Source organism: Cygnus atratus, chromosome 4 (assembly GCF_013377495.2).
Source record: "Cygnus atratus isolate AKBS03 ecotype Queensland, Australia chromosome 4, CAtr_DNAZoo_HiC_assembly, whole genome shotgun sequence".
Lineage (NCBI taxonomy): Eukaryota > Metazoa > Chordata > Aves > Anseriformes > Anatidae > Cygnus > Cygnus atratus.
In genome coordinates, this window is record NC_066365.1 from 31,418,857 (window position 1) to 31,563,035 (window position 144,179).

The window sequence follows — 144,179 nt, forward strand, 5'->3', positions numbered from 1 at the left end:
ATGTGTTTTTGTAGATTACAGTTTTTTTAGATATTTTGAAAGTTTCTTCTCTTTGCATTCTAAATCAAAAAGGCTTTTTAAATTAATTTCAGTGATGACTTTTAATCATCTCTATTAAAAATTGTCTTGAACTTGACAAGAAAATAGAAAAGATTATAAGGGCTGAAATTTTCCACCACCTTTTGCCAGCATTTAACAGTCTGCGTCACTAGTAGCCTACAGATTATATATAGCACTTTTTATCTTCAGGGAAAGAACTCAAAATTGTTAATTTGCAGATATTTCTTTTCTTTTCTTTTCGGGTTTTGCATACTTTTCTGACACCTGATTGTTCTGTGGTATATTAAAATGTAAGTCCCTCCTTTTTGGCTTTTCTATAATTTAAATAATTACCTTAATAAAGCATGTGAATTATGGCTTTCACATTTCCCAGTTCAATCATGCTAATTTATCTTCTGGCAGAGAGTTTCAAACAAAATTACTGTCTCGTTCTGAGATGTGATGTTAATAAAAGATATTAATTACTTCTTAGAAGGCATATTTCTTTAACCAGGTTGCAAATTTATAAAGGGATTTGCCAGAAAAGAACATGCTCTGCTTTAGTTCTCCCTCCTCTGACATACACACAATTTCTCTCACACAGACTCATCCAAAAATGCCTTTTAATCTCACTCTCAATGAAAACTTTTCCATCTATTTCTTCTTTATCCAGTGGTTCCTTCACTTTCTTTAACGTCATTTAGCATACATTTTCTTTGAAAATCCATCCTCCTAGCTTTGAAATTGCATATGAAGATCTCTGGAGTCTAATCAAACCAAACAGACTATATTCTGCAGTCTATATTCTACACTTTCTGAACATCAAGGATATCCTTTCCTGTTAAGTTTCATATACTTTGCGTGTAAACCTTGCAATTTTAACTAAAATTTTAATAGAAAAGGGCATGTAATTAAAAAGTACTGAGTAAAAGTGCCGAATGCCTATCAAAGGTTTTATAAAGCATGAATTTTCACCATTTGGCAAGCAGATCTCTTCAGATTTAGGTATCTGTTTGCAGGTATGTGTCTGTGAAAGCATGTCTAGACCGGTTTTTCAGTGCCAAATATAAACACAAAGTACTTGTTTAAGAACTTCGCAAACTTGTTTCTGCTTTTCTAATGGGTGGTTGGGAGGAGAAAATTTGTGATTTTTTTAGGTCTATTCATTTTCATATTACAATATTTTCTGCATGTAACTTGGAATCTTAACCTAAAAGTATCCTTTCACATCTAAAGAGCGTTTGTTTCTGATATGGAACAGAACTTTTGAAACTTGTGGATAAGAAATGTATTTTCATTACAGCTTTAAAAGGTTCTATTTTCATCAGTAATAGTCAAGTGAGAGAAAAGGCACATTAAGGTTCCTGGGTTTGGGTGGACTTTTTTCGCTCTCACAAGGGATTTGGGGGGTGTAGGTCTATTTATACATACGACGGGTAGGAGCATTCTTTGCAATAGCCAGAACTATTAAGCCCTTCATCTTCATCTAAGGGATAAAGATAAATATTCTGTTCACTTCTACCACTTGGAAAAAAATAAAAAGCATACTCTTTCAATGCAATATCAATGTACTATTCTAAATAAATATTTCATAATGGAGACAAAGAATCTGCTTTAAATTGATAGTGAGATAATTTGCTGTGGAAGAGATGAGGCTAACAATTTTTTAACCTCTTCATTCAGTGGAACAGAGACAGTAGAATGTTCTGGCTGCAGATTCTGCAGCAATGAAAGAGAATTTATCACAGACTGGTTCTCTCACTGTAAACAACAATGATAGAAGGAAACTAATTGACCTTCTCAAATAGCATCTCTGACCCAGAGATGCAAAGCAAGCAGCAAAGAGACAAACACATTGTGTTTTCAAATGATGCTGGAGCAAGTTGGAAAAAAAAATGAAATAAATAAAGGACCAGATATAAAAACATAAAGATCTTTCACTCCATTGTTACCCAACATAAAAACATGATCTCTTGTCCTTTTGTTTGTTTGCACACCATTTGCTGATCTCTTCTCTCTGGTGACCAGCAACAGGACCCGAGAGAACAGCATGGAGCTGGGACAGGGGAGGGTCAGGCTGGGTGTTAGGAAAAGGTTCTGCACCAAGAAGGTGGTCGGGCACTGGGACAGGGTCCGAGCCTGCTGGTTCAAGAAGTATTTGGACAACGCTCTCAGACACAAGATGTGATCTGGGGGGAGGGAGGGGCGTGGTCTTTTCAGGGCCCAGGAACTGGACTTGATAATCCTTGTGGGTCCCTTCCAACTTGGATATTCTATGGTTCTATGATTTATTCTCTGCATTTGGCTTATTCATTCTCATTCCAAGCAAAGCAAGAACTGGACTATACAGAAACTCCCACTAACACATCGTTCGTATCTGTGTTAGTTTTAAACTTTCTTTGAATTCTAGTACTGTTCTTCAAGCCACCTGGTGCTGTCTGAAAGCAGCAAATGATGATATGTTTCCTTCACTACCTTTGTTCTTTCAGAATGTTTTCATTGCATTCTATACTTGGTTTAAGTATGAATTCAAAGTGCAAGTAGTAATGGTGGTATTCTATCAGCTTTGTGTATTAATTTTAGACATTACTTGAACTTCCCATGGAGTGAGAACTGCCTTCTCCTGGGTGTGCCATTTGCACAGTTATAAATGGGCACATTCTTGCAACGGAGCTCGACGCAGCTGCCAGCAGCGTTACTTCTGCAACAGGGAACACTGTGGCAGTGTGTGTGTTAGCATGTCCAGTCTGTCAAGCTCCTCTGCATTTATTAGCTTCAACTCAGAACTACAATCACATGCTCTCATGTGGTCGTGCAGGTTTCCTAATTATTATTTATTTATTTATGGGATGCAGGCAGAACAAAATGTGTCTGATTAGGGTGTGGGGAATGTTCACTTCTGCCTGGTAGCAATAAACCGTTTAGACAAACTTTGTCTACTACATTCTAATCTCTCTCCCTTCTTGGCCCTTATTCTACAAAATTCTTTAATATAATGAACTTCTTGTCTGAAAGACAAAAATTGGTACTGATTGGTGCTTGCTACCCCACAAAATCACTTTTCTCTTGTATTTTTGTACTACAGCATAAACTGGTCACTATTCAGTGATCTTCTTAAAACAAGCCTTGTATCTTTGCATTTTAAACAGAGCCAGTCTCCATTTTGCTTTATTTTTAGTTTCTTAAAACAGTGATTATTCTCTTGACTTTTGCTCTGGAGAATAGTTTTCATTTATTTGTTGTCCTCAACTTTGTGTTTTCCTCAGAACTAGGAAGGTGAAGATCTGAAATTCATACTGGGCCTGATCCTGCACTGAATAGTGGTAAAACCAGAGTTAAGAAGAATGGGAAAAAGTCATGTTATCATACTTAATCCTGAGAGCAATACCACCAAGGCAAATGGAAGGGCACAGTTCTTCTCCAGTGTAAGTGTAGCTTGTTAACTTTCATTTTAATTTACATTCTTCAAGTTAATTGTAATTTTAATTCCTTTATACTTTATGAATTCTTGTTAAAGATTCACTTATAAAAGAGTGCCGTGCATGTTTAATTAATAAATTGGGGAAAAATTTTATGCATGTATCTATGTACAAGAAAACAGACTCAGTCACTGTGAGGAAGTCAGAAGCAGACTTCACTGTTAACATCTTGGCAGAAACTTAAGATTTTATGAAGCTCAGTTCAAATATTTATTTCAGAGGACATACTGCAAATGCTCAATTTATATAATACGTGAGAAATAATTTTCAAAAGGCTGAAATTTTGCTCAATTTTTTTTTTTAAAAAAAAAGAAACCTCAGAAATGTGTAAAAGAACTTTCAACATGTGAAATATATGAGAACTGTCTAGTGAAAGAACATCAGCCTTTAATTGATCCAAGCACCACATAACAGGGCAATGTACAAAGCATGCATTTAGCAGCCTTAGGTAGGTTCTGGGAAGAAATGGAGCCAACACCATACACACTTATAAAAGCAGTATTTTAAAGTAAGCAATGACTTCTAGGGATGAGTGCATTGTGTGTCAGATGTGTCAGTGGTGAAAATACAAGTCTTCAAGATGAACACAAGATTGCATAGCCTATAAAATGAAATGATAAACAAAAAAGACAGCTCCAAGCTGAAAGTAACCAACATATTTCAGTGTTAGATCTATTTTTAATTTTCCTTCTGCCCACAGTTTGTAAATACAGTAAAAGATAGTGCAGAGGAATGGAAAAAAAATTCCAACATCTTTAGACCAGCAGTAGTGATCTAATTAAAAAAGATTCTGAATGGTCTTCCAGCCCAAGAACAGGCTGGGAAAACTGCTAACTGTCTCTCAATCTCTAACTCACAAGGGTCTCCAGCAGGGCTGAGATAAAAATTTAGAGGATTATTTAGTCCTTTTGGAACTCTGTTTTTTTTTGTTTGTTTGTTTTGATTTTTTTTTTTATTTTTATTTTTAGCTTTTTCCTCATGGAAGTTTTCCTCTTTTTATTCATCCAGAAACATGTGGTATTGGGTTTTTGAGATTTCTTTTTGCTTTTCTTTCCCATTTCTGAGTCTGGAACCTCCACGTACTGTTAAAAATGATTTTCATTCCTAACTTGCATTCAGAATATTGTTCTAGATTTCCCATGAAGGCAGCTTTCTATCCTGCAGTGAAAATTCTAAATGATAAGCAATGTGAATAACTCATGAATGCACCATCCTGCTTTCTGGCTGACAGAACTTTTAGCTTTACCATGCAAGTTAAACACCCCAAAATTCAGCCATTTATTCCATGTGCTTAGGAACACCTTAGGTAGGTGCTAAGGACCAAATCAGGAAAAGCCTCTCCCTGATCCTAGGTACATTATATAAATACAGATTAGCTTCATTATAACTAGTATAAGAGAGACACAAGAACAGTTTTTTCATATACTCATTTGCATTTCCATTGTCGGTCCCCAAGATGAAATGTTATAACTCTGAAATGAGCCTGTCACTTATATAATTTGAAACCTACTTACTATAGAGCTTGCAAGCATACTACTCCTACACACATGCACTCCTAGTCAAATTAACCTTCAAGTCAATGAATATTTAATTTTGAAATTATTTTCAGCATCTTCTCTCTCCACAGTAAGCGTGCACTGGATAATAATATAGCTGATGTGGTGCTAAATTCTCTGAGGCACAAGAGAGGAAGTAAAAAGGGCTATAGACCTACTAACTGCGTACCTGATGGTCTGTCCTGCATGCAGAAAACCCAAGTCCAGAGATAAAAAGTGGTAAAAACCAGACAGAAGGACAGAGAAACACAAGAAGACATAAAACACATTCTTTCCCACTTTGACAGGAGCACTACAAACAGGCTAGTAAGGAAATTAAAGCACTGGAGGCCACTATGGTACAACACCATTATAAACAAATCAATAGCATAAAATGTCACATATATCTTTTTTCCAGCATTTTCAATAACAAAACACTGACCTTTATAAAGAGGTACAGAGCTGTGAGAAATAATCTGATTCATTTTGTCTAATGCTATAAGCCTAAAAGCATCAAAGAGAAAAGTCTAGCTAAGAGACATTACTTACATTTTAAATAAGCTAAAGGCTTTCCTTAGCAAAAAATGCTCACAGTTTGGAAGAGTATCACAGACTTTTACAATTTACATCAGGCAGTTCAAATTTTCTATAGTATGGCTAGTCTGGAAAATGCACACACACACAGAAAATGTGTAAAAATTACTGTTTCAGCAGCATCAAAGCATTTTATGATAATTATTGGTCTGATTAAAATTTCACTTGGACACTCTCACATCCAGGTTCAAATTTTGACCAGAGTATGTGTCCATCCTTTGACTAACCAAGAATGTTCCTACAAACTTTAAATTGTTTCTTTGTGTCAGGCAAAAGAGTGGCTTGAGACTGTCTTATTTCTCAGCTGACTGGCCTACCCATCTCTTGGTTACACTGAGTTGGGTGTCTCCCCTCTTACTCCATGACCTCCATAATGGAGAACCCTCCACAATTTCATAACTTCAGAATTTTTCCATGACATAATTGTTATTTTCTAAGCAAACCCATTGCTACTATAAGTCATGGGCTTGAATACCACAAGTAAACAGCTAGCATAAAAGTTTCACCAATGTTTTTGCTACTTTGATGTAAAAATATTTAACAGACACTGAAAACACAGGTACTATAGCAGGCAACAATAGAATGTCCCTGCATTGTTGGGATTAGTGGTGTCCAATATTAATTTCCCTACTGACAGGCTTTGTATTTTTCTAAAACACTATGAACCACAGCAGGCAAGTGAAGAAGAAAAAAAGTAGTAGCTCTTATTTTCCATCTGATTTCAATGGTTGAGTTACATACTCATGTATCTCTTTAAATAAAAGCATGTCCAGCAAATATCTGGTGTATTTAAAAGACTTCTAAAAGGATTTAGAGAGCTAATTTTAATCAGGAATATTGCAGCTCAATTTTGGGTTTGTTTTTATGTCTGCTTGGGGAGGAGATTTACTTACGCTATCCTTTGGAATCTATTATTCATGCATTAGCTGTTCGTGTCATGAACAGAATATCAGAGAAGAGCTGATCCTGGTTTCAAAGATGATATACAAAGCTAGATATCCATCTGTGCAGAAATCTGATTGTTGGGATTTATAGTCATGGTACCTTTCTTTGCTAAATATTCTCTGTGAGGCTATAATTCCATATGTTGTTGCACAGGACAGCAAGAGAAAACCTTTAAAGTACAGAGTGACTTGAAACAACTGTGAAAAATAACATCAATTTTAGCAAAAGCAGCAGTTGAAAAAAAAAGATAGACTATTCTTTTGTGGAGTATTTCTAGGTTTGCAGAAAAAAAACAGAGGAAATGTGACAAAAAAAAAGACTACAGTTTGCTTTCTGTTGTAATGTTCTGATTTTTTTATTATTTTTTTTTAGAGATGTACACTTCCTACCCACAAGGCAACAGTATATGCTGAAGAGGATATTATCTGTTGCTATAATTTACATAAAACACAAATGTTCTCAGTTTCAGTTCATCTTTTAGCTAGCCTGCAGAGCCATGTACTTTATGGGTATTGACCAGGAAGACTGAAGCCTGTCAAAGGCAGTGGCTTCTGAATTTCAGTAGAACTGTCTCTTGTTCCAGTCAGGAAAACCAATTCCCAGTGACACTCTGAAAGAGATACAGTAAGAAAGTCAGGCCTAATATTATCATATGTGTTCCATTTAGTGGGAAAATGAAAAGTCATCATTTTACATGAAATTCCCTAATCAGCCATACTGATTATATTTTTATGTATTTTTTAAGCAGAATTTCAGTTCTACTTGCCAAAGGAGATGGGTTGCTGATTAAATTTGTTTGATCACGCACCAACAGACTGATGACCTCCCACTGCCTGCGGTAACTGCTCCCTCACTTTTTCAAATGTGTGTCTTTACTATTTTGACTTCATCTGTAGCCTTGTTTAATAAAAATGAAGTAATTTGTCTGGTATGTATTTATATCACTGTGATACCAGCCCTCTGTTTTCATAAATTGATTTTCAGTGTGTCATTTCCATGTTACCATATTGTACATTCTAAAGTTACCCCAAAAGAATTGTGATGAGATGCTCATCCTAATATAGAGCTGAAGCTGCATTCCTAACTCAAAACTGCTTTTCAGTATATATCCAGTGGAACAACTTTCTTTGAAAACAGCAAAACAGCAATGTATTTGGCTGGTACTTTCCTAATGCTACACACAACATCTGTCCGAAAGAAAAACGGCAGAAAGAATGCGTGTCAGAATAATTAACAATACATGTTGCAATTCATTAGGATCAACACATGAATGTTGCTGCTGGCAACACAAGTGACATGTACAAGTCAGCTAGTGGCAAAGACGTGTCACTGCCCCTATCCACAGGAGAGGGTACATGAGATCTCCACTGATCACAAAATACTATCTCGGTACAAATTTAGTACTCATCTTGATTAAAAGGTTTTCCACCTTACTCTTACGTAATCAGACAAAAAGACTTGGTGCCATGTGTATTGTGCAGTATCTGTGACTCATGGTAAACTGTTGCTTAATGGAAAGAATGCAGACTACGGTTCTTCTCACACAAAAAGGAGGAAATTATGTTTATAACTACATTGATTCTTGAAAAACAGCAAGGTTCACAATAAACTGCACAAATATTGTACATTTTTATCAAATGTAATAGAAGTAGTATGAACATATGACAACTTTTTAATAAATGACCAGAGTGTTACTGAAGTCAAACAAAAACTATCCCTTTCTTGAGGAGGCAAATGAGGAGGAATAAAAAGGTCGAGGTAACTTCCTCCAAAATATCAAAATATTATGTGCAAGAAGCCATGATTATAGCTTGTATAGCTTAATTATAGCTGACTTGTATGCACTGTTCTCAGGATTGTATGAAAAGTCAAGTCAACATCTAACTGACTATTCAGCCTCACAGCAATCATGGCTGCATGGTTACAAGAGAGACATTACATTTTGGCACACAAGTATTAGCCTGGGTTTCTTTCTGTAGAGGGCTGAGGTCATGCTTACATCAGAAAGTTCTGCTGGCAGTACTTTGGTGTGATTGCAGCTTGTGCGCACTACTTTGGAAGGACAGATAACGTACTTGCTGAACTGCCTTTGCTAGTGCCAAGTGTCCTCCCCTTGAAAATCTGTTTTGGCAAAATATATGGTATGCACACTTTCTATTGACCCCTACAACTTTTCTCAGCACAGTTTCTTGGGAACACCTTGAAGTGCATTGTGAGATATCATCAAGGAGCTCAGGTTTGAAATCTCTTAATTAATTTTCTTCCAGCCCACAATGTTTCTCCCATGCTTTGACATTCACATTACTGTTTTAGATTCTTCATAATGCCTTTTCATCTCCCTGTTCAATCACTCAATCAGAAATGGGGCCCCAGAGAGATAAGTAGCATAATAGAGTCTGCTTACAGACAAAAACTCCCCACAGAGTCTCTACTGCCAGAGGTAGCCCATGGAGCTGCCATTGACACCAGGTGAACTGGCTGATGATAGCAGTGCATGAAAGTCTGGGTGTCCTAGACATTTGCTGACCAACCGTGCACAACAAAAAGGAAGGAAGGAAGCACTGAAAAGTATGCCACATTATACCATGGTACGAATCCAAATCCAGGAAAATCACCAGTGGCACCCAAATTCATGAAGCTTGAAAAGTCCTCTGGCACTGAGACACTGTAGAGATTGTTCCCTTGCTAGGCCATGGCCCAGATGCTGATTCACTGGGGACAAGAAGGGCCAGAGAGTTTACAGGGGATATAATCCCTCCTTTAGCCCTGGTACATGGGCTCAGAGTGCTCCAGCATAACAAAATATGCTCTCAGACATATGGATGCACAGCCTTCCTCTTTTTTCATATCCAAAATTTTTTCTCTACCTGGCCAAGATTATTACCCAAAGGTTAATGAGTTTGGGGCTGGATAGCCCAGCATAGAAAGAGATGGCCAGTCAGGTATGCTGGGACTGTGGCAACAAACAGGAACAGGCAGATTTGAAATAATGGGACATTTTGGAAGGCACAAGAAGTGTGGTGCATAATCCAGTCTGATTCACAACATCATGCCTTTGAGTACATAGGAACATAGCAACAGCTACACTGCCTCAGACAAGAGGTCTAACTAGCCTCATACTTTTTCTCTGACAGTGACCAGCAACAGAATCAGAGAAAAGAGCAGACTGGACATCTGGTAGCCTCTCTCCAGAATATCCTCCCACCCTCAGGACTTCCCAGGTCTTAAGTTTTCATATTGTATTTCATATGTTTTGATTCATCCTTTTTCCAGTAATTTCTCCAGTTGCTTTTTGAAACCCTCTAAAATTTTAGTATCCACAACAACCTGTGGTAAGAAGTTCAACAACTTTTTTGAGAAGTTGCCTATGGAACTACATTACTGAGTCTGCTTTGAACAGGTAATTAATTTCATTTGATGTTCATTATATTTTATACTGAAGGAGACAGCAAAAAATTGCTCACTATTACTCAGTTTCTTGTCTGCTTGGGACTTCATAGTCTTCTACCATAGCAGCCGCATTTGTGCAATGCAAATGCTTCATGAACAGTGTTCAGTAGGTGGAGAAGGTGTATGATGCTGTAGCCTTAAAAATCTTTTCCAACAAAACCAATAGGAATACAACTCCAGGATATGCATTTTTGCATGATTTTTGCATTTAAAGAGACAGTGCTTATCTTAGATGGCCATCTGTTTCCTTGGTTAATTAAACTATACCATGAGTAGCAGTAGAGAACAATTTGCCTTTTTACTGAACAGGGACAACAAAGCTGTTGAATGTGTACCAAACAGACTGAAAAAATCCTGATAGCAACTCATGGCTAGCTTAAGATGTAATGAGTAAGTATGCTTGTTATTGCTACTGTGTGCTATATTTTCTTTATTTGTGCATCAAGAATTAGCTGGATGGAGGAGCGAAGTTTAAGGGCTGCTGATTTTGAATAAACTGGCACAATCAGAAGAGCTAAACAAGGCTGTAAAGTTCCCTTTAACAGTCAGTCAGAACTACACAGCATGCTGCCTTTGTGTAGTTGTTTGCATAGTTGGCTTTAATTTGATTTTTCATGACATGTAAATGCCTTTTATGAAAATGGTAGAGGGACTGTTAGAACCTGGAAATATGTATAAATATGATTTTCATACTCATTATCTAGATCATGATTTGAAAACAAAGTTATATCAAATCATGATAAGCAATGTGAAAACAGACATACACTTTACAGTTTATGAACTTGGACTGTAATACTTTATTTGCTTAAACTTAGCTACACTAAGATGGGTGTGAAGTGTCTTCTGGCACATCCTATTTTGTTTCCCCACAGGCCTTCCAGCAATTTTTCTCATCCATGGAAGTCCTGTTATACACTTCCTAGACCTCCTGCAATTTTCATCATTCTTCTAATATATTTTTTTTTGTATTTTCAGCTTTTCTTCAGTCATATGGTGCATTAACCCATCATGTTTCTCTTTGGAGTCAAGCACGCTTGGCTGTTTTATCATGCACTCTCATGGATCCCTACTATTACACTTGACAAGCACTAGGGATGTAAGCCACCCTGCTTTTTCTGCTTTTCTTCTCCTGATCAAGGTCAGTTAGTAGGGGACTCTGACTTGAAAAAAAAAAAAAAAAAAAAGCACTAATGCACATTGAATAAAATGTCAAGTGTGGGAGAAAAAAATGCAAAACAGGTGAAAATTTGGAATGGGTCAAATTTCTAGAATTTTTTAGAGCTCTTTCCACAGGTCAAGCCACAATAAACCTGAAGGAACTCCTGAGAGCCTTTTTGAGAGGTGTTTTGTGGCAGGAAAGAGGACTCCTGGGGTCACTGTAAAAATACTGGCACCAGGCTATTAAAACAGATTTAGATGGATATGACCACTGACTGGTGCTTATGGTTACACTTTTCATGACCTGAGTGTAACATGAAAGTGTTCTTGTCATGGATCCTGGGCAGCATTGCCCAGCCCAGATACATGTTTCGAAGTCATCCTGGTTTTCTGAAGGGTTCATGTCCCCTTCCCTCTCTCAGATGATCTAATCATTTCCAGTCAGAAAGACTGTCTTCTCTCCCTAGTGCCATACAAACGTGTCTGAAAGTGTTTTGGTAGCCAGAATGGTTAGTTTTGGAGAGAAGCATAAGATTATTTTTTGTCCTTCATCCAACAGTGCAACTGAAAATGTTGTTTCTTGTCTTTGCTGGCTGAAGAATTATCTTGCTTGTGAAGGTCATTTTATTTTGAAGACAGGAAGCTGGTTTAACCAGCAAAAACCTTAGCCAAAAAACTTTTCTGTGCAATCAAAGCCTGAGACATTGTTACAAAAAAAAATCATTGCAAAAAGTCGCAATCCTAAAGTACAAACACAAAATGTGTTTATTTGCCACGCTGCAGATCATGACTGATCCTCTGATGCTGCGCTTTGTATTAGGAAGACATTTTGTGACATAAAAACGTGAATATTTCAAGTATTTCTTTATTTTATTTTTGCAAAAGCTAGATATAGTAGAAAAACAATCACGTCAACACTGGTCTCCCATGGTTTAGAAACAGTGCAATAAATACTGGAAATAGTTAGCAAATCAACATTTTTATTTGTTTTACATGATAGTGCCCACAATAAAATGTGTCAGTTTGGGAATGTTGTTCAGAAAAACACTTGAGGGAGGAATCCTGCCAATGATAGCTGTATCAACAAACAGCAACAATAACACATAAGTTTTTACATAATTAGGATAATTGGCTTTGTTTCTTAAAACAGTTTGGACTATTCTGATTGATTAATTGACAAGGTAAACATTCATGTTCCCTTAAATTACACAGTCCTTGTTATTCTGAATGTACCAGTCTTTACCAAATATGTGTCTGCCACAACCTCACTGAAGTATATGCTGAACCGAGCCTTTGATAATCTCACAGTACTATTCTATTCTGCTTATGCTCTCCTATAGCTTCTCCATTCCATTTCCTGGTGTAACAACACAATACTTGTGCCTCCTTCTAATGCAGTCATCCACTGCTTGGCCTTCTGCTCCTATTTTCTTCTTGATTGCTGGTGCAGTGATTCACCACCTGGTCTAATCTTGATTTACAAGTGTGTTAGATAGCCCACAGTCAGGGAGATGAGGCAGTGGAAAGCACTGTCCAGGGAAATTAAATAAACTTGGAGTTTGTCCATCTTTACAAAACAGTGCAAACTTTCTTCATCTCTATCACTCCAAAGAGCATTTATGGCAATGGCTCCTCCTTCTATTTGCCCTCCTAGCTCTCTTTGGAAAACCTGTAAAAGTAAACATAAGCAAAATAATAAAGTTAATAAACTTACCAGAAAAAGAAGGATACCACCTGACTTTAAGCAGAAATGGATACTCCAGGAAAGAAGAAAAACACATTAAGCCCATTGGGAACTTTGCATTTAAGAAGGGATTTTACAAAAGAGGTGCCCCCACACCGTGGAATTACAAAATCCTAAGGGATAGGCAGAGAGAGAGGTACGTACATGAGATTTTAAAGCAGAACCAAAATACCTGGCAGACAGAAGAAAACATTTCAAAGCTTTCTGTGAATATTTTGGGCCAGATCCTCTATGAGTGCAAATCGGTCTTATTCCCCTGAATTTAGTGGAACTATATTATTTACAACAGCTTAGTGTGAGCCCATCTGGCCCTTTTGCTGTAATTGAATAGCTAAGAAAAGAATGAGGGGGCTGTTTGCTGGTAAAATTAAATACGAGCCATATTCTCTAGGAAAAGTCATATGAGACAATACACATGTCATTTCCCTGTGTGGCAATGCATCCAACCTTTCTCTGGCTAGCAAGTGGCACACCAGTCTTTGCAAAGGTGCTTCTACCAGTGTATGATGTTGTACTGAGATTTTACCACCGGACAAAGAAAGGCTAATTAGTATCCTTTCAAACCTTCTGGCATACACACACACACAAAACAATTTTGACAAATCATTGTACAATCTACTTTTGAATCAAATCAGCTCTAGGCTTTTCTAACAGAGCTCTGACTTCAAAAGTAGCTGCACTCTATTTTCATTCTTACCACTTATGCTTTATCTTTTCATTCGTGTTAAGTATCATGCTATGACAACAAGGTACCAGCAGAGCTTGTTTTTATTTCCTTTCAAAATTTATATTTGGAACTTTGTTAAGAAGAGGGACTTGGTTTTACTTGCTAGCTTTGTAATTTGGACTGGCAATGGGGAACTTTATGATCCTTAGTATTCACATGGGTATCTTCTGTTATGCATCAGTACATTAAAAGATAGAAGTGCACCATTAAAACGTAGTCATTTGGAGTTCTTCCCTCTTCTCCTTATACAAAATACTACCTGTACGTATGCTCCCCCCCCTCCCACAGCGAGATAAAGAAGCTTAATCTTCTTCTGGGCTCTGCATGAATTTCTTTTATCTCCTTAGCTCTGTTCCATGTAATGAAAGCGACATCACAGGGTAGCTTTTTGCCTGTTTCCACATTACTTTCAAATTTATTAATGTAGTTTAGAATGTTTAGAAGGATTTTAATTTTTATTTGGTAATTTTAGTTTGCATACATCATTTTTATCTTTTTCTTGGTTTATATATTTTTAGATCAGTGATCTTTTGGATGTATGATTCATGCTGATTTAATTTTTTCCAACTGGTACATTTTTACTTAAGCTGATACAAATACAGTGAAACTGATACTTTTGCAATGAAACCAGCCATTACACACCTGTGATCTCATTATTTTTTTTTACTGGAAATAAACAAATTTTCTTCCCTATTTTTCCCAACATGTCTCCAATAGCCTTTTGGGATTAAAAAACATAAAACAAAAAACAATACAAATAAAAGGCTCAAGCACCTATATGCTGCCTGTCACAAACCAGGAGCTATTCCAAATCAGATAACGCTATTTAATTTATTGTGGAACTATTAAAAGTGAAGCACACTTTTTATTTATTGAAGCAAGTAACTAAGTAGACTTAATGTTTTTTACATTCAATGGGCTGCAGAAATATCTACATACATGCATCAGCTCTGCAAAAATAGTCTGTGATTCCATGGGCTGTAATCTATACACATGTGGGTTTTAGACCCACTCTCAAGGTTATTAACAAACACGTCCATCAGCAGATGAGAATCCAAAACTGAAATGTAGCATGCTGTTTGTCCACTGAGGAACAGAACTGAGCTTTTAATGAGTTTCATTCACAAAGGCTATATGTGTAGCATGGGAGCAAACACCACTTCCATGCTTGCACATGCCCTTGCTGCATTATTTTGCCAGGAGAGAAAAAAGTCACCATCTTCAACCCTGGTCCCCTCCCCAAAATTCTTCTTTTCCCCTGCAAAACCCACACAGATACATAGTCTCACTCAGAGTTTGAGAGTTTGATTCACTCTTAGCTTTGGTGGAAGGGACAGGCTTAACTTCCACATTACTTCTATATTCAGAAAGACTCCTGTCTACTTTTTTGTAACTGGTATTTATATACCTAACTCCTCTCTTACATTTTCTGCGTAAGAGAGAATTGTAAACAGTAGCCTGAAAAACAGAGAAAGAGCGAAAGATGAGAAAGACAGGGAGGGAGGGAGGGAGGGAGGGAGGAAGGAAGGAAGGAAGGAAGGAAGGAAGGGACAACATCATAGAATGGCTTGGGCTGGAAGGGACCTCAAAGATCATCTAGTTCCAAGCCCCATACCACGGACAGGGACACCACCCACTAGATCAGGTTGCCTTGAACCTGGCCTTGAACACCTCCAGGGATGGGGCATCCACAGCTTCTCTGGGCAACCTTTTCCAGTGCCTCACCACTCTCTGAGTGAAGAATTTCCTCCTAACCTCTAATCTAAATCTTTTACAAATCCCCTTCAAGTACTGAAAGGTTGCATCGATCTTCACAATCATGTTATGTGTGAAATGGTGAAATGTTAGGAGTGAAAAACAGACAAGAGAGGTTTTAAACTTTGTCCCTCATTGCCTTCGTAGTGTAATCTACAGCAAGTAGCAAAAACCATAAGAAAGCCATGGTACCAGTCAAAAAAAAAAAAAAAAAGCAACCACAGATACTGTTGATATAAACAGATCTTGGAAACTGGCAGCTGAATGGGCTTTAAACATTTCTGTTTGCAATTATATTAACAGTATTCTATCTACTGGCTTTTTTTTAATGTTCTCCCAAGAGATTACAATGTCCTTAATTGTTTTGAGTTTCTCATAAACTTGTTGTCTGAAGAAGCTGACGTACTTAGATTTGTCCACTACTTATTCTGTGATCCATAAACGCAGTAAGAAGATTACAGTAACGACACCCATTGCAGTTATGACATAAATTGTGTCTTTTTGGAGGACAACAGTATTAAATAGTTTTATTATAAAGAGTTCCAGATGTTGAGTTTATGGGGCAGTGTCTAAATGCACAAGGAAATGTTGATCTTATTTTCTGTGAAATGGCATTGGAAATGCTTAAAAGAGCTGGTTATATAAATCGAAAAGTAATCAAGACACACTCTGTTAATATAATCAAAGAGATTAATTGGCCATTATTTTAGAAGATGCCGTTATTTGTTGGTGAGATATTTCTAAAAATGTTACATACTCAGATTTTATATATATATTATCAGGGTAATGTTAATTCTGGAAGTATGGAGTTACCTGTAGTTACCTAACTTCCACCATCAGCAATAGTACCAGAGCAAATATAAATGCATTCTTCTGTGGAGCAGAATCTGTCCCTTCTTATATGAGTGACCACTCATATGCTATAAATAGCAAGCAACTGATATGACTAGTTTGCTAGCCATCTACAGTCTGAATTTTTCTGAAAAAGCTATTCAACAAATACTTATGAATGTTGAATACACATGTAGAAAATAGGAATCATTTGCATATATTTATATATGAAAAAGAACCACAGTTTTAAAAAGCTGTTGGGCCAGATTCCACAGTCATTCTTGCTTATGCCAGTGTTCATTTCTTCCACAATTTTTCTGCTCACATCAATGGGATCACCTTCAAAGTGAACGGATAGCAGAAACGGCCTTACTTCTTAGTGGCATTAGTGGAGAGTTAGTGGAGAAAAAGGAGACGTCTTTTATTGTAGAAATAATAATTGTTTCTGGCTCCAACTTTGATCTCACACTCTGCTGCATTGCAAAAAGCCTCAAGGTGATCAATGTCATCATATTCATGCAAAATCGAAACAGGTAGCATAATCCAATAATTTAGAGTAGAAGGGACCTCAGTAGGTCATAGTCCAAACTCCTGCCAGCACTCTTTTCCTCCCAGCTGTCCCTCTGAGGTTGGATGATAACTCACAGGACAGGTACAGTCCAGCAGGTAAGCCTTCCTGCCTGGAGAGGCTGGAAGACAGGAAGGGATTTCTCAGGCTCTCCTGAGGACAGCAGAGCAACACATTACTGCTTAATAGTGTTGGACTTAATGATCCTTGTGGGTCCCTTCGAACTCGGGATATTCTATGATTAATTGCAAGTTGATCAATAGCAGTCCGGATTACTGTGTTGATAAGGAATAGCATTTAGCTCTTAGAAAAGAATTTGGGACCAGATGACAAGTTGTTCATATGAAGTTACAAAGGTTGTTTCAGCAGTATGAATGAAAACAAAGCTTAGTAGTATGTCTTTAAATATTTTGTGTTCAGGGTACACAAAATAGCTGTTTACCACATGCCAAAAATATATATATGCTAAGGGTGGAAGTGTTTCCAAAGCATAAAAATAAAATATCAGCATTTTTCACTGCTGTGATTTAGTGATTTGCTTCCAATCAGGGATTAGAAATGCTCAGTAAGTATCTCACAGCCATTAGAGCTTCACCTCCTTGCATTCCATGTAAAATGGTTTAGATGCTATTATTCTTGGATTAAAGCAAAATAAGCTAGGATAGATCACAACTGAGGAAGAGAAATATGCAATTTCCTGTATCTGCAGTACGTAGAAGAATTTATATCTTGAAAGAGAAATAAAATCTGTTTCCCATATTCATGTGTAATTTTACACTGCAGCTCTGTTCATGGTCACATTAATATAACATTTCTTCATAAGAAAAGTTTCAAAGAGGTTCAGAAAAAGGTTTTGTTTGTTTGTTTGTTTTTCTCCTGAGTTTTCAGCCCTGTCAGGCGTTTCTGTCTTCTGTTTGCAACCAGTTTGCTGGAGAGATGTTGAAATCCAGCTATGCATTGTTAAAATTGCAATAGTTAAATTACTTTCTGAGGTAGCAGAAAATTAATGGGAGATGTGCCTGAATCACCTTGCTTTCAACAACAATTTTAAGGACTAAGCTTCCCTTTGCTTTCTGTGGGTGGTCAGCAAGAAGTGTGACTGCTTTCCTAAACCTTGCATTGTGGGTTTTTCCACTCCTCGTACCCAGCATATATTTCTGAGAATGGCATTCTGGAGAGAAATACAACTTATAAATATAATGCATGGTGATTACCTTGTGTGGCAAGAAAGTTGATTACCAAAAATATTTACCTTTAAAATTTGAGGAGGGCTTTTTGTGCATGTTTGATTAATGAAAGAGCTCTAAAGAGCGTCAAGGGATTTGATTTGAAAAAAAAAATGTTACAAACTTATCACGAATTTGGAAAGGCAACAGCATCTAGTCAAATGTCTCTGATTAATTCTACTATGGCATGACCTCTTCAAGCTCTCTCTGAAGTTCAGTTCCCAGATGAAAAGCAAAGCCTCATGACAAACTCTTCATAAGAAAAAAATCTTGGGAAGGATATAGCTGGCTGAAAGACCTAAAACCCTGCATGGAACAACAAAGCAACAGTGGAAAAAGTTGTTTGCAAAGGCAAATTCTCCATCCTTAGGGTCACGTGAGCTCAGTGTGAGTGTATACTCTGACATCCTGCGTTGTAGGAGCAGATGCCCAAACTTGCTAAAAGCCACTAAAACAGCATGTTTCCGGACTTTACTGATTAGTACAAAGGTCCTATTATTTAATGCAGATGCAGTTCCTGTGCATCAGCTGCACCTTGTCTTCCAGAAGGAATGCAGTTCTGATCCACAGTCCCTATTTAAAACAGAAAACATCGAAGCAATTAGGAACTGAATAAACATGGTTTCTCTGTGGACCACAGCCAATTAGTACCGTGATAGTCAGCAGAGAGGATGTACCTGTCAGTACCTTCCTTTATTATAAGTTATTTGGAAAACTGATGAAAAGATCCTTCAGTTTTGTTTTTAGTTCCAAAACCTTTGCTAAATCTCAGAAAAAAATCAGAACACTGTTCAGTGCTTAGAGGTTATTCCAGTAACTGGGATCTCTGTTTTCTAGGGACAAGTTTGGAAATACACTGTTAGCATAGTTAATGAAAATAGGAATGTTTGCTTGGACCCTGCATATGTTTTTATAGCAGTTGTATAACACTTAGTGGTCCCTTTCATGTGCAGAACCGAGGTTCTACAATTTGATTCCTTTCTTAATCTGGATTATCATCCAGATTCATACCTAGAGACCTAGAGGGAAAAAAAAAAAAAAAAAGAAAGAAAAAAAAAAGGTATTATACTTTATTCAAACACTTCATCCCAGATCCTGGAAGAATGTTTACATAGGCAGTTGCCATAAAAATTACGGATAGAAGACTACACATAATTTAAACTTGATTCTCCTCAGCATATGACAGTGTTTATGTCTGCCAAAATGTTGACCCTTAGAAGTGTGTGTATTCCATCTGCCCTCCTTAATATACTGTGTGTATTCATCATGGCCTCAATATGACTTTAGACACTGCAGACATCACAAGAGCCTTTCGCACATCGTTATATCTTTTCTCACTCCATTAAAAGAAATAAGAAAGAATCCAGATATCTGAAACCTAGATTCTAAGTACAAGTTTCTACCCTTCAAAAATATATTCTAACATTGCAAATCTTTTTAAGTAAGTGAGAGTTACAAAGTAATAAAGAGCATGGAAGAAAAAATGAAATTTAAAGGGATTTATGTACTACATCCAAGTTCGACACACTTGGATGATTCCCTGTGGACCATGTTATGTTTTTTGTCCCATGTGAAAGCAAGCCAAAGCTAATTATAGAACATAGCACTAAGCAAGGAAATAAATCAAACTTTGCACTTCTAAATTTTCACATCTGCAAATTAACATCTATAGGTCTGTTAGCATAGCCTCTTGTTTCATAAAGAAACTGTACCAAATGGAAGTACAGTTGCTTAACTTAGGATAATGAGATGTAATCCAGAAGGAATATACACTTCACAAGAATTCATAGCCGTGGGCTAAATCTCCACACGTAGAAGTCAGTGGTAAAACTCTTAACAAACTTCAAGGAGAGCATTTGTTCAGTACATAATGCTATGTGAAATCCCACTCACTGCATCTGTGTAAAACCTGTATATATGGCATATAATTTCAGCACTGGATATATGAACTCAAATACAGAGACTAATACATATTATTATATCATGTATATTATATGCGTAGTATAATGTTCATTCAGTAATCTGTACACATTAACGTCACAGATAGAAATAATATATAGATATATGCATGATTACGTGTGTGTGTGTGTGTAAGAGAGAAAAACAAAGACAGAGAAAAAGGCATGCAAACAGACTTCCAAACAGAACTTTCCCAGAAGATAACACTAAAGTTTCCATGTGATTGAAACTATGAAAAAAGCCTGTATTCCCACTGTACACCCAAGAACTGAGAAATGGTGCAGTCACCTACTTATGCCCAAGCCACGTTGATGAGCAGACTATTTAAACATTCAAATTGATGGATTAATTTAAGCAGTCACATTGGCCACCATCTTGCATGTTTGATCCACTTGGAAAAAATAGTGTAAATTTTTTTTTCCTGTTTGCCAGCAGCAAGCATTTTCAGGCAGAGATGGAAATCCACCCTAACATCCAAAACCATCCAGATCTCTGTGGAGACTAAATACTTTATTGTGAGATATAAATTTCAATTTTTTCAATTTTTTTAATGCAGGATTTCATGCTCACTTTGCTTTATGCAGGACTATAATGCTCACTTTCCCTATTTTAAAAGGAAGGTAGAATTTACCTGCTGTTGTTGTAACAACAAACAATAAACTGGTTGTTTGTAAATATCATTCACCAATGACTTTGAACTCATTAAATTCTACATAATGTTCTACATTACACCACTGTTATTACAGGGAAGGAAAGACACCACATGAAAATGAAATTGGGGTCGGTTACTTTTCTTCTTGTCAGTTTGAAGAACTGGATCTCACCTACAATCCTAATTCTTCCTACTTTGTTCTTTAGCTTTATTTCTGCCTTCTTGGATATTATCTCTGAGGAGTAAGTAGGGTGGTATAGTACTGTTGAGGAATAATTCTCATAACAAGACATTGCAGAATTACTCCAGCTTTTTTCAAACTAATGCAGTTAGCTCCAAGCCAAAAAAAATACAAAACAATCACCCCACCCCACTGGCCCTACTCTCAATCATACTCAGGAGCTTTACTCCACCGATTTAAATGTGAATCTAAATAATTTTCTGGAGCTGGATTTTTTTCTACATGTTGCATTTGACTGCAACACAGGATAAATTTCTCCAGCCAGCTTAGCTTCCAACATAGGAGAGGTCAGCTGCTAAATACATATGCAGTTATCAACAGGATTTATACAATGCATAGAGAAGTCTCTGCAGTCCTGATTTCATCAGTCTTTTTACCCATATTAGGTAAGATTAAAGCTAGCTAAGATGGCAGAGGAGGCACTGAATTGTGTAACTGTGCCATTTGACTGTGGAGCACCTGTCTGAGCTCACTTAGCAACTTTGCTGTGCTACATCCAAACCTGGCTAAAGCCCCTCATTACACCCTACTAAACCACAGATAAAAGACTGGAACTTGATACCTGATGATTATGTCCTCACTGAGATTAATACAGTGGTAAAGAATTAAAAAAATCCTCAGTATCCAAGCTCTACCCCTTTACAGATCATTATAATCTTGCTGCTAAAACCAGTAGTGCAGAATTAGGCCACCACTGAATGCTTTATACATCTCAAATGCATGGATTAACATATATTAAAGCCACTGCCTTTTATTGCATTGAATTCAGTTTGTTTAGGCACGTATAATGGACATCATATTGCTGGAGATTTTTCCTGTTTTAAATGAGCTGGGTGTTGACTGGATTATGAGGAAAAAGAGGACAAAAACATGACTTTCCTAAGGGCCTTCTTCCAGTGGCTGGCCACACAAATTAGAAAAAGAAGTCAGAAGTAAAAAGCTTGTTTTCGGTAGGTCCCCGCTGATTTCCAAGGGTCCCTTGGTGATTTTGGAGAGAAAATGAGACATGAAAAGTAAGCAGATAGTATTAGAGGAAATCCCATTAGACCTGTAATAGGTACTCTGGTGCAGTAAGCCAACAGCATCTGTCAGTGCTGCCGCTGCTCAAAAGACAGTGTGAAGTGAGTTGTGCTTTTTACTGGCAGTGCCTGAGTTGCACAGCATTTCCCCAGATGATCTGGTGGTACAGCTAGCATGTTTCATTTGAATTATGGGGTAAATAACTGTATTTGAACAAAATCAGCAGTAGAAAACCCAAAGAGAAAGAGGGAACAATCTTGTCTAGGAAAAGCACTGCACAATCCATTTAGCAACTCAATGCAGTGCAAATGGGTCTCTCACATCATTAGCAAAAAGACTTTTTTTATGAAACATTGCATAAAAAGATCAGCATGTGATTACTACTTCGTCTTGATCTGCTTACCATTATTCTTCTTCTACAGGAAAAATAATGTTTTGATACAAGCCAAAATGCAGTTCCCAGCTGTATTTTGTCATTAAATGGCTTTCACAGTTCACAGCTCTACTATCAGGGATAGATTCTCAGCGGCTGGGTAAATAATTTCTGTTTCGTTGATGCTGCCTGTTAATATTGCGTCTGAAGCTTGTCAAGGTTATAGAGCTATAAAGCTTCAGAAAATATTATTGGTGTGAAGTGCAGTTGCCATCCTATGGATAATTCATAGGCAAAAGATGAAAAGGATCATGCTGGTTCCTTTCTTGAAATATCCCAGGGTCTATTGTCAACACAGAGAGCCCAACGATTAAGTAAATAGGTGGGCAGTCAGTCAGTTAGACAGATGCTGTAGCATGAACGTGTGTGTGTATGTATGGGCTTACTGACAGGTAGCAAGTAGTTTTTAAACCACTTGTTTTAAAGAGTAAATTTTAACCTCAGGAAAATGTAGCTTCAGCATCAGCCACTGTCACTTTAAAAGCACAAGCATGGAAGCCAAAATATTAAAAATGGTGAATAAACTCACATTACAAATGGTCTTCCAGATACAGCGTTTAGTTTTAGAATATCATTTTAAAGTAATAATCTTTATCTGTAATGCTTCAGTGTGCTGGATTTGTACCCAGAAACATTTCCACGTACCTCAGACATATAGAACAGATCTTCTTGGCATACCTATTCCTGACTCCTGTTCAGCTTTCTCCTCTGACTTAGCAGGCTGCAGAGCCCTGGCATGGAGATCCAACCAGTCTTACAGCAGCTTTTGATAATCCCCCCAAGTGATGGCTAACCAATTTGGAAAATAAATAGGAAATGGAAAGAAAGCTCACTTGAAGGACAGGTTAGTACTGAGGACGTCTGCTGTTAAACTGAAGCTGACTAATCTCAGCAGCTGCAAAATTTCAAATCAGTTACAGGGACTATAAAATAAGTCACCAGACGGAAGGAAGGAAATGTGGAGAACAAGAAAAGATGAACTGTTAAGCTTCTTTTGCAAATACAGGGTTTAATTTAATGTTCCAGATTACTGACTTGGATTGTTTGTTTCCAAGTGCTAGGGATAATCAACGCTTTCCTTTAACAAGTCTGAATGAAATGTTCTTTCCATAACCCTTGTAGAAATGACATAAAAGTACACAACAATATTAATGATAGGGGAAGTCGATATAATTCTTAATCTGCAAGAGAAATATCATAAAGTATCATGGTCTTCATAGGAACTACACAAAATCTGAAGCTTGTATTTTGCAGGTCTCTCTGGTGTCACCATTGCAAAGCTCAGCCTGCAGTCCCTGAGGCTAACATTGTGCATGTGTTGGCTGGCCTAGAAAAGGGAAAGGGTATGTGAGAGCCTTCAAATGGCTCTCCTCTAAAGGTGGAACTGAGGACAGTGCATCTGCAGCTAAGGAAGCCAGGGGTCCAATCTGCAAGATGTTCCGTGATCTACCCATTTATGTGCTAAATAGAAAATAGGAAATGTCCAACAAGACACTACAGTTGTCTGTAGTATTTCTTCAGGAGAGGGGCTGATGTAGCTTTCTCTACTACTTTCATAAATACATATGTTGTCTGTAGTATATGCAGAAAAAATGCCATCCAACAGCTCCTTTACTAAACAAACAAACAAAAAAAAACAAACAAACAAAACCACACACACACAAAAGGAGGCTGTTTGCAAGTGCTTAAATCTTCTGTCAAGCAGTGAAACACACCACTGAAGCTCTGCAGATCCTTCTGCTTCTTGTACAGCACTGCCTCTGGTAGGTACAAGCCATCACCTACAATGTCTGAATTTTCTTCACTGATTAGGGGCCTAACTGAGTGAAAAAACAAGATGATAGAAACCTGTCAAAATTGCAACGCCATAAAATTTTTGCATTCCTTTGGGTCGCTAGTGTAGCTCCTGAATCTTATCTCTACATACATAAAATGGGAATAATAATCGCTTCTCTCAGCAATCTAGCAGGGAGAATCAGTAACTCCCTTTAAAACTAAGAAGTCCTCAGACATTGTACCAACGAGGTTCATGTAAGTATACTGAAAGACAAACCAAGGTATTCCAAAGATAAAAAGTTATTCCCCTATATCAGTTACAAATTTAAAAAGCATAAGCAAGGTAATACAGTCATTGTGCTCCTAATGGGCCTTAGCTTTCCTACACTTCCTCAAGTATATTAATCACACAACTTTACTTGCCCAAACTACTTGCACTGTGAAGCTCTGTCGTCATTTGGGAATGGTAGCAAAGTCAGACCTGGCAGCATTATTTTCCTTTAAATCTTCCTGCCCTAGTGAACCATAATAGCACTGCAAACTAAAAGGCATCAAGGGAGGACTATAGACATAAAGAGCAGGAGCAGACATTATTATTGTCAGTGAGAATTAGTCGGTCGATCCTTCTGACCACAAAGCAATTAAATTTGGCCTTTTACTGCATCTATTTTCTCTGATTAATTTTAATGATGTCAGACTTCTCGTCCCTTGGGGCTGCAAGGCTGCGGGACATTGTCCAAGTCTTTAACCCAAGGTCCTGTGTACCCATCTCTGGTGACCCTGTGGGTGGAAACAGCTGGAGTCCTGACACTTCTCAAATGTGCAGGTGATAATCTGACAAACCTTCTTCCTCTCACTGTGAAATGTGCCATAACATTAAAGGCCTGAGTTGCTGCTCAGCACTTAACAGCTGTTGGGTTTTCTTGTCAGCATTAATACAGCATTAGACATCGAGATGCTTCAGGAGTGAGAGATGTTTAGTGAAACTACAAGCCAGTGAAGTTTCTATCAAAGGTGTTTATTTAACCAGAGCTCACATCTGCAAGGCTTTAAAAGGAGAATTTATCTAGATACAAAAGATACCAGTAGCTTGAGTCATTTGCACACAAAATGACTCCACTTGACGTGAAAAAGTTTGCATGTTCTGACTCCCCTTACAGGAAGTCTAATCTCCTGTCAGTAACACATACGAGCTTTGTCTGTTTGAAAAGTTCACTGTCTGTTAGCATGACCACGCCCAACAAGAAGACAGCAAGACAGCTGTGTCTCATTTCTCTGTGCTCCGTTTGTGTTTCCTTAAAATCACATCAAGTACTATTAAAAAAAAAAAAAAAAAAAAAAAGCTTAAAATAACTTTAAAAGAGAAAGGACACTTTTTGTTTTATTTTGTTTGTGTTTTTTTTTTTTTTCTTGATATCTGCCTCCATCTGCTGCTTCTAAGTCTAATGCTCAGGACTAAATTAACCACTTAAAAAAACTTGTGCCTCTACATACTGCTATATAAATGAATTTGTCCTGAATTTATTTGCTTTAACCACCTTTCTTTTGCCCCAGTTTTAAAGACATCTATGCTTACTCCTATATATATCAAATTTATCAAATTCAGGTTTGAAGGTAATATGCCTGAGATCAATAATCTACCAAGTGAAGCTGGCATACCTCCTTATCCTGACAGAATTTTCTTAAACTACTTGCAAATCAGGATCAAGATGTAAAAGTGAGAGTATGAATTTGATGACAAAGTGGATTTCCTACCTGATTTCCATAGCAGCGCATTTTACAGATATTACTACATTCAATGTATTAAGAATGCATTATGAACTTTAGCTGTTCTCTTCTGGAAACATAGTAGGAAACCATTGAATACAGTTCCAGTAAAATAATAAATGATGAAGAAAAGGTCAAGCTAAATTTTAAGCTGATGTTTCAATCTGATAGCTCTTCTTTCTTGTGGTCCCAGATGTGATGAAAACCATAGTATTTTGTGATCTATTGGAATACAACCCTTTTCATTTATGTTGTGGAGGACCAAGTTACTGTGCTAATAAGTTAAGAATGACAGCATCTTTTAAGAAAAATAATAATAATAAAAAAGAATAAATGTATATTTTTACCATGAAATAAGTTTTTACCATAAAAATTTACCATAAAAAGTCAATATTTATTTTCCAGTACATAATTAAAGACTATATCATTGTACAAATTCAAAAGGAAGGTTGGGGAAAGATACGTTAAGATTGTTACTGTTGGTATTTCCTGACTTGTATCAGCTTAGCTCTTCAAACTGAGCATTAGTTTAAGCAGTAGAAAGAAAGAAAGAAAGAAAGGAAGAAAGAAAGAAAGAAAAAGAAAGAAAAGAAATCAGACAGCTATGCAATATACCTGAGTCTGTCTTCCCAGAAGTGACTGAGAGGTACAAAAAAGTGTTTTTATAAGAACAGCCCAAGTCCTTCCACTCTGGCATAAGTAGCTGTGGAATAATCCAGGGATACTTGTAAAAGACTGCCAGTATGAGTTAAGTTAATTAAGGTGAGTTGTCAAATACTTTCCAGTTAGATTGGTAATGTCATGTTTTGAATAGACTGTTCCCTGAGAAAGAATGACATTTACTCAAAATAATACTGATGAAGAGAACAAAAGGCTGAAGTGCTGTTGCACATTCCTCTGCTCTGCTGGCTGCTTTTGCAGTTACTCCAGAGCTGTTTTAAGCTGTTTTGGGCAACTTTGGGCCTCAGAGTGGCTGAGATAGCATGTGCTGCAAACTTGCCTATGAAATTATGCAGCTTTTTCTGAGCTCAAACTATGCAGAATGTTTTCCCAACCCAGTGACTCTGCTCTCATCTTCTGAGGTAGCAAAGGTCAAACCCAGCTCTGCTATATCAATGCTTGGTGACTTGCAGATCTTCTCCAGCAGACCTAGCCTAAAGGCATAAGATAAGGTTGGTTATACTTCTGTTTTTACTTTCAGACAACCTGAAAAAGGATGGTATATTTTGGCCAGACAGACATAGTTCTTCAAAATATGGCATACTGTAATAGATGTGCATATGAGCTAACCATCTGAAAAATTCATCATACCCAAATGCTTTCTGTACATAAAGTTCTTTTTTTTTTTTTCAGACTAGAATTACATTGTATTGTGATGCTTGCCACTGTAACATTTTTTGATTGTTTGTCTTAAAATGGTTATTTTTCAACCTTCTGGACAGCACAGAGACTAACATACATTTGGGCAACAGAATTAAATGCTACTTCTACATTTATTTTAGCGAAATTAATATAATTGCTGGGATTATTTAGAGTGTTTTTCTCAGTGCTCCATGTACATGTGTGAGAGAAAGAGCAACTTCACCTTCAAGTGTGCATTTCTTTGTCAAATTTATATTTGTGATTTATTCAGCAATTATTAATTAAAAAAAAAAAAGACATTAGTGATAATTTTCAGCCCATAAAATCTTATGATTTTTGTTTTCAATAAGCCCTCTCTGGGTGTCAACGGGCTTTTTGCCCGAGTTAAGACTGTAAGATGTAAGATACAGACCTGATGTTCGTGTGTTCTGACAAAAACATCTTCATGCATTTTGAGTTCTTTATTGCTGACAGCATTGATCTTTGTTTTCACATCCTACCAACTCCATGCATTTAATATTTAATAATACTGTTGATATTAGGCTCCATTGTCTCACTTATATAAATAACATAATTAAACCAAATCTTCCTTCTATATAGAGTGTGCAAGGCTGGAAAAATGATCTAAATGAATGCAATGCCTTTCTAAAAATCCCATACACATCAACAGTAAGGTAAAAGAAACTAGAATAAAGTGGGCATGTCAAAAATAAACCTTTTTTTTAACCTTAAAACATTTTGCTGCCACCTTCTGGAGTCTAATAAAATCACCATCTCAGATGTTTGTAATATTACATAATTTAGCCTTCAACAGCAACTGCTAACATTATTACAGAGAAAGAATATATACATTTCTTCTTTATTACTTTTACATTCTAAACATGTCCAATTTCAACTTCCATGGAGAGATAGCACAGAACAGACTCGAATTTAAGAAGAAAAAAATATTGCGCATCAAGCATAACTCTCAACAAAATACATGAATAGTCAGCAGACCAAGCATTAGCTGGTCATAAAGAAATAAAAATAAACTGCTGCTCACAGATGGTACACAAATGTCAAATAATGATTCACAATTATTTGCTAGTTTAAAGCTAAGGTTGCTCTTTAGAATATGGGGCCTCTTTCCCCTCAATGTGTTGTGGCCTTTGCATATCTGCACTGCTTTTAAAATGTAATTCTCAAAAATAAACAGGAGGTAAAAGAAGTCCTAAAGCTTTAGTCTGTGCCCTACATATTCTCTCATGGTTTCTGTCAGAGATATTTTCTTCTGTACAACATTGGAAAGTGCAGTGCATTTTGGGGAAGATTAATATATGCAAATATAATACAAGTGCACAGAGCATGTCAAAAGTCCTTTATTATTGCTAAGACAACTGAAACACTGGAAAGACAAAAACTCCGCTTATTTTAGAAAGGCAGATAACACAACCCATTTAAACTGAAGGAAGAATATTCCATATCCGTATGTGGTCCTGAAGCTGGCAATTTTCTTTTGATGCATGAGATCAATATTCCCAGAGCATCCTGGCATTTGATTGCATGCATCCCTGAATTGCTCATACAGATTACAGGCGACGGTCGGCTCGGCAGGACGTGTGCTGCTTGGCAAAGCACCTGGTCAGCTGCAGGTTGGTATTTGTTGGTGTGTTGCACAAGCACCTTTTGGGAAATAAGAATCAGAGTATTGGGAGACATGAGCACCAGGTAATTTACTTTGATGTCACTATTGTTCCTTCATCTCTAGGGTTTCATTCAAACTAATGCATGGGTTCTATGATTTTATTTTTTTCAGAAAGCGCTACAGTGAGTTTGTTCCTTACAGAAAGAGCTGTCCACTTGAATCCATACTGGAAAATTTTGGACAGCCACCTGCCTCTGAGAATGGGGTGGATGAAAATGTGTCCCTCCAGTCTTACTGCGGTGGCATGGACCTAGTGGAGTACGTGTATCCACCTCATAGTAACAAGTATGTGGGTTACACGTAGGATATAGGCACGGGTTCTCAAACCTTAATATATTCTGCAAAGCACAGATGAAGTCGGTTTTCAGCCCAAATTTTGATGCATAGATGTATCCACTGCTGTGCCCTATCTCCAGCCTAAGTAGTTATGGAAAACTGATGTTTAAACACCTGGGTACTGAAGTGTCTGACCTTGTACACAGATACATACACGCTGAGGGAAAGGCAGCACAGAACTGGGAAACGTTTCTCTTTTTTTAACTGCAGGGACACCATGCAGGGGTGGCCAGCACTAGAGAAACTCCTTCAGGAAAAGCATTAAGGGTCTTTTTACAGTATTTTATTCTTGTGGTACAGAAGTGAGAGTACGATGACGGGGAAAATAAAAATCCCAAGCAGAAGGGCACCAGCAAATGAAGGCAGGGCCTCGGGCAAGAAGGAGGGCGCTCGGCGGTGTAAACAACCTCCGGGGCCTGCCGCCCTCCTCAGCCGGAGCCCGCGGCCTGCAGCGGGGCGGCGGCCCCGCGGTCCCACCCGGGACTCCCGCCCGCCCTTTGTCCGCTCGTGGTTGCGCGGCGGCGTCGCCAAGCGACGGGCAATGCGGGCGGCGGGGCCGGCCGTGCGGGAGCAGCCGGCCGTGCGGGGCGGCCGAAGGCAGCCCGCGGCCCGGGGCCGTCGTAGCCAAGCGGGACGCCGCAAGGCGCAGGGGCTGCAGGCGGCCGCCATGCCGGGGAAAGGCGGCGGCCGGCGGGCGGGGGCGCGGAGAGGCGCGGCGCAGGTGAGCGGCAGGCCCCGGGAGCAGGTCGGGTCTGCAGAAGAAGGCGGCTATTTGGGCATCGGGGGGTATCGCAAAGCTTGGGGTCGGCTCCTTCTTCGGCTGCCGTCTCCTCTGATTTCCAACCCCCCCCAAGCCACAGTTAGGGTTTTAGGCAGGTCGGGGAGTATCTCCGCGCCTCCGTTCCCTTGCTGCGGAGGGGTGGCCATAGCACTGCCCCGTCTTGCCGAGGGGTTTTGCAGGTGAAATTCGCGAGTGAAAATAGAACATGTAGTTCATGTACAAAGGCTGCCCTCAGCTGGTCACATTGTTAAAAATACCTCCACGTATCGAGCACTTAAAAATGGGGAGAATGAGGATGGAGTGAAAACACTGTGTTTTACTTACCATTCTTAGGAATTTAAAGTTAAATGGGGTAATCTCTGTTGCACAGTTTTACTTATGCATGTGTTGGAGGAGGAGGAGATTAGTGCTGAATTTGAAGAATTGAAACTTCTGTATGAAAGTTATTTGCAATACCATTTCAGGGTGAGCTACAAGAAGCGATTTCTGCTGATGCAGCAAGGGAACAAACAGCTGTTTACTCAGATGACTTTGAGAGTGAAGAAGTTGCCATGTTAAACGGTAAGACAGAATTAAAAATTTTTGCCTGCTTTTTTCTGTTCTTAACTGATTAGTAGATCACAAGGAATCTTTGTGAGTCAATATGCATGAATGTTCCAAGATTCATATTCTATCAGCTTCTAAATCACTTAGTCCTCCCCTGCAAAATTAGGGGTGTTGCCGACATGCTAGACTAGACACAGTATGTGCTGTTTCTTATAGCTATGAAACATCTAAGCCAAGTTTTCAGATCCGCACCTGGATGAGACAGTGCACAGTACCGTGAATAGAAGTTGACATGGTCAGAGAGAAAGCCATAATGCTGCTTTATTGTTTTACCAGACAGGACAATCAGATGCAAGATGCGCTGCAGAGCATGCTTGCCTAGCAGTGTAGGCAAGCCAGCAACAGGTTTGGTCTGGCAATTTTTCCAGGGCCGGGATGCATTTGATACTTGGTAATGTTTATGTTTAGATTAATTAGGTTGACCTAGTGACTGATATGGTGAACTCCTGATATGGTGCTGCATATTAAGAGAAATATGAACCTTAAATATTGTAATGTGTTTCTAAAAGGACTACCTATGTGTAATACCTGTGTTTTCATTCACATCTGAAGCATCTTTTAAAAGTTGGTGGGATGCTTTGATTTCCCTGTGGAGACAAGCTTTATAAAGAAGCTCCTCGTGGATTAAATATTGTACTCAACTATCATGGCATTTTTTGTCATCTCTCTTGAGTATTTGAATCTGAAATAAAGTAAATTAGTAATAACAGTCTACAGAAAGATAAACATATTTTTAAAAAACATGTGAACCTTAACTTTGGAGCGGAAAGTATATTCATTTGAGTATCTTCTAGTTGATTTCAGATGGGACTGAAGTACAGAGAAAAGAAGTGGATGATGGGGTCTAGTAACTGCACATGTATAGCTTTATTGTGTTGACTTGCTTCTGCTTCTTACGACATTGGAGATGCTGTTTTTTGGAAGGGATTTAAATTGCGTGACAGATAAGAATTAACCATTAAAGATTTGAAGTATTTTCTTCAGATTGGGCCCGTGAAAACAGATGGCAGGAAAGGATATAGAAAAAGGATCCAGTGTGGTGGTTTGGGGAGATCAGAGGTGCAGAAAGAGAACTGCTTAGAGATTTAAGTCGGAAGAGAGTTATATGAAAAACACATTTAAATCATAGAAGATATAGTTTCTGTGTCTTGTATTTTTCCATATGTCTCAAAAGCTGCTAATATACTGAAATATATGATTTTCAGGTATTGTGGAGGAATGTCGTAAAAGCAATTCAGATGCTGACAGCACTAAGAAATCTGTTGCTTTTGAGAGTCCTCTCTCAGATGACGGTGCATCACAAAAAGCAGCTGACTTAGAAAATGAAGGTGCTGATGACTTGACTTTATCCTTTCGTGAAAAGAAGCTTCAGCAAAAAACACTTTCAGAAAGTGAAAACATACAAGATGACAGAATAAATGAAGTGTGCTGTTTGGAAAGTAAAAATGAAGACAATGCCAGAAAAAATAATGAAGAGTATTCAGCGGCTGAATTACAATGTCATATGAGTGAGATTGACCACTGCAATGATTTGCCTATGCCTGAACTAAAGAAGGAAAGAAAGGCCGTTATGCTGGATCAAAAGGAAAAGAAACCAATACCAAAGCCAAGGGTGCACAAAACAAGAAATACGTCAGCATCAGGTGAAAAGAAAGCACTTGAATGTTATTGCTGTTGCTTCCTTAGCCATATTATATTATTTTAAATGTGTTGTTATTAGGGTTATTTTCTGTGTTAAGTATATTTTCAGTTGTTTTGACTTCTGATGTATTTATTTAATGTTCGTCTAATAATACATGTTTTGATAACGTGCTTGGATGGGAATCTGAACCATTGTGGGTCAAGTATCAAGAGGTTCCTATCTGTCTTTCCCTTTCAGGAGATGGAAACAAATTGTTTGGGTGCTTAAAGTTTATTTTTCCATCAGTACATCTGCATGGAAGGTGTGGGAGGGCTAAAGCTTTGTCTCCTCTGTGTGTGCATAACACAGAGAGCCATGCTCACACAATGTCCATGGCATCCACCCACCCATTAATGGAAAGGTCATTAAACAGGCCTTCCCTCTCCACGGTCAATGAAGTTAGAACACAGTGTTCGCAAATACAGTGTTGAAGTCATGATGCTGAGACTTCATGCTGCTGTTGTGTAATAGAGTGTCAGAATATGAGCCATAACCAAAATGTTATGGATGGTAGACTTCTTATCACCACAAAGCTAGGACTTAAAATGTTCTTTTACTTTGTAGATACTGAGCTACTTTGGATGCATATTCAAAAAAAAAAGTTTAGTGACATAAAGAGGACTTCAGTGTTTCATTATAAGAGCTAATTTATTTTATAACATGCAAAGCGAAACTGAGAATTCTGCTAGTTGGCTGTATGTACTTTTAAAAATTTTAAAAGTTGAAAGACTTCATGTTTTTTACCTACTTGCCAGTATGGGAAGAATTTTTCCTGTGCTCTGTTTGCATTATTAGTTTTTTGGTTTTATTTCAAGAGGAATTTATGGCTGGTCATTACCTGTGATGGAAGATGACAACTTTGAAATTGGTAAAGCATAATTAGTGGTATCTGCTACTTTTTTTCTTTCCACATGATGGCACCAAAGTGCCAGATACTTGAATGTGCGGCTAGGCATTCTAGATGTCTTTATTTCATGGCCAGAATGCCTGTGTAGTTTTTACATGGGCAGAAAAAACGTTGGAGAAAAAACATTTTCCTCATGTAAATGCTAGTATATTGTCTTCAATAGTCAACTGTTGTGAACTTACTCATATTAGATGAATATATCCCTAGCCAACAGAGGAGTCCACCAACCAAAGACTTACCAGCTCTGTCTGCTCGTTTGATGTTAGTGTGCACTGACGGTTTTTCCATGCCATAAGTCACTTGTAAGAATATTGTTGTGACCTCTCAGCTCTCCGAACTTCACAGTAACTGTATAATTAGGCTTTACACTGCTGAATGTGCTGAATGGCCACGGTGATTCTCTCATTTCCTGCGATAGATGTATATGAACAAGGACTTAATAGGTAATACTTCCGTGTCAGTCTGCAGAATTAGATATGTGTTTCCACGTGTCTCAACATACATCAAGCAAAAGGCAGGTAGAAAGCTATTGATCTTGTCAGTGCAAGTGTAGGGGGGAGAAAATGCGAGGAAGATTGGAGGAAGTTTAGGAGCCAAAGGATAGAAATCTCTGAGAAACCATTGCAAAGTAGATCTGCTGCTCAGTGACTGACTTAGGGAAGGAACGGAGACATCACTGAAGAAGGTGGATGTATACTGTGGGCCCTCCTCTGACCACATTTCTCATGATGTCTTCTTCTACCCAGGGTTTTTCTGCTCTGCACCATATGGAGAGAAGCAGCCTTCCCTTCATATCTTCTCTAGTAGATAAAGAGAGTTAAGCAGAATAACAAAAAGGTTTTCTTACAACAGTGCTGTTAGATACATGCTCTCTTTTATGTTTATGAAAACTTTTCAATTGTCTCTGACTGCAGATAAGTTCTTGCATGTAGTTTCAATATATACATAGAGAGAATGGTAAATGGAAAAAATAAGTTTCTAGATTGTCTGTCTACGAAATTATGTTAGAAGCTTTATAACTTCCATTAAACTTTCTGAAATGTCAGTAATTCCTTATATAGCTGCTTGTATTTAGCCCCATGTTAAGACAGATGTACTATTTAAATAGCTTGTTTAACTGAAAATAGTCGAGTCTAACTTGACAAAATAGTGTTCCAGACTAAAATGTCTTTAATTAGACATAACCTAAACTATAATACTCGTTTTCATCTGAGAATATCAGCATTCCTTCATTAGGTGGCTGTTACAAAGCATCACCTCAACCAAGAAGTGTCTGGAGGAAAAGTGGCCCCGTGAAAGACAATGAGTTTAGTAGGTCAGAAGAAAAAATAACTTGTAGAAGTGGATTGTCTTCATTTTCGGCACCGTCATCCTTTACTTCTCTGAATACCAGAGCCTCATCTGAGAAAGCAGTGCTTGCCGAAAACCCTGGTCCTGAAGTAAGACTGAGAATGAAGTGTATATGTGTTTATTTTTTACCATTTACATTGGAAACTTTAAAAAGTAACTTATTAGCTGTCAAAATTTTCTGTAGGAAATATAGGAGTGGGGAAAAATACCATTTCCAATAGCATTCTGGAAATGCTATTGAGGGGCATATAAGAGAACATCATTTTCTTTCTAACTAGAAACAGGATTTTGTTATGTTTTGCAGCTGTTCAGAAATGGGTTGATGGGTTTTATTTCTCTGAATGTGAGACAGTAATTATACTTGAAGAGTTCTGAAGAAACATTTTATCAGTGTATTATAAACTCAAGTTAAATAGTTCTGATTTGTTATGAATTGCTCACTTGTTTATTTGCCACTTTCTGATCTAAGGGTCCATGGCTAGAAAGTACTTCACCACCATTTTCCATTAATTTTACTTCCCACAATGAGAGATCTGGAGATTCCAATTTACTGATGTGTGAAGAAACACCACTTTCACAAGGTAGAACTTAGATATGTACAGCCAGATAAATGTCATAATTTACACCTTGGTAACATCTAAGGTTCCAGTTCAAGTCTTCTTAAAATCAATGGTTTTCTTAATTTCCTCCATTACATTCTCTTAGTATCTTTCTCTTGCCCTCATGTCTCCTTGTATTCTGCTTCTAAGAAAGGCCCAGCCTCATTCTTGCCATTATGTCTAAGAGCAGTATCAACCCAAGTAGTTAGAAATTGGGTCCTGGAAATGTCCTAGGATTGGAGAGGAACAGATTGAAGTCTGAGAAGTGAATTTACACTTCTGACGTGAGTCAAGTGTCGGCATCATTGCCTAAGCATCCTTGAGACTAAAAACAAGTCATTTTAATTTCATTTTCTCTTTGCCATCAACGTGACCAGGATAAGCCTTTCTCTTCTTCAGGCTGGTATTGTTTTTCAATTTTGGGGGTATTTCTTAGTCTCCTTTGTTAGACAAAAAATCTGTGTTACAAAAAATGAATGGACCCAAGTTGAAAAGCACTGGAATGGGCTGTTAAACACCTTTCATATTGGTTAAGGTTATCATGCTTGGGAGTACTTTGTGTGTAAGACTCCAACGGGTAATTAACATAGCCTGTTGGATGCAGTGAGGAAAATGCTGTTGGCATGGCCTGTGTAATGTCTGTGCACTGGGCTGCAGCCTAATGAGATCAAAGTTAGGACTTGGCTTGAAGAACTGAGTATAGGAAGGTGAACAGAAGTTGAAAAATCAGGCACAGCATACTGGGTAGTGAATAGCAAATATACTTAGATCTGTGTTTAATTTTAGTTCTTTTTTGTTTTGCTGGTACATTGAGCATTGTTAATAGAACAATATTTAAGGAGAAATTTGTATGGGGAAAAGGAGATGAGCATCAGTGTACTAGAATGTGTGGATTCTCCATGAGGAGGGACAGCATAAATGGAGAAGAATGATAAGGTGCTGGTGTCAAGTGGTGGAAAAGGGACTGGAAAATAAGTGTTTCAATTTGATGCTAAAGTGTGCAAGTGTAAAGATTCCAAGCAGACCAATAAAATTTGTATAGCTAGAACTATTAAGGAGGAAACTACAACAATGCTTATGGGTTCTATGTGGCATTTTTTCATTATGGTTAATATTCTGTATCTGTTTTGCAAATAGTGCTAAACTGACTTATACATGAAATTCAGTGAAGCTCATGCTACAAAATAGTCAGAAGTCTAAAGTAAATCAGCTGTCTACAGTGTCGTGCACACCAACTGCTGCAACTTAACTACACTTGTATAGTTTCTGATGCCTGCAGCTTGTATACGGTTGTTATACTAGCTTAGTGATAAGCTTAAAGTGAAAAATGAAAGGTTACGTATCAACAGAAGATAGAAAATGGTTCATACGAATTCAGAATTTTCTTTGTCACCTGGAACCTACCTTCATCACTGTGATTAAATTTCTTACATTGTCAGCATCAGTAGTCCTTTCTTCAGTTAACTTGGAGTTACTGTCATCCAAAACTTCCTTCTTTTCATCAGAACTGTAACTGGGAGTTTATCATAGATATTCCTGGTTTGTATCTTAATTATTTGAAAAATTTAGATCGCTGTTAATGTCTGTTCAGATCTGATAAAAACGTTTTTAAGTATTATTGAAAAAGTGCTTCCTAACTGGCAATTTCACCACTTAGGCATGCATTTAAATTAACGTGACATTTTGCTTAAATCCTCACCGAGGTGAGAAATAATTTTTCCATTATTTCCTTGTGCAACCCACACTCCCATAAAACAACACACAGATATTTTTTTTTCTTTACGCAGATTGTCATACAGACTTTAGTAGTAGTGTAGACTTCTCTAGATGTGAAGAGTTCCTGCTGTGATCGGAATGGCTCTTGCTTTTGGTTTCTGCTCTATAGCCAAGTTCACGTCGAGAGGCAGCTGGGAAGTTTTGCTGTTATCATGCTCTTATACGTGTTAAAACTTTGGTTGTATATAGTAAACACATTATCCTATGTGAAATTCAGTAATATGTTTCATAAACAAATGTTTTTAGTACAGAAATAACAATAATGAGAAACCATGAAACTCTTGTTAACATATTGTCCAAGTGAATGTGTCCTCTTAATCTTTTTACTCCTGTTAGATGAGAGGAAGGATACCAGCCCCAGTGGCTTGAAACTGGAAGATAATATTAACAAAACCCTTTCTGTGATAGAAGCAATGACCACGACAGCGTATGAGAAAACAAAGAAATCAGAGAAGTCAACAGATGACAGTTCAGATAAAAAGGAGAACATTGTGCAAGGGCAAATAGTAACTGGTACAGTACAGGAAGCGTCAGTAGATGGTCAGTCTGAACATGTGGAGTCGAAGAATACTTCAGAGGACTTTGTCAAGGTATTTTTCATATGTGTTTTTACTGTTGTTCAGAACAATGAGAAGTGCAATGAAAAGTTTTGTAAAGAAATTCGCAGTTCGTACCTTAAATGTGTAAAACTCTGCTTGTAAAAGTTTTAGACCCAAGGCTCTTACAAATTATGGATAGTTTTAAGGAAGACGTAGGGAATACCTTTTACAGAAATAGTTTAAAACAGACAAAGGTAGTAACGTGTGTTTTAAAATCTTAATTAATTATCCTTATGGAAGTTAAAATGCCAAATCTCTATTTTGAGGATTGAAAAGTTGAAATGAGCAGTGTATGTTGGCAGAGGATGGAATCCATGGTGTGACTTGATTAACAAATAAGACACAAAGTACTTTATGCCTTTTCATGAGAAAGAAAATATGTAGGTATATGTAACTATTAAAGCTAAATATTAAAAACAGTTTAAAGAATGTTGATATAACAGGGGAGCCCACTGTCCCTTTAGGTTCTTTTTATTCCTTTTTATCTCTAAACTATAGACTATATTTCAACATAATACAAAGAAACATTTCTAGATGCCATTCCAAACATTCCAAAAGGTGGTGTGTTTTTTTTAACTTTCTTACAGTATTGTACTGTACCCTTTCTGTATTTGAGTGGCTTTCATGTGTATATATGTTTAACATCCTTGTTAAATTTTAAAATCTATGTCATCCTGATCTAGTTCTGTTATCTGAGAGACTGCAATTTTTGTTTTCTCTTGCATTTCTTAGAAACAAAGTGAAACAAAGGCGACAGTTCTACAAAAATCAAAACCTTCATCTTGCAGGTGAGAGAACAATGCTGTCTATCATAGTCTACAGAGCATAAGATGTACGTAGGTGCCCTGACAATGCCACTTTGCTCTCATTTTCTGTCAGCATTTTCTTCACTGCTGACAACTTCTGACCATCTGTGGAGGATACCTTAGGAGATGAGACGTTATTATAATCCTTGCTCAGTATCTCCTCTGTCAGATTAGACTCCAAGTCTTTTGTCAATTTCTATAATGTGTGCTCATGTGTCCACCAGTGAATCCAATTTGTGTTATCTTAACAGGTTTTAAGCTTTTTTATAGATGAAAGTATAAGGAGCTTGTAAATGTTCTTGGGCTGAATATGTTGAATAATGGCTTGTTTTCTCAGTAATAAACCTGCCCAAAGAAAACGTGCTTTTTCCTCCTTTCCTATCCCCACACAAGTACATGTACAAACCGAATCACATTAAGTTCTGGTATCAAGAGAAATGAAAGGAACACTGCTTGCTAGCAGCTACAGTAAATGAAAGGATGATTAATATGTTTGTGTCTTTACAGGTCTCTGTCTTCTGCACACTTAAAGAAAAAAGCAAAAGCTGTTCCATCAGCTACAGCTGTTTCACCTCAATACTTGGGAACATTGAAGGTGTTGGAGAATAAACACTTGCAGAAGAACAGTAGAGAATTTGGCAAAGCAGATAGTTTACGAGCAGCTGTTTTCCAGGTAGATCTTAAACAAACAACAAAATAAAACAAAATCTCCTATGCGTATAAAGGTCTTATAGGAGCCAACAACACTTATTTTCATGAAATCAATATTGTTATGTATATTATTTTCATATGCTTACAGATTTGATAATCCTTTTATTCCAGTGGCCATGCCTTTGCATCAAATTACAGACTTAAAAGCTAGATGAGAGGGACATAGTTTGTTTTGTAATTTATTTTTGTGTCAGACTATTCTCAGACATAAAAGGTATTTTCCTTTATTTTTAATTTTTCCTTAAAAAAAGTAAGTGTTTAGTTTAAAATTTCTTTTTCTGGTATCTTCTATTCAGTTGGCATTTAGGAAAAGTAAAAAGTCTAGTATTCTTTCTGGAAGATAACCAGTGTTGATTCCGTATAGAATTTCATCACAATTCGTATGTGGGTTCCAACAGATTTTTGTTACTAATCTGGGTGATGAAAAATACGCATTCCTTTTGTTAACAGATGTTGTTCATATTGGTATATGTTTGTAATACTATTTATGGTTCTAACCCAGAATTTAGAGCCTGAAATCCACACCTATAGTCTGCATAGTTTTAAAGGTAGAATAGGTTACATTTAGGACACTCGTATTTTTAAGCAGCATACCAAATATATAATTAAACCTTGAAAATTTAAGCCTGATTCTGCAAATGACTCATAACACATAACAGTGCCTGGAGTCTCACTCTTCCCAGTTGGACTTTGTTCTCTTTAGTTACAAGTATTTGCAAGAGAGACAGTAAATCTAAACAATATTCCTGGATCCCAAGTAATAAGAATATTCCATATTTCTTTTTCTTCCTTTTTTTTTTTTTTTAACGCTTATGTCTTGTTGATGTTTTTAAGAGATTTTATTAAAGATCTTTAAGGCTTTTCACGTTTGTAGCTGTCATTGTAGAACCTTAGACTTTTCTTAACATAAAAAAAATCACACAAAAAAAAATCTGTCGTGAAGGTCCTTAAAATAGTTTAATTTGAACCATGTCTTACTTTTCCACATGGGATAATTATTAAAGTAGCACATGGAAGAACTGAGAGTGATTCTGGTTGTCATTATATTGGTGCTGCTCTAATAATATTCGTCTGTTTTAACTGAACATCTTTAGTTACAGCTTAAAAACACTTTAAAAGTGTAAAAGTCTTCTAATATTCTTACAGAATTGGCTGGAAAAGAAAAGAGCTTTACTACTGGAATTAAAGAGAAATGAAAAGAAAAAAGCTGAAAATCTGAGGATCAATACTGAAAAGGTTTGTTTACACTCTTGTTTAAGGAGAATTTGACAAACTATCATTCTCTGAAGTATATTTACCTGTGTTTTGTGTCTAATTACATCACTCTGCTACTGTAAGGCCTCTGGTTTTCTCTAATTGGAAGCAGTAAGTGACATGTCCTGATTGTTATGGTTGTGCTAAAGGGTGTGTGGCTAATGCTTCCCTACGCATTTGCACCAGGGATGTTAAAAGTGTTCTTCTTAAATTAATTAGATTAATTTTCAGGTTTGTTTACAATGATCTTGGGATACTCAACCTTTCACACGTTAAGTTTTATCATATCTTCTGGTGGAAAACGAGTTTGCTCCCTATCTCAAGAGATTCTTATCTACATTTTACATATACAGTTGTTAGATTGGGTTCTTAAGTATTTAATATGTTTCCCTTTTAAGTATTTAATATGTATTTCATGTTCTTCTACACATTTTGCAATAGTCATTTGTATAATTTGAGTGAGTTAAGTTAAAACTGAGCATAGAAAAGTCTATAAAGTTCAAATTTGAGTATTACTTGGAATGTTTTCTACATATCCATTTCCATTTCTTTATTGCTGAATCTAATCCTACATTTGAGAACGAGTTTAAAGCATACTTTTTCAATTATAGATATATATTTTATATTTAAGCGTATTTAAATGTAGAATGTTATTTTCAATCTAGAAAGAAGCTGTTAAAAGAAAGGAAGCAATTGCATCTTTCGAAGCCTGGAAAGCAATGAAAGCAAAAGAAGCAAAGAAGTTAAGTGAAAAAAAGAAGCTCGAGGAACTTAAGAAAAAGAAAGCAGAAGAACAGAATGCAGAGAAAATAGAAGCAGCACAGAAGGTAATGTGAAATATGTATATAAAGGTGGTTCAGATATAGTTCAGGAAATTGCTGAGAATAATTTTGGTAGTTCCAGCAAGAGATGGAGTGAACTGGATTCTAAAATCTGAACGCAGTTAATCTTTGAAGAAAACATGGTGAGATTACATTCTGTTGGAAATACTTAATGTTTACATTTGTACACAGATAAGCATTTCTCTGTATTTGGATTCTATTAGCTGAATACAAAATAAACTCCATGTAAATGCATTGGCAAAGAACTATTGTGTACTGGGGAAAATAACATGCTTTTTAGATATAATGATATCGCCTTCTGAGCAATGCAACAAACAAATATTCCAAAATTTGAACATAAAGAAATACCAAAAATATTAATCCAGTGTAAGTGAGGAGAGCACTGACAAAAAGATGAGGGGGAAGATTTCTAATGAACCTGTGATTTTCTTTAGGCGTTTGAAAAATGGAAAGAAAGAAAAACAGAATATTTAAGAGAGCAAAGCAGAAAGGAAAAACAGTCTGAAAGAATCAGGAAGAAGAAAGAAGAGGAATTGGTTGAAGAAAAGAAGAAAGACAACGTATCAGCAGTTGAAAAATGGTACTGCATTTGAGTTTTGGCATATCAGTTTCCAGAACCTTTGCTTATAAATGCAGTAGGTCTTCTGTGAGTGCTTCATGTGCTTGTGATTGGGAAACAATGGCTTGCTTGGGATCAGGCTTTTCAGTCTCAGTGAGCAAGCATAATCCCAGTGAGAACACATTCTACAGTTTCTTTTGTTTTAGTAACTTAAATAATTTCTTCCCCAAAAGACTAGGCCGAGGCAGAGGTACTACAACTGAGAAGTAAGATTCACCGAGTAGTATAATGTCTTGCGTGACTAGTCTCATGCTTCATTAGTAAGCAATAGGAAGGAAGGTATATCCTTCTTAAAGTTTTTGGAATACATTGTATGAATGTAGGTGTATTCAAAAGCAAATGAGATGTGTCTGCTGAAGGAATTTTTTGTTAATTTTGCAAGCCAAGAGTTTTCAGAAACTGAGTGCAATTTACTATATTACTTGCAGAACTTTTAAATCTAATTTTTATATGATACCAGGTAAGGGGGAAAGTAGTACAGAGAAAACGATGCCATAGTAGGTAGAATAATAGTTTCATTTATACCTTGATGTTAAATTACATGAAGACGGACATCAAAGATTTATAAATATATATGTATATTCTTGATCTGTTATTAAATGCATAAAATATCTCTTTGGACTCAGTTTAGTTAATCAGTCACAGATACAGCATTTAGACTGTTACACAGTGATCTCCTGTTCTTCTTTCTCACTATACAGGAATGAAAAAAAGGAAGAATATATAAAACAAAAGAAGGCAGAAAAAATCCTAGAGAGAAGAAAGCAAGAAATACAACAGACAAAGAAGGACGAGAAAGATAAAAAGGCTATTGAAGAATATGAAAGATGGCTGGTAATTTTTTATTTATTTTTTCGCTATGTAAAAAAAAACAAATTAATGTAGTAATGAGGGTGAATACTTTCATATGGTAATGTAATATTCTTGCTGTTTCATGCTGTTACAAGAGAGGCCAGATGATGGCAGTATTACATAGCTAGTCCTCAGACACTCTTGAACAAAATGATAAAGTATGGTGTGCTTGATCTTTAGTTTACATGGAAAATATATTCTTCCTACCTACATGACTTAGAGTTTTGAATTTCATAGTCTTTTCTTCTATTCCATGTCAGGAGAAGCCGTCTCTGAATTGCCAGCTCACCACAGCACAAAACCAGCAACGCCTAGCAGCACTGCCAGCTGCAGCAGTGTAGGCATTTGCCTTCAAGGCAACATTTAGAGTGAGGAATTCTTAAATTGATAAAAGCAGTTACACAGAGGTTTGAGATTATTTTGATTTACTAGGAAGGGCAAAATTCTAATGCTGCCAATTATATTTTCCCTGCAACAGCATGTTTTATTCCTAGGTGTTAAGCAGTAAACTAATCTGGTAGTCTAGTCCCAACAATAAGGCGATATTTTTTTTCCTTGCAATAGAAAGGCAAACTAGAGGAGAGATTGCTAATATTTTTAGCATATATTTTCTTAAATATGTGTGACTTGCTAGTTAAAGAAAAATCTGCATTTTCCATCCTCAGCCTATGACACAGTCATTCATCATGTTGACTTCCAAAGTTTTCTTAGTTTGAGAGCATTTCTTCTGTTGTCTCTCTTCCATGTGATTTCTGGCATACACCCGGTACATAAGGGCTCTGTTGCCATTGATAAGAAGAGGATCCTGCAACTCAGCTGGCTTGAGATCCTTACGCATGCTCATTTAAACCATCGGTAGACTATAAAAAAAATTCTTTTCCAGAGTTTCAAGTAGATTTTCTTCTTTTCTCTCTGGTGATAGATGAGATTGTGCTGTTTGCTTTGCAGCTAACACACCTTTATTTCAAATAGCATATCAGCAGTGACTCTGTTCCTCATGTTCTTTGGCTGGAATAATATTTCACTTTGTATAGTAACAGAGAAAATATACACCTTCAATGAACTGCAGAGAGAAACACTTGTAAAGTTGTCAATTTATTATCAAGAGAATGCAGATGATATTTGCGTATAGATAGATAAACTGTTGTCAAATCTAGGAGGGCAGGATTCTGAAAGTCTTCAATGTATTCTTTAAAATAAGGGGATTTTTGTTTGAAGGGAAATAAGAGTAATATAGTGGGAAGTATTCTATTATCTTTTTTCATTAGCAGTTCAGCAGAAATAAATGTGTGAATTCATCCTCAGATTTCCTGAACCAAGCATTGATCATAATGCATGGGTAAAGCAGAAATTTTAAAACCTCCTTGTAAGTTCTATAAGAAACATTCTGCTGGTATGTTAATGGAAATTCTGTTATATATACTTTTAGAGGACATTGTGTCGATCTTTGATAACACAGTTTAATAGAGAAGATTACTTTTTAAGGCATGAAAATGAACGCCCTGAAAAAGGCTATTAACGTGTAAAATACTAACAAAACGGATAATCTTGAGCTGAGATACTTTAGTATTGCTGAGAAAGGTTAAGCTTCTGATTTAAAAATTTTATTTCTTTCATAATATTTGCCTCTTGCTACTCATTAAGTACTCTTCAAGCCAATCTAGATGTAATTCTTGATTAAATGATTGCTTTTACTTAGTACTTTTTACTTTTACTACCAGTGTCTGACATTTGTCATTGACATGCACCTAGTCTGAGAAGTGGAACATAGAGGAGAATCACGTAGAAAGTTTATTATGATGGATTAGTTTGGTTTACATTATTTTTTAGATGTTAATCTTTAACTGTTTTTCTGTAAGAACCTAGAAAAAAAGTGAGTATCCAAAATGTGTTATGTTCTCCATTGTACTTGGTTAACCTAGTTGAATTGTTGAGAAGTGGTGCTGCTCTGTGCATTCTTTCAGATTTACAGTTCTTGAAAATCAATACAGTAAGGTTATGATTCCTAGAAGAAGTTTGAAATTTTACCTTGAGGTTGAGTATGCTCAACACCTATTTTTGGCATTCTAACGCTGTTAAAAAACATCAGAAAGTGATATTGTACTGGATTAGTCTCATGGAATTGTTGGTTTTCTTGGTTACAAACAGCTGATATGAGTTTTTCATTTCATGTGGTTTAATAAGATCTATCTGAAAATACTTTCTATATTGGGATCTTAATCTCCTGGTATTGCAATATGTTTGAAATACGGCTGTTAATATTATTCCTCTAAAATGTTGTAAGTCTTCTGTACTATCTAAAATTCAGTTATTATGTGACAGTCACACTGCTAACAAATCTGATCTTCCCAGAATTTTGTAAGTGAAAAATGTATTCTTCTTACCAGGCTATCGAGTAGGAAATTTTAAACAGAGAAATCAAGCCAATCAAGTTGATCTGCTGTATGACAAACTGTAGTTCTAGTTTTCATTTCGCAATATTTCTTTTACTCTTCTCTCATTAGTGCAAGTAACATTTATTGTATTAGGGAAGATTTATATCACTTACTATATCTTGTGAAGATGTGAACTGTGGCCAGGATGAGAACATAAAAAGCATGGTGTGTGTTGAAGGCAGGGAAGAAGTCAGCAAGGCTTCCTGTCAAATTTATCTTTAAAAAAAACAGCTAACTTAACCCAAGACTCTTTGATTAGCATCAGGATTCATTCATGAACATGGGATCTTCAAATCCAAGTATATAAAATAGAGACGTGATTTAAAAAATCCAAAGCAACTTTAAGTCCCTTCCTGGGTGAGTGTATGCTTTACCTTTGGTTTGGCATTTTCTCATGTGAATCGGTTGTGCAACATGTATTCAGTAAATAGTGCTTTATAAACATGAAATATGCACACTTTTAAGACATGATTTCTCATGTAATTGCCACTACTGCTACAATAAGTCTTATTTTTAATGAATTTCCAATTACTTGTTGTAATGTCTCTTTGAATGTCAAATACAGATCCAGATTCTAAGATTGGTAGAATAAGATTAAATGTTTGTAAAAGTACATACTCAGGATATGTACAAATACACCAACAGGAGCATGAATCATACATGTTCCGTTATAGAGAATATTCTTCCAAAGCTCACGTGTACTGCTAGCACATATCTTTTTATCTTCTTTTTTGAGAAATATCACCGATAATGCAGATTCCTTTCTGTTTAGGGCACTAACCAGTTTCCTTTAAGAACATCTGAAACATATCTTGAACTTGTTCTAGACAGAAGAGTCAGAATCTTACGGTGCTACTTAAGCCCAGTTTGTCTCAATTATCCCTTATAATCCAGGAAGATAGAGTTTGTACAGAGAGGTAATATTATTTAGTAGACTGACAGTTCTGTACCGCTTGTTTTAGTAAAGGGCATTAGTTCTCCATGCAAACCTTGCCTCGCTTATAATCAGCTTTACTAGTAACAACGTGAAATCGTTGTGTGTTGATTTAGCCAGACCAGATAGATATTCCTAACTGAATTGTGTCTTTATGTTAACAAAGATATTCAGGTCTTTGTTTAAAAACATACTGATAGGGCTGATGTTTTAGAGTATGTTGTACTCTTACATTTTTGTACATATCACAGTTGTAACTAGCATTAGTAAGTTTGAATAGTGTATATGTATAAAACAAGGAAAAATTCCTCTCAAGCTCCCTCTTCTACAATAACTCATCTACCACCATTTGCTAGTCTCTTCCTTTAGCTGCAGTAACCTCACTATTTCTCTTCTCAGTTATGAATAACAGAAAGACTCTGCCAGGATCATGGGATCTTGCAGTGTCCCTCAGAGGGATCGGATCATGGGTTATCTAAGAGTGGCACTTATAGCTATCTCCAAGGAGCAGTACTTCCACAGCAATGTAGTTCACATGTGAAAATATTAAACTTCTGTGGTGCTTCAAAATACTGGCTGATAGGTTGCAACAGAGGAAAGAAACAAGGTTGGATGGATTTGGCAAATTGATTATGATTTCAAGCCCGCATATCCACAGTGTATCTTTATTACCAATGGCGTGTATGCCATCTGCTGTTCCTAGGCGTTCACTGTTCATGTGCTAGAAAGCCAGCAGCTCAAGGACCTTTTTATCCACCTGTCTAATGGGACACACTAAGTGATGCTCTGATCCGTAATGTCAACCTTCGTTCCACCAAGAGGGAAATATTCCTTAAGCCAGTAAGTGGTGTGCTCATGCATGCACCACAAACCCACAAGTGTGATAAAAGGAAAATTTGCACCTGTAAAGAACTCTCCAGTATACTAAATTGCTAAGGTAGATGCACGCTTAGATTTTTGGTCTCCACAACAATGAAATGGCAGGCATCTTTACAAAGAACACTTATTTTATGTACGAACAGAATGAATGTTCTGTATGAACAGAACAATATAAGACATTAACTAATGATATTCAAGAGACCTATTATTCAGAAACTAATTAGCAATTATTTACTATTATTTTTAATCAGGCACAAAAATACCATTGCAAGTATTGCTTATCCTTCATCATCCTAACTCACCACTGCTGTTTGAAAGAATAGAAAATATCATCAGAACCTTACAGTGTTTATAAAATAGATGGAGGTTTGTTTATAATTGTTTACTTCCCAGATTAACTCATAGCAAGTGTAATTTAATAAGTACAGAAAGTTACACAGATGCATCAAAATTAATGTAACGCGAGACATATTTAGCACTGTGTAAGTATCCTTTTAAAAGAAATATTAGGATGAGACTAATTACATGCAAGACAAATACAATACGTAATCCAATAGGCCTTTTGTTGCATTTTTTGTTTAGCTAGTGCACAAAGCCAGCTCATCCTTGAGACTGTCACCTTAATTGTAAGCAACAGCAAGTGTGCAGCCTCTGTGTTGCATTGTGCAATGTGCATGACCGAATCCCTAAACGGGATGTGCTAAGCTCTGAAAGGCAAATCCCTATTGTGTGTTAACTTCTCGTTTTATCCAAGAAAGGTGTAGCAATAATTCTGACTTTTCCATTGGTAGAGTTCTTTTTTTGACACAACATTTTTTTTTCTTAGAAAAAGACAGAGAGGAGAGAGCAGCTTGAGAGGAAGCAAAAGAAACTCCAGGCTGCCTGTGGGGATGAAGTGCGTTCTCCCTGGAGTCCACCTGGTAAAGTCATGTATTCAAGGAATTACTGAGCGGTCTATTGCGTTCTATGAGAAAAGATCGTTTGCAAACTTCTGACAGTGAATAGTCATTTATTTCAATAACAGCTGCTTTTCACTGAATCTGTAATAGAAGTTGTATCCTTTCTTTTTAGTTAGTATGATCTCTGAAGATTGCTTGTCCTTTTCCAGTGCTTTAGCAAATGCACTAATTTTTGTAATTCTGCATTTAACTTAGTCTTGCTAAATACTATGTTACTTCATTCCTTTTTTGTGAAAGTCTCTATTCAGGCTATGTGAGACTGGACCCTGGTCTTTTTTTTCACACAGTAAGTAGCAGTTTATTTAGCAGAATGGTTATATTTAAGTTATTAGGCCGTATTACTATTCAGCATGAGTAATGACAGTAGTTACTCAAAATGAGTGGTCAGTTGCAACTATGCACGTTCAGAATCAGGGGAAAAAAAAAGAAGGAAAGACTTAAGTGTTTGCCTTCAGAAATGTTTTAGAGACAATCTATTTATAAACCATTAAAAGATGATGAACAGGTGATAAACAATTCAATAAAAGGGAAAGTACAAGCAAGGGAGCTAAACTGTATGTGCAGGATGAAAGGACAGTAATGCTAGATGATGTGTTTGAAATGTTTCTCTCCCTTTATCTGCAAGACCGGTTTCGAATGGGTAATGGAGAGGCAAAAGCAGCTCTTATGTGGTAGGTAAGAGTGTATTTGTGAAGAAAGTACATGATCAAGAATGCTCCTGCCATGAGGAAGATGGGACTGGGGAGTTAAGTGTGGAAGAACTGTGGGGTGAAGGCAGGAGGAGGATAGGGAAGGAGATGTTAGCTGTCTTGTGGTAGAGCAAAGACATAAAGCTAAGCAGTATGGTGGGGAGATGTTGTTTTCATGCATTAAGAGATGAGCTGCAGAGAACCCTTTTATTATGTTACACTGTGAAATACAAAAATAACTTTTAAATTAAAAGTACATCATGCAGAAACAGCCTTTCATGGGGCCAAACCCAGTTAGCTATGGGATGGTAGAAAAGAATTAAACTGGAACTGGTGAAATGTAAAATGATCTAGGGCTGAGACTGTAGCTGTTAATTCTGTTTCAGGTGTTCATATGCATTCCATCTATTTCCTGTTTCCTACAGGAAACAGCTATTTTAGAAGCATGTTTTGTAGTTCACACAAAATCTTACATAAAAACTGCAAGGGCAGAACAGTGGTACTCTTCTGAGGCAATCTTAGACACTGAAAATGACTTTTCTGGAGCTTAATTAAAAGACTTCTGTTGTTGTTTTTCCGTGATCAAATAAATCCCTCCCAAACACATTTTCATCATTGCTAATGAGCCAGTTGCTGTAGTAAGTTATTAAAACTACTTCTGTGTTTTTTTTTTTGTTTTGTTTTGTTTTTGTTCCCATGGCTATTTGCCTCACTATTTTGGAATCAATGGGAAGACTACAGATCTTTAGAGATCTTCACATCTCTTATTTGCCTACTGTCTAAACTCAGGCTGTTATTTACGTGTTTTCTTACTTAATTTTAATAATCATGCCAGATTTGTTCCTCAAGTGAGTATTCAAAAAAAGAAAACCAACGAAAAACCCTAGTTCATAAATTATAGATGTATTTTCTCAAATGAAAATCTTGCACTTGTTTAGACTGACAACCTCCTTGGGAAGTAAAAGGAGCATTTGAGAAGTAAACTTGCACTTTTACACTCTTATTCTGTTTATAAGTTACTGAGATACTCATTAATTCTGTATTTCATTTAATGCTGGGGCATCTTCTCAGAAGAGAAAAAACACAAGACTGTCAAACAGAGGAACTTCTTCAGTTCCTGACATTGCTTGCTTGTTTGTTATGTTTTAGTGAGAGCCACTGATGATTTAAACACATTTGTTTTGGCCATAACTATTCTATTGCCATAATGCTTTGTAGGTGAAATTTATTGTTGGTGTATATGTAAAAGGGAAATTCAGAAGGATATCTCCTTATGGTTGAATATGGTTCTGTTCATTATTGTTAGTATGCACTCTTGTTTTGTGAATGCATAATTCAGAGCTTTGTCAAGTTTGACAGAAGTAGAAAGGTAAATATGTTAGAACAGTCGGTGGTGGAGTAGTTATCATCATTAACCTAATTTCTGTCAGTAAATAAGGGTAAAGGAAGGCTTATAAGATGCACAGTTTTCTGTAGCAAATCATCTATTCACTATGTAAAGAAGTATTTGCTAATCCTGAGAACAGTTATGAGGTTTCGCTAATAGTTGTACTGGATTTGTGTACAGCCAAATCGTCTGATAGATCCTATTTGATCCATTGTGAGGAGTGGTTGCAGGTTTGATATGGCTTCTCCTAGATTGGGGTGTATCTTTACCCCAGAATCAGGTTTGAGTACATTGACTCATATTTCACACTACATATCTTGACTTCCAGTTTCCTTGCCGGCACCTAATTCATGGTAGCCCTGCTGTGGTTCGCAATTTTTTAGCGGGTCTCTGCTGGTCCTACCTCTTGCTTCCAGGTCTGTTTTCTTCCCCAAAAGGTAATTGTACTTGACCTGGCTTTTATAATTTTGTTTGTTTCTAACCTTTGCTGCTGGCATGCTCACCCAGAAATGTTGTGGCTGGAACAGTTTTGTTCTACTAAAGAGTTTGTAGTGGAGCAAGGGACCTTTATGATACCCGTCCTTTGATTATATGCAGTCTGCAGGTAATCCAGCAAATCCAGACTTTTACCTGGCTTCAACTGCACTTTATTAGAGATAATACAGACAAATGAATAGAGAGGACTTTAATCAACTCTGGGCCTGGCTTTGTCTGCACTTCCTGCTACCTCGTGGCAGGTCAGGCATTTTTTCCAGCAGTAGTGGTATGACAATGACTGTGTTAGTATCCAGAGAGAAGGCAAAAGTTCACTGCCCACAGAAACATTGAAGAAGTTGTGGACATGCACAGCCAGAGCAGCTTCAGTGGACAATCTAAGAGGCAGGGTAAAATTATATATACCAGCAGGAGACGTAACAGAATTACAGCACAGCCAGAATACAACAGAACTGCCAGCTCAAATTAGCCCACCCAAATTTTTAGGGGTGGGGTGGGGTGGGGAGAGGAACGAATTCAGGCATTTAGGCTGGAGCAGTGATGTGCATTGTCTGCTAGGCTTTTAACACTAGGAGCCTTGAGTTCAGGTTTAGTCAAGAAACAGTAGCACTGTAATTTCATGGGAAAATGAAATGTATATGAGACAGGAGATTTTTCTGTGCAGCTATCATCAGGAGAGACTGAGACAAAGCATGGAGCCTGTGTGAAATTTGGCATGCTGAATCATCTAGATCTTTATTTTTGCAGTGTCCAGCTAGAGCAAGCAAGGCAAGTCCCTGTGCTGACAGGCTTGCAGTTGAGGAATGCAAATGAAAAGATTGTTAGAGGTAGTGGCAGAGCTGGAAAAAGGTATATCACATGCCTATTGCTAAGCTGAATACTGCACCATTACTCACTTTAAGCTTTTAGATGATTGGATAGAAAATTTTTGACAGAAGATACAAGTGGGAAGATGTTGGTGACATCCTGCAAAGGAGTGATATTCCAAAAACTCACATAAATTCACAGCTTTTCAGTGAGAAAAAAATGCTGAAGATCTGTAGACACACACAGAAAAAAAAAAAAAAAGTTGGTACAACTCTGTGTTTGACTTTTATAATAAAATTTTGCGAGCTTTGTCTAATCTTGCATTATAAAACTTTGGACATGTTAATGCATGATGTAGAAAAATGGAGCTGAGGTGTACAGGTGTGTACAGTAACTTATAAAAATGTATGTGTATTTATTTATAAATCCTGTTATGTTTACAGAGGGGAAATATTTATTAATAAAGTATATTTTAGTATAATGGAATCAATGTTTTTATGTGATCTGTGGATATAAAATCTTATTTAAAGCTTTTATGCATGTAAATGAACTAGACACTATCCCTAAGCATAACATATTCTTTCGCGATTGTTAATATGACAGCCTGGGAATTATATCCCACTCAAGTTATAGCTTCTGACACTACAGCCCTCTCCTTTGGTTCACGGATGCTCACTTCTGCTTGCTGCCACACCAATATAAATAGACACTGAAGGAATGCAAGGGGTTCCAAGTACTGACATGGAAGACAGTCTCTCATTTTTTCCAGAGTATTTTATTCAGGCATTAAGTTGTTGCATTGGTACACTAAAAGGGACAGGTTGATGGTCTAATTAAGCAAATTCAAAAATTTTATGCGCTACATCAAGACCTCCAAAAACAGAAGCACTTACCACCGGGAGCTGTCCAGGCAAAATGTCGACAGGTAACAAAATGCCTTACCCCTCTTTCTCAGAAACTGTTTCTGCAGGGGGAAATTTAGATACAGCAACTAAACAAGGAGATAGGATAAACAAATTTCTGTTCAATTTCCTTGTTCTGGGTAAGAAAGACTGTGCATGGGTCTCTGATACTTTTTTTGTTTCATATTCACAGAATATAAGGCCTTTAGATCGTCTTACCTGGTCTGTGTACCTAGGACTGCTACATCTTACTCGGTTGTTTGTGTGTTGAACTGAGTCACCTGAGTATGACTAAGACACTGTCTACCTTTTTCACTGCTATATCAAAAAGTAGCTCCACGTACCCTAATATGCCTGGTTTTCAAAGGACAGCTCTTGCTTTGTGTGGTGGTACAAACTTCATAATGCTGCGCAGGGCAGTCTCCTGTGAGATCCTGCCAAACAGCTCCCTGAACAAGCCATCATCTGCTCTCCTGAAGACCAAGGATATGGTTCTGCTGTTTGTCTTGTTCCCTTCTTGCAGGACTGAGAGCTTCCCAGTCTCAGTCATTGCAGCCAAGGCTGCCAGCAGCGTTCACAACCCAAACTACTTCATTCCTGTCAACATGCAAAAGCTAAGCTCTAGTCACAAGCATCTCTCAGGTCACCAGCACTATCAAATGCTACTTATAGTTGTTCCACCTTCAGGTTTCTACTGAACTGTTGGTTTTAAAGAACAATTTCTCGAATACCAGTAAGATATCTTGGTTAGACTTTAATGGCTAATCAGTAATAGCAAAACTGACCTCATTGTTTCAGTCTGGGGCGTGGAGATGTTTGTTCATATTATCAGACTGTATCCAGACAGTTAAGCTGTGTTTTCAACATAACCCATAATTTTAGCACCTTCGCTCATAAAAGATGAAAAGCCCTTAGTATTGCAAAGCATTTTCCTTTTCTACTACTTCTTTTATGAATAGACTTTAATGCTTTTATTTCTGGCTAAGTTCTGGCTAAAACACTGGAAAGTTTTTTCATCAATTCTTCATTTAAAGAACAAGTGAGAACTTCCATTATAGGTTAATCATTTTTCATGCAGAGAAATGTAAAATGAGTTTATATTCATTTTTATGAATATAAACTGAGATGCCCAGCCCTTGATGATAAAAAATGATACAAGGCTAACATTATTTTCAAGCATCATTACCTCCCAACAAGTGAAATAGGATGTTCTGCTGTTCAACTGTATCAGTGCCCAGGGGTAGCATATAACAATAATACCCTGGTTGGTTTTATATTTCCCTTGGCACATTTTAGCTGTGTGGATGACACTGGTGACCCTTCCCCATATACCGCTTTACAACAAAAGAATTATGGAAAAACGACAGGGAAAAAAATCTGGAGGAAAAATATTCAAACTATCCTCAGTCTATTTCACTTTCTTGAATAAACATCTGGAAGAACTTTGGAGAATAAATCATATTTTGGATTTAAAAATAAAATTATACCTGCAAGCTTCTTAGTGCTTCTAATACTGAGTTGCACAGAGAATGTGCAGAGGTGATGTAGCACTCAGTCTACCAGACTATGGCCATGAAACCTGCGGGTGGGCAGGATGATTGCTCCCATCCCGAAGAGCTGCTGGGAGGCCTGGGCATTGCAGGTTCTGCTCCCTGGTACATGCAGGATGGCATCCACTCTTCCCTCCCTGTGCCACAAATGTCTTTTCACTGACAGCTGTAGGCAAAATGTAAGCAGCAGTTATCTCAGCCCATGACTAACCCCTGCAGATAGCTTTCTAAACTTCCCAGGTTTGCCTTGTGTCTAAGTAAAGCCTTGTTGATACGATTTTTATTGCTTGAATCATCTACCACTGAAGGAGAATGTCATCCTTGATTGAGATGGGAGCAGGAGAGACTTCAATTGCAAAAGGTCAGGGAGCTAAATGAAAACATTCAGGCTTTTATTTAAACATATTTTTGGCTGTCATGGTCAAAGAGACGATACTGGTGAGAAAGTGAAAGCAATCAGTACTGTCATTATTAAATTTACCATTTGCAGGAACATTAGTGGTTATGAACATGGTGCTGGGTACTGCACAAGCAGAAGGGAAAGAGGACTTGCCACAGAATTGTAGGGGCAGGAAGGGACCTCTGGACTTGCCACACAACACTCCTTCTTCCAGGAAGCAGGTAGGAGAGATTTAGACAAAAGCTCCAGCAGAAAGAGGATGGTCTTGGGCAGGCAGCAGCAGTTTCAGACCAGCAGCCATGGTACAGTGGCATCCACAGCTCTTGGCAGTCTGATTTTACACTTCACCAGTTACTGCCCTTGCTTGCTATCTCACCTTCAGCAGCCAGAGGCAAGCTGCTCAGTTTTTTCCTTGACTTTTCTGCTGACTATGTTGTCAGGCATCCTTTGTCTTCTTTTTTTTTTTTTTTTTCCCCAATGTAACATATTTCCTGTCTTTCCTGCTAAAGACACTGAATGATTCGGTCCATTCTTGCTGCCCTACAGCACCTCCAAAAGAGATCGATCTACTCAAAAATGACTCTGCCTTCAGAACTGGCACACAATGTAAAGTATCATTATAGTATTAAACCCTAACATCAGCTTGATACTTATTTTTCCCTTAAACAGATGGTAGTGCATCAAGCTGTTAACTTTCACTGCAGCAAAGATGGCATTCTGCTTAAGGTTTCTATTCCTCATGTGAATCAATAAAATGTGGGAAGAATGCATTAGAGAAATGCTCTTTGCAAATGGCTATATATTTGTAACCTATCCAGAGCAGGGACACACGATAATGACACCTGATTTTCAAGGGCAAGCTATCTTTTTTGGCTTACTAAGTATTACTTGAAAGAGAGGTTATGTGCAAATGGTGCCAGAGCAATTATGGGTGATAGCATCAGAGTAACCGCTCAAGGCGATGTACCAACTGCACACTCGGTGTTTCACAAAGCCTACCTAGTGATTTGCAAGTTAAATGTCCTTTAAACTATGCTCTTTATGATTCACTTTCACCTTTCTTATGCAGATACTTGTGGTAAATAATCACACTGAATAAGGCATTCATAAGAGAATGAGCAGGGGTAATTTAACCATGTGTGTGCAATGTAGGGCCATGCCACCACGCTGCGATGGCATCCCAAGCTTGGGCACTGTCTCTCCACTGATGGGGTAAAAAAAGAGCAAGGACAAGACAGGCCAGAGGGGTTTTGTATGGGTTTCATGCTTCATTGTAGGCTGACTGCATCTTTCCCAAGCTTCCAAGGTTTAGGAAAATCCCTCTGAACAAGCTTCTGCCCACACATGCTGGAACAGGATTTATGGGCAGGACCTATTATAGTCATGGCTGGCAAGGCTCTGTTTGCATCACTTTAAATATTTGTTTTTTAAAAAGGGGATTTTTTTTTTGCCACAATAAAACACTTTACTTCAATATCTGAGTCTTACTCATCTTTAGCAGAGCATGCAGCCAAGAATTAGCACACGTATCTTCATTGCTCTTGTATGAGGCCAAGATTGCCCCTGAATGGTTTTAAGAATACTTAAGGGAAAAAACAAGGATTGTTGTTATGGCCGTACTTGAAATCTCAGCACCTCAAGGACAGATCCATCCTGCCTTATAAATACTGAACTCCAGCTCTATAAAGCAAAGATTTTCAGGTGTTAATTACCTGAACTTCCCAGAGATTTCACTTATATTCATGTCCAGCCACACCAGAATAAATCTTGGTATTCATGTACACTTGGTATTCATGTACAGCACGACACATGCACAAGGTAATAATTAAAGAGATCCTCCCAGGTAAGAATTATTATCCCTCATGTTAGACAAATGTGGTTTCTCAACCGAATCAGAGCTCAGAAAACACATCTTCTTAATTCCTGGACCTGCATTGGCTCCTGCCAGCATTGCTGGTTTTCTTACAGAGTTTTCATTGTGCAAAGATCATCACCAAGGCTTCAGCTCCTGCCAGCTTCACTTACTGCACCCCCACCACGCAGTCTGTGGTTAGTAAGGAGAACAGGAACTTGTTTTTCAGATATTTATACTATCATGTGGTGAAGAGCTATGGAGATGCTGAACAGAGCTCAGCAGCCACCCCAGCATGACCTGAAAGATGCTCCAAGCCCCAGATTCTAGAAATGTCATCAGTGCCCAACATGACACATCTCTAGGAGAAAATCCAGTGCCTGAACACTGGCACTTAGTGCAGCATAGATTCGTGAGGACCGACGAGGGACACCAGCAGCATCACACTGTTGTGCCTCACGAGATCAGACGATGTGAGTTCCGATGGAAAATGAGTGCTGGAGCCAAACCTTAAGCCAGGCAAGTAGAGAAAACCCAAAGCTGTTCATTTCAGTGGGCTGTTACGGCTGTGGCTGGCTAGGAAGATAAATACTGAGATTTGAGGGGAAGGTTAAGCAGAAAGTAGGTGAATATAACCAGAGGAGACTGCCAAACCAGCCAGCTATGTGCTTAAGTGAAATACGTATTTCAGCGTGCTGGGGAACCAGGTAGCACATGCAGTAGAAACTGTGGGCCACCTGCTCTCCCAGTTCGTGCTGCTGGATTTCCTGCTTTGCTCCACCTGCCTCCAGCCACTGCATCTCCCTGCTCCCACCCCATGGCACGGCCCCCGTTGCTCTCCCCTGAGTGAGGCTGCTGCACTTTGTGCAATGACTGCACCAGCTCCCAAACCGCACACACCCTGCCTGCTGGAAAGCCGTAAAAGCATCTTATATATTTTTATATCTACCCCCTGCTGCTCTGAAAAGCCAGCCACACGCAGCCACCGATGCGGCAGCACTGCAGGGATGGAGCAAACGAGACAGGAGTAGGGAGAGGAGGAGACCTCCTGGCGGGCAGCCCCAGCAGCTCCAGCTCTATGGGGTCTGCTGCAAGCACAGCAGCTTTCTGGTAGAAACCGTTGCTTTTGTTCAATTACCACTTATCCTCCCTTTCATCAGAAAGCTTCAAGTGATTCTTGTGGCCACTGACCCCAACAAAACAGTGTTTTTGTCTGGCTTCAAACTTCTGCGTGCAATCGAAAAAAAAAAAAAAAAAAAAAAAAACAGGAACAACAACAACAACAAAACACTGTGCTTTATTTCATTCCTGATGTGGTCTTCAGGCTTTCACTCTCTCCTGAGAGCCAGACCCCTTGTAAATACAATCACGGTAAATATTTTGCTTGTATTGAGCGTGGTACGTTACACAAAATCTTGTGTGACCAGGGGCCAGGCTGGCTGGGCAGCTGGGGTCATGGGCTCTCCCAGGTGCCTGCTCCGACAAGGCTAAGTGCTACTGCCCAGCACCACTGCACCGACAAGCAATGGAGCTAGCACTTTGGGCAGTCCAGCAAACCTAAATCCCCCTTTCAATTATGGATGGGGAATGTCTGTTTTGACCGAAACTGTCAAAATAGCTTAGTTTACTTCTTCCAAGAGGGAAAGCTTTGGAAATGCTATTTCTGAGTTTTTTATTTCCACACAACCTGAAATGAATACTGCCAGATTCCCTTCACGGGAAGCTCAGTCTTAGTGGAGGATCACTTTTCCAGCTGACAAGGGAGGCTGCATGAAACGGTGGGAACGCTGGGCCATGGGGATCCATTTGCCACTGTCCCCGGGGAGGGAATTCCAGGAACCTGATGAAATATTCATGGGTGATGTTCAGGGAACACGGATGAAGCCAGTGCTGCATACTGGGAATGAGAAATGGAGAGCAGTAGGAGGGGCTACGGAGGAGTGGGGTGGGTAACACCAATGGAGAGGACTGAGTAGAGGCTGCAAGTCCTTTCTGTTCATTCCCATATAATTTCTTTTCTGCTGGGCACTTCAGCCAGCATTAGGGCTGTCAATTTGGCTGTGTAGCTAGCAGCAGCCTTGCATTTCTGCATGGGTTTCCCTAATGGGAAATGCATGTTTATATATGATTTCAGAAAGACAATGAGTCTAAGGGCTCCTGTGATGTTCCCCCTGCATGCACATTACTCAGCCAGTGCAGTTCCCATGTGATTTCAAAAAGAAACCAGATAAACAGGATGGGGGACAGCTCGGAAGTGCTGGAAGAAAATAAGGTGAAGTAAATCTTACAGTGAGCCTTGCTGAGGGGGGCGTTTGCCATGAAAACACAGAAGCTAAAAAGAAAACAAATCAACAAAGGATGCTTTAATTAAATGAAAGTATAGAAATAGAAAGAGAGAAGCTGAATTCTGGTACCTAAACAAAAACGTGAAGAAAGCATTAAGATAAAAATGTTGTTATAGTTGAAAAGCTGGATGAAAGAAAATAGATTAAACACAGCTAAGCAAAGACTGGTTGGAGTTGTCCACACAACAACAGAAAGCCTCAGGGAAGACTCGGTATGCCAACACTTGCTGGAGAAGCTACATATATTGGCCCTGAATGGTTATGCCTTGTCTCCAAAATTGGTATTATTGTAAGGTTACTTCTGCTAATCATAAAATCTTACATAATCTGTTTTTTGGTTTGTTTTTGTTTTTGTTTTGGTGATGGTTTATTTGTTTGGATTTTTTTTTTTTTGCTAGACTTGGTACAGCTACTGTGAGTATATCAGGCAATCGTGATTTGATTGTGATCTTTAAATGTTCTCAAGAGTGTGATTCTTTGAATGTGTAACAGCAAGCACAGAGTATCTGTAGTGAAATAGTCTCATAGAAAATGCTGTTATAACTGCTAAAAGCAAGCTTTAAAATTCCAGCTAGTACTTGGAACTATTAAATTACAGCACAGCACCCTGGAAACTGCACTGCCACTTGAAAGTAGATTCTCACTTGCTGAAGTGTTGTTTAATAGAAAGTTTTAAAACCAGAAGGCTTAGGAAACCTTCAGAGCCTGGGGAACTTGCGTGCATTGATGTCAAGTATTTGGTGAAACATGACCCAAGAGACAGTGTTCTCTTTTGAAGTTGTTTTTTACTTCAAGGGGTAACTTACAAGGCAGGGGCATCCTGATATGAGGAAATGAACAGCGTCAGGTCTCCGCTAGAGATGTGTTCTGGGTCTCAGCTCCACAATGCACCTGGCTACTGAGGAGTGTGTTAAGAGATGTTAAGAAAAGGATGTTGTTTTTCCTCCTTGCAGTCTACCAATGAAGTTGAGTAGAATGACAGTATTTATTTATTTATTTATTTACTGGGGGATCATCTCTCCCTTCAGGGGCCAAAATATCCAAATGAACCTGTTAATGTTGGCTACCATTTAATCCTATACAATAGTGGTTTGTATTTGGATGAATACATTTGAATCAATGTATCTGAATCAATAATAATGAGCCAGTCTCTAAGTCTGTGTCAGTGTCCCAGCTGCTATGCCAGTCCTCCTGGAAACATTACCTTCTTCAGCCCCTTGTCCAGCAGCCTGTTAGTAGTATCTGAATGGTGTAGGATGGCCTGCAACTCTTCATTCCCTGCAAGTGATGCACATCTAACGCAAACACTTCTGCCTTCATTTGAACAAGTGCTAAGAAGATTAAGAATGGGTCCAGTTATGTAACCAGCCACACACTGATCTTTAAATGTTCGGTCATGTCAGTCATAATTGTATGGGCAATTTTCTCTGTGCAGTTTCTATGTCTGGTGTTTCCACATGAAAATCTATTGGTACAGGAGCAACAGCAGACATGATGCCTTGTTACAGGTGGAAAACAGCAAGACTTAATATGCCTTCGAGTGTCTGTCTCTGACATTAAGGATTTCAATGTAGGTGATATTTTTCAGTTAGGTTGATGAAACAAATCATTTGCCAGTTTCTGCCAGTCTTCAAGTCACCTAAATTCAAGTGTTTCTTCTCAGCTTTGTCATCATCATCATCACTGCCTGTCACCCTACAGCCTTCAGCTCAACACAATTACAAGCTGGTCACTGGTCCTATTTTTTGGCATAAAATAACAAATATGGATGTGAATATGGCCATGCAACAACTTTTTAATACTTGCATTATGTATGTTAAAGCAGCAGAAAACCAAATGAATACAAATAACAACTGTCAACACGGCAAAGATGGCTAAGTCACTGCCACTGTCAAAAGGCACAAGGATACATTTCCAACACTTTCCTACTTGCTTTGCTTATTGTCCTGTTAAAATTAAAGGGACCAGTAACATGTAAGTGAATTACTAAAGAAATTTTGAATCTGGAGGAATTGGAGGCAATGAATATACAAAGTCGTAGCAGAGCCACATAGCAGGGCACCTGACTCAGCTGTTTCAAATAGCGAGACTATGTTCCTCTGTTCTAATTAATTTCTAGAAAGATGCTTACCAATAGTACCAAAGCTATAAAAATAGCCATTTTTTTAAGAGCTGTTTCAGGAAAATATGGGCATCAGGAGCAAACTTCAAACAGCTAGGTTCCAAAAGGTGTTCCGCTTTTTTTTTTTTTTCCCTAATAAAATATTAAACAGTTACAACATCCTTCTGAATGTTTTGTTATCATTTCCTAGGAGAGAAAAGCAAACATAAATGGTACTGTTAAAACAAACACCAAATACTGGAACACATGCAGCCACAAAAGCACAACTCCTGCACATGTGAAAGTGCAACCACATGGATGCTTTGGTAAGCTTGACCAGTGACTGTATATGTGAGGTCTGATACTGTTTGGATGCTTTATCCTGGTTCTCAGTTGTAGTTCATGAAGTAACAATGCTACTTTATCCCACTTAGTGTCACATAAACTTCAAGACATACATGTCTGTAAATATTTCCAGATAAGGTAATCAGTAGTTTTCACCTGGATCACCTAACAGGAAAAAAAAAAGAAAAAAAACACTCAAGAATCTAGCAGTCTGGACTGCCCAGGTGCATCCAGGTGTCTTATTCATTTGTGTGATCATCCCTTTATGAAGCTCCTGCCAGCACATTCACGTTACAGCAACTGTAGCAAAAATAGAAAAGGGATAGTTGATGAATTTTTTGACAGTGAAGACAGTGAAGATCCGCCCAAATATTTCTATGCAGTGTAACCAAATAATTGAATTCTTCATTCAATTTAATGGTTAAATGATCCAGAACAAGATTTTTGTCCAAACACATCTCTTCCCCTCAATTCACTTTTAGGGAGGCTTGGATGTGACTGACTGTCTGGAAGATATTTGTAAACCAGCAGGTCCATGCTTGGTTTGCCTGTTGTCAGCAGATGAAGAGCAAAAGTTCTTCCTTTGTAGCTCATGCTCTATTTGGTTCTAATCAGTAAAATAAACAAGATAAAAGGGGGGGGAGTACAATCGTAAGTTTTATGGAAATATGTTTTGACTAACGTTGTTTCAAACTGCAGTAGTAGAAATACTAATGAGCTTGAATCGAGGGGAGGGAATAAAAATATGATGGAAATGGGGATACTCTTTTTACAGGGCAACCATACTTTGAATTTTCTACCCTTGAAAATAGCATCTACATTATTAGGGCTGTTTGAAGAGGGGAAGAAAAAGGCAGAATCTCAGATGCTGGAGCCTAGCTGGTTAAGCATCTTTCACTCAACAGCAAATGCCTATCTTTACCACAAAGCTGTCTTTCTAATTACTATAGGGAGTATAAAGCTGCTCAGGATCCTCAGACTGATTGATGGTAATGGTGAGCCTGTGCTTACTGCAGGGAAAATTTCCTAATTTTTTTGCCTTGCTATTCCTTACTAGGCAATGTCTGGAGCTGGAGAGACTCTTCAATCCTGTTTTAAATCAGCAGGGAATTGGGCTCTTTAAATTTACCTGAGGATTAGAGCTCATTGCTCTTAGGGTCAGGTCATTTGAAATCCTGGCACCTGCAGATATGTACTCAGAAGTGCTGATCAGCACTGACAAGCCAGCCATGGAGCGGCTGCATCTGAAAACTTCCACAGACTTTACATTAGGGCCCTATGGCAGAGCATTATGGAAGCTATGCAGATATTCAGACCATACTCACAGCAGCTAATGCTGTAGTTTCTTATCAATTTCCTGCTTAAATTTTTGGAGGGCTTGCTATCTCAGACCTGAGTTGTGCAAAGTTATTTTAGCAGAGACTGTGCATTGCAAATAATTTATACTCTGACTTACAGCCAAGAAACTTTGCCCGTATATGCTGCTGTCTGTTCAAAGACAGATTTTTACTGAGAGCAGTGCGATGTCTGCAGGTGAGACCAGGGCAGAGACTTGCCTTGTGTCACTGCTAATTCTTCACAACTTTGTCACCATTTACATTGTGCAGTGTGACAGTGACTTCAGTGACAAACCTCAGTTGCTTCTGCCCTGGTTCTGCTACGCCTGTTTCATTTTTTCATCCTTGTCTTTGTTTCTCTTCAGGAGTATTCTTGTCAGCAGTTCATATCTTCTGGTTTTGTTGTTTTTTTGTTGTTTTTTTTTTGTTTTGTTTTGTTTTGTTTTTGTTTGTTTGTTTGTTTGTTTGTTTTTTGTGTGTTTTGTTTTTTTTCATTTTCTTTTCCTTTCTCCAGTATCTGCCTCTGAAATGGTGGATATCTGAACAGTTAATGCTTACACTAATGCTTTCCTTAGGCTTCAGAATATATATATATATATATATTTTTTTTTTTTATGAGCAAGGAAGATTTCAACCCCCAGTCATTTTTCAAGCTACATGTAGGAAATTAGAGGAATAATAAGGTAAAACTGAGCTAATTCTGGAATTTTGTCTTTACAAAGACTTGCATTTGCACTAGTCTGTGTTCAGCTGGCCATATTTCCTGGGGAGGTGGGAAGATTTGAAACATCTGCTCCAAGCCAAGGAGTCTTTGTCTGTAGCTGCTTTTCAGGACACAACATCTCTGAAGTTGGCTGCTGAGCAGACTGCAGTCATTTTTAATGCATCTTTCATTACAGAGACAGCCACAATAAATGAATCATGACGTTAAAATCAATGCCACCAGTTACACGAAGGAAGCCGTTGGGCAAAACTTGCCCAGTGTTAAACTGTAGTAAAATCTAATTTTCTGCTGCAAATAGTGCCAGAATGGGGGAAAGCCATAGTGCTTATCATTCCTTCCTTTCCTCTTTTGCCAGGTGGCCCCCAGCCCCTCTGCAGATGGGTGGGAATTACACATGCTGCCCCTCATTTGCCTTTCTTGGAGGGACTTGATGTCATGTGTCATTGCACCCCATGCCACATGACTGTTATAGTCTGGGGCTTCCATGATGCTCCCTGACGTGCCCTGTAAGAACATGCCTTGCCATCATGTATGATGCACATGGAGGAGGCAAGGGAAAGTGGTTTAACTCATCTTTGTCATTCTTCAGGAAATATCTGTAGACTTCTAAATAGAATAAGTCTGAATTTCCTATAGTAAAATGATGAAAATTAAATTCCCTTCATGCTCAGGGTAATACTATGATACCTCATGGATGTTCAAAACCTAATGGAGCTTAGCCTTCTTTCTCATTTTGGGAAGGGGAGGGAGAATTTTTGTACATTGCAATAAAATGTAGCAGTACAAAAGCAATCAAATTCTGAATGCGAGGACAAATAAACAATTATTCTTATTCACAGTCCTAGGATGATTGTGTAAAATTATGTTCAATAGCAGATTCAATATGAAAGAATATAATAGTTAAGAAATCATTTAAAGGAAAACTGCATCTTTCTGTGGAAAAAAAGCTCTTCAGAAAAATAATGAAATCTGATGCGAGTTTTTGAAAATCACTCTGTGTCCTTTTACTGTACGTAAAACTGAGAGAGAAACATTTCTAAGCCTCTGATGAATGATCCCTTCCAACCTTCCAAAATGCTTCTCTTCTGAATAAACACTTGAAACTACAGGTCATTTGTGAGAGTTAGGATATACTGGCCTAGGTGCACTCATCGGTAATTAAATGATCTCTGCAAACTGATTTGCCATGCATCTGACTTATGTGTGGGAGTAAGTAAGTGGCTCAGTGCACTGATAATGAGACTAAATTTTTATTATGAATTCCAACAAAGTTTTGAAACACACTGCATTCAACCAGATACTCGAGGACTTTAAATGAATTCCAGACAGAAACCAGGTCTTACCCTGGTACGTGTCCTAACTACTAAGCTTCAGTATTGTTCTGTTATTCTGTCAAACTTTCTTTCTAGTTAATGTATTTCAGCTCTTTTGGGTAGTTAAATGCTGTGCTAATGGCAGGCAGCTTCAGAAAAATCTCACAGATCTGACTGGGAGGAAAAAAAGGAAAACAAGGCAGAAAGTTTTCAATGCAGATTACTCAGTTAAAGCAAAGTAATGTCTCTAAAGAGAAAAATAAATAAATCTGTGAATATGAACTCAAAACTGGCAGTTGCAACTCCAGAAGGTGATGCTGAAGTTGGACAGTTCTCTGAAGTCATAGGCAGGATATGCCCTCTCCCAGCAGTAATACAACAGTGGTGAGTGTTGGGAAGTGTGAAGGTAGTAGGCTGAATACTGGCCAGGATTATATGCTTTCCCTAATAGCACCTCATACTGATAGTCCAGAGAGAGATTCTTGGTATTCTAGCAAGGCTGCAAGATCTGTATTTCCTATAATCTGTTTGAATCCTAAACAGAGCTTAAATCTCTTACATAAAAATAAGTGAGTGGCAGCACCATCATCAATGCAATTTTTTTTTAAACACATACCTTCAAGAGAAGATTCTGGCCTAAATACCTTTCTTGGGTCCTAAATACCATGTAACTACTTTAGTGCCTCATATTTAAGTGTTGCAGTGGTCATAATATTGGAAACCCTTGCTGTTTGCTTGCCTCCTGGAAATGACCCTGAAGTTAGCTGATGAAGGTAAAAATAAGACTACTTCAGCAATCCTAGTAGAGCAACATGGTTCCTAGGTTTACAGGAAGATAAACACGTATCTTTGTGTACAAATCTGTGAATACCTCATATCATTTCCAAGAAATGTCTACTCCCATTTATCCAGATATGTACAGAGATCATGATATAGATTAGGTATTTAGCCAAAACTCCCATCCTGGGTAGAGTTTTACCTAAGGAAGATCTCGTCAGCTATCTGGACTCCTAAAATCTTCTTCTCCCTTGCCTCTTTTTGCCCTCTGCTTGGCCCGGATTTTCATGACGTGACCACTTTTGACTTTAACTCTCCTTCCTGAAACTCTGCCTAAATAAAATGGTTCTAGGAAATGCTGTGATTTTGGCATAAGTAGACACAGCCATGTTCTTTCAAGATGGCAAACTGAGCTTGCTCAAGTCTTGATACTTAACTGCTTGTAAACAAGTAATTACCTGAATGCAAGGAAAACATTCTCCTTCGGTTGGTATTTTGGCACTGAACCATCATGCCTTTATTTGTTTACACCAATTCTTTATACTTGTCTAACACTTTTATTTCATTTAAACACAAAATTAACACCATCCTTCCAAAATGCAGAAGAATAACATGTGGGAGGCTTTACTAGCTGTTGATAACAGTCTGTGAAAGTAAGCATATGTTCTGTGATAAGAGTGCAGTTGGACTGCCTGGTTGCTTAAGTAAGTTTTGAGGGATTACCATACAATATTTAAACAAGACCTAGGAACTATCATGGTAGAGTGAATCCAATGTCCTGTATCCTGTTTGCAATAGCAGCTAGTACATGATGTGTCAGAGAAAAGTATAATCTAATAAGAATCTATTATGCCAGCTAAATTGGAACATAATGTTCCCTCCGAATTATTTGCTTGATTTATAATAGCAGTAAGACTTACTGAAGAATGGAGAGAGATCTCAAAAGGTTTGTAGATACCGAGGAGAAGATTTAGGATTAACTAAAACACAAGTCTTCAGCTGACAGATGCAGCTTGTTCTCTTTTTTTAAAAAGCTAATCAGAAACTGTTTAGAAAACTAGAAATTGCACTTTCATCACACGTCCTGCTTTTCTAGCAATATTCAGAGCTGTGTTGCTGTAATATCCAACATCTGTAGCAAATTGAATCCTTAAGATTTATTACTGCTTTCTGAGTTTTAACGTGTGGAGTGTTTCCATTCCTTGAAAAGTTATTTTGGTTGTATCATATCACACAGCTGTGTGATCATAGGGGGTATGAAATTAAATAGAATGCATTTGTTAACTTCTCCAACAGAGATTTTAAAGCTTTGGATGGAGCAGATAACATAATGTTCTCTTTTCACATATGGAAATAACATTTAAAATTCCAATTTTACATTCATTGCTAGAGATATACAGTGACTGCTGCTCCATCAAATGGAGCTTCAGACAAATTGTCAGATGTTTGGAACAGTCCAGATTCTTTGTTCAACACCCAAGTAGAATTAAGCAAATAAGGCAGATTTGTTATACACTTATGTCGCATTTCCATGTTACACAAGGTACGAGTAAAAATGCAAAATAGTATGACAGGATCTGTGAAATCTGTAAATAAGGTTGAACTTCGTGTAAAGTCAGACATTTCATTGTTTTTGAGACCAGTTTCTTCATGGTGTAGGGTGACAACAAGATGTTTGTAGTAAGTATTAAAGGGAAGTTGATTTCTTGATTTCTTTTCCGTGGAATTAGACTGCAGTGTTCTGTAGTTTGGACTTGGTACTTCAAAAGACTAGCTATTGAAATAGGAAGGTCAGAATGGTCAGTGAAAACTAATTTTTGTTACCTGTAAAACTGCTCTGGTGTGTATGTGATAGAATCTGCTGCTGCAGCATCTCTCCTAGCTAAATTCTTATATCTATCTTCTGCAAGCATTTTCATACATTAAAAAAGAAAATGCAGGTAAATCATTTGTTGACAACATTAATAAATACAAAAATGGTGAAACTGATCACTAGGAAGACAACAGTAAAATCAATCTAAAATGACATTTGGAGCATAGTTTACTTGCATACTTACTACTTTCTTACTGCAGAAATTCGTCTGCCTCAGAGGAAGGTGAAATACATAATTATTTTTTTTTTAATTCAGATCTGCTCTTTCATCTGCTTATTCACCACTTACATTGGCACAATACTGAATTGTTTGAGAAGCTATTTGTCAGCTGTCATGGGGAAGAATGCAATGTGACAGGTAGGTATCACCCATAAGATCTACTGTTTTGTAGTTCAGCCTTGCCTGAGACTCACTGTGCCTCGTGGTGTGCAGTCCCTTGTTGCTTTCCTACAATGAGTCACTGTTTCCTTAATCACAAATCTACCCTGAAATGTTCAGCTGGACCTGGCTGTCTTGGCCTGGAGCCATGCACTCTGCTCCTGACTGAGGGAGTCCAGTGCAGTGGTGGCTGGTGCTGGTGTGGCAGGGACTCCTTGTGCTTGGTGTTGTGTCTCACCTGCTGGTCAGGGAGTAAGCATGGCTGCAACAGATGAAATTGCTGTCATGTCCTCCCCCTCCACATTGTGAGACAGCTATTGGAGGGAAGGTAATGAAGGCCAAAAAATGGGAGATGTTCCTACCGGCTTTCAAGAGTTAGGGCATACATGTCACTTGTGCCTAGTAGGAAATCTGCCCTGAAACTGTTAATTGCAATCAGGTCTGAAAGTCTGCACAGTTCATGCATTACTGCACAGCCTACCAAATAACTGGGCCAGGGTACTCAAACTGCCTTTGTAGAAACATTATCAACAGAATGATGCCAGTAAGAGCATTTGCCCATGATTTTGTCTTGCTAGCTTAGAGGTTTCATTTCTGCTCAGAATTTTTCCTCTTGTGATGTCTCATGCTTCTGATGATCCTATCCTAGCATATAATGAGACCAGCAGCCTTCTGAGAATAAATACTGACAAACTAACAGCAGCAATAGTTATAGCTTTAACTAACCATACACTCTAATTATTAAGTTCCCAAACTTTGCAATTTATCAAAAGACTGATTAAGGCATTACGCAGGGCTATATGCAGAAAGTTTAGAAGATATTTGTCAGGGGTGCCATATTGAAATGTAGCCCTCCGTTCTCAGCTTGAATAAAAATGCTGAGATATTCATGAATGTGCATGTACATGTATTCCTATGTGTGATTACTCTAAATCTAGCTTGTTCATGCTTCACAGCTTGAAAGGAATGTGTGCAGTGAAACAAACATATAACTTTAGTTTCAGATAATTCTAACTGATGACAGGGATTCTTTAAAAATAATAATAATAATTATCAAATCTTGTAAGCATTGAAGACATTGAGGGCACTATATCTATTGTCCCAAGCCAGACCAGAACACTTTACTGTACAGAGTTTATCTGTTTATTCCACATCAATAAGTATCAAGTTTAACAGAGACAGGAACATTAATGAGACTAGAACAAGGAGCAACACTTATCAGAAAGAAGTTATTCAAAATATCTTCTAGATTAGTTCTTAGATTATTCATAATATGTGTCTAATGTAATGTATGCACCACAAGAGGTTGCAAATCTCTTTAACCAAAGATAGCAAAACATTGCATTAAAAGGCACAAAAGGGTAAAGTTGAGATTTTTTATATCAAAAGGGTAGGTTAAAGGTGTTTTACACCATATATTCTTGGTTTGGTTGGACCTGACAAAATTTAAGCTTGAAGCAACAGACAAATTACTTTAGCAATCATAACTGCTAGTGGTGATCCTGGAGTGTAGTAAGCTGTTTTTTAAACTCTCCCAAACACTGAGCTTATCTTGGAGAAGACAACAAAAAAAGAACAGTCAAAGAATTATGCAGCTGTCATTTTCACAGATCCTGGAAAAATACCAGAATATACTCAAATGATCAATTTGTAGGCACCTAGAAAATGATCGAGAGGTGAGTAACAACTAGCATGAATGTACTAGTAACAAGGCATGTCAAGTTGATCTACTTTTCTTCCCTGACAGTGTGAATAGGGGAGAAGCAGTAGGAGTGAAATAATTTGACTTTTACAGATTTTTATGCTCCCTCACTATGTCTAACAACTATAAAATATGCAGTAGGTGAGGCTATTAGGAAATGCAGAACTGGTAAGAAAAATTCACTCTAGAACAGAAAATCAGTGCTTCAAAGTCAAACCAGAAGACTATATCAAACAGTATTCTTCAAGGATCTTGCTAGAATCTACATTCATTCAAAATAATATGATCAAATGCATTCAGTATTTTCATCAGTGATTTGGATGGAATAATGTTTTACCTATGCAGATTGTATTAATCCAAAAGGCTGTAAGCACACTGGAGGACAACATCATGTTCTCAAACGGTTGAGGAAAGATCTAAAAATTCACTTGAGATGAATGCCAGGATCAGAGGGATGGAGGGACAAGACTGCCTGGACTGCTGGCAAGGATTTAAGCATTGCAGAGGACTGCAACCTAAATGACTTAGTGCCATGCAGCTGGAGAGGGACACATCAGAGTGGATCTGAAACAGAGTCCTGAAAGAGGAGTCTCTTTCTTCCTCAGCGCTGCATTCTGCAGGTCAGGAAGGATATAAGTCAAATGTCAGAGTATGAAGTGGTGAGCCCAGTCAGGGATCAGAACAAATCCTACAAGGACAGGTTGGAACAAAACGGTAACTTTAAATTTAATGATGAGAAAACTGAGGAGACCTAAGTCTTCAATTACACTGAAGGGTGCAATGAAGAGAATTAAATTCTTCTCCCTGTGCTGCAGGTAGGGCAAGTAGTAATGGACTTAAATGATAGCAAGCAGACTTAGGCAAGTCATTAGCAAAAATTAAGGAAAGGTGGCTTAGCACTGATATTGGTTGGGCACTAAAGAGATTATGGCATCCTGGGAGGGCTGGTTTAAAAGCAGGTTCTAGAAATATTAGGAATGACTGTTCTCCCTCTGGGCCAGGAGATAGGCTAGCTGATATCGTGATGTCCATTTCTGCTCTTACAATTTCTGTTCCTATGAGGCTTTTTCTGCGGTAAAATGGTGTAAGAATGTTATCTAGTGATGTGGGTAACTTGTGTACTTGTCCTACTAATTTGTTCCCTAGGATGCTGATAAAAGCAAAATAAACCAGAAGCAAATTGAAAAAGCTGGACCTAAATGCAGGTGAAAAGTTGCTGGAGCCAATGACCAAAAGGAAGGCAATGCTGGGAGTACACATCAGTTCAGCACCTTGTTGCGGGCAAAAGCTGCTTGAAGGCTTAAACAGCTATGCATGAATCACTTTGAATATTTAAGCAACATTTATTTTTTCCAAAATATGCACGTATTGTATCAAGATCAAATACTTTGCTTAAGGTGATCTGTGTTGCTCAGTCCTCACTAATACTAAATCTGTATGCTCTAGTTCTGTAGAAAAAGTAGGTCATTCTGCAAAACTGAAGAAATCCCTTTAGATTACTAAATACCTTCTAATCCACAGGTGCCAGATTTCCTGCACCCTTCCCCTTTAGCTGATGTTGATTGCAGTGAAATAATGAATTCCTTTTTTAGTAATAAATAGGCAGTTGTTCAAAAACATTGCAAAGTGCTATTTTGTAGAGAGATGGTCAAGTAGATGGTGACTTGCTAACATTGCCGTTGCAGTTACAATTGCCTTTAATTTGGGGAGTGCTGTATGATCGCCTTTAATGTGAACTGAAAAACTTTCTAAGATATGCAATGAAGACGTGCTTCAGACAGCCCAAATCTGCAGGAAGATTTCTGATGAGTGAAAGGTGACTCCAGTGATATAGATAAGCAGTCATACATTCCAGTGGCATGACAAATATTCATTTGGTAACTGACCTATATAGAATATTGTTAATAAAGTGAATAAGTAGAATATTAGGAATATTATTTCTAAATCTAAACTAAATTAATAAATTTCACAAACTGCTAAAATTTCCCTTTTCCTTAACATAAGATGAAGAAGATAAAGAAATGTATCTTTGCTCACATTTATGTGAATACACATTACTTTGAACTCTTTTGGATGTATAAAGTTGTTCAGTGTACTCTTGATTTTTTTACCCATCCACACAAACCATCATTTAATGTGAATTTGGATTAAGTAAAAACCATAAGTAAAAACCGTAACCGTGAAGACCAAGGCAAAGTGACATGTAAGAAAGCAAAACAATCATCTTAGCATGAGATTTTCATACATAAATTGCCAGCTGTCCCTTTTCCAGTAATCTGAAGTTCATTTGATCTCATGTAATCTCAGAGTGACAACTAGTTTAAAGGGCATACACAGTAAAGTATGTGCAGCTACTTTAACCTTTAGATTTGTTGCTGACTCTCTGTGTATTAACATGTTTATGTGGGCACTAACAAAGGTCTGCCTGATCCTGCTCCTTGAATGTGATCTCTTCCTGGTGCATGGATTGGGCTTTGATAATTAACAGAAGAATTTTTTTACTTCCCAATACAGGTATATCTACATAGGCTAATGAGTTGTCCTATGCTCCCTCTCTATAGTGCCAATACTAGTAAAATACATAGTTGCAACCACTACTGCTACTGCTGAAACTTTTGGAAGGGGAAGCATCCTGGTTGTGCTATCTTTCTCCTGTCCTCTTCTGCCATGTTTTACAAGAGCAAGGAGCAGTTTCAAAAGCAAAACTTTTTTTTTTTTTTTTCTCTTTGGGGAATGTGACAATTAATGTTACAAGTGTGAACATAAGTAGATGGAAAAAGTGCATGAATGTAAAAGTGAGGCAGAGTGGAAGATACCTGAAATTTATGTAAGACAGTGATTGAACCCTTTTGAATGTTAGAGAACATTTCGATCAAAATATAGTTATATTAGAGAAATCACATATACCTATCTTTGTGTTTTCTTGAAAAACAGGCTAAAGGCTGAGAAGTCCATGTACCTTATTCTCCATGGTGATACATTCTAGAAATACTTCTAGCATTCATTAGATTTTAATTAAAAGCTCAATAAATGTTTTCTGCTTGTCTCTCAGTATTAAAGATAATGATTCCAAATCTGTATTTTTTTTCCTTTATATGGTTCTAAACCTTAATATATTTATTAAGATGGAAAGAGTCCAAACACTTTATTTCAGATAAATCTACTCACATATATTGATAATTGTCCTGTCAATGTTGACAGTTAATGAGATTTCTACTAGATGAGCAAGTGTGGGCTGCACTGTTACAGTGAAAAAGCTTGTGTCTGCAAACAACAGTTATTTGGCCTTTTTTACTCCCACAGGTACTGGACATCTTTCCTAGTATATTGCCAAGCAACAAAGTGGCATAATGCATATTTCAGGGGAAATTAATATGGAATGGGTCCAAATTTTCACCTGAATTATCTGTGAATTAAATTTAGGTTGGATGGGCGGGCTACAGCACTTCATTACCAGAAAGCTACTTTTTAAATCTGGAGGCAAAAATAGAGCAAAACAAAATGGTTTAGAAACGTAGCAGACATGAACAGAGTATAGAACTTCAGGTCTGGAGTCAGAGCACCCTGCTTTGTGGCAACTGCGTGCAGACGAGACGAGTTGGAAATGAAGCAGAGTGAAATGGTCTAGAAGCATTTTGGGTCACCCACAGGGCAGTGGGGCAGCCTGAGAGAAGCGACTGGTGACTGGTCACAGTGTAGTGAGGTAAAGTTATTTATTTATTTATTTGTTTGTGTTCAAGTTCAGTTTTCTTTTTATTGGCAGCTGGTTGGTTGCACACATTTGTCCCAGAGCAATTACAAGCAAGTTTTTGGCTTGAGGACCCCTCTTCAGCCTTGGTTTTGGGGAGTAAGGCTGCCCAAAGGAGAGCTGGTAGAGAACAGTCATTGAGCTTTAACTTCACATATGCAGTAATTTGCAGGAGTTCCTGTAGTTCAGCACCCAAGACTAGGGTGAGATCCAATTACTGTGAGTACAGGTTACTTGCTATCATGATTTTATAAGTGGCTGGGTGGTCAGAAAGAGAGCAGGATTTATATACAGAGCCTAAGCTGTACTAACTGAAGCTTTATCATAATGATTGCATATCTGTACAACCTCATCATTTTCTGCATGAGGAATCTGACTGTACAGAAACTGGTGTCAAGTGCACTAGGTAAACAAGCTGGAAAAAGAAACACTTTCTCTAATCAGTTATCCTTTCAGTCATCTTGGATTTCATTTGTAACAATAACAGATAAAACACTTACAGACGGTCTTATATCATGCCTTAAATAACGCAAAACCTGTGTCAAGCACAGGCTAGGTCAAATTTGTTTATCACCATATTTATAATACTTGAACTGGTACATATTTCATACCCATTATGAGGTCAAATAGTGAACAATCACAATATTTCAGAAGTGTCTAATCTGTACGTAGCTTCAATTGTTCTCTTCCTAATAGGTGAGATAGCAGGAAACTGTTTTTGTAGAAATGATGGGAGATAGCAAAGAATGGTTCTTGATCCTCAGTCAGATGCTATTTGCTTTTAATCCTTCCCCAAAATGTCTTTTACTGAGACTAAATTTGTACACTGCAGCAATACTGAGACTTTTTTCTGTTTGGTACCCTACATGTGCATAGCCAAGTTGCTTTGTGCTCTACTTCTGTCTGGATAGACACACGCACTGCACAAAAATAGGTCCAATGCTGCTGCTGGAGCTCTGTCAGTGCAATCTGCTTTGTGCTTTCAGGTAGAGACCGTGCCATGGTGGCCTCAGGAATTACTTTATCACTAGAACATGAAGATATTTATTATAAGCTAACCAATTATAGTCTGTTTGAGAATGTGCTTGCTAAGGTTTAATAAGTATATGCAATATATACATATATATAATGTATTGTAATACATTAATTGAAGCAGTGTATAGTTGATAACTACTGATAATCACCCATGTAAGGGTAGGCCATGAAAGGCCACTGTGTAAGCTAGTTCTTCCTAGGCTTCCTGTTGCTGCCCCTGTCTAATTTGACAAGTATATGAATTGAAACTGGACAAACTATGCTTTGCCTTCTATTTGATGGCACAGCTCCACAAAGAGGACCTGGGCCCTCATCTAGAATGATATCCTTGGGTACACACAAAATACAAAATTATGAACGCTGAATTGCCTGCAGTCCTCCCTGTGTGTGTCTTGATAACAGTGGAAAAAAAAGGCTGTGTAGGGGAAGTAGGTAATTCTGTATAAAGAAGGACAGAGGCTTAAAGAATTGTTAGGATAAAAAGAGTATAACTCTGGGGACCTCTGAGAGGCTGAAGAGTTCAAGCAGTCAAACAGCAATGCTCAACGGGCAGTAGCACTCATTAGTGTTTGATCGACGTATCTTGATGAACGACTGCACAGCGGAGTCATACTTCACTGGTATATCCAAGGACTGATAGTGACTTTGTCATGACTGCATGGAGAAAATACAGTGAGTTTATCTATTGGTGAGGGTTCTAGTCACCAGACTATAGAGAAATGTTTATAATGTTCAGTTTATCAGCGTGAAAGGTTTTGTGATGGTAAATAGTCCAGCTTCTCCAGCTGGAAAGAGAACACAGGCTTGTCAGTACACCCAGCCATGTTCTATGCTCAAGAGGAGGGCACCTGAAATCCCATCCACCTGTTCACAATTTTATCAGTTGTTCTGATAAAATACTATCTCTTCCTACAAATTTTTTCTTGCTCTGTTGATACCAGATTACTTTTCTGCACTGTCAATGATCTTTGATAGATAGCTTTAGGAATCATTTGGAAATGTTAAAATATGATTCCTCACCTGTCTAACATTGCCTTCTCTAGAGTTATATACATCACCTCCATCACAAAATTGCTCCACATTTAGAGAAACATAATGTGTAGTTGGCAGTATGTTAACTACAGTGAAATAAATATTCTGTTGAAAATCATACATGGAAATGCAATATTAGTAACAGTTACTGAATCAGCTAAACGAAATCAATATATCAGCTAACAGGAGAATTTTATTAATAGTTTCTGTCAAAAATATGAGACTTCAAGTACTTCCATTATCCTCACAATCTCCATCTTGAGACTTCAGCTTACTGTTCGTAAAAAATTGTTCCCAAAATAAATTTAATACCTCATTTGTGGTCTAAGGAAAAAAATTTGGTCAGCATGGTGAGTTGTTCTGCTTTGTCAGCAGTTCAAAAGATGTAAGTTTTTGACTTGGCATGAATTTATTTTTTTTTAATAATTCTTTTTTTGCACAGGTCACCAAATGAAAAAATAAAATTAATCAGTGTGCTCAGACCTAGTTAGTACTATGAACCAGACAGAAAAGCTGTTTCCAGGAAGTGACTGCAAGAAGAATCAATCAGCCTAATTTTTATGTAGCTGTAAAAAGAAAAAAAAAAAAAAAAAAAAAAAAGCTGCAGCAGGTGGTCAATAGAAATTTCTATTCCAAAAAGGTTGGGTGAAGCTTTCAATTTAAAAGGTTAAGAGATTTCTTTAGATAGCCAACTTTAATTTACCGTGTGTAAAACAGTGGCTTATCAATTATACCATGAAAATAATGGAGACAAAGCATGTATCACCTGTCCCATGTGAAGAAATGTGTAGTTTTTATTTAGTCATTTATGTTATTGCCTACGTTGCTTTGGTTTGTCTCTAGATAAAAATAAAGTTATTGGTGTATTGGGATTTTTGGACCTGTAAAGTCCTGTGTGATTTGAATTAATCTGTATTGCTCAGAAATTTCAGTTTTAGATAATGCGTGCTTAATATTTTGATTAGGCATCCATAGGTAGGAATGCAAACGATTCTGTTTTCCTTAAATGTCTTTTTCCACCTTAGGAAACGTGGAGATGTAGCAGGTGTTATGAAAACTAGTGCATGTACACCCATACACATCTTTTGATTAATATGAACTTCTACTAAGTGTTAACAGCTGTCTCTGATATCTTGTTCTGCCCAAGGGGGCCGGCTGGTTGAAACATAAATTAGATGCTCTAGATCATAATGGCTTTTACTTTAGCCTTTAGCTCGGTGAGTCAAAGAAATAAATCTGAAAACATTACAGTCAAAGAAAGGGAGATCACTGAAGTGATTCTGTAAAGTAGAAAGGAAATACAGTTTCAGTTACGCAGAGATTCTTAATGGCATCAACAGGCTCACTGGAGTGCTTACAGATCTCAGATATGCACTGTGGCAGAACATGTGCTATAAATACCTTTCAAGAAAACATGAAGACAAAAGTCATGCTATGTAGCAAACACTTAAAATACCAAGCATTGCAGCTCAATTGCAGTCAGAGCCACAGTTTTCACACTGTTTGCTCTCACATATGTTTCCGTTCTTAAAATGTGGAGGAAACTAACATTTCACCGTCTTGTTAACGATTTGCAGTAGAAGAAAAACCCATTCCTCCATTCCACCACTTTGAAATACACAAGTGGTGTGATGGCACATCAGTGCCCAGGGATGTGCATCGAACACAGGTAGGACAGTGGGAGATCCTTGCTCCAGTGGGTATGAAGTCATTCCTCCTACTGACACCAGTGAGGAGGGGGTGAGGGTCAGGGATGCATCCTGTGCATCACTGGCACCTTGCGGCTGGTGACTGCAAGGCCTCCAGTAACAACAGGGACCAGGGAGGGGGGAATGTGCCTTTGTGTGCATTTGTTCCCTGAGCACTCTGCTTGGATCCCCCTCTGGCATTTACGTGATATTTCTTCACATTTGAAGATACACTGTTTTTAAAAGTGGTTTGGTTGAAAATGCATATTTACACAAGGAGACTTTTTTTAGTGATGCAAGAGCATTTGTGTCTCATCTGGGGCTTGGCACAGTATCTAGTGAAAAGAAGCTGTTCCAGTTTGTTGCTTCCAACTGATATTTGGTTGTATTGAAGTGCTTCTCTTATTCTGGAAAGGTTTTCATGTATTTCTGAGCATGGCTTAAAAAAAAAAAAAGAAAAAAAAAAAAGACTAGTGCGTTCTGTTCTCTGATTTTCTAGGAGAAATATTTCTGAGAAAATTACAGATTTTTGGACGATGAGGGGATATGTAGGACACTGAAAGTGAGATGAAAATTAAATGCTTCTGATTTCTGAAATAGAACATGAAACTGAAAATTTGCATCCCTCTATAGCACTTCAGATGTAGCTGTAACTTTTACTGAATAGCACTTACTGAATCTATGAAACCTGCAGGTTTTTCAGGCATGGAAACACTGTAGCTCTCAGCATGTCAGCTAACCTAATGGTAGAAATAACAACCTCACACCAATAACAAACCTCTTCTAAACTAGTCTTATTGCTGAGTTGTTCCTGATAATGAGCTTCATCTCAGTTCCTTTGAATGAAGGAGCTGGAAGTTGCAGTAACTGCTTAACTTCTGCAAATCATATGATGTATGATGTTCCGAAATCCTGTATGTGGAAATTTAAATGTTCCTTTTCAGAGTTTCTAAATCAATATAAAAATCTAACAGCATAAACTTGTTTTTAGTAACCTGCTCCTTGCTCACAACCTTCCAAGTTAAAGATGCAAACAGCCTGTGGAATTACAAATACCTTCACATGCAATTAAAGACTGTGTTTCTATTCATGTGCTTTATTCCCTGCTGTTACCTGATCACTCTGTTATGAACTATTTTCCGACTGGGAAGTGAACGTCAATTCACCTTTCGTTTGGTGTAGCAGAAAGCTAACGAATGTTATCAATCTCTGTTGTACACAGCCATGGAGTCTGGGAAGCGTAGCTCCCTATCTTCTGGCTACTCCTCAGGAAATGAAAGAATCTTCCCTGACTGCTTAAAGTGAGTTGCTGCAAGGTATGCTGCTAGCATTTAAAATGTGCAACTTAAAAATCTGTTCCCTATTTATGCTAAAACTGTACCTCTGAGGAATATTATTCATATCATGCTGTCATCCTTCATTTTTCTGAACTACGTATGTTTAATTCAACTCCAAGTTAACCAAATTTTTCCTCTTTCAAAATGTTCTTAAAACTGTTCAAGAGCAAAAAGGGAATGAAAGAAGAATGAACAATTGTCTTGTAATGATTTATATTACACTAAAATCCCTTAATACATAGTACGTATAAGGGTTTTTTTAAACCCCTCATGCAATTTCTTCATATAAATTAAAGTTCATTCTTGAAAGTACTTGATGCTGTTTGTGAGTCATGGACCCAGAGTACAAGAAGTACTCAATTTCAAGCAAATAGAATTCTAGACTTAGGGCTTATGGGCAAATTAGCCATTTTCTTAAGAAAAGTACCTACTATGATACTTAAAAACAGGAAGAACACACACACACACAAAAAAATTGCAGGTAAGGGCAATTACTTGGAAGAGAAAATTCAGTGAGGCTGAAACTGTGTCTCAAAAGAAGTCATGTAACCAATGCATCTGACTGGAATTGAGCCTGTTTAGTAGTCTGGTCATTTGTATAGTGGGTAAGATCAGAAACGGATTCACACAGAACTACCTATCTCAGCTGTGGTAGCACAAACCATCTTAGATGGAGAGTGACTTCCAGATGTTTTGCAAGCAAGTGAATACATTTTTGTCCTGCTTTGCTAATTTTCTGTAAAAGCTATCAATATGCCAACTGAAATGCACTAACAAAAAGATGTCTTGTGCTAACCATTAATTCCCACTAAGTACCCTTCGTTGACTATTACTGCTTAATAAAGGAGTCTTTTTCATCAAGAGGAAATGCTCAGTCACTGTTGTCTTAGAGATAAGGTATCTGTTCTCAATAGCCAAGCTATTTGCAAACTGTAGTTCTGGCCTGGTACATTGCTTATAGCTGAAGTAGGAGGAAAAATATACTTGGTGTCTTGAGAAATACTTTTTTCCTTTTTTTTTTTTCTTTCTCTCCCAGCCCCCCCCCCTTCTTCCCCCCCCCCCCCCCCCCCCCCCCCCCCCCCCCCCCATTTCCCCATTTCTCAAGTAGCACATGGTTTGGAATGACAGATGACTCAAACTTCTTATTATTTCTATGGGACCAAAGCCCAAACTAGTCTGCTTTCTTATATCATACTGTGCACTTAGTGACAGAAAATAAGCGGACAGATTTGATACATCAGCTTCCTTTTCAGTACTTTCTAGTTATCCACACTAAGTATAGTGGAGGAAATGCTGAATGCAGACTGTTGTGGATGTGACAAATTATTCACTTGTCCACACAAGTGGACACAAATAAGGTTCTGCACAGCACAAGCAATATCCCTCTTCAACAAAAAGAAAGATACAGCTTGATTCTTTATCACCAACTTACTGCACAGCTGATGGTAGGAGGTTTTTTTGCCTTCCTGGCTTCTTATACAGCTGTGTATTTATAGAAATTCTGGGATGAGTTTCTGTGGTCTGTTTTCTGTTAAACCTGATAACTGAATTGATTTTTTATGCACTTAATATTTGAGTCAGACTTAAAACCTGGAGCATTCCTAGTAAGGACTCAAAACTTGATGTTCGTTTGCACACTTTCCAGTTGAGTCAATTTCCATCTTCTCTGATTATGATAGTTATCAGATTGTGATCAACTGCATGAAGGAATCACAGGTATTGACCATGAAACCAGATAGTAATGTGAGCAATTTTTCTACCAAAGCATTTTCCTCCTCTGCTGTGTGCTGTTGCATGCCTTCTCTTTGTCCGCTCTGGATCAGTATAACTAATCATGTCTAGACTAACGAGCAGGTACTGAAACTGCAATTTCAGTAGTCTCCCAGAAGAAACTGGAGAAAGACGTTGCTCTAGATACTGTACAAAAAATAGGCTCGTGTGCCCTGGCAAAACTTAACAGAAGGTATTTTTTGACCACTATTATGAGTACCACAAAAGGTTTTCTGTTCATGGTGTACGAGTGATCAACAAAGCTACAATGGTAACTTCACTTAATCCTTCATCATATTCACAGGGGTTGCTTCAAAATCTGGCAAATTTTTGACTGATTTTACCTCATTATCAGTAATAAATGTCAGTAAAGCATAGTCTGCACTTATTTACCATAGTTGTCTCGGTTCAAAATTGAGAGCATAACAATGCTGCACTACTTAACTGATATTGGAACATCAGTAGGAATCACTATGAATTTAGATTTGGACAAAAAGCAATACCGAAATAAGTAAATGGTTTACACTTCACTAGCAAAGAAATTGGCTCATAAAAGTTTTCATCATGTTAACATCTGCATGCATATGAGACATAGCTATTCCTACAATCTGTTTACAAATCAAAAACCAAATGCTGTCACCCTGGAAGACATAATCACATTTGTTGCTGTTTGAAAAAAGAGTAAAGATGATTTTCTTTTGGAAAAAAGAACTGTAAATTCTATGGTTTCCGTGTTGAAATCTCACCAAATGTACAGACCTCCAACAAACAAAACTTCTTACAGTAGCAGGTGTTATGCTGACGGGCATTTTGTAAAGTAACAAAATTTAGATAGAATGCCATATAGAATGTAGAACTTGCACCACTTACTGACACAATTCTTATTTGAACTAAACATTGAAGAAATGTCTTGCAAATACTAGACATATTTTGTACACATCTCTGACGCTTCAGGCAATCTTCATCATTGGCAGCTGAATTATCTAGAATTTCTGAAAAGGCGTATAATGTACATTATGGGGAGGGAGGTGAGAAACAGTCTATAAAGCCTTTTGCTCACTATTTAAGGTCTGCTTTGCAGTTCTCTTGACAGATGGATGTTAAGATAATGCTAATAACCTACTCTGGCATCTGATGATAAGAAGAGGGAGTTCGATTTAGTATACTGTATCAATAACTGCTGCTAAAATAACCTTTCCTAAGGTGTGTGCCACTCAGCTGAAGTCTGCTCTTCCCACACCACTGCGCGTTACTGAATCTTGATATATGTGATCAGGATGACATGAAAGCAAATAGCAGCATTGCAATATGATCCTTTTTGTGCCTCTGTTACCACACATGGCTAAGATTGTAGTGTTGTCTAGATTCCAGTGAGTAATCTGCATTTTTACAGATTTACACAAAGAAATAAGAAGGCTAGCTTTTTAAAGCACAAGAGGGTCAATGACACCTGGTTCTTTCCTTAGTGGTCTTTTATGGAAAAACATCCTGGAAAGTTGGCAAAGCTGCTGAAGATTTGAATTACTGGCTGAGGTCATTCAAGGTCTCTTAATAGAAACAGATGCGATGTACCCTTAATTTGGATGTCAAGACTGAGGTCTGAAATATATAGCAGTTAATAAACTGTTGTCAGGAGGATCCATGAATGAATGGGACTTGCCAGTAGCAACCTTCGGGGAGCTATTTTACACCTGCTGCTAATCATTCATAGATGCGGAACAGACTTTAGAACAAGCCTGAGCAGGCGGATAAAGGACTTGATTTATTGACCTGTTTTTCCAGTCTTACTGAAGTGAATTATAAAGTCTTCAGTTATTAATCCCTGTAAATTAACTAGTATGGAAGCTGTTTGCATTTGGACTTTGAGATAGAGATGAAAGCATAAGAGCAGGTCTTTTACCTTTGAAGGGACTCTTATATTTTGTTGCCTGCATTAACTTAATGATTAATCTCTTGTTCAATTTCCTCCTTCAGTGGAGTCCAGGAAGGCGACTGGCAATTTAGCAGTACTGATACATGTAGGTGATTTAGAGCATGAGGCTGCAATGCTAATAACTGTTTCTATAGAACAAATACTATAAATAAACTGATACAAAACAAATTCAGTCTTAGATCCTTCAGGAATTGTCAGATGTGTTATGGGCACTGTAATTCAGGGACTGTTGATTGTTCAGTGTGAAAATAATCAGAAGACAAAAAATCCTCAGGAGAATAACTTCAGAAAACATAAAAATCACATATGAAATATAAAGCCAGTAGACTTCAGAGTTGCTTCTGTTCATCAAAGGCAAATTTCTTTAACTGTATGAAGGCAGTATGAATTCAAGCAGTGCATTTCCCTCAGTAGCTGGAGTCCTGCTAATTTAGGATAAGGCTTTAATGGTATGTTGCAAAGCAGTTATAAGGTATCAGTATCATATCTATTAATTTTCAGGCAGTTCAAGTGAAATAGTTTGAGTGGAAAATAAAATATATAGGGACAAACAAATTCTGCTTTGATTACTAATTGACTGACATTGATTGACATTGATCCATGTCTTGAACACAAGTCTTTGTCAGCTATTTATAGGTTGCTCTCCTGAGCTTATGTTGTCAAATGCATGAAGCAAACAATAATAAATAATAAATAACAAATAGCAAATAACAAATAATAATAATAATGAACATCATTTTCCCATTTCCTGCTGCAGTCATCTTAATGGTATCTTTTGCAGGTACATTTTGATGAGGTCCCTATATACTGTCAAAAAGCAGAGTCTGGACAGTACGCTTTCACTCTGCTTGTCCTGTGTTGTCATCTCCTGTCTTAAATCTGAAAGAGAAAGCAACATAGATGGTCACATTACTTAACAGCTCCATCTTGTTCAAGTCATCACAGCCAGAGTTATCCAAGTCATCCGTTCTCATGCTGCTTGTTGCAAACACCTGACTGAACAGCACCGTCAGCTGTTGGTGCCATCTTGTCCCAACAGCTTACCAGTAGATCTCCAGAAAATGGCTCATACCCTAGTGAACAGCTGGGGAGAAAACATTCTTGGCCTGAAAGAAGAAATCAGTATTTATCCCTACAGCTTCTGTAATCTCAGACGCTGTCCTTTTATGTAACAGGGCACTAATCCAAGCTTTCCTTTTTTTCCTGGCTGCTGAGGCATTCCGCAAGATGAACTTGGATGGACTGGATGCCATTTAGCGCTGCCTCCTGCCCACCCTGAGGACCAGTGCTGTTCTCGTGCAGGGAGTCCTGGTCTGCTGCCCTTGGCCAGTGGTACCATTGCTGCTGACAGACCCACTGAAGCTACTGCCATGATGCTGCATCCTGGGATGAAAGATTTCCTATCCATCTGGAGCCTGCACTCCCAATGAGCATGCTGATGATGCTTGTTACTGTTTATCACCATCTTAACATTTCAAATGGGACTCTCTTCTTTCAGTGACATTTATGCTTCCTTCTAAGGTGTTTTTGTGGCTTAGAGATACTCAGGTGGGTTACATTGGTGCCCCAAGTAACCTGTGCCAAAACAAAACAAAAGCATAACGAGTGTAGTTGGTCTCATGCCTAAAACAGCAGCTCCCAAGGCCAATTTTCCCTCCATGGGCTGGCAAGGGGCTGCTTCTCAGAACCAACTCTTCTTCATGTATTACACACACAGTTACTGCCTTGCTTTGCTCACACCTGTCACTTGCTCTGTCTTTTCTTACATTTTCTGTTTTCATTAATTGCGACTAAGTTGTCTTCATTCACACACTTTCCTCATTTCTTATGGACTACAGGTTTTTCTGTCTTATGCTCTCCAGTCTCCTCTAACATCATTCACTGAGCATTCCTGTGTGTAGATCCAGGGGCTTGCTCATGACCAGTTTGTCATGAAAATACTGAACACCACTCTTTTAGTGGTAACATTATGTGTCAATAGAGGAAATTTGTGAAGCTTATTTTTCATCAAAGATAGGACGTTACTCTTACCTTTCACCCCAATTATTGCATACTTCACTGCACAGTGATTTTTTCCAATGGCAATTAGATATTGAAATGGAAAAATCTTCTTAGCCTTTCTGGGGAAGTGATCTAGTAACTCGTGCCTCTTCCTGGACAGTAAGACACTGAAGCAAGTTTTGCAAAAATGTAGTAGACTTACTGTACCATCAGAGCATCTTTTACTGCAAGTGATAAGATTTGAGATGTACTGCAGCCTCACTTTGAGATAGAATACTTCCTTCTTCCAAGGGGGAAAAAAGTATTCCTAGGGCCTAACTCCACCCAGATGGGTTTTCTGAGCCATGTGGAACTGCCAAGTGTACTGAGTGCCTACTTCCATCAGAAGCTGAGTTCCTGCCAAAGCTGCTTTGAAAATGCTGTCTGTTTTGCCTGCCTACACTGAAGAAATGAATCTAAAAGACCTCCCTTTTCCCTGGAGGTGAGAACAGTCCAAAAAGAGTTTGTAAAAAAAATTGATCAAATTCCACTAATTACTACAGTAGTAAGAAGGTAAAGATGGCAATAAGGTAGTTCTGAGAGAGCTGCTCTTTATTTTTTAACGTTTTTTGAGGTAGTCAATTGTATCCCAATTGCTTGTAGTGCTTTATGATATGTTTGACTTTAGATGCATGATTTATTTCCAGTAAGCACTGAAAGGCATGGTATTCAAAAGAATGCATTTTCTGACAGTTTTTTCATGATTTGTTATGTATGGAAATTAAATCTCCCCTCTGCTTGTGGGAAATCACTGATTTTTCAGTGAGGAAAATAAAAGCGGCTGTAGTTCTTCTACGGTCTTTGTGAAAAAATACTAGTAACAATGGGGAAGAAAAATCTTGCAAAGGAATTTTGGTTAATGGTTTCACTTATGTGCTTCAATGAATACTTGCTTCTCTACCTGTTGGCATGAGACTTCCCACCCTGAAGTGTGAAAAGCAACTCTTCTGTATTACGATCACTTCATGGAAAATCCTTCAAAGGCCTATTCTGTAGTCTTTGACTTGTAACCTGCTGTGTTATTGAAATAGGGTTTAAGAAAGAGATAGAAATACATAAATATGTAAATAACCTGCCAGACCAAAGCTTTGGGCACATTCACTGAGTGCAAATGTAGCTGGGACCACCACAACTCTCCTGTGGATACATTATTTATTTGGTTTTTAATGTGCACTCTGTTTGATTTTCCTGCCTCCAAGAGTCTTCAGGGTGACTTGACAAGTGTGCAGAGCTGTGAACACAGCCGGCTGAATTCCGATTTGACTTTCATTCCTCATTTAAGTAAGGAAATGACATGATATTTTGTTTCACCGAGCAACAGAAGGATTTCCCTGCCTTGAAGTAGATTTGCTATAGTCACTGTTACTCGCGTGTAGAGATTAGATAAACAGCTGCATCAGCCTGCTTTGATCATTGATTGGTTCCAGGACAGATTGCTTCTCTCTTTGGGTAGAAGGTACCAGCAGACTGATGTTCATGTACTGAGCCACATTTTTCTCTTAATTAAAGTGTGCAGTTACTCCCATGCGTACCAGAGAATAAATATGCTCACAGCATGTAGCGATAGGATTTGGGGACTCGCTCTTTCCTTTTGGGACAGTGTATATATTTTCTGCAGCACCAAGCACTATGACAGTAAGGCAAAATTAAAATTTAAGGATGACCTTTGAAAGTAACAGAACTCTGTGATGTACTCTGTATAATTTAAGTTGATTCTTCAAAGCTTTTGAGAAATAATATGAAAAAAATAGTTAAAAATATGGCTGGGTGAACAGTGCCTAGGCTTCCATCACACTTTTCTTTTCAAGAAAATTAAACATTTGCATCAGAACAAGATTTCATTACGTTTCTGAAGCACCTGCTGTTGCAAAGGAAAAAGAAAAAAGGTGGAGGGGAAAGGCAGGTATCTTTGCTGATTCAAGGCTGTACCCTTTGCTGTTCTTGCCTCCTACTGGAAAGAAAAATCTACAGAAATTATTTTCATCAATTTACTGAAAAGATAAGAGATATATTCTTATGCTATTCATATCACCCCCTGAACAGTATCTGGCATGGAAAACCAGTCTCCTGGCTGTTACAGTTACATCTGTTGATTCTTCTGAGACCACTTTTGGGCTCCTTCTGTTCAGGAAGCTGCATCACAGCTAAACACAACTCCTCTCCATCTGCCTCCAACCCCTGCTGTACTAAAAACAAACTAAAGCAGGAAGACTAATAGCAGTTCATATTAAGGACTGAAGTTGTTTGACCAAGTCTTCTGAGTCACTTTATTTTAATCCTGGAGTATGTGCTTATTTCAAAATGAATTGCATTTCAGTTGAAAAAATTAAAAATAATAAAAAAAAAATTACTTGCAACTGTTTTTCAAGTATAAAGAAAGAGAACTGTGGAAGCTCAAGATTTGATCTTCTGAGTTACAGTACTTAAAGAGCTACAGGGGCCATTTTTTTTCTTTCTACTCTGTGCTTAGAAACCAAAGTAAATTGACCTCATTTTCTTTCCTTTACTGAATTTTCTTTTCAGAGAGCATTAGCAACTGCACGCTATGCTTTCATTTTTGTACAGTTATAAATGTTTTCATGCACTAGTAAAGTCTGTAATACTTAAAACCTTTCTTTTCACCCATTATCCTTCCCCTGTACTGTAACATGTCTACACACACATGCTGTTCTGAATTCTGAAAGAGTTCAAACTGAATCATGACTTCAGATTCTTTTAATAAAGCAGACATTGTCATAACTTTGACATTGATCTGGCTTTAAGCCAAACGCCAACATTTTTTTGTTATTATTTTATTATCAAGATGTAAGAATAAATGGCCTTTCAGAATATTTAAGCAGTAAAATCCATAAAATAGATAAATAGGCTTGGAGGAATTTTCATATTCTGTGCAGAAAAAGTTAAGCCTTCATTGTGTTCTTATAGCCCTGCATTTTAAAGGTTTAGATTTAAAAGTAATTAATCTCAGCAATTTACAATAACCATTTGGGATCTTAGAATTATTCTCTGTAATGTGTTTTTTTTCTTCTTCTTTTTCCACAAATAGCATCTGTTTAATAATTGCTGAGAGACAGCTTAAGGAATGAATGGAGCATAGACATTTCCTTTGATACATCATGCAATTTGTGATGAGTTTTACTTATTGATCAGTTTTGCTTTAAACTGGTTGGTAATGTTCTTAATGTATGGTATAAGGTATATGTGAAAAATAGGTTTATTTCTTCAGTGGGTGACCCCAGAAGAAGTCTACCTCCAGCACCAAATATTTGACTTACTGTGTCAATGTAATGGTCCTGTGGTGATAGCTTCCCTCCCACTGGCATCTGGCTCTCAAATGCTCTACCTGCCCCATTCCACATGGATCAGGGCTGGGAGCTACGAGAGCAGGCAGACCACTTTTTTCTCAGACACAGAAGGGCTTGGTTTTCATTTCACTGTTGACCAATGCCTTTTTCAACACATTTAGAGTTCACACTTTTGTCTGGTAAAACATAGTCCTCAGTGTTTCCCAACATTGTAAAAATCAAAGGATGTCAGCATTTCTGATACAATTGATAGAACATCTATAAAACACTGTAGTGGCAGGGTTTTTTTCACCATCTTCTGCAAATTTTGACTAAACTTTGAGTTTTCATTTCATATTGTTGTTCTTGTCTTGCATGCTCGACTACAAATATGTATATGTATATGGTTTGGGGGGCATTTTTTTCGCATAAGTTTTCTAAACTACTTTCAAGGTCACAGAATGTGAAAAAGCTTGAAAACAAATATTTGGAAGCCACCAGGAACACAAAACCTATGCTTTTTCTAAATCTTTTATGCCTCACTCTCTTAATATTTTTGAAAAATTGCATTGTGTCTGCACTTCAGGATCCAGCTGCTCCTGGACTCTCTGTTAAGGTCACTAAATAAGAAGCTATTACTTAGTACTGCCAAGAGCACTTCAAAGAGTGATATGTTTTGCTCCTTCAGCACTGCTCCGCTTCTCAGCAAATTTTAATGTGAGTTAATCTATTTATCTAGACCACGTTTACTACTATAAGGAAAATTAACAGTGAGGTTTTAATTTGACTGAATCTCCATATTACTAAGTTGAAATGGGAATTAATAGATACTAAAGGCGACTGCAGAAAAAAAAAAAAAAAAAGAAGAAAAAAAAAGAAAGAAAAAAGAAAAGAAAAAAAAAGGTACTCTAGCATCAGTAGCCCACACCCTAAACACATGAAAACATACATGATTTTGAACACTTACTTAAGCCTTCTCTAACTTGAATACACCCATCACTTTGTTCACTTGCATGCTTTCTGAGGAGCAGAGAAAGAGAAGGTTTAATACTCCCCACTATTGGCATGCAATTAAACAAAACTACTCTTCAGCTTTAGATGTACGTTTTGAGTGTGCAGTTACTGCATGTATCCCTAAAATGCATTTGCAATATTTCCTCATCCAGTTTTTGTACACCCCTCATCAGTTTCGGATGTGAAGAATGCTGAGATAACACCTAAGTCTCCAAGGAATTTAAGCATTTAAGCATATGGTTTAATAAGACACATTTATAGCAAGCACAAAGCTAGTTAAGTTTAATCTTTTACATCAGAAATAATTCAAAATGCATGGGTCAAGCAAGTTTTCTATTTTTCTAATTTCTAATTTTCTAATTTTCTAATTTCTATTTTTCTAATTCTAATTTCATGAAACAGCTTTTGGTAAGATTCACAAAGGATCACTTCAGATGAGCATATTTCTTGAGATAAAAGCAAGACAATAAAGTGACTGGACTAAAGACATGATTGTCTCAGTCAATAAGTAAAATGAAAGGAGACAGAACATCTGTGACCACAGAAGAATTCAGATAATATAAAATTGAGCACATTTTACTTTGGAAGACTTGTACTGAATCAAAAGAGTTGGATATTACTCTGCCAGTTGTCCTTTCTGTGCTCATTCTGAACTCATTCATAATGAAATATATATTGGACATTATTTTCTGAAGGCAAAATGTTTTTGTTCTGCTGGCTGTTAGAAAAAATTAACTTTTACGCAGCCAGAATATGCGTCTTGCCACAAAGACTATATTTTGAAAGACTGGCAATAGAAAAGTACTTCAGTTATAAAATATTTCACAACTGAAAATTTGAAGTTTAATTTTAGCTCCAAAAAGCCTATTTAGCAAAACAAGAGATAGGTAAATACTGCTATTAATGTTTAGTTTAGCACAGCATGCTTGCATAGTAACCTAATCAGTCAAAAGAGAAGATGATGGCATGTATGTAAGTATATTCTGGACATCATTATTAGGGTATTTCATATCATTATAAGGGGATTTTAAAAATCTGCTTTTAATTTGAAGACATGATGTAATGCTTATCAAACAACCACTTTCATTACAAATACTTGAATCAGTTACTGGTACATGGTGTCATATACTTAGTAGAAGATTCCAAGCCACCAGTTGCAAATACAAAATGAAACGTTGGATTTCATAGCCTTTAAGTGCCCTGGTATGTTATGTATTCCTTTATTCTTAGACTAATGCTGTGATCATTCAGCTGGGAATCTGATTCTTGGGTGTTTCGGTGGCACTCTCCTCTGCAATGTCTTCAGCCTTGGTTTTGATGGCAGAAACTACAGGCAGATTAAAGTCCCATCTCCTTTTGTATTGTGTGTGTGTGCGTCCTTCCTCACCAGCCTGCCCTGCGGCTTTTTGGTGTTCATGGCAGTGGCACCACACATTCCAGAGTTGTACAAAATCCCAAGCCTGACTCAAAGGTCAAGAGACTTTTTAAAGAAGTTCCATTTATGTTTTGCTACTGGGGCTGTGGTTTTAAGCTCTACAGGAGAAAGATGAAATGACCTTTTATTTTTAAAGGAAAGCAGAGTTTCTAGCATGTTATTTAATACAAAGATCAGGGGGAGGGCAGGGATGGGGGGATGTTAGGAAAAAAGCATGCCTAACTCTTGTGATAAAATCCCACGAGCAGCAACCCTGATTTTGAGCTCTCTGATCAGACCCCATGACTCAGTCTCTGCTGGAACTACTCCTGTTCAGCCTGTGTTGGAAACATGTTCTCATATTTAAAGTGTTCAGCCTAATTCTGACTTAAATATACAAGCCTAGTTCCCATCAGTTCCCCTTGAACAGCTGTTACTGAAGAGAAAACCTCAACCTTTTTAACTTAGCTCAATGCTATTTATACTCAGTCACAAACCCTAGAAATGACTCAGGAGAAAAGACGGTTATTCATATCTTACAATACTACCCTTATCCACTGTTTTTGTTTTGTTTGTTTGTTTTTGTTTTGCTTGTTTGCTTTGTTTGCTTGGTTTTTTTTTGGTTTGTTTGTTTGCTCGTTTTCGTTTTATGGCCAGGAGAGGGAGAACCTTGAGCATGTTAGCTCTTCTGTTTGACCGACACTCAGGAAAAAAAAAAAAAGTTCCTTTTAGGTGTTTAACTGCTTAGTTAGACAATCTGTATTTGTACAAAAAGAAAAAGAAAATTTGTTAATGGTTACTTCCTACTCACTTAAACTGTATCTACTCTGGAGAATTTTTTGCTGCATTTTAACACAAACTTAGTTTCACTGTTCCATTTCCATCAATGATAAACAAAGCAAAGTTGAACCTAAAAACAATCATAGACTTCAAAGCAACATGAAAATTAGTAAAAAATATGAAGTTTTATCAATTGAATTAAATCAATTAAAGTAATGAAGTGAATGTAGGGAATTATTTTATATTAAGTTAATATGATAACCTATTGAAACTAGACTGCTTTATCTTACACCTATATTTAACTGGTAGCATAAAATAATTATGGACTAAATATGGAAGAAAATTGTGATCCACCTAATGATTTTTAAATGAAATTTACCTTTAAAAAAAAATGGATTTCTCACACACAGCTTCCCAGTTCTACCTACACTGCTTTTACTAGATCAACAAATGGGATACTCCTTAGAGGAGAGGAAGTTTGAATTACACGACAGGTTTTCTTTTATTACAGAGAGACAGAGATTTTTATATGTGTATATGCTCTGAAAGAGTGATGGTATATAATGTACCATCTGCTCATTTCTACCATTTCCATTCTTATCATCAGTAGAGGCTGAAGGTTTTACTTAAAGGTCTTTCCCTTGGATTGACTGTGCTGTCAGCAGAGCTCTCCTTGAGGTGCCATACCAAATCTGTAGGAGCTCCTGCAGACTTCGGTGATTAAGGACAGACACAGTTCTTCTTCAACAATAAAAAGCCTTCTCTTAGTCTTTGTTCATTACCAAGCTGCATGAATATGGTAACTTTCACAACAGTCAGGTTCCTAATCCCCTGTTTTACCGGCAGTGAGTCATCTCTGGGGATGAGCTGTTGCCAGTATTTCTAGTTTGTCCTTTTCAAAATGTTCAGCTTGATTTTTATTTTTGATTTTTGGAAAAAAAAATAACATTTGGTGTGATCAAGAAAAAAAAATATTTCAGCTAGAGTTTTACAAAAAATTGACCTCATTTTCTCATTTTCAGTCAGAGATGAAATCCTAGTAACTTTGAGTGATTGTATGGCCAAGGGATTTAGATAATTTAAGAGTTAGAAAAGTTTCTGCTTGAAATATAGGTAGCTGAAAAAAGGTAGAGAGTAGCAACCTGTGATCTCTTTCCCTTTAGCTCTCATTCGCAAAGATAATGGGTAGGCATAGACAATTCCCATTAGGGAAAAATTGTAGTAGCAATGAAGAGACGAGTCTCCAATGAAAAGAGGGAGTAAAGTGCTGATAATTTGTATTGGTGCTAAATGCACCTCTATACTCCCAGATGCATAAAGCAGTGAATATTTCAAGGCTTATGAATCACTATTGTCATGAATTATGAATCACCAACTGATAAAAAACAAACACACAGAGGTGCCAAAAGCAACCTATCAAAGCATACTAATAAAGGGGAAGGAAACCCACAAGACAAACATTTTGAGCCAATGTATGATTAATCTGAATGTTTATGGCTAATAAACCACCCCCTCAACTAACGTACTTCTAATTTGTATCATTTTTATCTGATTTACTATATGGTATTTGAGATAATTGTAGTCTAGCTTGCTAATTAAAGAAGAGTAGCAATTGGAGACCATGACATAGGTAGCAATAATGTTTGAATTAGCTATAAAATATATTGTTAAATGATCTGAGTCTTTTTCACCATTAAAAAATATCACATACAAACTAACAGTTGGTATTTCTCTTTCCGCAGTGCTGATCTGGACTGCAAAACTACATCGCTCTAAACAAAGTTCTCTGCAGTAGGGACAGAAAATGCAGGAGCTAAACAAATAATCTACCGTGAAGAACTTATTCCACAAATGAATAATTTTCTCACTATGGAACATGATAATCATGAATCTTACTAATTTAATCATTCTCTAGACTGGATTTTTGGGAAGGGAGGCATTGCAATTTTAACTGTACATGTCCACTGATGGCAAATTCTTTCCTGCAATTTCTCATCATTTAAAATACTTGGATTAGTTATTGCTGCACAGATCAGTTCTGTAAATGCAAACTCTATGAGTACAAACATTCACCCTGAGAGAAAACCAAAATGAGCTTTGAAACTACTGGTACATAAACTATGCAATTACATTTTTCATGAACATGCCACAATTAAAATTTAATTATTTGTGTGTTAGTTGAAAGTTAGCAGGAAAAAAAAAAAGTTGCTAGTTTGAATTTTAATGTAAATGCATAATCACAGGACTTTGTGTTCATCCTTCTCTATAAAATAGTTTTAGTCAACATTATATCTTTACCTTGCTATAACTCAGACCAGTGCCACAGTAACAGAGGCTGTTGAATATTTTAGAAGTTTTCCTGTTTCTAGAAGTCACTGGTGAAGAGCTAGGGCATGTGCCGAAAATGCTGTGATCTTCCTGGACAGCAAGAATATTGCACATGATTCCATGTAGCCCCAGGGACCAGGGATGGGGATCAGCACCTTGGGAAAGGGGCAAAGGCTGGAGCTCTTGAGATGGGGGCTAGAGCCCTTGCGATTCTGTGTCATGGGCTGGAGAAGCAACATGTGAAGAAGCAAAAATGTACTTTTTCTTAGGAGTGTCACACCTGACGGTAAGCATCCTGTCATTAGTTACAGAATGAGAAATGAAAACATGACCAACTAGTAATGATCTCCAGCAAATTACCTGGGTTGTGGGTTAACTGTTGCATGTTATTTCCTCCCAGAAACTGGTACTTTGGCATGATATTTCACCAGGTTTTATTAGTGTGCCAGCTCATATCAGCCCCTGTTGGGGAGTAACTGTAGATTACAGAGTCAATGACCTGTCTTTTCTTGCCTTGGCGTTACTTAGAGGTACTGTAGAGGTGTCTTTTTGCTTTGCTTTCTGCTATACTGTGCTCTTATTCTCTTCTCTCTGTGTACTCTGGAAAATGTAGACTTAACTCTGTGCCAATATGCAAAATAACATTAATGCGACACCATTCTTAAAAATCACACCGTGGACTTAAAAGACAGGCAATCAGCTACAAACACCAAATTGCCCCGAATTGCAGTTTAAATTTAGTTTAAATGTCAGAAAAAAATGAATTCTTTAAAGACTGTGGATAAGCTACAGCTTGGCCATTTGTCTCAGTGTGAGCATTATCCTGGAACAAGCCAGAAAACAGTCTGTAATTGGAGCCACTGTTCCTTCATTGATTTCTTTCTTTGACTTCTAAGCATGTCCGGCAGAAAGGAGGGGAAGGAGAATAAATTCAATATGCTGCTTTTGTGCAAATCTTCAGGCTGCGCTGGCCTATACTGGCTGCACTCCTTACAGACTGGTAGGATCCTGGTCCTCTCAGTCTGACTTCTCTGAACTGAGGGACCTCAGCAGTGGTGACTTCTTCCCTTTGCTTCTTCAGGAGGAGCAGGGACACTAGAAAAATGTTTCATAAAGACAAGGGAAGGGGATTGCTGCAGCTTCAAGGCTGGAATATGCCTGAGGTTAGTCCTGTGTGCCATCAAACATGGACTCAGCATCAGTTCATCCCCTCCCAACACCACTCTGCATACCCTGGCCAAAACCACAAAGGGGTCCAGGCCAGCAGAAACTCTCGTTTCCTTCTTACCTGCCTACACACTGCAGGATATAGCTGTGGGTAAGAACAGTAAGAGAGCCTTTGGTCCACCGTGCAGCTCAGGGCGGTGATGATCTCACTTTGGGTAAATAAAGGACATAACTAAAGTCTTCCACGTGCCCAGGCTGATCGGCAGCTGGTGTCCCCACAGACAGCCTGCTGACAGACTGACACACTTCAACCTCGCTTTCTGTCCAAGTCCCCTCCGCTAGGAAAAGGAGGAGAGTGTTTGAAGGCTCCTTGTTGGTCTCGCAGCTGGATGTGGGACTGACATGGCAGTCTTTGATGTGGCCTCGTTTCTTAGGAGAGCTCACATCCCAGGCAGCAACAGAAGAAAGAAACAGTGGTATTCCCAGGGCGCAGCGTTTCTGACTTCTCTTCACATGCATGCAGAGAGTCTGACCTCAGATACAAAAAAATGTTCACACTGAGGTCCAAGCTGGAGCTGAACGCCACAGGCTTTCCTTGTCCTGGCCTGCAGCTTCACTGGGAGAAGTTCTGGTGGAAAATACAGGACTGGGACCAAAACAAAGGAGCGTGATTGTAGCAATAAGTACATAGACTGAGAATTAGTCATGTGGTCTTTATGTTCACTGATAACATGCAGGCAGCAGCCACATGTATACCTTTTACCTGATGTAAATTTTACCTTTAAGCTGACTTAAATAAGCAGTACTTACTATCTTTATTAATAATAGTGTTTCCATTGTCTCTCTATCAACAGCATGTATTGTTTTGCATTCTCTTTCCTGCCATTATGGTGGAGTTTTCTCTTTTAAAGTTATTTTCATATTTTTTTTCCTGTTTTCTCTTCTTAAAAGGGGTCAAAACTTTACTGGGATATAGTAGCTCTGCTGTTCCACCAAGAGCAACTAGCCAGGTTTAGTTTGTTTGTTTGTGTTTGGTTTCTGGTTTTTTGTTTGTTTGTTTTGCGTTTGTTGTGTGGTGTTTGTTTGTTTTTTTTCCAATTAGTGATTTTCTGACGCTTACAGACATGAGAGAGAGAGAAAGAGATCAAATTAATTCTCATTTGTGAAATGAGCTGGCATTTGAACCCAGCTAATTGAAAATGTTTTTTCTTTGTTTAGTCTGCTCAAGAAATTTAACCAAAGTCCCTGTCTCTCACTACTGGCTTTACAGCTCAGCTCTTTGGGTACACAGAGCAGAGAGATGTAACTTCTTATTGTGGCAAACAGATGTAAGGAAATTGGAAGCTCTTCTGCATGCAATTCCCTAAATTCATTGCCCGTTCTGTTTTACAAGAGCTTTGTAGCTCCATAGGGCTGCTTAGTTTACCATAACTGTTCGACATCTGTAGGTGTGTCTGCTACTGTCTGTTGTTACTCCACTCCTGCCTCATTTTCCTTCAACCTTGGCTTTATTTTCATACTCTAAACATCCTGTTGCCCACATGGTGTAATATCAGTAACACCATCAGTCACGCACAGGTTACTTAAACGTATAAAAAACGAATAGCTATCCATCCTCAAGATGATGGACAAGGTCTGAGTTTTAAACCAAGAGGCAAAAACAAGGCATTGCTTAGCAATAAATTATTAGAAGAACCTCCTTTTGTGCAAAAGACTGTAAAATAGTGGAGGAAGGGTAGAGGGAGAGCAGATAGATCATTTCCTTTCTCTGGTTGACTGTCACTCAGCTTTTCACCTTCCCCATCCTGTTACAACCTCTGCCTGCAGGACAGCTGCCCTTTGCTGGGGAACAGATCCTCATCAGCTGTCCAGCCAAGGTCCTGAGGGCCACCACCACCTGGGGAAGGATGGTGGAGAGCATGAGCTCTATCCATCTCCCAAGACAATTCTGTTCTGTCCCATTATTTTCTTGCTTTCCGTGATTCACAAGCCTTGCAACTCTATTTGAATCACCCTAGCATAAATATTTTGTTAAAACACTCATTTGTCTTTGTTTCTAGAGCCATCCTTTCCAGAGCTGCTTCCATTCCTCTCTGTTTCTGTCCTTGCTATTTCATCATGAATTTATTTCCAAACCTTTTTTCAAGGTATCCAGAGTTATCAACATCAGAAAATGATTCTTTTTCTGAAGAGCCTGGACAATTTTTATTTTAAATATTGAAAATCTGAGACTGTTTTCAGTGAAAAAAATGACTTTTTTTTTAATGGAAAACAGGCACAGTTTATAGAGCTTTAATCAAAATCTCATTTTTTTCACTGAAAAAAGTCATGATGTAACATATTTGTCAAGTAAACGTAAGCAGGAAGTGAATGTTTTTTCCTTTGACAACATTGATTTAGTATTTCTAGCTTCTTGCAGTTCCTTACACTTTAAATTTACACAATATGAAATTATTGTCAATTATGCTAATCTTTTTAATACCCATTCTTAATGTTGATAATGCTGTAATCTGTAAGACATTTAATTGTTTTCACATTTATCTTCCTCCAGGCTTGATAGGCAATGAATCCCTTTCCACACTTGCTTTACTTTTGGGCTTTCCCTTGTAAGGCATGTGGTCTTAATACAATTTGACCTAGTTCTGCATGTATCTAATAAATGCAGTTCTGTAGCTAGCTCTCCTCTTCCATTTACTTTACTCTCATCTGATTCTCAGAGGAAAACTGAAAGCCCCCAAATGCTTGTTTTTCAAAGACAGGATAGGCACTTTTCCCAGTTATTTCACATTCCAGTAGTTGTAATTCTTTTCTGTGGTTTAAGCTATGTTGAAATAATGTTAAGAGACTACCATTACAAATTATTGGAACAATGAAAAACCAAAATTCCACAGAAAGTTAGTTTTAAATTTAAAGAAGCCGTTTTAGATGTTTTTAAAGTTTTGCCACTTGTTTTTAAGAAATTAGAAAGCTTTCAGAAATCTTTATAAAGAAACATTTTTCACTTTCCTCAGAAGATTTCTTTGGCCAATGCCACTTTCTGCTCTGGCATTGTGAGCCTGGTTGTTTGCATTGTTATCTCTCTCTCTTTCTGTGGAATAGAGACTGCAGTGTAATCCTATGGATGTGCCATCACAAACCATGCCCATGTCCTTCTGTTTCTCTGGAAATGTATTCACGGGTCTGTGCAAAAAAAAATCATATTTCACTCAATTCATAATTTGCCATTTTTACTGCTTATTTTTAAACAGTTCTTCCTAAAGGTTATATGCCTTTAATCCAGTTTCACTTATAGCTATTGGTAACTTTGATATCTCAGTCAGTCTTTTCTTCACATAATATTTTAGTTCTATGATCTGAGATTGAAAAATGCTGTTATCTATGTTAATACTGCATGCTTTCAACATCACCATGGGGAACTGAGCAGCTCCTAGGACGGTATTTTGAAAATGTGTAGTCTCGTCTGTTAAATTGCTCATCTTGCAGGAACTTTAAATTAAAAATAAAAGTAAACTAATACTATTTTGATTCTAAAGCTGCACCATTTAAATGATTCATTCTGCCCAACAGATAGGCAATTTTTCCTAACAGGAGCATATTTTTGTTTACTACTTCGGGGGAACAGTACCAGAATGTGGCAGGCAATAGACAGAGACATTTACCTTAGTAGCAAAGTCTTTTTTACCATAAGCTGTATACATTTATTCTTCACTTTTATGAGGATACCTTATTGTATTTCTAGCTTTTGTCAAGCTCTGCAGAAAATGTATCTAATTTCTGTTTCAACTTCACAGTACTTCATGGTTCATTATGAATATAATATGCTGCCGGTGTCATTCCTGAGCAGCATTGTGTACAGAATCTGTAGAGTCTTTTGAGGAAATTGACTCTTTAGACACAGTGAATAAAGAGATTCAAGTGAAAATCACATGGGATTCATTCCAACTCTGATTTTTTCATCATCTAACTTGCTCAGGGTTTCGTTTTTTTTCCTTATCTGTAGTCAGATATTTAATTATTTACTTCTGAAAATCTTAAAAAGTGAAAGAAAAGTCATTCTTCACATAGAATCAAGTGTATGTACATATTAAATAATTGGAAAATAAAACAGATTAGAAGAGACTGTGATTATAAGATGTGACAGCACTGTTTAATAACTCATTTTAAGAAATGTTTGGTTCTTTATCATCATTTGGTTACTATCACTGACTGGTCACTTTAAGGGGTAGAAAATGCTAAGAAAAAAATCCCTGGGCAGCGCTTCTTAGCCCTGCCTATTGTTTAATTTAAGTTGACTTTTCTTCTGTTTATTCCATTGGAAACTGAAAGTGTCTTTTCAGTTTTATGGAGAGGAATTTTGCAGGGCATTGGAAGAGAAGAGAAAAATCTCTAATGCACTTTTTTCTCCTTACACACTGGACTGCAGTCTTGAGCAACTTCCATGCTAGAAGTGTTAAGGATCCTTAACACAAGCAATAAATCCTCCCAACACTAAGGAGAGAAGTCAGAAATTCAGACTCCGCCATTGGTAGGAACCATGACCATAATACCAATTTACTCCTCATACTAATTATGGTGTCAGTACACTTTTTTAAGCATTCAGGAAGAGGAAGCTCTCTTCTCTCATACAGTTCTCACGCCCTGGCCCTCTCTTCTTAAAACATGTGCAGGACTGGAAGGTTTCACTGTTTTCCTAATCTAGATCGATGTGTACTATAAAAGTAGGAGGGGGAGGACTGGGTTACAAAGTGAAAAGTGTTTTTGGTGTCCTTTTGAAAATGTCTGTGCTCTGTTCTTTAATCATAATGAATTGTAAAGTGTTAAGTCAGTACTTAAAGAATTAGCAAATGGAGAAATTTTATGTACAGGAGGGAGTGATGAAGACCCCTGCTGAACTACAAGGGCAGAGGTTACTTGTCCATATTGTGCCTAGTGGTCCTTGTTTGTATGTTTATGATGAAAAACAGATTTCTGGAAATAGACAGCCAGGTTTATAAAAACTGATGACTGAAGCAGTGAAAGCATTAGTTTTCTCATTAAATGCTAGTTACTGATAACACTTGACTGACCTATATACGTCTTAAACAAGAACAAGGTATTTCTAGAATGCCTAGGGAAATTAGCCATTGCTAAATATTCTTTAGATTTCAGAAATTATGTTAATCACTTTCTGCCTTCAAGTTTCACAATGTGGTTTGAGTTAGGGCAGTCGTTACTTATGCCATTGGTCTCATGCGATGCAGTAAACTTATTGCCTGAACAAGTGCTTCAGGATCTAACAGTGTAGCAGTATATTACTGACCTGGCTTGCTAAACCTATGTGGTGCTAGCCTATGTGGGTGAATAAAACCCAAAGAAGATGTGAAATACTGAATGAGCTTGTATAGAGCCCCTAGTGCGGGGCTAGCTCTTTACCTGTATTGCAGAGAAACCTTGAGTCAGCTCTAGGTGACTTAGCAGTCATGTTTAGAAGTTTTCTGTAAGCTATGAAAAGGTTCTGGGTGCATCTGCCTGTGTACCTAAAGTGCTGGAATAATCATGTCTATGCAGCATGATAGTCCAATTTATTTTTAAACAAATAGATGTGATTTGGGACAGGCAGAAACTTTGAAGGCAAGCCTTGAATAAACCTCATCATGCTTCAACCACCTGCTTCAAACCTACCATCCAACCACTAGAGGTAAGACTTCCAATGTTTGAGCAAGTATGCACATATCCTAAGCCTACACTTCTGCACACAGAAGTCCTAATGAAGTACTCAGAGCAACCTGGGTTATGGGAAATGGCATTTCATTGGTGGTACACAAGAGGATGATTGGCAAGTGTTGTGCTGCCACTGCTTCTCCTGGTTCTGGGGGTGCAGAAGGCAAGTTCTGTTTCTATTGATGCCAGGCCAGCACCTTTCAAAAGCAACATATTCATAGCACCAGTAATAAGTACAGGCAGCAGAGGAAAAATTATGAAACAGAAATATCTTCCTGTTACATTCTCGTGTCTCAAATAATGAGATGCTTGATGCCTGCCTTACACTGATAGCTGGCCTACTGATTGCTTTTATAAGAAATGATTTTCTGACGAAAAACCAAGCAGCAAAATGCTGAATGTATTACTATGTAATTTTATGTGTAAAAAGATGAAAACAGCCTGCTCCTTGAATAATAACTAAATATTGATTTTCTAATGGTGTTTTATCTTCACCCAAAGCATCACTTCTTGATGGAGACAGTCCAGTCTCTGGTTTAAAGGTCATTTGCTGTAGTTTATGTAAACTGTACAAAATTTGTATGTCTACCTGTAAAACTTTTACATATTGGAGTAGCTACATTGTTTCCTATGTGATATCCTAACAGATCCTTAAATAATTAGCAGTGAATACAGCTATGCTAAAGGTGACAGGGAGAGGAACTATGGAAATGTGGTTGAAAATGTGATACTCATAAGTCATACATAAGACATACTTTATGATGTGATACTCATAAAGTCATTATCATGTTACGTTATATTAATACAATGATAATCTACAGACTAAATGTAGTTTCTGGGTTCCACAACAAAGGATAGAGTGACTCCTTTGCCCGTTTATTTTTCATATTTTCTGGAACTGCCAGCACAAACATGCAAAATAAAGATCTACACTCTCTGTTTGGTGTACATCAGGGTATCAAATTAGCATGCAGAAGGCTCAGGCTTGCAGAAGCTAGGCACCAGCTTCTGAGCCATGCCAGATGTGGGACGGTGGCCCAACCTGGTGCACCCTTGTGAAGGCCAACACAAAGCTCTGCAGAAGCTCCCCAGAGAAGACTCTGGGGGAGTCACTGTAGAGGAATGGGCTGCAGCCCTGGCTCCTCATGCCTTACTCCATCTGGACCTTGGGGATGAGTCATAATGTCTTCATGCAAACCAGTCTCCCCCTACTTCTCTTACAGTACAGCTTTATGTAAGTAATTGATTGAGAACATTTTTTATGGATAGACACAAGGCAATGGTATTTCAGACTCTGTGGTTGAAGTTCCTGAGCTTTGTTGAGAGAGTCAGCAAAGAAAACTGACAACAATTAGCATGAAAAAAAAAAAAGGAGCATGTGTCTTTACTTCAACATGTAGTTATGTAGTTATGCCCTGAAATCCTTAGGCCAGAGAGTATTAAACATTTGAATGGGTTTAAAATGCAAGACAAATTTGCTTAGACAGCTTTGTGGGATTCAAATACATCTATTTTATAACATTCTAGCATTTATTTGATATAGAGATATTACTTCTGTCCCTAACAGCCCAATAGGTGTAGCTCTCCAGGGAATGGAAAATAACTGGGGATGTGTCATTATATGCCTGCTCTGTCGCTGTTCTTCCCTTTTTACATCACTGACTCATCCCTTCTGTCCTTATGGGGTTAAACAGACCTTTGATCCAGCCTTGTCCAGCCATTCTGATGCTCTAAGAAAATGAACTCTTGTACATTGCAGGTAATTTCCTGAGCGACCTTTTACACACAAGCTGCAATCTCTGATATAGGTGAGCCAATCCATGAAGTAAGAGTTTGCTTTGTAAGCCTGCTTGAGTCTCAGGTTATGCATAAAAATGGTACATTGAGTCCATGTTCAGTACTGAGAGAATTTCAGCTTCTAAGTCAGCTACAAGGGAAATGGAATAAACTGGTTCATAGGACACCAAGAAGTAAAGAATACTAAAATGGAGAGTCTAGGTTCAGCTGCCTCCTAAAACTAACTAACTAACTAAATCTAATTTTTAACTCCCTTAGCAGTTTCAAACTGAAATTACAGATTTTTGTAGAACAGATTTTAAGAAGAGGCAGCACTCACTGTTCTTTGGCTTTTTATGACATGTGAAATTGCTTCCTTCCACTGCAAGTGAGAAAATGATGAAAGGAAAGCAAGTGCTCTTGTTAGCAGCTAATCTCAAATTAAAATCCTAAAATGTTCATTATTAATGAAAACCACCAAGAAATCTCTCCTATCTATATTACAATGCAAAAGTGTTATTGGAAATAGATGTTTCTCATGAGAACAGGCAAGAGTTGTTGTTTTCCCTCAGCCATTTTATTACTCCCATCAGTCGCCAGCTCAGTTAGCTCACTCTTCTTCTGTGTTAGAAGTAGCTCAAAGCTACTGAGGCTCGAAGACTACAAGAATCATTGTCTCCCTGTATCAGGCTCTAAATTATCACAAAAGGCCATCAAAAATTTTGTGCAAATTATATGAAATTATATCACAATACAGAAAATAGCTCCGAGAACGGTGGTTTTCTTTTTACAGTAACTTTTGGGACGGGTATCTTCCCAGTTTGTCAATAAATCTGGAGGCTGTTTTTTAACTGATGTCCACTTGATAGTGTAATGTCTCAATAAGAGAATGAACAAGTGTTGGCCTTCGAGGATGATGAATGCCAGGAAATGCACACATTGTGGAAATACCACCTGCACCATTAGTCTGAATCACTGTTATTCATATATCATATGTCTGTCTGCAAGAGCAGTGACTGTAGTACATAAGATCCACCAATTTTGAGGCAGAAGGGACCCCTGCCTGGGAAAATTGCTGTATGTTTTCCTCTCCTTTTTGGCACATTTAAATGCCAAGTAAAATTGTCTTCTTTTTACAGGAATGTAAAAACATACATACACATTGGACCAACTTCTGCTCCTCTACACTGTTAAAAAATAATTTCAGTAGGAATGAGAGCAATATGTTGCCCAAAAGATGTATGAGCGCAAGCATTCTCAGGACAACAAGGCTGTAGCTTTTCACAAGATGGTTATTACAAAAGGAAGAATTTAATTTCAGGGGCAAATGTTTTGATTGTGTCTGTCCATGGCATAATGAAAGAAACACAAACAATATATTCTGCTTCTTACTCACTAGAATAAATACCATTAAATTACAAAGAGATTAACTCACACCTACCACTATTTTGTCATGCTTTTTATTTATTTTTTCATCTGGTAAACTCATACTGATTTTTTTACTACTGTTGACTCATTGTCTGTGTGCTTTACTGAGGAAATATATAAATATCACTCTCCCACTTGAGCCCATACCACGCAGTTTTCACAAGATCTTATGATTCTGTAGCTGGTTGCTTGCATTCTGCCAGTTCCAATGAAAAAGAGCCCCGGGTCACAGTAGCACTGTGTACTGTTAACAAGTAGCACTTTATGAGTATCTTTGCTGTTGTTCTTTCTTTTGGATAAAGAAGAAAAAAAAAATCTTTACCTAAGTTTGTCTGCTTTGGCCCTGTTTTTATGGGAACATGCTTGAACAGATGAAGAAGCAACTGGCAGACCTTAGCTGCATTGCTGAAACTCTGGCCAAAACAACTGACCACTGTGAGGCTCCATTTGGGCAGTCCACTGGGTTGCTAGGCTCAAAATGGTTTCATCGTCTTGAGGGGAGAAACAAAACTTTGCATCAGGTTTAAATAACCTGATAAAGTGGAAATATTTTTCTGTAGGAAGGGGTCTCCAAATCTTGTGATTATCAGCACAACCTAAGAATAAAATATTTTTTGACTAGAAGTAAGAGCACAATGACAAGCAAAACCTTTCTGCTCAGGTGACCGATTGCCTTTGGACTTTCTTTTAATTTTCGTAATACTTGCAAAGTATGGACATTGGTGGGTACCACTGTTATTGTAGGTACGTCAAATCTAGCTCTTGGCTGAGTGCAAAGGACACCTAGTAGATATAGAATTAATTGGTCTAGGCATTTTTTATTACCCATCCCTGACCATAGCTCTGTCCCTGACTCTCTCTTACTACCAAACCACAGAACTGTTTTTTTTTTTTTTAATCAAATTTAGGTTTCTGGTCCCAAGCCCTCTACTTCTCCTTCCTATATTGCATGCTTTCAAGCTCTCTTGCAAACAAACAAACAAAAGAACAAACAAACAAACATCTTCTTGTAATCTTGGTCCTAGGCATCTCCGTTCCTCCTGAATTTGGCCTTCCACCATGGAGACCCCAGCCCCAGTCACTCACCACCTGTTTTTCACACATGCCCTGGTGTGATGGTTGCACAGACTGCCCTGGCGTGCAGACCCCACTTCCCCTCTGTTCTCTCTCCTGCTTCTGGAAGGATTTCCAGTATGAGGACATAAGCTGCATTTACCAACAATCCATCCAAACAGAACTCCAAAGGCGGGAAAGTAGGACGTGAAAAAGATCCATCATAGTGCATTTCTTTTTATAGACTTTACCTGAAATTGAGCATAGAAGGGGAAAACTCTTCAGGCTGGTGCCACAATGTGATATAAATGGGCTTAGTGTTATGAGGTGCACTGACCTAATTTATGGGAGCTGAGAATCTGGTCAGCAGCTTACAGTGCCTACTATTATGTTTGTTTGTGCTCTGCTTTGGAAAATGCTGAACAGGAGTGTTTAGCTATGCCCTGTGCCAGCAAGAGTGCATAATATAAATCTCTATTTGAGAAATGATTTTCCTTCTTTCCTGATCATTCGTTCCTAGTCAGCATCATCTTCAGATACATTTGCCTGATTTCTTTCCCTCCTTTTTCATATATCTCCCCCAAGTTAAGCATCTCCAAGGGAAAAAAAAAAAAAAAGAAAGAAAAAAAAAAGTCAAGACTCTGTCTTAGACAACTAATAATTTGTTTATTGAACATCACACAATAAGGGAGGGTAAAATAAAATAATAAGAAGATGTCAGGTTGGTCTTAAGTTCTGTCCATGAAAAAGAATATTTTGATCTGGTATGATTTTACAGAGCTCAGCAGAGCTCTTCAGCATGGATTTACAAACCAATCATGACCTCAAGTGGCATGCTGTTCATCTGAATAAAATACCTGCCAAAGTGCATTAGGACTGGAGTACTCCTGAGTTGCTAGGTGCCTTAGTGTTCAGATCTAGCAGGGTCTGCATTAAGTGTTTCCAAGATTATAAGCAATGGGAGCACATCTGTGCCTTAATAACCCACATCTCCTTTTTACCAGTCCTTTGGTCACATTATAAAAATATACTAGGCACACTGCCTACAGTCACACTTTAAAAATGAGCTGCTGTAAAAATCAATTAATCTGTATGTGTTAAAAAATGAAAACTCAATGAATTTTTGAACTCTGATAGCCAATTCACTGTGTAGGTTTTGTCTCTCTTTGAGGTTGGATGATGAAACTAGGCTCTTTGTGGTGGCTTTCAGCTCTCTCCTCCTGAACCATATCCAGAGAGAAACTGAAATCTGCAGCAGGCAAAGGTTCTCAGTAGCCTCTGAGAGGATCACCTTCTAAATGCAGCTTTATATGAGCTTCAGACATTATACAAATGAATTCACATGCCCCTATTTCAAATGTTACCTGTGCTGAGCTTGTTTGTCGTTTTAATTGCACAAGCAATTTCATGGCATTTTAAATAAATTGTTTCCCTGATTTGTATCCATGTTACAGAACAGAATTGACTGGAAATTAGAATCAGCAGCATTCTTCTAGGAGAGGAGTGGGGAAGTAGGGTGAGAGCTGTCTTGCCTGCAGCCTCAAGCCACCCAAGTGATTTCTGAAAGCTGAAGCCTGACCTTGGTGACAGCCCTGAGGGAAGTACTCACGAGTGATCAGTAAAGCACCTCAGGAAATGAAGCTAGCTAAAAGCCTGGCCACACAAAAGACCTTCCTGTCTGTCACGCTTTTCAGGATAGTTATAGTGATGAGTTTCTTAATAGTTGCTACAGAAAAATATATAGTCTCCAAAATACCAGTGGAAATACTGCTACACACTTTTTTCAAATGACACTGCTGAAAGCCACTTTTCCATGACATCCTAAGGTGTAGGCTCTACTGTAAGGGAAGAAGTGTGGCAAACTACACACATTGCATGCTTCCAATTAACTTTGCTAATGTTAGCCTTCGGGAGCCTGCTGACGGACTGGGCTGTCGAGTCATTCTCAGCCTTGCTGCATCCACATAGCATGGACCAGAATTTTACCAAGAAGAATTGAGCATCCACAAGCTTTCCATCCCAAGATCACTCCAGCTTGTTCCTGAGAGTGTATATGCTTGCTTAGGGCTTCAAAGGAGCCAGGTAAAATGAAGGCACGGTACTTAATTGCCTTCAGGCACAGCAGTGGGATAGGTCCCACGAAATTTTAGTTGGATGCTGCTGATTCTTCCATGTTACTGAAGGAGAGCAGGCTATGTGAGCTAAATATAGCCTAAATATAGCTAAATATAGTAAAGGTATGAAATTGCTTGTGGAGAGATTTTTAAAAGAGTATAAGGGATTGGAAGCCTAAATTCAAAACCAATTTTCAATTAAATTTGCCTCCCTACATCTCTCAGCACTTTTTGGTAACAGAAACCAGTATTCATCCATCAAAGTTCAGCAGTAAGCACATTAGCTTGCAAGAGTTCAGATATGGACACCAAACCCAGGAATGAAATGCCCAGTGGCACAAAGATTAGAAGTGCAATTCAGCCTGTGTTGAAAAAACAGTCTTGTTAATTTACCTCTTTTATCAGCTTTTTGCCTCGGGAACTATGATGCTGGATAGGTAGAACTTCAGTAGAGGAACATGAGTGAAGTATCTAAGCTGAAATTATCAATGTAAGTAAAGAACACAAAAAAGCATCAGTGCTCTGACCTTCCCCATTTTACCTGTTTTCCTTTGACAAGTCAGCATTTCATTTGCTTTAAACAGGAAGCCCTGCTGTGATGGAGTTGTAGCTCTGTTTGCACTGTTGGCTGCTCCCTGCTGTTTAAATGTCAGTTTTGGATTTGCAAAGACATAAGGCTGTAAAAGTGCCTGTGAAAGACTGTCACTTGTAGATCTCAAGAGGAAAATATCTTCCATAGTGAACTGGGTGGGGAAAGGTGCAGTGATAGGTTAAGAGGGGTGGGGGGATATATTTCAAGGCCGCTATAGTACTGTCATCATCATGCTCAAAAGCCTGTATATTCTGCTCACCCTTTCAGCAGCAGAGCCCATAATGAAAAACTGCGAGGGCCAGAAGAAACAAGCATTCTGTGTAACAGGACAAAACAGATAAGGAAAACACCTTCTTGAGCCAAAGATCAGTATCTTTTGAGATACACTGCTCTCAGGAGGCAGGAGTGGTTCAGACTACCTCCTCCTGCCCTCTTGTCCTGTCAAGCACCCATGCAGCTCTTTCTGCTGCTTTATTTGTGCTGAATTATTGTGTTCTGTGTAGTGATTTGAAATTGTATTTAAAGCTGTAGGTGTGGCGTTTTTATAAAAGAAATCAAGACTCAAGTATTATGCATCTTAAGATTCTAGTCTCCTGTACAGTACCAAGCTGGTACACAACACATCCCATATATACTATCTCATAGAAATATAGAAAATTTCTGGTATCACCTGTCTTATATTTCAGAGAAGTAGTAAACTGAGCAATAAAGATGAAGGATTGGATTTGCATTTACTTATTGGATTGGAACAGCTGTATTCTACCACAGGAAAATCAAAGAAGCGAGAAATGAGCTGTATCATACATATGCAACCCATGCATCTGAGATTATGAAGTGTTCTTAGAATTTGTCAGGAATATCTAAATAATAAAGACAAAGTGGGGTTAGAGGAAGTTACTGCCTGATTTTACAGCTCAAGCTAGAAGTGATTGTGAAAGATACTAAGCAGCAGTTTATCAATAATAAAGGCACATACTGTTGGGGGTTTTCAGCTATCTTAAGAGTCAGTAAAACATATTCTTCTGATGTTTAAAATCAACATTCAAAGCATAAGCTGAATGACTACTAAAAGGGAAAGGATGATGAATTGGACTGATAAACCTGCAAACATCCTTTTAGGGTATTTTTCAAGCTTAGGCTTTTGAATAGCAACTATGGAGGGCATTACTTTTCATTTCAGTTTATGTCCTGGTAATCAATTATACACGAAGTTGGATAGCAGCCCTTTTGCTTCCCTGTTAGATGTAAGAAAGCAAATAAAAATGAGATTACTGAATGTAGTGAGTTCTTCTTTCCTTTCTCTGCCTTTGATTCCAGTTAACTGAGCTAACCATGGATTTTCCACTTTGAAGGAAGCAAACTGGCCATATGCATTGAGGCCGTCTTTGTCATATTCTAACCCTTACTTCATTATTTCTAGTTCTGCTCATTATTGCCTTTTTTTTTTTTTTCTGGCTTAATTTGACTCCTGTAGGAACTCAACACTGGAGACCATACTGGAGACCATATACTGTGCAGCCCTATTGCTGATGTTTTACCAGTCATCTACAATAGCAGGCATTAATCAGTTACCCAGGTGGACTTTCTTGACCTCTTGCATATCATACTAGCTGGTACATGCTCCATAACTCTTTGTGTTGCCAAGTCCCTCTACTGCAGGTAACTGCTATCTCTAAGCCTACACAGGTACCACTTGTACAAAGCAAATAAACAATAACAACAGTAATGAGTCAGACTGGCCACACAGAAAATAGGACATTTTTTTCACATTTTCATATTTTTGCTTTCAGAGAGCTACAGTGTCCTAGTGTCAACTCCACTATTTACTCACAGCAACCACAACTATACTGCTGAGTTAGCTTGGGGCTTGAGTGCAGTACTCAGGAAAATCCTTGCTGCCTACATGTTGGCTTACACGTTTTAGAAAGACTGAGAATTTCCTTCTCCATGCTGGAAATTCATCCACAAAGGCCACGTCACAATGCAACTGGGCCATGCACTGTTCTTCTGGCCCTGTGGTGAGGTGACATAGACTGGCAGTAGCTCTCCTTCAAAGAGTGATATTTAACCTTAGGTCACCTCTGCACCTCTTGTGGTGTCCCTGTGTCCCTCAGACATCGCTTCAGAGACTTAGGGGTCAAGGGAGAGTTGTGTTGCAGCCCACCAGGAAGGAGTTTTCATAGCATGATCCTGTGGGTATCTGCTGCATACCGTGAGAGGTGGCACTGAGGGCATGTTTGAGGGTGCGTTGATAGGACAGCATTGGTGACTGCTGGCTGGCACAGTTCAAAACAGCGCCCAGGGATCATGCTAATTAAGTGGTTTGCACTATCAGCAGTATACTGCTCAGCTTCTCACTCTATTCTTGTTTTATTTAGGAAAATAATTGTAATTAGAGAGACTCCCAGCCTGTTTCTACAGATAGTGTGGAAGCCTTCAGCCATCTGGCACAGCAAGCTGCGCCCACACACAGGCACTGCCACAAGCAGTGAGCTTAGCCCATATGACACCCAACAATGCTTTTACTTGTCTGTGCCCTGGTTTTCCCATTTCCAGAGATGGCTGAAGCTGGCTGAATGACCATAAGCAATTTGATAAAGCCAAATTCAAGTTTTAATTAAAAAATCTACAGTCTTCAGCTTTCATTATAAAGCATCTTTACAATCTTAAGTATAAAATCCTATTGTTCTTGTGTGTGATTGCTTCTTTTAAGTAATGTAGTTTTCTCAAAATGTGTTATTCGTAAGTCTTTATTTTTACAGCCCTATTTGATGGTGCCATTTCAAAATAATCAGCCAGTAGTTAAATTGCTTTAGACATCAAGAATGCATGCAAACATAAGAAATCCCCGTGTGGTTCTGCACAAGCAGAGGTAAATGTCCATTGTCCATCACAGTTTCAAAGCAACCTCCATTGAGTGCAAGGAAATTACTAGCTCATCTGTTTGAGATAAAGTATAGATTGCAAAGTGTGTATTATTGTTGTTAGTATTAGTATTTATTGGTATTGGTATTGGTAGTGGTATTGGTATTGGTATTGGTATTTGTATCATGGGATTTTCATGAAAAAGCAAACATTGACCATTCTGACAAACAAATGTGACCAGAGGGTTTATAGAAATCTGGCAAGATGTTCCAGTGACTGTAAGAGCAGATTATATCAACAGTTTGCGTCCCATGAGATAAATCTGACAATGAAATATTGGATTTTAAATGGAGGCAGCTTTTCTGGAGGAGAAAGTTTGTTTTGCCCCTTCCTAGAGCAGCAGATGCTCCATGCTGTGGCAACAGAGGAGAGGTTATGCCGCTGCACACTCACATCCCACCACAGCTACACCCAGCTCTGCCTTAAAGTATTTATATTTTGGCATAACCATCTGTCAGGCAGTGTTTTTGTCAGGACAAGAACATTATCACTTCTTATGTGTAAAATATGCTCCCCAGTGGATCACACTGCCAGTTCGTTTCTGTTAGGAGTAGGACTGCTGACGAGGGCACAGGGAAGAGCTGTGCTGCTGAAGTGGCAGTGTTTCCCAGCACTCAGGTCACATATTATGAAGTGGCCACTGGTGTTCAGTGCCACAGGGCACATCAGTGCTAGAGTCTGTGGGATATACCTGAGCTAGTCTGCAACAAGCTCTAACATGGGCAGGATGAGCCAGACAAACTGATCCTTGCCCTGTCACTTACCTTCAGTGTAAGGATGTGCTCAATGCAGCACTGCCTGCGGACACTTGATTTGTTGACACCTTGATTTCAGCTGCATTTGAGCTTTAGAAACAGATCTATGCTGAACTTGAGAGGCAGTGGACATGTGGAACTTACACTTTGCGGAGTCATCAGCATCAAAGTGTAGCTGGGATGAAATACCACCAAACACAAACTGCATTGTCCTTACAGCAGTGTAAACAGAGACTCGGTGAAAAACTGATTCATGTTTCTCCAAGCCCATCTGCTGGGAGCAATTGTCTCAATCCACCTCAATCCACCTATCTCCCTCAGCTTGTGTCTTCAGGTTCGGTTGGATGGGAATAGCTGTGGAGCTGTGTCTGTGCTCTGCTGAGATGTGATCGTACTGCTCCAGTGTGCAGTGGGAGCAAGGCCAGCTGTTTCACCAGCTTGGTTACCTCAAATAAATTAAAAAGTCACAGTGCTGCCAGCAAACACTGAGATCCAATTTAGTACAAACAGCTCTAATTCTGGAGGATGGCAGTGAATAGGAGAATTGCCCTAGACCTCTATTTTTTTTGTGCAACCTTGGAGAGCTAGGAATAGTTTGGCCCCATGTATATTTAAGCACAGATTCTGCCATTGAAAAGGTCTTGAACTGCAGGGTTAGTAAATTATTGCATGAGAGTTGTGAAGTACACAAATAAAAGTCTGTTTCATATAAAGCCCAGTTGTGCAAATTCAACTCCAGGTTCAAGGGTCAAACCATGGTCTGGTTCTCTTATGCGGTATCAGCAAAAAATGTATATATACAGTATTTTTTTCAAACTAAATTATGCCTCCATCATCACATATGTAATTTCACAGTCCTTAAGTTTTATAACCTGAAGCTCTCTTTCTTTCAGAGGTACTCAGTGAAGTCTGAGAGGGAAAAGATTTTAGCACAAACAGAGAATTTTTCATATATCCCATCTGAAATGAACTTTATGAGGAGTATGTATGCATTATTCATCTCCTGTACTGGCTGGAATTAATAACACATCCATTGCATCTGACACATTATCACTACAGAGCTGTTTACCTGTACTGCATTCAGGTGAAATAATGTACAGACACAGGCTTACTTGCTTGAGAACATGACACAAACTTTAAGGCTCAAATTATTGCAGGAATTTCTCCTCAAAGTTCCTCAGTTTCCCCAGGCAACACTGTCCTTTGTGCATAGAATTGATTTGTGTCTTCATTTGCCCTGGTTTCGTTTGAACACGTTTCTCTCACTGCCCAGACGAGGGGAAGAAGAAAAGTCTATAAATCAATTATGCCCTGACTAGCCCTGTTCTTGTCTCTTCCTTGCTTCATGACGGGGGCTTTTATTCTCTGACATTCTGAGTTCTCCAGTTTTAACAGCTTCAGATTTCCTCACTACCATTGTACCAATTTTCTTTTTAAATAATATCTAGTTTAATATCTTCAAAAATGAAGATGAGATATGAAAATCACTATTGATTGCACAAATAAGCAATTTTAATGAAGCATTAAAAACATGGCTCTTCAGCAACACTAACCTTGCATGGATTTACATACATCTCCTAGCTTCTTAGAGCAAAGAACCTGGCACAAAGTAGCTCTGTTATTGTGGAGTGGTATTTATAATGATAGTACCAGGTAAATAACTCAGGGATTCAAAGACAAAATTTATCCCTTAAGGTCATTATCTGGATTAATACAAGAAAAGTCCCCAAGAGAGTTTAGAAACTATGAGGCAAGGATTATATTAATCTACGAATTCAGTGGTTCTTTATGGGTCTGACAAATAAAATGCAGATAATAGTTTCCATTCAGTTATTGCTCTTAGTGTTATTAATATGTTGGTAATGTATGTATGTCCATTACACATTTTGTACAAAGTATGATTATACCAACTATGGGGCAACAGTCAGTTATGCCCCACACCAGCTTCTGCACAGCTGTGTGGTACAGTTGATACACCAAAACATACATACACTAAGCCTATCTGTTGTGCAAGCCTAGCCCCTCTGTTTCTGTTGCTTATACTCTCAAACCCAATTTTGCTCAAATTCACTTTGACATGCTTTCTGCTCAATCCTGCTTTGGCTACACTGTGTTGACACACACTGAATAGCACTGTATATATAACACTGAATTGTTATATATACAATAGAACAGCTCTAAGAAGATGTATACGGCTACCTGAGGAGAGGTGGCAGCGTGGTGGCTAAGTCATTCTCCTGAGAAATGAGGCCTGTCAGTTCAAATTCTTGCTCTGAATCAGAGATGACATTTCACCTTGGGTGTTCTACTGCCTCCTTGCAAAGCCTTAAACAAGTGTTGCTGTTTGCATTCTTTGGCTTTGTATAAAGCTTGTACCTATTCAATGGGAAAAGAACATAGTGCTTTAAAAAAAATAATTAAGGTACCAATGTGTGTATGGGGAGACCTAGATTCCTATTTCACCTCAGCAGACGAACAGGGGACCCTCTGCAGACTCCTCAGTCTGTTGGTTAGAGCCTGCTTATAGATTCATTTTCTCTTAGGAGGAAATGGGGACTAACCATGGGTTTCCACATCCTTCTGACAGCTGGGATTTGGGGGAACTCTGAGGGAAGTTGCTACCTGATTGCTTTTGGTGAGAAAAATGCCTAATTTTCCTATATAAAGGGATACTAAAGTGAACCCTTGCATAGGTAGCTCTTGAGTCCACACCATGCAGTGGTGCACCATGTGGAGGTCTGTCACCCTAAAGCAGGCACTGACTCAGGCACCACCTCCACACAGCACAGTGAAAAGCAATGGGATAAATTAATGCAACTTTGGTACAAAATGATGACTGCAGAGAAAGCTCAGGAAGTAGTAACATAAAGATGTCATGAATAGACTGAAAGATAATTTCTAATTAATCACTTTCATCCAGGATGATATAAAGCGGTCTTAAAATCATTGAGAATTAGCCCAGCAAGTACAACTTCAGCACACACTGTCATGGTTACTTCAAAACTCTTTATATACCACACTCTAACAGGCTTAAAAGAGTTGAAATAACTTTTAACCAGAGGTGGGGGGTGATGGGAAGAGGATTTACTTTTTAAATAAAGGATGCTATTTGTGGAAATAATACAGTTTTGATGAAGGGTTCAGAGTCAACTGTAACTGATACCTATGATTGATGTCCATAATAATTGCACACTTCTGTAATCCTTCCTCACCCCTAACTGTTTTGAGCTTACACTTTGGATATTATTAATATTCAGACAAAAATAACTTGTGGACAATATCATGAAAGTATATAGTTGAGAATTAATCTATTTTTGCAGAACTGTTTAAGAATGATGGATACTTTTTCTTCCTTAAGTAAACACCAGCTAGTTCTCTAGACCTCCCTTCTCTGCTCATGAAAAATCCAAGTCCAAATGATTTCATGGATTTTTAAAGGATGATGGCAAGATACAGTATACACAAAGCTGAATTTCTCCACCTGACAAACATCTGATGCCACTACATTGCTAACACTTCAGTACTGGAGTTTTGTTGTTTTTTTAATTTTTAAGAGAGAACACAACAAATTTAGGAACACTGAAAATTAAAAAAAAAAATGAGGAGGCTGAAATGTAGCTGTGGAAAGAGACTCCAAGTGAAAGTATCACGTTTATTTTTATTCTTGATAAGCAACAGGGCAGCTTGGAATAAACACCAATTGAAATTTTCTTCATCTCTTTAATGAGTTCAAAGAGGCTAAGCAAAGACACGGAAGAGTTGAACATTGCTGTGTACAACACAGTAAACAGATTAAAATTTTATACCTGAGCAAAAAAGGAATTTAACTATTAACTACAGCATGCAGAATAACTGATAAGTTATCACATAAACCTAGCATACTGTTATTAGGTTACACTCATTCAGATGTTTTAATTTTTACAAAAGCTAAAGATGGAAAAAGCTCCAAGATGAGATGAGTGTGTGACATAAAACCACAATAAGGAAAAGCATATGACCATCTAGCAGCCTTTCCAGAGGATCAAAATTATCTGCTGTTTTATTATGCAGGGAGAAAGCAGCAAAAATTCAAAGACTGCAGAGTTAATAACACGTTAGGCATTTAAGCAGGTCTTGAAAATTAAAATATTGGCAGTTTATGAAGTGTTCACAGAAGACCTGAGCCTGCATCTCCTGCCTTCCAATACCATTTTACAGCTTTGCGTTTATGAGCTCTTCCAAATGCGGAATGAAAGGTAGGGACCTGCAGGAAATGAGCCATCAGGTCACAGGCTTGCAGTTCTGTCACCAGAATAACCACAGCCAATTCTTAAGGAATGACTTTCTACCCCATTTGATCGGCCGAAACCCACCTTTTCCTTTCTTCACACCAAAACTGGTATTTTTTCATTTTTGCTTTTTTTTTCCTCTAATCCATTTTGAATGCTTTCGTTTGAAGTGCTTCAGTACAAGTCAAAAACAGTAATACATTTCTCATCCTAATTCCCTTATTTTGCAAAAGGTTCCTGTGGGAGAAAAGGGGTCTGAAAACCTTGATCTTTAACCAGCAGAGCCCATTCTCCCCAGACAGGTTTCATTTTCCCAACAGATTTCTATTCTCCCCAGTCTCCACATGCAATATACAAGTTGCCTGCTCCCATAGTATTTCTGAGCTAGAAATCAGCTGTTTGCCTCCCTACAGCAAAAGCAGCAAAATCTGCTTTTGTCATTTAGATTTGTTGTGAAGAGATGGGAGGGATGGGAGTGTCTCTTAGCATGAGACAGCCATAAATGAAGTCTCTCCCTTTTATTTCCTCAGTTGTATAGTCACATCCTTGTGGTGACAATCTAATCTTCCCTCAAATCACACCACCTGCCTTGACCTCCCTGCTACTCTTCTTTCACCATTTATGAGTAAAACTATGCATTAAAAATGCATGTGTCAAAATGGATTTAATTCCTTTGTCCACAACATATGCATTTCTTCTCTAAAGTCAGAAATCTTAAACATTGGTAGGTTGTGTGAAAGAGTCTCCAGGGAACTGACTCCTCTTTGCTTCCAGTTTCTTCCTAGCTTTGAAAGCTGCTGATACTTCAGGGTGGATGGAGTCCAGCCGCTGCTCGCACTGAAAGGCTGTGAGGAAGGCCGTCCTGTAGTTGTTATTCATCCAGCCATAGAGAAGGGGGTTAGCAAATGTTGAGCACATGGCAATGACGTGAAACACTGTGTAGATCAGTTTGTACTCTTTCAGGTCTAGCACCTGACTGTCAATATCACTGACCAGCTGGAAGGTGTGAAAGGGCAGCCAGCTGACAGCGAACACCACAACCACACACACCAGCATCTTGGTGGTTTTCTGCCGCCGCTGGTGGTAGTGGTCGTTCCCAGCCCCTGGACTAACGTGGTTCTTGAGCTTGGTCCAAATACGGGTGTAGGCGTAGGAGATGACCGCCAGAGGCAGCACATACTGGATCAGAAGCATGGAGATGCTGTAGATGGTGCCGTAGTTAAGCTGTCCCTCCCCTGGCCACTTCTCAGAGCAGACCACAATCTTGAAGTCAGGAATGATCTCAATCAGTGAGTATTCACGGAAGATGGCCAGAGGACTTGCCAACAGGGCACTGACTGCCCAGGCAACTCCTATGATCAAGAAGCTGATCCGCTTAGAGATTTTGCTTTCCAAGTGGTAGACGATGCAGCGATGCCGATCCAAAGCGATCACGGTCAATGTAACAGTCGACACGTGCACAGCAAGAGCCTGGGCATAAGGCACCAGGTGGCACAAGACTGGGCCCAGTTTCCATTCGCCCAACAGTGTGTAAACTAAAGTGAAGGGCAGGCACAGTGTATTCACCAGCAGATCAGCCACGGCCAGGTTGGCAATGAAGAAGTTAGTCACTGTGCGCATGCTTTTGAACTTGATGATCACGTGGATCACAAGGGAGTTTCCGATCACCCCCAGCAGGATGATGGAACAGTAAGCAAAGATGAGGATTATCTGCACTTCGACTAGCGTCGTGCTGTCCTTCAGTTCGGGTTTAGGGTCGAGAGCCAGCTCGTTGAGTGGCGTGGTGTATCTCGGCAGGTACAGCTTGGTGAACAGCTCCATCTTCATTTCATCTGTCTGGTTTTCTTCACCTATTGCTTCCAGGGGCCCCATTCTTGCAGCAGCCTGGTCTAAGCAATAGAGCTGTCCCTGAAAAACAAACCAACACAAGAACATGTGGAGAAATCAGCCTGTGGTGGTTAAGACCAGAAGTAATGAACGGCTACAGCTACAGTAATGAAAAGCTACAGCTCTTTCCTCCTCTAACCCAGGTTCTACATCCCAGGATTAAGAGGAGATCTGTCTTAATATATTTAAATTCTGTTGCCCTTACATTTGAAGCCCGATCCTGTAATATTATTCAGTCATGACTCCTGCTGAAAATTGGGACAGATTTCAAAAGCATTTCAAAGACAAAGTTTGCCTCAGTAAATGCAGAAGGATTAAGATCCAGCTGGGCAGCATATCCTTTTTTTTACAATCCACTACCTAAAACTACTGCTGATTTAGCACAAAACTTCCATTAATACCTATGGGAATTCTACATGGAACAGCACCATCCAGACTGTTATCAGCATAATACTCTTCCAGCTTTTCCTTAATGGAAAGTGTCCTTTAAATAGTTACCAAATTCTTACAGGTTTAGGCCCATCCTTAATGCCAGAGAACAGATTATTGATGCCTTTTTTTATGAAACTTTATTTTATGAAAGTTAGTGCCACAAGGCAAGAAAAAATACCCTTCTAGCAGATCTGAAATAGTAGCATTTCTATGAAATGACTGTGCAGCCTATTCATGCTGAAATTTAACTCAAAACACAGCTAAATCTCGGATATAAAAAATATTTCCTTTTTGTGTAATGTTTGAAAAAACACAGTTCTTGGAGGCTGCCAATCACTTTTTGACTGCAGCCATAGAGAAGAGCAAATCATTCCCCTTCTGATGTCAGGAAGGATTTCACCACTGGCATCAAAATCACATTCTGTTGACTTCCCCACACAGGCTGAGCCAAATTCTGCTCAGCTAGCCTATGCTACCCTAAGAATTCAGTAGGCATGGATGGATAAATGCATGCTTTACAGTTAATTTCTGACTTGGACTTCAATCCTATGTAAAGTGTGCCTGTCCCCAGGTAGACTGTCCAAATCGTGGGTGGCGTCACGAGTGCCATGCACCTGTGGATTCCTTGGCTTGACCTGTGAAAGTACTAAGCAAGCATTTGTCAGCATGGTGGGCTCACAGAAAAAATACTGACATTTGCCACTGAGGGGAAAGCCAACGCTGAGTTACTACTCTATTTGCTCATTCATACATTGCATAAGTAAAGCAGCAGAGTAGAGAAGAAATGTCACTTGCTTGACACCAGGTGTTACACACAGTTTAGTCCACTTTGAATTCAGGTCTGCCTAAAGAGACATTCAAGCTATTAACAACTGTGGTTCTGTATGCTTTTTAAAAAATTTATTTATTATTATCATTATTTAAATCACATCCACACCACTGCAGATTTTTATTCCTACCTCTATCCCCACTGACATTTATTGGCAACATCGCTAGGTGTGATTTCCTAACTAAGTTGCTGTACATGTGAACCTGCATCTTGTGACTGGCTACTACATTATGCCTCAGGAACAAGCACCGTCTGCCAGCAGGTGACTGAGACCTTTGTGTTTTGCTTGCATACCACACAATATCCCAAAGAATTTCTCAGTGCAAGCCTTTATTTTTTTCAAAAAGTGCAGCCCAACCACATGAACCGAAAGTTATTTTTCCCCCAGACTAAGCTGGTCATTATTATGCTTTTAGTCAACACTTAGTGTACAATTAATAGTGTAAGCCTGAGAGATACACTGTGAGACATAGCTTACATAGTGTAACACCGTGAGATACATAGCTGAGGTGTGCTAGGTGTTTGTAGAAGCTTACAGTGCAGTTTTTAGTAATGTAATCAGTTGTCACCTACTAGTCTAAGCAAAGGCAGCAAGGCAGGACTCCTAATCAATACACCTTTAGTCCACCAGGTAAAAAATGGAAGAGATATAGGAAAATTTGCACCACCAAGGCTATGCAGATGTCCAGAACTCATCTGATCTTTTCCCTTCAACCTGTGTACCTATGCCCAAGAATTATGCTTGCATATCTTACTAAATTACTATATTACTTTGGTGAGGTCCCAAGACTGTCAGGTACTCCAAGATCTCATAATATTTTAATTGCAAAATAAAAGCAAGTCATAATTGCACATTACAAGAGAAAGGTAAGAGGGAAGGCAAATTTCACACGTTTTCCCTTCTTTGCCATGAACCCAGGGAGGATGATGGAACTCAGCCAAAAAAATAATAATAAATAATAATAAAAAAGGTATAACAAAACAAAAAAAAACCATATCATCCCTTTCTTCCATAGCATCCCCTTCTTCCCCAAAATGTTTTCACTTGTTTCTCTAGTCACGGGCATCCTCATGACTCCTACTTCCAACCCCTTATTTAGCAAAGCCCTCTTTTCTTCTGCCACTTTTATTCCATTTGTTACTATTTGGTCTGTTGGCAAGCATTTTAGTCTTGTCAATACAACAAAGCTGGGGGAGGGAGGAGGGACAGCCAGGGTTTTGAGCCGAGATGAGCTGGTGTGTCACTAAGGGATGCAATAAACTGGACAAGTTTGACATTGCCAGTGGGACAGTTGAGTGGGGGAAGAATCATTTGCTTTTGTTGGACAGGGCAAAACTGAGGTGGCGTTTGCTACCTGAGGAAGTGTTTGGCAGGACCCTTCCTAGTCTTTTTCAGTACAAGCCCTCCATCCGATGGCTTTTGCACCCCAACGCACGGTGCTGGTTGTTTGGGTGGTTGTTTTTTTTTTCCATTTTTTCCCCCAGCCCCTCAGGGATGCACATCACATTGCACCCAACTTTCGGCAGAGGAAGGCCCGGGGCGGATCTCTTACGGTTCCTACAGCAAAAGAAGAAGGGCGACCACCCCCGAGACCCCCTCGGCACGCACCCTGCCTCCCGCGGCCGCAGCGCAGCCACCGGGGGCGGCTCGGGAGCCGCTGGGGACGGCGGGGGGAGGCAGCAAGGACCCCGCACCTCTTCCCATTTCCCCCCAACCCCAGCCCTGCCCGGCACGGCACGGCACACTCACCGCGGCGCTTCTCTCCTGGCTGGCGCTGGGGCACGGCGGAAAGTTTGGAGGTGGCGGCGGCGGCGCCCCCCGCATGTCGGGGGGCGGGACCGGGCGGGACGCGGCGGGGGGACGGGGACAGGCGGGGGGGGACAGGAGGGACGCGGCTCCGCCCCGCTAGGCTGCGGGAAGGGGGCTACGAGCCGCGGCCCCGGGGTGCTCCTTCCCCGGGAGGCAGCGGCCGGAGGGATGCCGGAGGGAGCGGGAGGGGGTTTGAGGGAAAAAAGGGGAGATTCTGGTCGGTGCCGGGTGCTGCTTCGCGGTGCTTCCGAAGCGCCTCTCGGTGAGGAACGTGAAGGGGATGCTCTCGCTGCAGGGAACTGCTGAAATCCTTGGCTGTGAGCGCCCCTGCTCGCGGAGATTTGCTGCTCCTCGTTAGAAGGGATGTGCCTAGTGCTAGAGCAGGTATAAGGGTGAATAAAGCATTTACATATTCCGCCCAGAGCAGAATGAAAGATTGCAGGTTTATTTACCAGGCTGCAAATGCAAAGGCAACAGCTGCTGTAGTTACGAAGTTCTGTGCTCAGTAACCTTCCAAAAAGCTCTTCTGTCAGCCTAGCTCCAGCCAGCACTGCTTCCTTCTGGTGGGGTCTGCCTCCATGAAACCCCATCAGTAGGACCTGCTTAATATTTCTCTGATGCCTCTCTCCGAGGTGTAATTTACAAGATGAGAATCAAAGGAGTATCTTAGTGCATGGCTGGAGGGCCTGATTCACTGAGCAGTGCTTCAGCCCTAATGTCACTCCCAAGAACAGGAACCAGAAGGCTCCGCTTTCTCTGAGGCTACAGCTCCAATGCTGGGACAAATCTCCTTTCAAATCTTACAGAGGGTGCTATCTGGAAAGGGAATGCTCTCTTCTCTCTCTCTTCTTTGCATTAATATTTCAGGTAGTTTCAAAGTTCAGCAGCATAAGCTTCCCTCTTCTGTCCTCCTTTTCTTCCTAAGATGACCCTGACCAAGAACTCTTTCTTTGTTGAAGGTAATGGTCCTTGCTTTGGTTATAGCTCAATACGATACTCTTATCAGAGCACAGAATGTGAGTATCAAAGAGTAACTTCAGCGATTTACACTTGTTTTTGAAATTCAAAACATGTCTTGACAACCCCCTTAGATCTTTGCTAATTCAGGCTACCTCTCTACGAAGGGCCTTGCTCTTCATCCTTCAGCACTTCCGAGGCAGTTAATGGAATGCTCCGAGCTTCTTGCAAAACAGATTTCTTTGATGACTAAATAAAGAGCCAGGAATTTCAGTTCTCCTACCCCTGTTTATTTATTTTCCCAACTTAATTTCACTGTGGGATTTATTTTTTGGTGTACCAGCAGACATGACTGCATGCCATGAGTTTTAGTACAGCACTGTTATAATGCGTGGCTGTAACTGCAATTCTTGCCTTTCCTTCTGTTGCGAACAGTGTGTGCTGGTGTTTACTCATCTTAGGGGTGTTGCTATTGTGCTTCACTCCACACACTCTAGCTTAACATGTATTTTTGCTTCTCCTAACATCTTGAAGAGTATAGCAATGCTACAGATCTTTACAATCTGTCTAGCTCAAATCACCTCAGCATCCCATAGCTAAGGAAAAGCTTTTCCTTTCTTTTACTTCCAAACTCCTGGAGAAAAATCAGGAAGATGTGCAGGTTCCTAGGAGCTGTTAAACCAGCGAAGGTCACAACCCTCACCAGGCAGCACATCCCACAATTTGACAACCCTCGCCGTAAGACAAAATTTCCTTGTATCAAGTCAGAGTTTCCTCTGTTCCGAATGCCTCTTGTCCTAGCCCTGTACTCCTGCTGGTGTCTGCAAACAGTAGTTAGATCTCCCTTTAGCCTTGTCCTCCTTAAGGCTGAATGAACACAGTTCCCACAGCCTCTCTTTGAATGCAGTGTGGTCCAGCCCCTGGTCATCTCGGTGGCTTTTCATTGGGCTCGCTCCAGTCTGTCAATGTCTTTCTTGCAGTGGGGACTCCAAACCAGACCCAGTATTACAGATGTGGTTTCACACCTGCTGAATAGAGGGGAATAGTCACTTCTCTCAACCTGCTGGCTACACTTTTGTTATGTCCTGATATAGACTGTAAGCTAGAGTATGTCAGTTGGCTTGCATTAAATAAATGAGCTACCCAAACTTTAAATCCCAGCTTCCTATTTAAGGCAAGCCTACAAAATGAGCTTTTTCTGTGAATATGTATATGTACCAATGTGAAATACAGGCTGTATAGCTGAAGAACTTGAAAAAAAAATAATCTGTTGGACATATGTTGTTTCTGTTGGAAATCACGCTTAAGGAAGAACTGCAGAATGTAAGAAATTTGACATGCATAGCTTTCCTCCAGCAGTACCTGTTTAACCATCTTTACTGTTAGAAAGTTGTCTTGCCAAATTCTGTCCAACATAGGGTTTCTCAGAAGCAATAATAAGCATTCCTGCCAGCACCTCAAAAGTTTACCACTTCTCAGAAGCAAAACAAACAGATAAAAAGTTCTGCACGTAGTAGCCAGACTTGAAGCAGTAATGCCTTTTTTTTTTCATAGACACATAGTCATAGTAATAGAACAAAAAGAGTCTTTGTCCATAAATTGTCCAACATCAGATTTGCTGGAGTGGAGAATAATATTTGATGGACATCAACAAGGCAGAAAAGGCAGAATCTCACTCCTCCCTTGTGCCCAGACAGTGTTCTCCTTATGTCATCATGGTAAGGAGTGAATTTAAAAGAAACCACTTCCCCTTGAGCACTGACCTTTAAAGTAGCATTGTGCTGCATGCCACTGACTTGAGTCAAACTCTGCCAATCCTTAATCACATGGATATTCCTGGAGCGAGTCAGGTTTTATAGCATGCAGCACTCTACCTAACACTGACAGTCATTTAAAAATGACTTAAATGAAAAGACAATAATACCTGAAAATGTGACCTCAAGAGAGAAAACCTATCTCGAATTTTTTATATGTGGTGACAACACCAAGATTATGGAGTATAAAATTATTCAGGACCATACTTCTTCTTGTTTAAAAGGCCTGAACAGAAGTGTTTAAGTAGCTAAAGAATGAAGTTTCTAGTTACATAGATCTGTGAACACTTTAGAGTAAATTTATAAACTGTCCTTTGTTCTCATTCCCTTTTGGTTTAGATTCAGCCTCCCAGGTTCAATTCAACCTCTCTCTCTTTTTTCAAATGCAGTAATAAGAAATAGCTGTATGCATAAAGAATAGCAATCAATCTACCTTAGGCAAATAAGGAGATAAACACAAGACAGTGGGGAACAGGAGAAATTGATAGATATGTGAAGTATCAGCTTCAAGTTGCTAACAGCAGTACTTCACAGCCACTGCTTGTTAAATGATCAGTTTAGTGCATCTGGTTCAAAAACTAATACCACTAAGGGCTCAATTCAATTGCCTGTTTGTCACAGGCTGTGATTGAATCCAGCATCGTCACCACATAAGACAGCGCTGCAGAGCTGAGTGTTTTGTTTTAAACATTGTCTTCTCAAGGCATCTAACACATTGCCGTAAAGTTGTTCCATGCAAAGAAAGTTAAAACTGTAAAGTACAGTAGCTCACTTAAGAAATGACAGATTTAAGGTGGCCCATTTAATATCAATACAGTCATTTTTGTTTATTTAACTATGATACAGTCTTTAAGTAACTGGTCACATATTTTTTCTTTGTCACTGCTTTATTCAGAGCCCCAAATTAGCAATGTTTATGCAACGAGTAAATTCTTGTTTTTTCTTTTTTTTTTCTTAGTATATATTTTGCAGTTTCATTCATTCTCTTTACCAATATACTATGCTTCCTCTGCAAAGAATATAAAGATTGCCATTTTTTTACAGGATTTTCAATAGTGTTTTCATCACTAGACCTTGAAAACAACTACTCAACTTTTTTAAGATCTGCTTTCCGTCATCTGGAATTCACAGAGGTTGGCCAAACATTTAATTGTACTTAAAAAATATGGGGAATAAACAACTTTACTCAATTTTTTTTGCTGATTGCATTTTTAGACTTTTTTTCCTTCAATCTCATAAAATTGCATTTTTCATTAACTCCTTTTTTTTTTTTTTTAGACATAAAGATTTCTGCAAACCCCAAAATGTTATGTGGAAGGTGACACTTCAATAAGCTCTTAAAAGTTTTGTATAAAGCCAGTTGTTGCAATTACTAAAGACTTTTTAGATGTTCCTGAGGCTAGCCTAGTCTGTTTATTTTTAGAGCATTCATCATAGAAAATAGATTCTCACTTATAGCTTAAAGCTTGAATATCGTACACACTCCAGTCCTCAGTTTCTGGTAGCTGGGAAAGCAGTATCTCTCTAAATGGTTTCCAAATGTGAGTCAACTACATCTACTTGCTGTATGCTTGCTTGAACGTCGTTTATTTCTAATTCTGGAAATCCTTGTCTGTTACAAGCAACAATGCCACTCACCCTTTGCTTTGCCTAAAATGATTCCTGTAGCAATTTCAAAAAGTTATGTAGGTTCATAAAGCTTAATCATATGATCATAATGCTTATTTTCCAGTATCCTGATGAAATTTGTTGAAGTGCTGCATGAATTGTCTTTGGAACAAAAAGAATTAAGCTGAAAAGACAAATATCTTTGTTTTATATGTCCCCCCTCCTGCACCCTCCCAAATTACATTTCTCAGAATGTAGAAACGATCGTAAAGTTTACAAGATGTGCCGTGTAAAGCACATCATGTTCATTGTGAGGTTAAATAGTTAAATATAAGATGTGATTAAAACAGCTTCTAGTAGTTTATGGAACTGTGTCATTTAACATAAAGAAACATTTTTTCACTCGCAGTTCATGGGATAGTGACACAATAGTGAAAAGCCAAGTTAATATCTTTCCCTCTTTGTTGAAAGTGAATTAGTAAGCTTTCAGCAAATTATTTCAGTTCATTTTTTCATGTTTACAAAGAAATTTCAAGCTGTGCTAAGCCACATCACTGTCTTCATCCAGGGCTATTTTGTACCTCTGCATGGCTTTTTATGGAATAATGCAATTTGGTAGCAACATATGGCATTAAATTCATGGATTTCATTTGTGAGCATTTTTTGTTCTTGAAAAATTAGTTTGATTACTAAAGAAATGAAAAAGGAACACTTTCCATACCTATTATCACTTCACTGCATTTTGAAATGAAGTATTTACTGCCTTCTTTTGTGCACTCTGTCACAGTTTTAGAACTTCTAAAGGACATCTGTTCTAGGCTAAATGCAACAAACCTGCACAGTCCTCTTCTCCAATGATAATCATATGACTCAGACACTCGCATCCAGAAATGTTTAACAGTGTCAGCTGCTCCATCTTCTCCCTTGCTGATACACTGACAGGATACGTTCCATTACAGTCACCACGTCTACAAGTATCGTGAAACTTTACAGTCCTATTTTTGACTGACACCACTGTATGGGAATCAATTAAGCTTGTCAGCCTAGCTTCACATAGTTGAGAGAGAACTCTAATACTTTCTTTATAAAGAGCCTTGCTTCCCACTCAGAATTGAACTGGCAGTTTTCTAAATGAACCCTTTGTTTTCCTTTGTTAATTGCCCATGATTCACATCCACATTTTGCAGAGATTGATGGCATTTTAATTGCTAAGGGTATTTAAGGATCGAGGATAGGAAGAGGCTTGGGAAAAAGCGGGTAGGGGACTGGTATGTTTGGAAGGCTAACTGTTCTGTGATTGCACACAGCCAGGAGATCAGCAGCCAGAGCACCATCTGTGCACACAGCTTATGTGTATGACCCGGCTTCCTCACAAAGGAATGTGTCAGCTTCTGCTTTTCTGGATCAATTGAAAGCCTCCTTCATGCTAGGAGCTCCAGTGAAATTCTGTGACTGTTCCCTGAAGTCAGATCTAATCTCCTTGCCCAGCACGCCCGACGGGTACAGGTTTTCTTCAGCAAGAAGCTCTTCCTGCAATGCTGCTTCCACACATTGGAGCTGGGAAGGTTCAGCAGCTCTTCAGTGTCACCTCACCGCCCCGTGAGTTGTGGAAGGATCATCTCAGCATCCTGGAGAATGGTAAGAGATATATGATCCCTCACGGAGATGTAAAAGCATCTCAAGAGGCTATGCGCAGTTGTCTGTGGTGGAGGTGTTTGCATCTGAGATAGTTACCTCAACTTCCATGTAGATGATGGCAGGCTTAGATGGATCTGCCATTACACAAAGTTAATGCCACATGTTCTTATCAACAGGTAGCTGTATGGAGACTCAGAAAAAGCAGATTTCTCTACAGATTATATAGCAGAGTCCTGTCTACTAAAGACCGCTCTGCTTCTGTGGATCTCCACACATCCTGTTTCACCCTGGCTTTTCTGTTATGTACAGAAATTTTCATTTGTGTCTCTCACCAATTCATTCCCCTTTATTCCAAAAGCTTCCTATGATCCTAGTTGCCCTCCAGCATTGATTCCTATCAGTCAGGACACTCCCATCCATTTCCATCTTCTTTCATTCCTGTCACCTTCTTCCCAACTTAATCTTACCCACAGCTTCTGTACTTGCTTCTGCGTCTGCTATTGATCTCCCCTCCTGGGGATATCAGACGCACTCTTCTCTCTTCTAATGGCACAATTTTTTCACCATCAGAAAACAAGAAAATTGTGTTAGTGTCTCTGTGTGGGAGGGAGGGGGAGCTTCTTTATCTTCCTCTTTATCTTTGGTCCAATATAAAATTTGAGAGTGAAATTTGGCACATTGCTTCTTTACCACATCATTTCTCTCCTCAGCAAGGATGAATCACCACATAGTTTTGCATGTTTTTAGCATTATAGTCCAGTTCTTCATAGTGCAAATGTATCTGGCCTACTTAGTGGAAAAGTAGTGAATGTCATTAATAGGAATCAAGATAAACTCTTGGGTAATTTCTGTTAGATTTTCTACCACCTTATGACATTTTAAAGAAAATTTACTTTATGAAAAGTCAATTGTTTAACTGATCTGACTTGTCAGAGTCAACAGGCAGAGGCATTGAACAAAATAGCTTTATTTTTTCTCCAAGCAGTCCAGGACATTTTATCTTATACTCTGTAGCTAAATGTCAGTTATGACCATTACAACCTAACCTACAAGCAGTTTTCTGAAGCAGATTGAGGAAATTAGCTTTCCCTTAAACCTAATGGGAATTGGGTATCTGTCTTCTCAGCCACCACTGAAAACCCTAACCTCAAAGTTTTAAATTATTTGTTCTCTGGCAGAGGCTTGTACTTGATAGTTTCTCGGGTAGGTATTATTTCTGATTGTTCAGCAGCAGAACAGAACAGACATTCCTGTGTCAATGAAGGAGACAAAAAAAAATCAGTTAGTTCTGTATATCTCCCTAGAATGGATTTGCTCCAACAGCTTACATCATTCCCTCAGATCTTACAAGTACAAGTCAAACTATGAAATACGCAGAGCATAGTACAGAAAAGTATCGCAGAGTAAAAAATAAGCACGAATCTTCCTAATCTCTGCACAGGTCCAAGTATAAGTGGGAGATGCTACTGGGAACTTCTGTGATATATTTTAAGGCCAGCTTTTGGTTGCATAGTGTAAAATTAAAGAAAAAATTAGCAGTGTAAAGAGATTTAACTTTCACTTGCAAACAATTTTCTTGTTCTTTTAGAGTCATCTGGCATTATGAATACCTTATGCCTGGAGGCGTATGACCTACAGCTTGTTCCTTGAAATGTTAAGGGCTGCTAAGCAAACCTTGGCTCCCAAGAAGAACACGGGGTTGAAAGGTTTTATTGTGTTCCCACTGAAAACAGAAGTAAAATTCATACCACCTTTGGACAGGGCAGGATTTTTAGGCAGTGGAACCTGCTGGTGTAGCAATTCCAATCCGAAATTGTTTCCATGATCTTATATTTCTTTGAAAGTAGGCCCTAAGGAAGCAGTGTCCTCCACTGAGCAGTATCTCGGTTAATGTGAATTGAGGAGATATTTGCACCTAGCAGAAAAAGTGGGACCCTTGTAGAAAAGGTCAACAGTTAGGTAACACTGATGGTTGTTGATGGGACTGATGGGCTTGTTTTCTTGGAGTAACCCGTTTATGAAATGGTCACACAACATGATTCTGTGAAGAGAGATAACTAGGACCTGTGCAATGCTAATTCTATTTTAAATAAATCTCCACTTAGGAATGGGTGCCTCCAGGAGCTACCACCCTGGAGCCTATTTCTCTTAGAAATTCCAGCACTTCCTAGCTTAAACATACCTCTCTGTGTCTTCCCTCTATCCTTCCCTCTATTTCTTGTGAAAATATTTCATTTTGGAAGCAGCCTTATGCATCAAATGTTGTTTTTGCAGATGTATTTTGCAATACAGGGCAACAAGTCAATAAATTTGAAGACAAAAAGTGCTTCACCACACTCAAACAACTCTTTTGGCAGAATAAGCCCATGGTTTACTCTATTGCAACAGCAGTGACTCACAACATCCACAATGCATCACCTCTCACCTTATTATTAAATACAATAGGCATGTGCCTCTTGAGCATATTTAATTCCTGTACCAGCATTTATTTGGAGGTGTCTGAATTAGTTTATTAAGAAAATCTACAATAGTTATACTATTGCAATATTACAATAAAGTACTAACATACACTAGAGGAAAAATATTCCGCTTATTAGTTATGCTTCCTTGTGAATTTTTACAAAGCATAATAGAAAGAATAGGTCAAGCTTCTAGATAAGAAAAACATATCTTTATAATATAGATAACACATTTCTGCAATGTTTTTCTGGTAAACTCAGTAGAACAATGCAGTAATGCTAGATTGCACATTTATAAATATGATTGCAGGGATATAGTGTGCTATATCACCAAATATTATTTTGTAATAATTCCCACGTCAAATATAATTATTAATTTATAGATATAAATGCAAGAAGAATTTGCATTGTACCTTTCCGTGGAAAATATCCATTTATACTGAAGAAGGTCCATGTTAACAAACATTGATATATTATGAATAAATATAATAAATAATACCAAGCTTAATGAAAGGGAGAAAAAAGGTGTAAACTTAAAAATCAGGTTTTGGTGATCTTTCCATATGTCAGGCTTTATGTTATTACTATTTTTTTAATCTTAGGTGAGCTAAAACCACAAATTTCTGATGCTGTACAAATAGATCTGCCAGTCCTACAGTGGGGGCTATTAATTTGTTCCAGATCTGATCCAGATTTTCCAAATAATTTTATACTATACACATGTGCTATACTTCAGAAAGTTTAAAGACGCTGGTGCAAGAAAGGCCAATTTAAAACCAGGGCTTGGATCCTGCTACTCACCTTTGTTTTAAGGAAACAGGACTTTAATTTGGTGTTGAGCACTACTTCAGTACAAGCTCCACAATTTAAAAATATGTTAGGGAAATATGTCAAGATTCAGAGTCACCTTCATGTCTGACAACAGCCTTGCTGTCTGCTTTCCATGCAGAAAACTGGTCAAAAAGAGTCTTGGGGTGAAACTAAATATACAAGGAGGTTTCCATGCTAAGAAGGCGTCTACAGGCAGTGTACTTTATTTTAGTCTATCCAGAATAGATATATTTTAATTTATTGCAGACTTCTTAACATCCCCTCACTTGGACTGTTTTGATCTAAGCTTCTTCACCCTAGATAGATGTGCAAAGAATTAAGTCTATATATAAAGATCCATCCCTCTCAGGTTCCTGCTGCTCAGAAGTAGCTTCTGGCTGGCAACACTTGGATTAGCACAGAATCGCCCAAAGAGGATTTTCTACCATTTCCGTACACAAGTGGTGGGCTTCATTGGGCTTACTAAAGCCTGCAAAGGGAAATCCTGCCTCACTAGCTTTCGGAAGTTGTACAGGGTATCCACACATCTGTGGTATATTTTACTTAGGTTTTCAACAAGCCATTGAGGAGATTCCTAACAGAATACTACTGAAGAAAATAAGTTGCCATGAGACTGATGCTTGGGTGAACTGAAAGCTGCCTGCAGGTAGAAAGCAAAGGGATTAATTGTTGCTATCCAGGATGAAGAAGAGTCAGTAACAGTACCTCTTAGGGAATGAGTATTATTTAAGATCTTCATCAATGACCTGCAGAAGAAAACGTTGAAGAAATATCTCAAAGTTTGCAGATAGTACCGTACTGCTTCAGGGAGTCAAATGGCACACACACGTGGCAAGGAGCTCCTAGTGCTCAATACCGTGCTGAGTGGGTGCAGTAAAAACTGGTAGATGAGTTTCTGCATAGATATATCATGCACGTACAGAGAATAATCTAAACCTTGTTTACCCAGTGCTGAGCTGCAAACTGGTGGCTGCAGCTCAGGAAGGAGACCTGGGCATTGCTGCTGGCAGCTCTCTGAATTCATCTGCTTCAAATGCAGCAGCAGCTAGGAGTGGGAACAAAGTTTTGGGTACTCTCAGAACAGATGCTAAGAGCAAAATAGAAAATATAAAACCTTAGTGCATTCACATCCTGAACACTGTGTGTTTCCACATTTTAAGAAGGACATAGAGAAATCAGAGAAGATGCAGAGAAAGGCAAGCAAGATGCTTAAAGGGAATGGAGCAGCAAAACAGAAACACCTGGGACTTTTCATGATCTTGTCCCTCTCCCACCCCCAAAGGCTTGAGGGTCAAGGCTTACAAAACCGTGAAGGCAGTGAATAAAGCAATACAGAATTGTTATTTGCCAAGTCCCGTGATGTCCTATGGACACTTACTGAAATTAGTTGGAGAGAAGTTTAAAATCTGTGAAAGAAGATACTTGTTTTATACCACAGATATACCTACTCTACCTTCTGGAACTTGCTGCTACAGGAGACTGTGGAAACCAACAGTGTCAGCAAGCTGAAAAAACCTGAAGCAGACAAACTCCAGGGCAGTAGGTCCATAAACAGGTACCAAAAGGCACGGGCAGGAACGTGCTCGCTGCCATCCTCATCGTGGCTGCGGGTGCTGGAGGGGTACCAGGAGAAGGACTGCAGAGTGGCAGGGATCACGAATTCTCCGGGAGTGGCATTTCGTATTGCCACTGTTGGAGGTGAAACAGATGATTAGTTTGACCCAGAAGGCCATTTTCTATGTCATCATGAAAATAAGACCCTGCACTCCTTTGGTAGAGCTTAAAGCTGCCACTTCAGAGTTATTTCCACCCATTTAATTTTGATTGCATCTCAGTAGGCAGTAAATGGTGTGGGATATTTCTCAGCTGAAAGAACTATATGGTAATTATCAATGGCAGGATTTTGTGTGTGTGTGTGTGTGTGTGTGTTGTTTTGGCTGTGTAAGGAAAGGAGTTGAAGAAACAACTTCAAATAGATTTGGATCATCAGTATAAATCTATAGAACTTTAAAATGATGTAAATCTATTCAAATAAGAGAAATATGCTGAGCTAAGAGAATGAGTTACAAACAAGCAGGCACAAAACACAAATTTTATTTTTAATGAGTGTATTTTTTTTAGGACCACGTTCTGTTACTCTCATTAAAATTTCTGGATCAGAGTCCAATTTATACAGCTGTATTTTGTTCCCAGGTGTTCTGGTGGCATGACTGTTGTACTTTGCATAATGAGTAAATCATTGTTTTCAATAATGAGGAGTTGCTCTAATAATGGTATCGGGTTTGGGACCTAAATCATTTTTAAAAGGACCATAAGGCTGAGAGGCTGTAAAACCCCCTGGCCACGTGGTGCTGGCTGTGGGGCTATCAGGAGCTCTTCAAGCTTCCTGCAGCAGCTCCCACTGAGACATTCGTCTCACCAGCAGTTCTCTCTCATCTTGAGGATTTCATAGGAACTGAATGTGGTAGCTTCTCCTCACCTACCCCTTTCTGTCATACTTAGTTTTCTTTCGTTGCCCATCTAGCTCTAAATACCCTGCACAGCAGAATGCCTCTTTGCTTTTCTATATTTCTCTTTGCTCCTTCTCCCAGTTCAGAGAAACAGCTGAAAAAAATGATGAGCTTTCCATCACCCCTCAACCAGAAGGTGATTTTCTGTTGCAGAAAATACTGAAGAAAATATTTGTGTTATGTATAGCCAGCTATTTTTTCAAAAATTGTTCCAAGGCATGCTTATGGCTACATATTTATATTCATCAGGTATCACATCCCAAGACAATTAGTTGCGGGTTGCAGTTTTGATATCCATTTGCTGTGTCACAGTGCAGAGAGAATGCCAAATCATGTCATCTGGAAATGTGCTTTATATGAGCAAAAGTATGAAGTATGATGTTTACTTTTTTTTTTTTTTCCTGGAAAGTAAGAGAGCAAATAGCTAATAATGGGGGGAAAAAAAAAAAAAAGTCTCACGGGCTGGTTATGTGTGAAAAGATGCCATTTGAATTAATGGGTGGCAATTTGCTATGCATATAATTTACAGTCTCTGTGTCCCTATATATAACAGCAATAGTAAAAACCAACATCAGTTATGCTCTTACTGCTTTTAAATTTCATTTGCTGTTGCTTGCATCAGCCTTAACTTAGTTTGGTCTATTATTGCCACAGAGGAAAAAAAGCTTTGCTACGATTAAGGGTGGGAATTTGTCTATGTTTAAAGGTGTTCTAAAATCCATTGTTTATTTCAAATACAGTGAAATTTGATGGGTGTCTAGAGGGTGTATGAAGGTGTGGTTGCATTGCAATCTGGGATAATATAAGCTGGAGATTGTTGAGGAACAATGCCTCAAGGCAGAAACTTTTCATTTTCATGTTTGACAGGTAATTATAACACATTGCTGACATTGTCCCTAGACAATCAAATCATAATTCTGATCATGCCTGATTGATCTCAGTGGCTTGACATTTCCCATTGCTAGCACATGGGGCTCACATCCCAGTATCAAGCAAGGAATCCTGATTTGAAAACCAGTGCTCTCTAAACATCTCGCATCACTCCCACAGCATTTCCTACCCCTCATGGTGAACTCAGCTGAGGCAGCAGCAGCAGTTCTCCCCATCTGTGTTCAGTTTCAAGAGGGACTGAGTAAAGGCTACTGGCATGCACAGCTCAACTCTTCGGTTCTGTTTTCAGTGCTTTCTCTGCACTATATGTTTCAGAAATGTAATCATAAATCTTCCTCTGTTGCCAGCCCAAATAATTAAGGGCTAAATCATGGCATTGCCATGAAATATGAGACCAAACAACGTTATGCTGTCTGGGAGCAAATCCAGAGGCAGAATAGCTAAATCTCTAGTGCTATAGAGGCCAAAATGGTTATCCCTTACATTCTTTGCTCACAAATGCCCTCAGGATCAGCAGTGACAAATACCCTTGCTGGTATTCCCCTAGGGAAGCTTCAACAGCATCCAGTATTTAAATCACCTTTGGAGGCTCACTAACTTTCAGGCTGTCTTGTGTGACTGACTGACAGTATTTGTAGCAGTAGTTGTGTCCCATAAACCATCATTGAGGAGACCTCAGTAGCTTCCTGAAGTGATGAATAGCTCCCCCTCTTGATTCAGTCCGCAGTGGCAATACCAGCTTGAAACCTAAGGAAAGATCAGTAGAGTTATATCACCTTTACAATCAGTTTGAAAATTGGTTCTTACTTCTCTTCTCTCTGCATGAGCACTGAGCCCCAATTTTCTCAGTCTGTCAATATATATCCATTGTACAGTAATCCTCATGTTCCTTCCTTTGATTTCCTTTTGTCCTCTCCTCTCTACATGTCTCTGACTGTTCTTGCTTTATCTTTAAACGAATGAAGAAATATGCAGGCTTTTTCAAACAGCACATTTTTTTCTTACATGAGCCATAAAATGATGTACCTCTTTACAGCTGATCTGCTTCCCTCATGAGGTAAGATACTCAATGCATCCTCGAAAAAAAAAAAAAGAAAAGATGCATCTAAAAGTAGCTTTTGGGGGTGAAGGGGGAGGTGAGAAAATAGTTCTGTTAAAAATGCCAATTAGCCAAGCCAGCTGTGATTGTTGAGATTGTTCAGAAGCAAACACTACAAAATGAGATATACATGTTGCATACACATATATGCACATAGGCATATGTGCACATATATGAAATGGTTGTGTCTTATTTTTCTTTTATTTTTTTCCATTTCTTTCTGCTTCTAGGTTGAGGAAAAAGTTAAAATCTGAAGAGTTACAATCTGAAATTTCTTAACTTTAGATAGAGGTTGAGCCAACTTTGCAAATTCTTGTAATGTTATTCCAAGTATCACAACTGATAATGCTTTCTCTTCAAGCCCCAAATGCTAGCAGCAAGAAATTGCAGAGGAACATCAATTTTCAATTTTGAGTACATCTTGAGCCCTTCTGATCTCATAGAAAAGTTTGAAGCTGGCTCAGAAATATAGCCTAAAGAAAAAAATAAAGTAAATTAAAAAAAAATCAAGACTTAAAATCTTATGACTTTTAAACAAGTCTGATGTTTTTCCAACTGCATGAATTTTGAAGACAGGATTGGCAATACTGTGCATCATAGCTCTAAGCCAGTTGAAGAAAAAATCCCTATCATGTGTACTACTAAAAATGCAGTAAAGTGCTGTCCTGATTAAGAATTACCTTAATCTTTTATGTTCAAGTACTGTCCTGATTCAAGACCTTTCTGTGTTTACAATCTGAGCAAGATCCAGAAAGATGTTAGGTACTTTGCAAAATCAGACTCAGTTGCATAGAGAGAATTCATGCCAGTGCTGACATTTTATCTAGCAACTTTAAACCTAAAACAAAATTTTTACTCCTAAATTAGAAATTTATGAAAATTCAGCTGATAGTGATAAAGTTGCACCAAGATCTTTCTCTTAATAATCTTTCATCGCTCTTTCTAGCAACTTCACTGTGATATTAATTCCTCCGACTTCAGAAGCAACAGCGCAGTAGACAGATCTGAATTATGTCAGTGAGCATATTTTGCAAGCCATCTGTAAATGCTTCACTGGTAGAAAATGGCACAATTTTAAACTATCTTCCCAAATTACTGCAAAGTGCAGCTTTCATATTGAAATAATGAGCATACTCTTAGTCTCCACAGGCCAGGCAAACTGAAAGAAGTCTTTGCTATAGTTTGTCAGAGAAGCTCACTGAATCTGTGCTGGGTCAGGGTTACAAGGACTTCCAAGCAGCACACAGTCTCTGCATGCGGATGCAATCTGTTCAATACTCAGAAAAGCTGCCAACCTGCTGCTGCTGCACTCAGCTTCCTCTGCACAGGGGCTCTCCTCTGCAAGGCTTGAGATGCATTAAGAATTCAGTTGGGCCATTTCCCAGATTTTTCTTTTAGGGTGCCTAAATAGGCACTCTGAAAGAAGGTGCAGCAAAACCTATGAAATAAATGTTCTACAGACTGCCATGCAGTGCTCTGGTCCTCCACTGGACGTGGACTCATGGCAGGTCCTCAAGCTCCCAGTGGAGATGAAGTCTATTTTATGTGCGGACTCTGAGAACTGATAAGCCAAGCTTTAGGGATAACACCTTATCCCCTGATCAATGACTCTTCCCTTACACAGCTCATCCTCCTGGTTGCAGTTTCCCTTTTGTAGACAGTAATATTTGTCATTTGTTTCAGCAATGATAATGGAAACTAAAGGAGACATACATTGAGATAAATGCCGATAGCAGAGGTTCTCTGGATTTACACAGACCTGTCCCAGACTTGCACCTAATCCCCTCCCAAGAAGTGTTTATAAATGTGTACCTTTGGAATGGGCTCAGACTGACATTTACAGCTACCAGCAGTGAGATAGGTGAGATAGGTTTCTTTCTTTTATATTTGTGCTTGTCCTTCCAGCCTTTCGGATATAGTATATTTGTTGGAGGATGGGCTTGCCCTTCTGGACTCAGCAAGGGCATTTTTTATCCCTTTCAGGATCGGGGATATTTGGCTGTACTTTTTATCTCTTTGTCATATGGAGGTGATAAAAATCTATAAAAAAAGGAGACAAAACCAATTCCTCCAGACTGGGCAACATATCAGAACCGCTTATTGCACTTTATTGTGTCTGAGAAGAATGCTTCAAATCATAATCAAAATGACTCTCAGAAGAATGAAAATAGCTTGGTTCATCTTTACACAGGAAAAATAAAAACAAGTAAATGATAAGTGTTAAGCATAACACTGTAATTGCCTGTCTAGTAGCCTGTATTCAGGCTGAACTCCCACTGTCTTAGCTTCATTTGTCACGCAATTTATTTAACGGGTCCATCATCACAGAAATGCTTTAGATACCAGGAAAGACAAGTCAAGAGATAGTGGTGGCCTTTTAAAAAGATTGTATAAAAACATGGTGAAACCCCAAAAGAAATGAGTAATTTCAAGCAAAATCAAGAGTGGTATTTGCCTGACACTATAATGAATTATAAGTAAAATGGAATGTAAACAACATAAATGAATCCAGACTTCCTAAGCATAGAGCTCTGAGAGTTCATTAAATGCATAAATATACTGTATCTTTATTCTGTGTACTTGGATCAAAAAGTATGAAAAGTATACTGTAGCTGGAAATTAATAGAGCAGCTGCTTGAATAGTAATACCTTTATTATTCTTTTTTTGAACAGGCAGGTTTTTTCAAGTCACCATTCAAGTCAACACTTTTTTAACACTTCAGAGCTATGAGGCAATCTTTGAAACACTGATGTTGCTTATTTCTTGGGCTGGTCCTAAAGTAGCACCTCTGATATTGTAGTAAATTGTGGAACACATGAAGAGCCTCGTAAGGCTATATCCCCAAGGAAATTGAAGTTCTGGGAGATCTTCCATTGATTTAAAGGGGGAATAAATCAGAATATTAATACCATTGATATTGAGAAATAATAGAAAGAAATAAGCAGTCATACTTCTGCAGGATTACTTAGTATAGTTTAGTAGCTCACCTATATAGGGTTATGTTTTCTCTGTTTCTTGAACTATACTAATTACTAGTTATTGATTACTTATGTTCACCTTGTTATTGCAGGTCTGTGACAGTAGGGACAACAAATTAAAGAGTCCCTGAACACTGCTTTCAGAGGACCACTGCATCCTGGTAAGAGATGTTAAGCTACAGTAAGGAGCATCATTTCAGGGCCTCACAATGCATTTTTATAAATGTGGGTACACTTACATATGCACTTCATGCAGAGAACAGAACATTTCTCTTTTACAGGAAAACTCAAATTCTGTGAGGTCAAAATGCTGTTAGATAACTCTACCCCCCAGCAAATGCATGTTCTGGAAATGTTTCCAAAGCAAAATCCTGCATCCAGGAAGAAATCAGCCCTAGCCTTGGCCAGAAGAACAAAAAGCCATTCCCTGGACTGCCGAGCGGGGGGGGTCAATTGTTCCAACCCAAAAAAATTAGATGAGAAAAGGGAGAGCTACAGGCTGGTTGACTTGCAAGAAATATGTGCCCAGCCTATGGTATGTGACATTGAAGAGCTGCCTCTGGAGAGGATTATGATCTTTAAATTGTCATCCCATTTGGTAATCCTAATGGTGACCACTATCATTTTCATTTTAGGCATACTGCATTGAGCCACAAATCTAAAGGTTTGATTGTCCCTCTGTGAAGAGTGAATGATCCATCTGCCTTTAGCAGTCTGCAATACAGGAAAAACTCTGTTACATGCTTGCAGTTATTCTTCATGGCAAAGAATCTGTATTTAGGGATTCAGATTTATAGTTCTTCTAAATGCATGTTAGAGTAATTTGAAAGGTTATCATCCCCAGCTGCCTGTCCTTTCTCTCTGCCAGAGGTTATTTCTCCTACAGCAGAGACAATTGAAAGGCTGGCACATTATGTGCACTGCTCATCGCCTGGCACATTGATTTCAGCTTACATAATCAGCGGGCTGGGCTATGAGTGTAGGTGGCAGTAAGCTTTAATTCATCATCCCTACTGGGCCTAGCAGCAGTAAAGTACTTATCAGCTTCTACAGGTGATAGCCAAATCCCACAGGTATTGAGGGCAAAGCCCTAAATGCCCACCATGCAGGATGCTGAGCGTTGCTACAAAGCACCGTTTCCCACACTGCATGTCCCACTGTTTGTAAGGGGGCAGGAGGAAGAAGTGCTGGCTTCTAGTGTAGCTGCATCAGATAACGCTTGGGATCAGGAGAGGGCTAGGCACATCCAGGTCTAGTTGGCCCAGGAGAAGGCAGCCTGAGAAACTTACCAGTTAGGAGTTCAGGCAGCCAAAGTGCTAGAAGTGGCCATTGGGGAAAAAGCCTTGAGAAGGATTTCGAAAACTTAATAATAAGCTCTGTGAAGCCTAACTTTTAAATAGTATTTGAAAATATCGCAACCACACTGGGCACCTACAAAAAAATCCCAGGAGGCACCAAGTCAACCAAGTATCAGAAAGTGAGGTGATGGGCAAGTCCTAAATGGTAACCCTCCCAAGGCAGCTGCTTTCCCAGACTTGCCGTGGAGCCTGAGAGCATCTCAGTCTGGCACATGTTGTTCAAGTATTCACTTGAGGAATGAGAAATGCAGCTCCAACACCTGTTCCAGTTCTGCAGAGGAAGGGACCGAACAGTTGCCTCCTAAAGGGACTAGTTTACCTCAGCAAAGTGCTATTGTGAAAATTGCACATCACTTCTCTTTTGTCTGAATAATGTGCAGTCTGAGAATGACTAATGTAACAGACTTTGGGAGGATCTAGTGTGTGAATACATCTGAAGCTGCTTGGCACACCCAGGGTTTTGTGAATGCCAAGCAGCAAGAGGCACTGAGGGACCATTTATGGATGCAAATCAGCAGAATTTAAGCACCTCAGGGATGAGGAAGCAGTTAGTCAGAATGTCTGAAATTTCTAATAGTAATTTAATTCTGCAAGCAGACATCTTGATTCACAAGTAGGATTTAGGTTTCTTGGTGGATTTGGCCTTTTTGATCTGGAGATATTTCAAACTGTATCTGTGAATCAGTGGGAGTTAGGGGCTTTGATGTCTTCTGTGCTCGTTTCCTTCTGAAAGCATCTAAATACCTTTCAGTGTCTGGGTCATGAGGAATTCTGTGAAGTACACTGAGTGTGAGACTTTTCACAGACAGAAGTGACCTTGCTTGAGCAGAGATGTTTCAGCGCAGAGCAAAGTAAAATTTGCACAGTGTTTAGTAACATCACAAAGACCCTCTAATCTGGGCATTCCTGCATAGAAAAAAAAATATTGAAGACATCCAGGCATTGTTAATTATATTCAACCCATTAAACACAAGCATCATACAGAGCAAAATCATTTAGGATTGACAGGTTTTCATATTGCTACCCTTAGGCTTACCCCATGTTTAGAGCAACTCCCATCGATTTCTGTTGACATTAATGACCCATTAACAGTTACATTCAGCGGCTGGCAGGCTGCTCTTTGCCTACACCCATCCCCACCGCCTGCTCACTAAGCTCTCTTCTCTGGAGGTTGCTGCTAAAGCAGTGGCCAAAGAGTGGGGCAGCAGCAACTGCAGTAGAACCAGACCTTCCTAGCATAAGTAGACACCACTGCCACGGCTTTATCTTCAGGGATCATGGTGACAGAAAGTCTTGTTCTCCAGGGTCAGACTTCATCACCTGGCAGCCCAGCCCTGCTCCTTTCCCTTCCTCCATCCCAGAAGGTGCAGCAGATGGAGGAGGTCCTGGCTGCAGTGAAGCAGTGAGTCTCGTAGGAGTGAGTCTCATAGGAGTGGAGGGTGGAGGCGTGAGGCTGAGTGGGACTGGGTGCTGGGAAAGGGGTGACAGGGGTGCAACTTCCAAGTCTAGGGTGGAAATTAAGTAGGCAATGATCCTGGGAAAAGAGGCATGGTGAAACATGGGAGAAGGGTGGGGAAAAAAAAAAAAAAAAGTGAATAAGACCTGCTTGCCCTGCCAGACTTCCACAGCTCCCTGAAACCTTTCCTTCATCCTGCTCAGAGCCCTTCAAACTTCACTGACCCCCACTTCCTCCAGGAGGCTGAAGTTTCCCCTGACCTCTTCCAATCCCACCCACATACCTGTGAGGCCATTAGTGATCTCCATCCTAGCCCCTCTGCTCAGTCTTCACCAAAGCCCTTCAGTCCTCATGTAGCACCTGGCCGGCCTTTCCTCACCAGCCAGTGGCCTTTCCTACCCCAGGAGCCTCGGCTAGTCACTCTTAATTACATTGCCAGGAACCCCCACGTGAGCTTGACTGGCTGCACTAACCTTGCTCCTGGTGGGGAGTCTTTTCTCACCCAGCACAGCCCTTTGAAGTCAGCAGGGCTGTTTTTGTGTGGAAGTGCTCACCGCTGAGATGAAGGAGTGCATAATCACATCCAAAGTAGTCTGCTCTGGCACTGTCATCCGCCACACTTCTCCCAGAGCCCAATCAATACACATTTATGGGTCTGCATCTAGGTGCTCTGCATACCTGGTGAAGATGATTATTCCAATCTTTCAGTCTTTTTCACCACTACCATTCTTTGTCCCTGTTCTCCTGTAGTGAGGAATCCCATAACGAAGACATACTGTAAAGTTTACATGAGGCAGTGTTTCTTCTGTATCTTGGTTTTCTGATACTATCTTCTCTCTGATACCAGGCTTCAAAGTTGAAAAGTAATGTTATATTCAATGATCAGCGAGCATGGGGTTGACAATATCCTTGTAATATGTGAAAGTTCTTTGAAATAAACTATTCTCTTTTGATGAATACCCTGATTAACAAACGACCCATATATATTTTAGGTAGGGATACATTTGATTTTTAATACATATCTCACCCTAGTCAATGTTAGCTATGCTTCAAACAATTTTAGCTGTGTGGAACAGATGATAGCTGATTCTTTCTTTCCATTCTTCAGTTCCTGCTTACCTAAGTCTGATCATTTTGAGGCAATGGAATAAGTTGCTGGCTAGAAAGAAAGTTTGGTATGGGATCTGAGATTATGATACCAAAGTAAAGATAACTACACAGAGCACAATGTGTGTAAATGAGACAGAACAAATAACAAGAGAACAAGTTAGTGAAAATGAAATTAAAAGAGAGAAAAGAAATAGAGAAAATATGGACATAAAGCAAAAAGCAGAAAATAGAACTTTGTTGCTGCTTTCTATTGTAATGCCCTTGCTAGAAATGCATAAATTGATCCAATTCATAAACTTAAAATCCCCTGCTCCAGATGAAAAATAGTAATTATGTAAAATTCATGGTATTTGTGACTGGTCTTTATTGACAAAGAGGAAATACCCATGACTCTTAATAGAGCTTCAGCTGCTGATATAACATCTCCACTAGAGGCTAATGCTAGAACTTCAGACTGCACAGGAAATACGTCACAGAAGCTTAAGAATCTCTTAACGTAAAGTGATTATTATATATCCTAGTCTTATTGGTCTCCCAGCTATTCATATTCAGGCTTTGAAATGTCTGCTTTTATTCCAGCTCTACCATCCTTTTTGCTCTTCCTAAGTTGCACAGAAGTTGTTCAGGAAATCAGCGCCAGTGTCTTTGTGACTGATATGTAAATCAAAAACAAGCGGGAAAAATATAACAAGCCTTTAGGGAAATGGAGGGGCTCTTTATGGCACTTGCTTGATGCTCTAGCTACTCTAAGAGGAGCTATTTCTAAGGCTATCAATTAGACAGGGATGAGTAAGTGAGGTTATTAACATTAGAGCCATTCAGTTCAGGTCTGTTATTTCAGCTCTCATTTAGGCAGGTAGTTCCTGAAACCTGTTAGCAGCGCAACAAAGCTCTGCTGGTCTCAGTCCATTTCTAGCAAATTAGGGCTGAGAGAACACTGCTAGTATGAACTGTCTGTCTCGTCAAAGAGACCTCTTATGAAGATTCAAGACCTTGATGTTTCTAGATGCCAGTTAAATAGCTCCAAAAGGTATCTTTGGGCATTGTGAGATCTGTTTGTAGGTGAACATTAGCAAAAACTCTAAAGCAAGGAAATTCTTACTTCTTATTTATGCTCACCTACAGACAGAGTTTTCCCAGATGCTGAAATTAATTTGCTCTGTTTTGCTCACAGGGTAAGAGTGGCATAAGTTTTGTTGGAGAAATAATGAAGTAAAAAATAAAAATCAACAACAATTACACTAATGAACAGTTATACAAAATCCATTCATTAAGAGGCAGGAAATGAAAGGGATTATAAACCTGCAAGAATTTTAAATGTGGGAAAGGTAACACGGTAGATAGCTAGATCTGCTATTAGCTCAGAAACGATGCCATATGTGAGAGGAAAATAAGAGAAGCAAATTTTTCCTCCCAATTTTCTATCTACAGCAGAAAAAAAGATTTGCTTAAGTTATACTAGTACCTTTAATATTTCATTTCTAAAGAATTAGCAAAAAATAGGGCTTGACAGATTTTCCATCCAGCCACTATCACAGATTGGGATATACAAGCAATCACAGATTGATATATAGTTATTTAAAACCAGAACACAGCTTATTAAAGAACAAAAAACACAGAGGCAAGGTGAAGATTGAAAATGCCTTGGTTTGCAGTTGTCTGTTTTATTTTTGTCATACTGTCCTTTTTCCTTCTTCAGTCAAAAGAAAGAAAAATGCAAAACCAAACCCAACCAAACCCAGAACTGGAAAAACAAAGGTATTTGAATTTGCCATGAGTTAAAGGCCTGACTGAAATTTGGAAGAAAAAAAAATTAAAACTGAATCTATTATGACAGATTACTTGATTGACAACAACAAAACGTCTCTGTCAGGTACTTATTAACCTCGGCAGTATCAAAGCACAATGCAGATAAAGTACTACTTTACTGCAGTACAGCGACAAAAATTGAAAGTAGGGAAATGCAGAAATTTGAGTATTTTTTTGCCCATATTTTCCTGTGTTTGCAATACAGTTTCCAATTATTGACGGTCAACTTGACTTTTCTGTGATCACAGATTCACTATTATTTCCTTAGTTCTTAAATCAACAATTATAACAATTCCCTATGTGCTTTCAAATCATACTTATTACATTCATGAAAAGTATCTGAAAGTAATAATATAACAGCAGTATCTTTGTGTTGAAATTACATTTCTTACCAGCTTTGAAGTTGGTTCCTGTCTGAAGTCCTGTACCCAGTTGTGATAGATCATTAAAGAGAAAATGATCTTGACATTTTATTTTAATAGCCTGATTTTGCTTTGGCCAAACATGAAACACTGACCTTCTAGGGTATGAACTTTCCCCACTAGTGTATGTTTTGGGAACACTGGGCTGAAGAGGGAATAGAGAAGGAAAAAACAATTCAATCAATACCAGACTAATAGCTCCTCACCAAATGAATCACTTTCCAAGATAGAGGGAGGGAAGAAAAATCTTGCCTTATTCTATATCCTGATATTTGTAAACATAAAAATTATTTACAGCATAATCTGGGCCTCTCCTGTTCAGGCTATAAAATTAAAGATTCCTATCTTCAGGACAGTCACCCTTTATAAAGCCAGTAATGCTTTACCCTAAGCTATGTAGAAGTAGAAAATGCATTTATATTAATAGAAGAACACTCTGCACGTGTGATTTTGGTAAAATATATATATATATATTTTTATTTATGTATTTGCATGCCAGTTCCTTATAGCTCAGAATTCATATTAATGTGTCTCCTCCTATGGAACCAAGTGGAAATAAGGCAGATGAGGGAGACTAGGGTGATCCACTGGGTAAGAAGTTTGCTTCAAAGACAGATTGAAGGAACTAGCATCTTCTTCTCTGAAGGAAAAGAAATGAAGATGGGCAATTGTCCAGGTGCCATCTCTACCACATGAGTCTATCATAATGTGAGTCGCTAGAGACGGGAAAGTTGGATGGACCCCAGGAGAGGGATTTGTATGTGTCCTTCTACCTATCCATCTGGTACTGGCCACTGTCAAAGACAAGTAATTTGACTAGATGGATACAACCAGAGAAAAGAGGTTCATGTTTTCTTATGGGAGATAGAGTAGAATTTACCCTTGCGCACTGTGCTTGTATATTTATAAACTTCTTTCCAATCCACAGCTTAGGAACTTTTTCCAAAGAAATTGGCTATTGAAAGAGGGAATGATGTAGTGGGAAGGCTGAGAGAATTGAGAAGGGATTCTTATCAGCACTGCTGCCAGTAGGAGGAAAACAACAAGCTTCCAGACGAAAGGCTTGTGATTTGTGTTTATACACCTGAGATTTGGAGTCAAAGTACAGGCTGTTGCCCATAGTTTTATAAGGCTTCTATTGCTAGAGGGTTAGATAATTCATTTTTCTATCAGGATATTTGAGCTAGCCATCTGAAACCTTTTTTTTTTTTTTTTGTTATAACAAAGGATCACATTTGATAAGGTCTGTATTAATAGCATAACCAAGCATTCTAAGTAATTAATGAAATGGAGAATATCTTTGTCTCTTCTGTCTTTTTTTTTTTTTAATGTCAACAATATGTGTGGGGAAGGGCGATGCCAAAGAGTTCAGAATTTTGGAAAATCTCTGGAGTTCCCCCTGGAAGTATAGGTTTCCATGAAAGCAATCTGAAAACTGGAAGCAATTTGCTCTGGAATTTCAGAATATATTTTTTGATTGAAAAGTAATAATATGTGCTAGGAAATGACTGGACAAGAATATTTACCTGTGCATAGACCAACACAGAATAATCTACAGTACAAGAGGAAGTGCAAATTGTCAACAACATTATAAAAATACATGCAGTATGTGCAGCAGTAAGTCTTTCAAGACAGTCTGTGAAAACTGAGACTTAAAACTAAGACTTTTTTATTTTTTTAAAAGCTCAGGCATGATGAAAAAGATGGAATAGGAAATGTCTAGGCCATTAATTATTCTTTAGAGGTAGAGGTAACAGTTCTCAGCTGCAGCTGTGAAACTTGCTCAAATCTGATCCCAGATCCTATGTTCTTTTCAGAATAAATAAACATAGTCAGTGTTTCAAAACAGGTCTTTAGTGATCAGTCCTATCACGTGTCATCTAAGGTTCCCGAAACAACTTGTTTAAATTGTGCTGTCCTACTGATTAAAAATTAATTGCAGAAAAGATAGCTTTAGTACAAGTGCTGGGCCCCTACATCAGATCAAGACAGTTTTATGAAATCCTATTCTTATACTACATGGGCAAGTGGAGTCAGGAAATTCTTAAATATCGCATTTTTTCAGCAAGGGAATAAAGTAGTGCAAACAGAGTTCTCAGAGAAGAGGCAACAGTTGCATTTTGTGATTTCAGTGTGCTGCTCTGTGGGAAATGTAAAAAGTATGCTTTAAAAGTATGAAATAAAGTAAAGTCCAGAGAATTTTATCTCCTTAGCTAAGCTGCCAAAAATATTTATGGAACTAAAAATCTC

The 144,179-nt window shown here is 38.5% G+C and overlaps 2 protein-coding genes across 5 annotated transcripts; one reads left to right on the forward strand and one right to left on the reverse strand.

Moving 5' to 3' along the window:
* The first annotated feature begins 11,040 nt into the window (after positions 1-11,040).
* On the forward strand, positions 11,041-51,733 carry MAP9 (microtubule associated protein 9). 4 transcript variants are annotated; one of them, XM_050710603.1, is made up of 15 exons: positions 11,165-11,180; positions 26,982-27,071; positions 29,057-29,230; positions 30,527-30,623; positions 31,874-32,311; positions 34,493-34,695; positions 35,076-35,187; positions 37,318-37,571; positions 38,313-38,368; positions 38,894-39,059; positions 40,244-40,333; positions 41,017-41,178; positions 41,628-41,773; positions 42,514-42,646; positions 47,739-51,638. In XM_050710603.1, the coding sequence occupies exons 4-15, from the start codon at positions 30,614-30,616 to the stop codon at positions 47,859-47,861; spliced, it is 1,893 nt and encodes a 630-aa protein (XP_050566560.1). In that variant the 5' UTR covers positions 11,165-11,180; positions 26,982-27,071; positions 29,057-29,230; positions 30,527-30,613; the 3' UTR covers positions 47,862-51,638. The 4 variants fall into 4 exon arrangements, with proteins under 4 accessions (XP_050566561.1, XP_050566560.1, XP_050566559.1 ...); XM_050710604.1 differs by lacking the exon at positions 26,982-27,071 and having other exon boundaries at positions 11,041-11,180; XM_050710602.1 differs by lacking the exons at positions 11,165-11,180; positions 26,982-27,071; positions 29,057-29,230 and adding an exon at positions 29,718-30,002 and having other exon boundaries at positions 47,739-51,733.
* A 61,667-nt stretch (positions 51,734-113,400) lies between these two features.
* On the reverse strand, positions 113,401-119,236 carry NPY2R (neuropeptide Y receptor Y2). Its single transcript, XM_035548755.2, has 2 exons — positions 118,929-119,236; positions 113,401-115,938 (listed from the first exon to the last, which is right to left on the reverse strand). The coding sequence occupies exons 1-2, from the start codon at positions 119,001-119,003 to the stop codon at positions 114,745-114,747; spliced, it is 1,269 nt and encodes a 422-aa protein (XP_035404648.1). The 5' UTR covers positions 119,004-119,236; the 3' UTR covers positions 113,401-114,744.
* Positions 119,237-144,179: the final 24,943 nt, after the last annotated feature.

Excerpts from the sequence above, each read along its gene's own strand:
- MAP9 (XM_050710602.1), top strand. The coding sequence starts at position 29,823 with ATGCGGGCGGCGGGGCCGGCCGTGCGGGAGCAGCCGGCCGTGCGGGGC. Across the intron at positions 37,572-38,312 it reads CTTCAGAGGACTTTGTCAAG|AAACAAAGTGAAACAAAGGC; the intron begins GTATTTTTCATA and ends TGCATTTCTTAG. Across the intron at positions 41,774-42,513 it reads GTATCAGCAGTTGAAAAATG|GAATGAAAAAAAGGAAGAAT; the intron begins GTACTGCATTTG and ends CTCACTATACAG.
- NPY2R (XM_035548755.2), bottom strand. The coding sequence starts at position 119,003 with ATGCGGGGGGCGCCGCCGCCGCCACCTCCAAACTTTCCGCCGTGCCCC. Across the intron at positions 115,939-118,928 it reads GCCAGGAGAGAAGCGCCGCG|GGACAGCTCTATTGCTTAGA; the intron begins GTGAGTGTGCCG and ends TTTGTTTTTCAG.